Genomic DNA, 144,179 nt, shown 5'->3' with positions numbered 1-144,179 from the left:
ACTCCAGACAGGCAAGGAGTTGCATGCGGGCCTGGGTGCTGACTACAGAGCGGCCGACACATAAAGTGGATCCCTGGCTAAAGAGGACACAGAGCTGTCTAGAGATGCTTGGAGACTGGAGATGGAGGCATTGGGGAGAGAACTAAAGGGGGTAGCTAGGGGGGTCTAGGTGCTGACTCCTTCCTCATTCCACAGTCTCCATCTTGCTCAGGCAGATGACACTCCCGAGTGGTAGCAACCTGAAAGAACACAATAGTCCCTCCCTCAAGACACTACTTCACGTTGTGGAGCTTAAGCCTGATAGCTGAGGGCAGAGTGACCAGATTACTCATTGCAGGAGTCAGACACAGAGAGTCGATTCCTGGAAGTCTCAAACAGACTGCCAAAGGTCAAACAAGGTCAAGAACTGACACTATCACAGGCAGACCCAGAAATAAAAGAAAAAAAAATTTTTCAAAATACCTGTCTACTACCATAGAAGTTCAGACCACAAAGTCAAGAAGTCAAACAGGGACAGAAGATGGCGGAGGAGTGAATGGGAGTCACGCTGACCTCCTCCCAAAACCAAACTGGAATTGCAACTAAATAATGGAGTAATCACCTGGAAAACAGTGGACCGATAGTGGGACAGGAGCCTTGGTGCCACGAACAGTGGATTCTACTCTCACACATACCAACGGGTGAGAACTGCAGTGGAGGCTCGAGAGGGTGGGCTGGGTGTCCACGGGCACTGGCACCAGAGGGACATTGAAACGGCCAGTTAGCTTCCCCCGAGACAACGGGGTCTGAATCATAAACAGGGACCCCTAAACTACAGCAGCTAAAGCCAAGAAAATACAGACACAACGCAACCCCAAAAAGCTTAGGGGCACTCTCTGCCAGAGACAGGTGGCTGGGGATGCAAAGAGGACATTTAAAGGGCCAACGCATAAGTTGCAGTGGCAGCCACCCTCCTTGATCCCTGGGTAGAGGCGGCAGCAGGGCGGGCTGGTGCCTGGGAAAAGACGGGTGAGGAAACCTTTGTGAAGAGAACTGACACGGCGGCCGGTGGAGCCCGGGTGATGGCACGCCTCCCACTGCAGCTACCATCTCACTCAGGCATAAGGGAATCAATTAACCTGCCTTTTGTGCGCTCCGCACACAGCTTGTACGAGTGTGAGCTGCAGGGCTGAGTGCAGACTGGCTGGGAGAGCCTTGAGGAGAGACTGGAGACAGAGGCATTGGGGAAAGAACGGGAGGAGGAACCAGGGAGCCCCGACTCCCTCCCCTTTCCGTAGTCTCCATTGTGGGCTGGAAAGGCGTGCCCCCAAAGAGGCAGAAGAGGGGCGCACAGGAAACAAACTGCCTGCGATTGAAACGCGGGCCGCACAGGTGGTGGATCCTGGGCCGAAGGGGTCACAGAGCTGCCCAGAAACCCCTGAGGAGAGACTAGAAACAGAGGCGTTGGGGAAAAACGGGAGGAGGAACCAGGGAGTCCCGACTCCTTCTCCTTGCCCTAGTCTCCATTGCGCGGGAAGAGGCCACACCCCCAAAGAGCCAAAAGCCAAAAAGCACACAAAGGCACCCCCAAAACACCCAGTGCAGGCGCGCACACTTGCCCCGAGTGACCGGCGAGGTTTGGCGAGCGTGTGTGTGACCCGCGCGGGCTGTCGAACGCTTGCACCGGCTGGCAAGGCCTCCCACAGATTGGCACCGATAGGGCCTGCGAGGGAGTGCACAGAGCAGCAAGGGCAGGCGTAAAAACCCGATCACCCGATTGCAGAGCGGCCCACAAAATTAGTAGGGCTGCCCAGAGTCCCTGGAGGAGAGACGAGAGACAGGATTAACTGGAGAGTCCTGGAGCTGACTTCCTCCCATTTCCGTAGTCCGCATTTGGCGAGGGCAAGCAACGCACCCAAAGAGCCAAAAGCGGGGAAAATACACAACAGAAGACCCTAAGCTGACCAGTGCTGCAGAGCTCGCCGGCCAGGGGGCCAGATGAGTACGTGAGGTGCGAATAAGCCCCCTGGTCTGGGGCAAGCACATGCGAGCCCAGGCACGTGGGGGATCCTGCCGCGCTGGGAGCGCACTCAAGGAGCCCGAGTGAGAGTGCAGAGAGATCCCAAAAAATAGCCCATCCCTGACCGAAGGGGTCACAGAGCTGCTCCAAGCAGGAGTCAGACAAAAACAGTAGACTCCTGGAAGGCTCAAACAAACAACCCAAGGTCATATATGGTCAACAACTGACATCACCAGAGGCAGGCCCAGAAAGAAAAGGACAAAAATACTTAACAGACTCTCACAAAAATGGGAAGAAAAAGAAGTTCCCCCCCAAATGAGTGGAAAGGGGAACTCCCCACAGAGAGAGCTCAATGAAATAGAGGCAAGGGAACTATCAGATATGGAATTCAAAACAATGGTTCTACGGAAGCTCAATGAGCTCAGCCAGCTCAAAGAGAACTATGAGAAACTGCAGAGAAACTACCAGGATCTTACAGCAAACTATATCAGCCTGGAAAAGGACATAGAAACTATCAAGAAGACACAAGAGGATATGAAGAATACCATTTCTGAATTGAAGAACACAGTAGAAGGAATCCAAAGCAGGCTGGATGAAGCCGAGGATCGAATCAGTGAGATGGAGGATAAGGTAGAAAGAAGCTCCCAGAAAGAACAAGAAATGGAAAAACGACTCAGAAAGAATGAAGAGGCGTTTAGGGAAATGCAGGACAACCTGAAATGCAATAATATCTGTATAATAGGGATACCAGAAGGAGAAGAAGAGGAGCAAGGGAAGGAGAACCTCCTCAAAAAAGTAATGATGGAAAATTTCCCTAATTTGAGGAGAGAAAGGCTCTTATGGATCCAGGAGGCACAGAGGACCCCACTCAAGAGGGACTCAAGAAGGTCCACTCCAAGACACATCATCATTAAAATGGCAAAGGTCAAAGACAAAGAGAGAATCCTCAAGGCAGCAAGGGAGAAGGAGAAAGTCACATACAAGGGGGCCCCGATACGCCTAGGAGCTGACTTCTCAACAGAAACACTACAAGCCAGAAGGGAATGGCAACAAATATTCCAAGCCATGAAAGGCAAGGGCCTACAGCCAAGGCTGCTCTACCCAGCTAGGCTCTCCATTGAAATAGAAGGGGAAATATGGAGTTTCCCAGACAAGAGATGACTAAAAGAATACATCTCTACCAAACCAGCACTCCAAGATATGCTAAGGGGACTGGTTTAAGCAGATGAAGGAAAAGAATGAGACAGAGAGGAACACAGGTACAAAGAGAAAAGATGAGTAACTTTCTATCAGTAATATCTCTCAATGTGAATGGACTAAATGCCCCAATCAAAAGACACAGGGTAGCTGAATGGATAAGAAAACATGACCCACACATATGCTGCCTACAAGAGACCCACCTCAGAGCAAGAGACCTACACAGATTCAAAGTAAAGGGATGGAAAAAAGCATTCCATGCAAATGGGCAAGAGAAGAAGGCCGGGGTTGCCATACTTGTATCAGACAAAGTAGATTTCAAAACAAAGGCCATAAAGAGAGACCCAGAGGGGCACTTTATCATACTTAAAGGAAGAATCTATCAAGAAGACATCAACATTGTAAACTTATATGCTCCCAATATAGGAGCCCCCAAGTTTATAAGGAAATTGTTGGATGACTTCAAAAAAGATATAGACAGCAACACACTGATAGTAGGGGATTTCAACACCCCACTGTCAAAAATGGACAGATCTTCCAAATGAAACATTAATAAACATATCGTGGCGCTGAATGACACACTGAATCAAAGACACTTAACTGACATATATAGAACCTTACATCCCAAAGAAGAAAAATACACATTCTTTTCAAATGCTCATGGCAGTTTTTCAAAGATAGACCACATGATAGGACACAAAGCAAGCCTCAGCAAATTCAGGAAAATTGAAATAATACCAAACTTTTTCTCGGACCACAAGGCCTTGAAACTCGAAATCAACCTCAAAGGGAAACTTCAAAAACTTGCAACTCATGGAGACTGAACAGTACACTATTAAACAATGAATGGGTCAATAATGAGATAAGAGAAGAACTGAAAAAATTTCTGGAAACAAATGAAAATGAACAGACAACTCTCCCAAACCTATGGGACACAGCAAAGGCGGTCCTGAGAGGGAAGTTCATAGCAATACAGGCTTACCTAAAAAAGATAGAAACATTTCAAATAAAAGACCTAACACTACAACTTCAAGAACTGGAGAAACAACAACAAATAAATCCCAGAGCAAGTAGAAGGAAGGAAATAGTCAAGGTTAGAGCAGAACTGAATGACATAGAGACAAAAAGAACAATTCAGAGGGTCAACCAATCCAGAAGCTGGTTCCTTGAAAAGATAAATAAAATTGACAAGCCTTTAAGCAGACTCGTCAAGAAAAAAAGGGAGAGGACCCAATTTAATAAGATCAGAAATGAAAGAGGAGAAATAACAACTGATACCACAGAAATACAAATGATCATCAGAAACTATTATGAACAATTATATGCCAAGAAATTTGAAAATCTGGATGAAATGGACAAATTTTTAGAAAAGTATAATCTTCCAACACTGAAGGAGGAAGAAACACAAAGCTTGAACAGACCGATAACAGCTGGGGAAATTGAAGCAGTCATCAAGAAACTCCCGGCACACAAGCCCAGGGCCGGACGGTTTCCCAGGAGAATTTTACAAGACATTTAAGGAAGAGCTAACCCCTGTCCTTCTCAGACTATTCCAAAAATGCAAGAGGAGGGAAGACTCCCAGACTTTTTTATGAGGCCAGCCTCACCCTGATCCCAAAACCAGACAAAGACCCTACAAAGAAAGAAAACTACAGGCCAATTTCGCTGATGAACATAGATGCTAAAATCCTCAACAAAATATTGGCCAACCGCATCCAGCAATACATTAAAAAGATTATCCACCACGATCAAGTGGGATTCATCCCAGGCATGCAGGGATGGTTCAGTATACGCAAATCAGTAAACGTGATACATCACATAAATAAAAGAAAAAACAGAAACCACATGATCATCTCGATAGATGCAGATAAAGCATTTGATAGGGAAAGCACCCATTTATGATCAAAACACTCAGCAAAATGGGAACAAATGGGGCGTTCCTCAACGTAATAACGGCCATATATGAAAAACCTACAGCCAATATCATACTCAACGGGCAAAAACTGAAAGGTTTCCCACTAAGATCGGGAACACGACAAGGATGTCCACTCTCAACACTTCTTTTCAACATCGTACTGGAAGTCCTAGCCACAGGGGTCAGACAGGAGAAAGAGATAAAAGGCATCCACATAGGAAAGAGGAAGTAAAGCTATCATTGTTTGCAGATGACATGATAGTGTACATAGAGAACCCTGTAGACTCTACCAAAAAACTCCTCAACCTTATAAGTGAATTTGGCAAAACAGCAGGATACAAAGTCAACATTCAGAAATCAACGGCATTTTTGTACACCAGCAATGAAAGAGCAGAAACAGGAATCAGAAAAAAAATACTATTCGATATAGCAAGAAGAAAAATAAAGTACCTAGGCATAAATTTAACCAAAGACCTAAAGGACCTGTACGCAGAAAACTATACAACATTGAAAAAAGAAATTAAGGAAAATTAGACCATCAACACTGAAAGGAAAATAAATCAACAGAGACAAGAGGGAAGGAGGGAGAGGGGGCAGGGAAAAGGAAGTGAAGGGGAAAGTCAAGGAACATATAGCAAGGACTCATGGACAAAACCAAAGGGGAAGAGCTGAGGGAGGGAAGGAGGGAGGAGGCAAGGGAAAGTGGTGGGTGGTAGGCAGAAACAAATGTATTTGAAAAAATAAAATAAAATAAAATTTGAAAAGAAAAGCTCTTACACAGTTCAAGCAACTCATTAAGAATCAATAAAGCCAAAAATAAGTGTAAAAAAAAAAGATATAGTCGTTTGTAATGAATATAGGTATTCTTTTTTTTTCATCCCACAAGAAGCTGTAACTTTATTAATGATAGAAACAGTACAAATTTCAAACCAAGCTGCAGTAACTCTTTCAAAACACCAAAAAAAGAAAAAAGAGAGGGGACCCGGGGTCCTCCTTTCAGATGGTTACATCGTTAATTCCATAATAGCATTTACAATATCATTACTGTTGTTCTTCAGGGCTCAGACTGCCTTTGCTCTTGATACATTTGCTTGTGACATGACCAATTCTATGTCCTTAACTTCCACACCTGTTTCATCAACCTCCTCCTCTTCACTTTCCTCTTGTACAGTTGGAGTCTGTGTGTTTTCTTGAATGTTTGAGACAGCTTCACCTTGAACTTTCAATTTCTCAGCAGCTGCTAGTTGTGCCTGCCGAGATAAATCTTCCATCTTGGCTTCCCCAAAAACTATGTAGGTATCTGAAGCTGGGGTCTTGTAGACATCTGGTTTTGTGATGACAAAAAGGATATTCTTAGATTTCCGGATAGTGACCCTAGTCACTCCTGTAACCTGTCGAAGACCCAGCTTGGACATAGCCTTCCGTGCCTTCTTTTCACTCCGGCTCTGTTTTGCTTTACTGACTGGTTCTTCATCAATTTCAGCTGCCGCTGCCAGCTGAGCTTGTTGTGTGGTTGCCGGTGTGGAATCTTGTTCCTCGAGCTCTGGTACTGATTCATCACTGTCAAATTCTGTTCCAGACCCTGTCTCAGCCTGGGGCTGCGGCAACTCCTACTCTGTAGCAGGGACGGTTTCTGTGGCTTCACCGGGCATTTTGTGAAGGGAACATGGAACTGAATATAGGTATTCTTATCATCATTGTAGATTCTTGAGTAATGTGCTATGAGAGTATCCTGTGAACCAATGTAGATGGAGTTGTAAATTTTCCAAAAGACATCTCTGACCTTCCGGGCTGGGTGAAACAACCCCTGTAAACAATACTGCAACATTCTACACGGTCCAAGAGTGACGCTCAGGCCCTCCAGGGCTCCCATAACTGCCTGAATTACATGGGGTGATGTCTCAAACACATTGGGCCATACATAGTTCAACAAGTGATTCAGTGAATCTTCACAACCAAATCCATAAACCCCAAGTGACATGTGTTGTACAACTGCACTAGCTGTCTGTGTACACGATCCCTATTATTAAAGCATCCTCAGGTAATGGTGTTACAGCATAAATGTAGTTCTTCCCCATTTCACCAATATATTCAAACAAGAAGGAAAGTGATTTTAACACTCCATTTTGAACATTCAGTTCAGGAACTCTGTATTCATTCATTAGGGCAGGTAGTCCTGTGAAGCGTGGACATGTTTCAGCAACAGCTATTGCTACAGTGGTACAAACTGTTCTGCCTTTCCTGAACTTTGAGGTTGTTTAAAAGTGTAGCCAATATATCATGAGGGCCAATGGCCTTTGCAATATAACCAAATGTGTTGACTGTGGCTCTACGAATAGCTTTTCTGTGAGCTTTTAAGAGATCCAAAAGTTCAAGGCAAATCCTCATCCATTCCCTTGCTGACATATAATCACCTCCCCTGTCAGCAATACATCCAGTAAGATCAATACAATTCTCCTGTACTTTTTCATGACTGTTCTTTAGGATGAGAGTGAGTCTAGGCAGCAGATCTTTAATTGGTGAGGTCACCTTATGCATACCTATTACATTTACAATGGCCTTCAGTTCTCCAAGAATGCTGCCCAATACTTCAATGTACCCTTCACCCAAATACTCATACAAAACAACACTCAAGTGCCCCATCAACTTTTCCTCTTGACAAGTCTTCATGACAACAGCAATATGAGAGATCAAGTCAGCTGCCTGTTGCCTAACCTTTGCTGATTTGTTATTTAAATGCCACAAAACTGTACCAAAGATCTGAGGCAAGGTTTAACTCGTTTGCCAAGAGCATTGACCACTGTGCCAAACCTGTTCAACATTACTGAGTCCTGTGTAGTCTGTTCTTGGAAAGCATAAAGAATACCATCAATCAATTGTTCTTCAAGTTTATGATCAATATCTACTGCTCCCAAGTTGCCCATAATTTTCTCAATTGTTTCCATCACCATTTTTCTGTACTGTTCAGCTTCATCTTTCAGATCATCCACAATCCTGTATATAATCTCTGCTGCACCTACTTTGTTTGCCAACTCCACAGTAGTATCAAGTAATTGTCAGTAATTTCTTCTATCTGAAGCCATTCTGTGTTGCCAGGAGTGTTTAAGAAAAGGAGGAAGAATCTCTGTTTTCATGCTGTTTGTTTCTACACTGTCTGTTCCACAACAGTGCTTTACCACCTTCAGCACAATTTTCTTCATTTCTTCATCAGGAAATTGGAATTCTCTAATAAGGATTAACATCACTTCTCTAGTATAGTAGTTGGCATATTCTGCATCCCTGAAAGGAATAAGATACCCAATAGCCTTTAAAAAGACAGCCAGATCCTTTACTCTGTGTTGGCGGATACTCTTCCACAGAGGCTTTAACACAGAATCAAAATATTCAATGCCATAAAGAGTTGCTGCTTCAGCCAAGGCAGCAATGGCCAAAGCACTAATGGTCCAAACTTTCTGCTGCTCATCGACAAGACCGTATTCAATGATTTCAACTAAACTTCTCAGATATGGCAAGATGGCACAGCCCATAAGAATAGCTATCTGTTGTACAATCTTAATACCAGTGTGTCTGGCTTGCCAGGACTTCTTCCTTTTACAAACAGCTTTTAAGAAGGGCAATAATGAGGGGATTCCCAGGGCAGAAGCTACAACAGCAAAAGCTCTGGCTGTTGTATTACAAACATATTCATCCATGTTATCTATATCGGGTCTCATGGTAGAGATCATAGTAGCCAGACCAGCAGCCTTTGCCAAATTAGAAATAATCTCTCGGCCTTCCACTCTAGCATAGTAATCTTCTTCAGTCAACAATGGTTCAATCACCACAAGGATCTTGTGCACATATGGTCAGTCTAAGTCATCAAGTTTGTATAATATTCTATCAATAACTTTCACAAGTAAATGATGTTCTTGATCTTCAAGTATAGGAGACATCAGTAGAGGAATAATCTGATTAAACAAAGGACCAGCTCCAAATTCATGAACTTTATCAGTAATCTGATGCAACGCAGCCTTTCTCATTGGAGGTGTTCCACTCTTAATTTTTAAAAGCAACTTCATTATTTTTCTCTTTTTGCTCTTCTGGGCTAGGTGTTGATTCATCAACATCAACCAAGAGTTTATCAAAGTACTGACTATAATCAGGTTTTTAAAAGGGAAGATTTCCAGATGGTTGGTCATTAACACTTTCTATTGTTCTATCTTCAGTTTGCATGTGGAAACCATTCCTATCACCCAAAGGTGTTGGAGTTGCTGTCAGTTTTTGAGTTGGAATTCTATTAGGAACATAACCAGCTGGAGGAGGGAGTACCTTATATCCTTCTGGGAACATAACATCTAACTCTTCATCAGAAAGTGGGCGATTAATCTCATCAATTTCCCTCTCCCATTGCCAAGCCTGAAGCTGTCCAGAAGTCATACTCATTATGTGACCTAACATAGGGGTAGCCATGTTCATGACTGGTGTGCCAATTGGTGTTTTTCAAGGGGTCAGAACAGGAGTGCTTCCACCCATCTGACTAGCTGGTGTTTCATCCCAAAGTGACTTTCTTTTACTGGCTCCAGGAGTGGGTGTTTCACCAATTGAATCTCCACCTTGATCTGTTTGAGGCATCTCAGTGCATCCACTTCCATTCCCAGGAGTATCTCCTTCTGTTTTGGGGGTCTCATCCCATCTGTTTTTACAAGCACTGGAAGTTGCACCTCCATGACCTGGTGTCACATGACCTCGTATATCACCCTGTCCAAGAGTAGCAGCTCCCACTGGTGTGTGACTAGGTGTAGGATCCCATATTTTTGAGCCTGGTGTTTCTCCAGAAGTCTCACTTCTCTTTGAATGACCTGGTGCCTCATCCCATCTTAAATAAGGTGTATGTCCAGGAGTCTCTGCTTGATCCCAACTTGATAGCTTCTTGAGAGTGGCACCAGGAGTCTGATCAGCTGTTTGATCCCAGCGCTGTTTTCATTTTGAGGGAGGCTGGGATGCTGCTGCCCTATTGATGACTTTTAGTTCTCAAGCTTTATCTTTTTCTGCTAGTTGTTGCCTAATGTCTCTCTCTTCTTTAGTCAAATGCTGTTCTCACATTACATCCATGTAAGTCCTAGCATTCATTCTAGGATCAGGGGTTTTCCCTCCATCTGCAAAAGGATCAAGACACTCTGGGGAAATTATCATGGTCTGCCTGTGCTTTTTGCATTCATCTTCCTGGTCTGCAATCTTTGGAGGTTAGTGCTCAGCAAATGGATCATACTGTTCTGTTGACTGCGGTATAGCATTAAGCAATGCCAAAGGGGCATGATATCCTGGCTTCTTCTGACCGAGCAAACTTGTAGATGATGAGTAGTCATTATCATCATCTTCAAGTTCAGTTGCAGCAATTGATGTCACATACCCAGCAAATCTGCTGTCACTTCCACCATATATTTCCTGGTCACAATAACCTGTAGAATCAAGGCCCACTCCTTGGGCTTCATCAAGAGCTGCCTTCTTGCCTTGGATTTCTCAAATCTGTGCTTCAGTATCTTCATGAGTCTTGGCAATCTTCGCCATTTTGTCCACTCGAACACACAAACAGAACTGGCACTCCCAAGAACTTTCTTCTTTACGTATATTGAAGATCAAACCCTTGTTTGAAGTATCATTGGTAAATATGTGTTCCCATATGGTTGATTCCCTTTTCATTTTGCTGATGCTTTTTTTAGCCATGGAGCTTTTTAATTTAATGTAGTCTTATTGATAGCAGGATACAAAGTCAATATTCAGAAATTGAGGGCATTTTTGTACACCAACAATGAAATATCAGCAACAGAAACAAGAGAAAGAATCCCATTTACTCTAGAAACTAGAAAAATTAAGTACCTAGAAATAAATTTAACCAAGGTGGTAAAAGACCTGTACTCAGAAAACTACAGAACACTGAAGAAAGAAATTAAGGAAGACACAAATAGATAAGAGCATGTACCCTGTTCATGGACTGGAAGAATTAAATTCATTAAAATGTCCATACTACCCAAAGTAATCTATAGATTCAATGCAATCCCTATTAAAATATCAATGGAATATTTTGCTGATCTCTAGCAAATATTTCAAAAATTTATATGGAACCATAAACATCCCCAAATAACCACAGCAATTTTGAGAAAAAAGACAAAGTAGGAGGGATCACAATACCTGATATCAAATGATATTACAAGACCACTGTAATCAAAATGGTCATGTACTGGCACAAGAACAGACACATAGATTAATGGAACAGAATAGAGGGCCCAGAAATAACCCATGTCTCTGTGGTCAATTAATATTTGACAAAGGGGGCAGGAACATGAAATGGAATAAAAATAGCCTCTTCAACAAATGGTGCTGGGAGAGCTGGACAGCTACATGCAAAAAATTGAAATTCGACCACCAACTTACACCATACACAAAAATAAACTCAAGATGCATAACAGACTTAAATATAAGTCATGATATCATAAAAGTCCTAGCAGAAAACATAGGCAGTAAAATTTCAGATATCCCACGTGGCAATATTTTGCCACCAAATTGCCTGGGACAAGGGATATAAAGGAAAAAATAAACAAATGGGACTTCATCAAAATAAAAAGCTCCTACACAGCTAAAGAAAACATCAGCAAAATGCAAAGAGAACCAACCATATGGGAACATGTATTTGCCACTGGTACTTCAAACAAAGGTTCGATCTTCAAAATATGTAAAGAACTCATACAACTCCACTCCAGGAAGACAAATAATCCAATTAAAAAACGGGCAAAGGACCTGATCAGGCACTTCACCAAGGAGGATATACAGAGGGACCATAGACATATGAAAACATGCTCAATATCATTAGCCATCAGAGAGATGCAAATTAAAACCACAATAAGATACCACCTCACACCAGTCAGAATGGCAATTATTAACAAATCAACAAACAAGTACTGGCGAGAATGTGGAGAAAGGGGAACTCTGGTGCACTGTTGGTAGGAATGCTGACCGGTTCAGCCACTGTGGAAAACAGTATGGAATTTCCTTAAAAAAAAGCCAAAAATACAGTTGCCTTTTGATGTAGTGATTCCACTGCTGGTATTTTATCCCAAGAATCCTGAAATAGCAATTCAAAATAACCTATGCACCGCAATGTGTATAGGTGTGTTATTTACAATAGCCAAGAGCTGGAAACAGCTTAAGTGCACAGCAGTAAATGAGTAGATCTAAAAACTGTGGTACGTCCACACAAGGTAATACTATGCAGCAGAAAGAAAGAAGGAACTCCTACCCTTCACAGCAGGATGGATGTAACTTGAGAGCATAATGCTAAGGGAAATAAGCCAAATGGCAAAAGACAAATATCATATGATCTTACCTATAGGTGGAACCTAATGAAGAAAAGAAACAAATGAGCAAAAGAGAACCAGAGGCATAGAACCAAGGAGCAGACTGATAGTGATCAGTGGGGTTGGGGGAGGGAAATAACGGGAAAGAAGGGGAAGGGTCTAATCAAGGAACACCTTATAAAAGACTCATGGACATGGACAAGAGGGTGGAGATTGAATGTGAGAGTGGGGCAGGGGGTTGGTGGCATAGTGGAGAGCAACAAGGGAAAAATTGGGACAACTGTAATAGAACAATAAAAAAATTAAAAAGAAAGAAGCTCCTGAAAGAAACTGAGACTCTGCTGACAGATGACCAACCTCTGGTCATGCTGGCCCCCTTTGGATTAAACACCTCAGGCTAGTAGTACTGCTACCACATGTTCAAATCACATGGAAACCTAAAGACAGGGAGGGAACCAACAGATCAACTCTTGGTGTAAAAGCATAATGAAACTGATTTTTTTGTTTGTTTGTTTTTTAAGAAGTAATAAAAACAGTGAAGCTTTTGCACCAACTTATTGCCGTACTCTTTTGCACAGTGGAAGACAGGCTATGATATCGTGGATGTCTTATGGCATATGAATACGTATTATGGACTTGGAAATTTCTGGTGAAATCCAGGAGTCAAGGAACATTTCATGAGATTTTTAGTTTCTTCCCCTTGCTCATCTAGATATGCCCTCTAGTCATCATATTTAATTTGCTCAAGATGTATGGTTTACAGTTGAAAAGAGGCAAAGGAGAGAAAAGTGTTGATTTGCTTTCTTGCTGGGATATGCAGAACTTCAGCGATATTAAAACTGACTTGAAAATAATCTAATTTTCTTGACATATACAACCTGTTCCATAAATGTGTTTTCAGAGATCTTGTTTGCAGCCTCAAACGTTGTACTCTCACTCATGTGCAGGTGTACTTCATGGCAACACAGTCCACTCTCCTGTGATATGGAAGTATTACATCACACTGGTACAATAAGACTTTTTACTCTTTCCCATTACCTAAAATCCCACCATTTTATTCAATCTTTGCAATATTTTCTTTCAGTGGTTTTGTGTGTTCATTGGATTACAAACATTAAGAAACAAAACCCAAATGTAGTTTTGCTATGTGGGTTTTCTTATGAGTCCTCATCTTTTAAAAAATACATAATGAAATATATAGAATAAAATTATATGAGCTTGAGAATTACTTCAACAATCTAGTTGGGGAGTTGTAGGAATTGGAGAACTACATGTGAAATATGATTGGTCATGAGTTGGTAATTGTTGAAGTCAGGTTAGGAGTACACAAGGTTCATCATTTTATTCTCTTGAATTTTGCATATATTTTAAGTTTTTCATAATAAAAAGCTTGAAAGGACACAATTTTCATGATTTCATTACTTCAGTTAAAGTATATTCCTTACATTTTAATGAACACATTTTTGTGAGATGTCTCTTTGACTTTCACAGGCATTAAAAAATAATGTCTAAATTAACTAAACAACTGGGTGAAAGAGGTGAAGGGATTAAGAAGTATAAGTTGGCAATTACTAAGTAGTCATAGGGTAAAGTATAGCACAGGCAATATAATCAATAATATTGTATTAGATGTGTATGGTGCCAGGTGGGTATTGGAAATACCAGGTGAAACACTTTGTAAAATACATTATGGTTGACCAACCACTATGCTGCACACCTGAAACCATTACAAAATAATATTAAAAATAAATAGAGAAAGATGACAAAAATAAAAATTCAATAAGTACTCAAAAAATAAATACAAAGGGAACGCAAAAAAAAACAAACATGGAACTATCTTCTGAAGGGCAGGCCTCTTGTAATACAGCCTTCCCCCACTAGGTGAGCATTCTAGGAGCCCATCTATATCACTGTACCAGCTGGCATTATTGTGAGAGGCAGCATTTGGCTTCAGTGAATTTTTTTGAAGACTCTTTCACCCATTTGTCCATTTCATAATGGGCGATTTACGAGCACACCTGCCCACACTGCACTGAGTGTTCAGCAGTTTTTGACCAAAAATATCATGACTCCCATGCCCTACCCTCCCTATTCACCCAATCTCTCCCTGAGCAATCTTTTTTTTTTTTTGTCTGTTTCCCTAGATGAACAAAGTCCTCAAAGGCAAATACTTTGTTGCTGCAGAAGAGGTGAAACAAAAAAAAAAAACAGCAGAAGCACTAAAAGGCATCAAAATAGGCAAGTTCAAAAACTGTTTTGAGCAGTGGAAAGAAAGTCTCGATAAGAGTATTGCATCAAATGGAGAGTACTTTGAAGACGACTAAAGTTTAAACATGTAAGAATAAATACAAAATTTTTTATAAATAAGTTCTGGGTATTTTGGGGTCCCCCCATATAAATTAACTTAATAAATACCAGACCTGTGTATCTCTATCTCATACTCCTTAAACAAAGATTGTCCAAGTTAACAAAGTCAATTTAATACATTGATTTCACTAAAATATTAAAATTTTGAGAACAAAACATTCATTACACCTTTAAGAATAAAACTAAAATTTTATTTTATAAATACTATTTCATCTTTATCTCATTAAAGTTTTAATGTTTAGTTGTAAATATGTAGATTTAAGAACTAAATATACATAAATGGCGGCAACATGATTTAAAAGTTTTGAGTAGAGAGGCCACAGTCTAACGTGTGAGGACCCCAGCCCTGACAGGCACCACAAGAGGAAAAAGCTGTGTGTTGTATTTGCATTTCTAAGTTGGGCCACTATGTTTGGTATGTATTGCACACTCAATACAATATGCTGAATGAAAAAAAAAAGCCATTTTGGAGTGGCACAAAGTGAGAATTTTAGAAGTGAAAAAATAAGCTGAGACCAATCTGTTCATCTTCTGACAAGGAAACAGAAGCTTAGGAAGGTTAAATCACACAGCCAATGGAAATATGGTAAGAGAAATGTTTTAGGAAGACTGATCTGAAATAGGTCTATGGGATGCCTCAGAGGAGAAAAAGCTGAGAATCAACAGTCTGTGTCAAGAGTCGACTGTAGTCATCAAAGCCTACAGCAATGAGAGCATAGACTAGGGTAATGGAGAAGGAGTGAGAAGCAGAGGGTCTGAAAAACACTGACAATGCAACTCTTGGCACTGCTTTTTCAGCATTGTAAGATTTAATCTCAACTTATGTCTACGCATGCCAGTATCAAACGATACACAGATATTTTTACCCATGGCCCCAAGATGCGCGCGCGCGCACACACACACACACACACACACAAAGACATAATTAGCAATTCTTTTAACTCACCTAGGGCCTCTGATTCATAGCCCTACAGTGATTCATAGCCACCTGTACACAATTATCCGCCATAAATATAGCTTAACAGCTGTCTATTCGAAGCATTGGTCCTTTAATAATGTCCATTTATATGTCATTTACTTCATAAGTACAGGACTGAATCCAAACTCCTTAATTTATCTTTTGAGATTCTCCATATTTTTTCTCCTCCACCTAATATAACTAATCTTAACACATGTTCCATAATACAATAGTAAACAATCTCACAGTATCAGAATAGCAATTTTTGTTTATCTTCCACACACATGATAAAATGCATGAGTTAATAACCTTTTAAATTAAAATACAATAGAGTAATGTCTTCAATAAGAACAGCAAGTTGATCACTTTTGTTCAAGATTAGCAACCCAGAGAAAATCAAAGTTTTGGTTGTAGGTAGTAGAGATATAATTGAGAGAAGCACATGGGACAGTGGGCAAGAGAGGCCAAGACAGAATCTGAATAGTCAGAGACAATCAGTGGGTAAAGCATGTCTGAGACACAGAGATCAGGCACAAAGTGGGTAGAGATGGCAGAAAGAGGCATGAACACCCCAAACACAAAAGTGCAGTGGGTCAGGAGAGATTACAAGTATTCCATATACCTGTGGAAATTGTTGCATGACCCCCTTGTGATCTTCAAGCCACTCAAGACCGGCCCTAAAGCAGCCCTTCTGCTCCAAGCCATGTAAACACACACCATTTCTAGTTCCCTCCCACACTCTCAACTTTATTTTCTTCCAATCTTGAAGGACTCTACCTAGCCAAACTTTTGTCACTTTCCAAGTCCCATATCAAGTCTCCCCTCTTCCTTGGATGCCTTTCTGACTGCTCCAGCCCACCATATTCTTTCTCTTCAGTAAATTAAAATCATTATATGCAATCTTGCATCATTTTGAAATTCAGGCTTGGGCTCTTCAGTGAAAGTAAAGCCTCTGAGAACAGTTTTTTGCCATATAACTTTGTCCCTCCTACAGAAAAAGAGCACAAAGTAAATTAAGAATAACTTGAAACTATCTCCCTGGCCACTGTGGCTCAGTTGATTGAGCATCATCACATGGACTAGAAGGTAGCAGGTTCAATTCCTAGTCAGGGCACATGACTGGATTGTGGGTTCAGTGCCAGTCAGGGCACATCCAAAAGGCAACTGATCAATGTTTCTCTCTCACATCGGTGTGTCTCTCATTCCCTTTCTCCCTCTTTTCCCCTCTCTCTAAAATTTTAATAAGCATGTCCTAGAGTAAAGATTAAAAAAGAAAAAGATACCTGGAAACTATCAGTTTCTCTTCTGTTTTTTTAAATACATTTAAGAACAGGATAGATATTCTTCCAGCCAAGACAAAGGGATTAGAAAATATGACTTGCCTTCTCACACAACTACAGCAAAAATTACAACTAGACTACAGAACAAATGTCACCCAGAAATGTCAGGAAACCAAGCTATATGGAAGTCTGACAACCAAGAATTTAAAGAAGCCACATTCATCCAGACAGGCAGGCAGGGCAGAGACATGGAAACATAGAGAGAGGTGCAGAGATGTGGGGAAAGGTGCAGAGAGGTGGAGGGGCAAAGAGAGGCATGGAGACACAGACCAGGTGGTCCCACATCAACGTGTAGTGGATAAAAATCAGGACAGATAACTCAGGAGCAAGGGATCCCAGGCCCAGATCAGACTACCCAGGCAAGGGTTTCAACACCAGAAAGATAAGTCCCCATAACTTTTGGCTGCAAAAACCAGTGGGGGTTGAGGTCATGGAAGAAACTGCAGAGTCACAGGAGGCTCCTCTTAAAGGGCCTCCAACGGAATTAGGACTTACACAGACCCATTCCCTCTTGGATTCAGTACCAAGGCAACAGTGGGAAGGGCACTTGTGGCATACGTGGAGGAATTGAAGTGACTGGCAATAAGGTGAGAGTCAGGAGACAGCTTCCTCCCAGGCAAAACTCCAGAGGCCAGGCAGCGGCACTGTCTCTTCTCCAAGCCCTCCCCAACACAAAACCACAGAGCAGTGACATGGGTTGCCCTGTACTGGCAATTACCTAAGGCTCTGCCTCATACAACTTACGGGTGCACATAGCTACAACAGGCCATTTTATTAAGACAGAAAGTCAAAGCAGTTTTATCTAATACACAGAAAAAAACATATAGAGCGGCTAAAATGAGGAGACAAAGAAATATGGCCCAAATGAAAGAACGAAACAAAACTCCAGAAAAAGAACTAAACAAAATGGAGATAAGCAACCTTTCAGATGCAGAGTTCAGAACACTGGTTATCAGGATACTCAAGGAACTCATTGGGTACTTCAATGGGCAGAAATGAAGGTTACATTAAGTGAAATAAAGAAAAATCTACAGGGAGCCAACAGTGGAGGGGATGAAATCAAGAATCAAATCAGCAATTTGGAACATAAGGAAGACAAAAGCATTCAATCAGAGCAGCAAGAAGAAAAAAGAATTCAAAAAAATGAGAATACACTAAGGAGCCTCTGGGACATCTTCAAACCTACCAACATCTTCAAACCTACCCATAGGGGTGCCAGAAAGAGAAGAGGAAGAGCAAGAAATTGAAAAATTATTTGAAAAAATAATGAAAAAAAATTTCCTTAAATTTGTGAAGGAAATAGGCATACAAGTCCAGGAAGCACAGAGAGTCTCAAACAAGATGGACCCAAATAGGACCACACCAAGACATAGCATAATTAAAATGCCAACGGTTAAAGATAAACAGAAAATCTTAGAAACAGCAAGAGAAAAGCAGAGAGTTATTTACAAAGGAGTTCCCATAAGACTGTTAGCTGATTTCTCAAAAGAAACATTGCAGGCTAAAAGGGAAAGGCAACAAATATTCAAAGTGATAAAAAGCAAGGACCTACAAACTAGATTACTCTATCCAACAAAGTTATCATTTAGAATAGAAGGACAAGTAATGTGCTTCCCGGACAAAGTAAAACTAAAGGAGTTCTCATCACCAAGCTACTATTATATAAAATGTTAAAGGGAATTATTTTTTAAAAAAAGAAGAAAATCAAAACTATGAACATTAAAATGGCAATAAGTGCACAGCTATCATCAATTGAATCTAAAAATCAAAGTAAGCACACAAGCAGAACAGAAACACAGTCACAGAATATGGAGATCATTTGGAGAGTTATCAGTTGATAGTGGGGAGGGAGAGAGTAGGGGGAAAGGTACAGGGAAAAAGAAACATAAATTGGTAGGTACAAAACAGACAGGAGGATGTTAACAACAGTATAGGAAATGGAATAGCCAAAGAACTTATATGTATGATTCATGAACCGAGAGGGGAGGGGAGTAATGAAGGGAAGGAGGGTGCCAGGTGGAGGGTGGCAAAAGGGGAAAAAATTGGGACACCTGTAAAAGCATAATCAATAAAATATAGTTTTAAAATTTTAATTTTAATTTTTAAAAAAAGCAGCATAGATCTTATAGATTGAGAAGCAGTTCCTTACTTGGGGATTAGTTTTAACACTATATGGTTGAAGAGTCATCCCGGCCAGGGACTTTCTCTACAGCTGGTGATGAAGAAGTGAACTAAGCTGGAGACTAAAAAGACCAATACAGTCAATGTATTTAGACAAATGTCAGCAGCTGCCAGGGAAGAGTTCCTATTTAGAAAGGTTAGTGAACAGGAGATTGGCCCTATAATAATAATTTATTTACTTCACAAAAGAAAAGAATGAACACATTAAGTCTTAATGTGAGTTCAAAGGTCTGGGCACATAACCCTCAAAAAGTAATTACAAGTAGGTTTAACTTTTTCAAGAAAAGATAATAATTTGAATAGCGACAGCAATTTTGAGGAGAAAAACAAAATAGGAGGGATCACAATACCTGGTCTCAAACTATATTACAAGGCCACTGTAACCACAACAATCTGGTACTGGTATAAGAATAGATACATATACCAATGGAAGAGAACAGAGAGTGCAGAAATAAACGCGAATCTCTATGGTCAAAAATATTCAACAAAGGGAACAAAAGCTTAAAATGCAGTAAAAATAGCCTCTTCAGCAAATGGTATTGGGAGATCTGGACAGCTACATTCAAAAAAATGAAACTCGACCACCAACTTACACAAAAATAAACTCAAGATGGATAAAAGACTTAAATATAAGTCATGACACCATAAAAGCCCTGAGGAGAACATAGGCGGGAATATCTCAGACATTCCACACAGCAATATTTTCACCAATATGTCCCCTAGAGCAAGAGACATAAAGGAAAGAATAAACAAATGGGACTTCATCAAATGAAAAATCTTTACCTCTGCACAGGTAAAGAAAACATCAGGAAAATGTAAAGGGAACCAACCGTATGGGAAAATATAGTTGCCAACAATACCTTGGACAAAATATATAAAGAATTGACATGACTCCAATCCAGGAAGACAAACAAACCAATTAAAAAATGGGCAAAGGATCTGAACAGATACTTCTTCAAGGTTATATACAGAGGACCCAGAGAAATATGAAACCAGGCTCATCATAACTAGCCATCAGAGAAATGCAAATTAAAACCACAATGAGATACCACTTCACACCAGACAGAATGGCCATAAAAAACAAATGAACAAGTGATGGCAAGGTTGTGGAGAAAAGGGAACCCTAGTACACTGTTGGTGGGAGTACAGACTGGCACAGCCACTGTGGAAAACAGTTCGGAATTTCCTCAAAAAGCTAAAAATGGAATTGCCTTTTGACCCAGTGATTCCACTGCTGGGATTATACCCTAAGAATCCCAAAACACCAATTCAAAAGAACTTATGTACCCTAATGTTCATAGCAGCACAATTTACAATAGCCAAGTGCTGGAAGCAACGTAAGTGCCCATCAAAATCAGTGGATAAAAAACTATGGTACATTTACATAATGAAATACTATGCAACAGAAAGAAAAGAACTCCTGCCCTTTACGACAGCGTGGATGGAACTGGAGAGTATAATGCTAAGTGAAATACGCCTGGTGGTGAAAGACAAATAGCATATAGTCTCACCTGTAAGTGGAACCTAATCAACAAAACAAACAAGCAAGCAAAATACAACCAGACACTGAAATAAAGAACAAACTGACAGTAACCTGAGGGGAGGGAGGAGTAGAATAACAGGGGAAAGAAGAGGAATGGTCGTCAAAGAATATGCATAAAGAACCCATGGAAAAAGCTAAAGGGGGTTAGGTTTGAGGGTGGAAAGGAGAGGTGGGTTGGGTAGGGGAAAGTGGTGGGGAGAAAATATGGAGACAACTGTACTTGAACAATGATAAAAAAAATGAAAAGAATTTTTTAAATTAAATGACATAGAGACTTAAAAAAAGGAATTCAAAGGATCAATGAATTCAGGAGCTGATTCTTTCTAAAGATAATAAAATAGACAAACATTTTAATGAGACTCATCAAAAAAATAAACAAATAAATAGCCCAGGAATATGGCAGAGGAGTGAGTGGAAGTCACACTGACCTCCTCCTAGGACCAAACTGGAATTGCAACTCAATTGTGGAGAAATCACCTGAAAAACAATGGAATGATAGCAAGAGAGGAGCCTTGGAGCCTCAGACAGACAGTGGAATCGGCTTTCATACATCCCTATGGGTGAGAAGTGCAGTGGAGGCTCAAGAGGGTGGGCAGGCATGCTTGGGCACCAGCACCAGAAGAATATTAAAATGGCCAACTGGATCCCCCTAAGAAGAACAGGGTCTTCTTAGCAGGGCCCTCTAGACTACAATATCTGAACCCAAAAAAGCACACAAATGAAAAACAACTGCAAAAATCATAGTGGTGCTCTCTTCCAGAGACAGGCAGCTGGAGATGCAAAGAGATATATAAAGGGCCAATGCAAAAAGTTGCAGTGGCAGCCACCTTCCTTGATCTCTGGGCAGAGGCAGGAGGGGAGTGGGCTGGAGCCTGGGATAAGATTGGTGAGGAAAGCTTTGGAGAGAGAACTGAGACAGTGGTCAGTGGGGCCCAGGTGATGACTCACCTCCCACTTTACAGGTTCCATCTTGCTCAGGCATAAAGGAAACAATACCCCTGCTCTCAGGGCACTCTGCCCAGGATTTGCACACAGGCCTGGGTGCTGAGGGCAGAGTGGAGTGCAGAGATAGTATACCCCTGGCTAAAGGAGACACAGAGCTGCCTATAGATGCTTGAGGAGAGACTGGAGATGGAGGCATTGGGGAGAGAATTGAGGGAGTAGCTGGGAGGTTCCCGGTGCTGACTCCTTCCCCATTCTGTAGTCTCCAACTTGCTCAGGCAGACCACTTCCCTGAGTGGCAGCAGCCTGTAAGGACACAATAGCCCTGCCCTCAGGAGGGACTGCCCTGCCCTGTGATGCCTAAGCCTGACAGCTGAGGGCAGAGGGACTAGATTAGCATTGCAGGAGACAGACACAGACAGTAGATTCCTGGAAGTCTCAAACAGACTGCCAAGGTCAGACAGGATCAACAACTGACATCATCAGAGGCAGATCTAGAAAGAAAAGAAAGAAAAAACAAAATACCCACCTACTACCATAGAAGTTCAATCCACAAAGTCAGAAATCGAGACAGATCAATTTAGGAAGCAAAAGCAAAAAAAAAAAAAAAAAAAAAGGTGGAATAAAAGCTGGCACAAGGACACATAGACCAGTGGAACAGAATAGAAAGCCCAGAAATAAACCCATGTCTTTATGGTCAATTAATATTTGGCAAAGGGAACAGAAGCATACATTGGAGTAAAAATAGCCTCTTCAACAAATGGTGTTGGGAGAGCTGGATGGCTACATGCAAAAAATTGAAATTTGACCACCAACTGACACCTTACACAAAAATAAACTCAAGATGGATAAAAGACTTAAATATAAGTCACATCACCATAAAAGTCCTAAAGAACAATATAGGCAGGAAACTCTCAAATCTCCCATGCAACAATATTTTCGCTGATATGTCCCCTAAAGCAAGGTAGATAAAGGAAAGAATAAACAAGTGTGACCTCATGAAAATAAGAAGCTTCTGCATGGCTAAAGAAAACATCAGCAAAATGAAAAGGAGACCAACCGTATAGAAAAATATATTTACCAATGATACATAAGATAGGGTTTTGATCTCCAAAATATATAAAGAATTCACATGACTCCACTCCAAGAAGACAAATAATCCTATTTTTTAAAAAAAGGGCAAAGGACCTGGGTAGATGCTATTCCAAGAAAGAGATACAGAGGGCCCAGAGACATATGAAAGGATGCTCAGCATAACAAGCCATCAGTGAAATGCAAATTAAAACCACAATGAGATACCACTTCATACTGGTCAGAATGGCTATCATAAACAGATCAACAATCAACAGGTGCTGCTGAGGCTATGGAGAAAAGGAAACCCTAGGACACTGTTCGTGGGAATGCAGACTGGTGCAGCCACTGTGGAAAACAGTTTGTAATTTCCTCAAAAAGCTAGAAATTTAACTGCCTTTTGACCATGCGATTCCACTGTTGGGATTATACCCTAAGAAACAAAAAACACCAATTCAAAAAAAGACCTATGTACACCAGTGTTCATAGCAGCACAATTTACAATAGCCAAGTGTTGGAAGCAACCTAAATGCCCATCAGTAGATGACTGGTCAAAAAAACTACGGTACATATCCCAAGAAATTTGAAAGCCTCGATGAAATGGAAAAATTTCTAGAAAATTATAATCTTCCAACACTGAAGGAGGAAGAAACAGAAAGCTTGAACAGACCGATAACAGCTGGGGAAATGGAAGCAGTAATCAAGAAACTCCTGACACACAAAAGCCCTGGGACAGACGGTTTCCCAGGAGAATTTTACAAAACATTTGAGAAAGAGCTAACCCCTGTCCTTCTCAGACTCTTCCAAAAAATCCAAGAGGAGGGAAGACTCCCAGACTCTTTTTATGAAGCCAGCATCACCCTAATCCCAAAACCAGATAAAGATCCTACAAAGAAAGAAAACTACAGGCCAATTTCACTGATGAACATAGATGCTAAAATCCTTAACAAAATATTGGCAAACCGGATCCAGCAATAGACTCAAAACATTATTCACCACGATCAAATGGGATTCATCCCAGAGATGAAGAGATGAAGGGAAGAGATGAAGGGATGTATGCAAGTCAATAAACGTAATACATCACAAAAATAAAAGAAAAAATTTTGGAGAGAAGATGGCGGAGGAGTGAATGGGAGTCACGCTGACCACCCTCCCAAAACCAAACTGGAATTGCAACTAAATAATGGAGTAATCACCTGGAAAGCAGTAGAGCGATAGTGGGAGAGGAGCCTTGGTGCTGCGGACAGTGGATTCTACCCTCACACATCCCAACTGGTGAGAATTGCGGTGGAGGCTCAAGAGGGTGGGCTGGGTGCCCACGGGACTGGCACCAGAGGGACATTGAAATGGCCAGTTAGCTCCCCCTGAGAAGAACGGGGTCTGAATCATAAACAGGGACCCCTAAACTACAGCAGCTAAAGCCAAGAAAATACAGACAAAACGCAACCCCAAAAAGCTTAGGGGCGCTCTCTGCCAGAGACAGGTGGCTGAGGATGCAAAAAGACATTTAAAGGGCAAACGCAAAAGTTGCAGTGGCAGCCACCCTCCTTGATCGCTGGGTAGAGGCGGCAGCAAGGCGGGCTGATACCTGGGAAAAGACTGCTGAGGAAAACTTTGTGAAGAGAACTGACACGGAGGCCGGTGGAGCCCGGGTGATAACGCACCTCCCACTCTGCAGCTTCCATCTCGCTCAGGCATAAGGGAATCAATTAACCTGCCTTTTGTGTGCTCCGCAGACAGCTTGCACGCGTGTGAGCTGCAGGGCTGAGTGCAGACTGGCTGGGAGAGCCTTGAGGAGAGACTGGAGTCGGAGGCCTTGGGGAAAGAACGGGAGGAGGAACCGGGGAGTCCCAACTCCCTCCCCGTTCGGTAGTCTCCATTGTGGGCTGGAAAGGCGCGCCCCCAAAGAAGCAGAAGCGGGGCGCGCATGAACCAGACTGCCTGCGATTGAAACGCAGTCTGCACAGGGGGTGGATCCTTGGACGAAGGGGTCACAGAACTGCCCAGAGGCCCCTGAGGGGAGACTAGATATGGAGGCATTGGGGAAAGAACGGGAGGAGGAACCAGGGAGTCCCGACTCCTTCTCCTTGCCGTAGTCTCCATTGCGCAGGAAGAGGCCACACCCCCAAAGAGCCAAAAGCTGAAAAGCACACAGAGACACCCCCAAAACACCCAGAGCAGGCGCGCACACTTGCCCCGAGTGACCTGAGAGGGTTGGCGAGCGTGTGCGTGACCCACGTGGGCAGGCAAACTTTTGCATTGGCCAGTTAGGCCTCACACAAACTGGCACCCTTACGGCCTGCGAGGGAGTGCACAGAGCAGCAAGAGCAGGCGTAAATTGACGCGCCGGCCGGCATTGCGGAGTGGCCCACAAAATTAGTAGAGCTGCCCAGAGTCCCTGGAGGAGAGACCAGAAGCAGGATTAACCAGAGAGTCCTAGAGCTGATTTCCTCCCATTTCCGTAGTCCCCATTTGGCGAGGGCAAGCAACGCACCCAAAGAGCCAAAAGCGGGGAAAATACACAATAGAAGATCCTAAAATGACCAGTGCCGCGAAGCTCGTGTGCCAGGGGAACCAGATAAGTACGCAAGGTCGGGAATAAGCCCCCTGGTCTGGGGCCAGCACATGCGAGCCCAGGCACATGGGGGACCCTGCCGCGCTGGGAGCGTGCTCAAGTAGCCCGCGTAAGAGCACAGAGAGATCCCAAAAAATAGCCCATCCCTGACCGAAGGGGTCACAGAGCTGCTCCAAGCAGGAGTCAGACACAGGCAGTAGACTCCTGGAAGCCTCAAACAAACAACCCAAGGTCATATATGGTCAACAATTGACATCATCAGAGGCAAGCCCAGAAAGAAAAGGACAAAAATACTTAACAGACTCTCACAAAAATGGGAAGAAAAAGAAGTTCCCCCCAAATGAGTGGAAAGGGGAACTCCCCACAGAGAGAGCTAAATGAAATAGAGGCAAGAGAACTATCAGATATGGAATTCAAAACAATGGTTCTAAGGAAGGTCAATGAGCTCAGCCAGCTCAAAGATAACTATGAGAAACTGCAGAGAAACTCTCAGGATCTTACAGCAAACTGTATCAGCCTGGAAAAGGACATAGAAACTATCAAGAAGACACAAGAGGATATGAAGAATACCATTTCTGAATTGAAGAACACAGTAGAAGGAATCCAAGCAGGCTGGATGAAGCCGAGGATCGAATCAGTGAGATGGAGGACAAAGTAGAAAGAAACTCCCAGAAAGAACAAGAAATGGAAAAACGGCTCAAAGAGAATGAAGAAGCATTTAGATAAATGAAGGACAACCTGAAACTCAATAATATCCGTATAATAAGGATACCAGAAGGAGAAGAAGAGGAGCAAGGGAAGGAGAACCTCCTCAAAAAAGTAATGATGGAAAATTTCCCTAATTTGAGGAGAGAAAGGCTCTTATGGATCCAGGAGGCACAGGGGACCCCACTCAAGAGGGACTCAAGAAGGTCCACTCCAAGACACATCATCATTAAAATGGCAAAGGTCAAAGACAAAGAGAGAATCCTCAAGGCAGCAAGGGAGAAGGAGAAAGTAACATACAAGGGGGCCCCGATATGCCTAGGAGCTGACTTCTCAACAGAAACACTACAAGCCAGAAGGAAATGGCAACAAATATTCCAAGCCATGAAAGGCAAGGGCCTACAGCCAAGGCTGCTCTACCCAGCTAGGCTCTCCATTGAAATAGAAGGGGAAATATGGAGTTTCCCAGACAAGAGATGACTAAAAGAATACATCTCTACCAAACCAGCACTCCAAGATATGCTAAGGGGACTGGTTTAAGCAGATGAAGGAAAAGAATGAGACAGAGAGGAACACAGGTACAAAGAGAAAAGATGAGTAACTTTCTATCAGTAATATCTCTCAATGTGAATGGACTAAATGCCCCAATCAAAAGACACAGGGTAGCTGAATGGATAAGAAAACATGACCCACACATATGCTGCCTACAAGAGACCCACCTCAGAGCAAGAGACCTACACAGACTCAAAGTAAAGGGATGGAAAAAAGCATTCCATGCAAATGGGCAAGAGAAGAAGGCCGGGGTTGCCATACTTGTATCAGACAAAGTAGATTTCAAAACAAAGGCCATAAAGAGAGACCCAGAGGGGCACTTTATCATACTTAAAGGAAGAATCTATCAAGAAGACATCAACATTGTAAACTTATATGCTCCCAATATAGGAGCCCCCAAGTTTATAAGGAAATTGTTGGATGACTTCAAAAAAGATATAGACAGCAACACACTGATAGTAGGGGATTTCAACACCCCACTGTCAAAAATGGACAGATCTTCCAAATGAAACATTAATAAACATATCATGGCGCTGAATGACACACTGAATCAAAGACACTTAACTGACATATATAGAACCTTACATCCCAAAGAAGAAAAATACACATTCTTTTCAAATGCTCATGGCAGTTTTTCAAAGATAGACCACATGATAGGACACAAAGCAAGCCTCAGCAAATTCAAGAAAATTGAAATAATACCAAACTTTTTCTCGGACCACAAGGCCTTGAAACTTGAAATCAACCTCAAAGAGAAACTTCAAAACTTGCAAACTCATGGAGACTGAACAGTACACTATTAAACAATGAATGGGTCAATAATGAGATAAGAGAAGAACTGAAAAAATTTCTGGAAACAAATGAAAATGAACAGACAACTCTCCCAAACCTATGGGACACAGCAAAGGCAGTCCTGAGAGGGAAGTTCATAGCAATACAGGCTTACCTAAAAGGGATAGAAACATTTCAAATAAAAGACCTAACACTACAACTTCAAGAACTGGAGAAACAACAACAAATAAATCCCAGAGCAAGCAGAAGGAAGGAAATAGTCAAGATCAGAGAAGAACTGAATGACATAGAGACTAAAAGAACAATTCAGAGGATTGACCAATCCAGAAGCTGGTTCTTTGAAAAGATAAATAAAATTGACAAGCCTTTAAGCAGACTCGTAAAGAAAAAAAGGGAGAGGACCCAATTTAATAAGATCAGAAATGAAAGAGGAGAAATAACAACTGATACCACAGAAATACAAATGATCATCAGAAACTATTATGAACAATTATATGCCAAGAAATTTGAAAATCTGGATGAAATGGACAAATTTTTAGAAAAGTATAATCTTCCAACACTGAAGGAGGAAGAAACACAAAGCTTGAACAGACCGATAACAGCTGGGGAAATTGAAGCAGTCATCAAGAAACTCCCGGCACACAAGCCCAGGGCCGGACGGTTTCCCAGGAGAATTTTACAAGACATTTAAGGAAGAGCTAACCCCTGTCCTTCTCAGACTATTCCAAAAATGCAAGAGGAGGGAAGACTCCCAGACTTTTTTATGAGGCCAGCCTCACCCTGATCCCAAAACCAGACAAAGACCCTACAAAGAAAGAAAACTACAGGCCAATTTCGCTGATGAACATAGATGCTAAAATCCTCAACAAAATATTGGCCAACCGCATCCAGCAATACATTAAAAAGATTATCCACCACGATATAGTGGCATTCATCCCAGGGATGCAGGGATGGTTCAATATACGCAAATCAGTAAACGTGATACATCACATAAATAAAAGAAATGACAAAAGCCACATGATCATCTTGATAGATGCAGAAAAAGCATTCGATAAGGTACAGCACCCATTTATGATCAAAACACTCAGCAAAATGGGAACAAATGGGGCATTCCTGAACATAATAAAGGCCATATATGAAAAACCTACAGCTAATATTATACTCAACGGGCAAAAACTGAAAGCTTTCCCACTAAGATCGGGAACACGACAAGGATGTCTGGTCTCACCGCTTCTTTTCAACATCGTACTGGAAGTCCTAGCCACAGGGGTCAGAAAAGAGAAAGAGATAAAAGGCATCCACATAGGAAAGAGGAAGTAAAGCTATCATTGTTTGCAGAGGACATGATAGTGTACATTGAGAACCCTGTAGACTCTACCAAAAAACTCCTCAACATAATAAGTGAATTTGGCAAAACAGCAGGATACAAAGTCAACATTCAGAAATCAAAGGCGCTTTTGTACACCAGCAATGCAATAGAAGAAGAAGAAATCAGAAACAAAATACCATTCGATATAGCAAGAAAAAAAATAATGTATCTAGGCATAAATTTAACCAAAGACGTAAAAGACCTGTACACAGAAAACTATACAACATTGAAAAAAGAAATTAAGGAAGACACATAAATGGAAGCATATACCATGCTCATGGATTGGAAGAATTAATATCATCAATATGTCCATACTATCCAAAGCAATTTATAGATTCAACGCAATCTCTATTAAGATACCAATGACGTAATTCACAGAAGTAGAGCAGACATTTCAAAAATTTATATGGACCCATAAACAACACCGAATGGCCGCAGCAATTTTAAGAAAAAACACAAAGTAGGAAGGATCACAATACAGGAAATCAAACTCTACCACAAAGCCACTATACTCAAAACAATATGGTACTGGCACAAGAACAGACCCATAGACCAGTGGAACAGAATAGAAAGCCCAGAAATAAGACCAGGTCTATATCGGCAACTAATATTTGACAAAGGGGGCAGAAGCATAAAGTAGAGTAATAATAGCCTCTTCAACAAATGCTGTTGGGAGAGCTGGACAGCTACATGCAAAAAATTTAAATTGTATCAGCAGCTGACACCATACACAAAAATATACTTAAGATGGATAAAAGACTTAAATATAAGTCGCAACACCATCAAAGTCCTAGAGGAGAACATTGGCAGGAAACTCTCAGATATCCCACGCAGCGATTTTTTCACCAATATGTCTCCTAAGGCAAGGGACATAAAGGAAAGAATAAACAAGTGGGACCTCACCAAAATAAGAACCTTTGCCCGGCAAAAGAAAACATCAGCAAAATGAAAAGGGAGCCAACCCTATGGGAAAATATATTTGCTAATGATACATCAGATAAAGGTTTGATCTCCAAAATATATAAAGAACTCACTCGACTCCACTCCAAGAAGACAAATGATCCAATCAAAAAATGGATAAAGGACCCGGGCAGATGCTTTTCCAAGGAAGAGATATAGGTAGGCCATAGACATTTGAAAGGATGCTCGGCATCACTAGCCATCAGAGAAATGCAGATCAAAACCACAATGAAGTACCATCCTACACCGGTCAGAATGGCCATCATAAACAGATCAACAAACAACAGGTGCTGGTGAGGCTGTGGACAAAAGGGAACACTAGTACACTGTTGGTAGGAATGCAGACTGGTGCAGCCATTGTGGAAAGCAGTGTCGAATTTCCTCAAAAAGCTGAAAATGGAACTGCCTTTTGATCCAGTGATTCCCCTGCTGGGACTATACCCTAAGAATCCCAAAACGCCAATTCAAAAGAACCTATGCACCTCAATGTTCATAACAGCACAATTTACAATAGCAAAGTGTTGAAAGCAACCTAAATGCCCATCAATAGATGACTAGATCAAAAAACTATGGTACATTTATAGAATGGAATACTATGCAGCAGAAAGAAAAAAAGAACTACTAAACTTCACGACAGCATGGTTGGAACTAGAGAGCATTATGCTAAGTGAATTAAGCCAGGGGGCAAAAGACAAATACTATGTGATCTCACCTATAAGTGGAACTTAACCAACAATACAAAAATGCAAGGAAAATAAGACCAACAACACTGAAAGGAAAAGAAACCAACAGAGACAAGAAGTGAGGGGGGCAGGGAAAAAGGAAGGGAATGGGAGGGTCGGGGAACATGTAGCAAGGTCTCATGTACAAAACTAAAGGGAAAGGATTGAGGGAGGGAGGGGTGGAGGGGGCAGGGGAAGGTGGGGGGGGGGAAGGCAGAGACAAATGTATTTGAAAAAATAAAGAAAATAAATTTAAGAAATAAAGGACAAAACTGATGTTTTAAAAAAAAACCATGGTACATTTACGCAATGGAATACTATGCAGCAGAAAGAAAGAAAGAGTTACCACCCTTCTCGACAACAGGGATGGAACTAGAGAGCATTATTCTAAGTGAAATTATCCAGGGGGTGAAAGACAAATACCATATGATCTCACCTATAAAGTAGAACCTAACCAACAAATCAAACAAGCATGAAAAATATAGCCAGCAACATTGAAAGAAAAAAGAAACCAACAGGGAAGAGGGAAGAAGGGAGAGGGGGCAGGAAAAGGGAAGGGAAGTGTCAAGTCAAGGAACATGTGCAAAAAAACCCATGGACAAAGCCAAAGTGAGGAAGGATTGAGGGAGGGAGGCGGGGGATGGGGGCCAAGGAAAGTGGTGGCAAGAAGGTGGAGATAAATGTATTTGATCAAAAAATAAAAAATTTTAAAAATGAAATAAATAAATAAGAGGAGTACCCAAATAAATAAAATCAGGAACAAAACAGGAAAAGCTACCCAATGGCATCTATCACAGGAATAGAAAGACTGCAGGAAATTACTAAGAACTATATGCCAAGAAATTGGACAACCTGGGCAAATGGACAAATATCTAGAAATATACTTTTTCCAAGAGTGAATCAAGAAGAAGCAAGAAGCCTGAATAGACAATAACAGCTAGCAAAATTGAAGCAGTAATAAAAAAAAAAACCCTGCCAGTACCCAAAAGCCCTCAACTAGACAGCTTCACAGGCAAATTCTACCAAACATTTAGGGAACAGCTAACTCCTATCCTTCTCAAAATATTCCGATAAAATTAAGAAGAGGAAATATTCCCAAACTCTTTTTATGAGGCCAGTATTATCTTAATTCCAAAACTAGATAAAGACAAAACAAAGGGAAAAACCTACAAGCCAAAAAATCTCTGACCATAGACACTAAAATCCTCAACAAAATATTAGCAATCCAGATCCAGCAATACATCAAAAAGATCATACACCATGAACAAGTGGGATTCATCCCAGGGACGCAAGGATGTTACAATATTTGCAAATCAATAAACATAATAATGCCACATAAACAAAATGAAAGAACAAAAATCACATGGTCATATTAATAGATGCTGAAAAAGCATTTGATAAAATCCAGCACCCTTTTATGTTAAAAAACACTCAGCAAAGTGGGGCTAGAGGAAGCATATCTCTACTTAATAAAGGCCATATACAAGAAGCCTATAGTCAACATCATACTCAAAAAGCAAAATCTAAAAGCTTTTGCCTTAAGATCAGGAACAGGAAAAGGGTATCAACTAACACCACATTTGTACAACATAGTACTGGAAGTTCTGGCCACAGTGATCATACAAGGAATGAAGTAAAAGGCATCCAAATTGGAAAGGAAGAAGTAAAACTGTCATTTGCAAATGACATGATAATATCTGTAGAAACCCTCTAATTTCCACCAAAAAAAAAAAAACTACTCAACATAATTAGGGAATTTGGCAAAATAGCAGGATACGAAGTCAATATTGAGAAACCCAGGGCATTTTTGTTCACCAACAGTGAAATATAAGAGGGGGACACTAGGAAAAAAATCCCATTTACTACAGCAACAAGAAAAATAAAGTACCTAGGAATATACTTAACCGAAGAGTTAAAAGACTTGTACTCTGAAAACCATACAACACTGAAGAAAGATATTAAGGAAGATACAAATAAATGGAAACATATACTGTTTTCATGGGTTGGAAGAATTAGCATCATTAAAATGTCCATATTATTCAAAGTAATCTACAGATTTAATGAAATTCTTATTAAAATACCAATGGCATATTTCAACAACCTAAAACAAATATTTCAAATATTTATATGGAACCAAAAAGACCCTGAAGAGCCTCAGTAATTTTGAGAAAGAAGAACAAAAGCAGGAGGGATCACAATACCTGATATGAAACTGTATTACAAGGCCACTGTAAACAAAACAGTCTGGTACTGTCACAAGAACAGAATAGAGAGCCCAAAAATAAACCCAAGTCTCTATGTTCAATTTATATTTAACAAAGTAGGTGAGCATACATTAGAGTAAAAGAAGCCTCTTTAATACATGCTGTTAGGAGAACAGGACTGATGCATGCAAAAAAATGAAAATACACCACCAACTTATACCACACACAAGAATAAACTTAAAATAGAAAAAAAATACTTACATGTAAGTCATAAAAAATAAAAGTCCTTAAGGAAAACATAAGCAATAAAATTTCAGATATCCCATGTAGTAATATCTTTGCCAATATGTCTTCTAGGACAAGGGTAATAAAAGAAAAACAAATGAGACTACATCAAATTAAAAAGGTTCTGCACAGCTAAAGAAACAATCAAAATGAAATGGGAATTGATCCCATGGGAGAACATATTTGCCAATGACACATCGGACAAGGGTTTGATCTCCAAAATATATAAAGAACTCAAACAACTCAACACCAGGAAGAAAAATAATCCAATTAAGAAATGGACAAAGGACCTGAATTGATTGACACTTCTCCAAGGAGGACGTACAGATGGCACACAGACATATGAAAGGATGCTCAACATTACTAATCATCAGAGAGATGCAAATTAAAACCACAATGAGATATCACCTCACACCAGTAAGAATGGCCATCATAAGCAAATCAACAAACAAAAAGTGCTGGTGGGGTTGTGGCGAAAAAGGAACCCTAGTACACTATTGGTGGGAATGCAGACTGGTGCAGCCACTGTGGAAAACAGTATGGAATTTCCTCAAACAACCAAAAATGGAAGTGCCTTTTGACACAGAAATTCCACCACTCGGAATATACACAAAGAATCCTGAAACTCAATTAAAAAGAATTTATGCACTCACATGGTCTATTTACAATAGGGAAGATTTGCAAACAGCCTAAGTGCCCATCAGTAAGTTAGTAGATTAAAAAAACTGTGGTACATCTACACAAGGGAATACTATGCAGCAGAAAGAAAGGAGGAATTCCTACCTTTTGTGACAGCATGGACAGAACTGGAGAATATTATGCTAAGTTAAATAAGCCAGCAGTGGAAGACAAATACTATATGATCTCTTTTAAGAGGAACCTAATAAACAAAACAAACTAACAAGAAAAACAGAACCAGAGGCATGAAAACATGGAATAGACTGACAGTGACTAGGGGGGAGGTAGGAGGGGGATGATGGTGGAAAAAACAGGAAGGGATTAATCAAAGAACATGTATGAATGATCCATGAATATGGACAACAGTGTGAGGATTGACTAGGAGCAGAGGGGTGGGCTGGATGGAGGAGGACAAAAGGGGTAAAATGGTGAAATCTGTAGTAGAATAACAATAAAAAATTAGAATAAAATAGAATATGTCTTTCATATTGGAAAATAAATTATATGAAGGGAATAACATTTCTGCATGTGTGGTGCCCACAGAATGAAAATAGGCACACTCAAGTTTCATTTATGCAAACTATTTAGTCATTTACTTTTTTTAAGTATATTTTATTGATTACACTATTACAGATGTCCCAATTTTCTCTCCCTTTCATCCCCCTCCACCCTGCACCTCCACACCCTCCTGAATTCCCCACTCCTGCCTTCGTTCATGCCCATGGGTTGTACATACAAATTCTTTGGCTCCTCCACTTCCTATACTCTTCTTAACCTCTCCCTCTCTATTTTGTGCCTACCAATTCTTCTTATTCTCTGTACCTTTGTCCTCTATTCTCCCAACTCTCCCCACTGAAACTCTCCATGTGATCTCCATTTCTGTGATTCTGTTCCTATTCTAGTTGTTTGCTTAGTTGTTTTTGTCTGTTTTTTAGGTTCAGTTGTTGATAGTTTTAAGTTTGTTGTCATTTTACTGTTCATAGTTTTGACTTTCTTTTCTTAGATATGTCCCTTTAACATTTCATGTAATAAGGGGTTGGTGATGATTAACTCCTTTAACTTGACCTTATCTGGGAAGCCCTTTATCTGCCCTTCCATTCTAAATGATAGCTTTGCTGAATAGAGCAATCTTGGATGTAGGTCTTTGCCTTTCATCACTTTGAATACTTTTTGCCAGCCTCTTCTTGCCCGTTAGCTTTCTTTTGAGAAATCAGCTGATAGTCTTAGGGGAACTACTTTGTAGGTAACTTTCTCCTTTTCTCTTACTGCTTTTAAGATTCCCTACTTATCTTTAATCTTGGGTAATGTAATTATGATGTGCCTTGGTGTGTGCTTCCTTGGCTCCAGCTTCTTTGAGACTCTCTCAGCTTCCTGGGTCTCCTGGAAATATATTTCCTTTACCATATTGGGGAAGTTCTCCTTCATTATTTGTTCAAGTAAGTTTTCAATTTCTTGCTCTTCCTCTTCTCCTCTGGCACCCCTATAATTCAGATACTGGATCATTTCAAGTTGTTCCAGAGGTTCCTCAGCCTCTCCTCATGTTTTTGAATTCTTGTGTCTTCATTCTGTTCTGGTTGAATGTTTAGCTCTTCCTTCTGCTCCAAATCATTGATTTGAGTCCCAGTTTCCTTCCCTTCACTGTTGGTTCCCCATATATTTTTTATTTCGCTTTGCATAACCTTCACTTTTTCCTCCATTTTGTGACCATACTCAACCAATTCAGTGAGAACCCATATTACCAGTGTTTTGAACTGTGCCTCTGATAGGTTGGCTATCTACTCATCGTTTAGTTCTATTTTTGGAGATTTGATCTGTTTTTTCATTTTAGCCATATTTCTTTGTCTCAATGCACCTGTTACATTGGAAGGGACAGAGCCTTAGGTATTCACCAGGGCGGGGCAACCCAGGTCACTGCGTTGTGATGCTGTCATAAAGGAGAGGTCCAAGAGGGAACAATGTCACTTGCTCAGCTCTCAGCAGCTTTCAGTCACTTCCCCCACTACCCACAAGCAAATTGGGCCCTTCTGGTGCCTGTTCCCAGGTGTGTGAGTTTGCGTATGTTCTAGGACCCTGCAAGTCCCTCCAATGAACTCTCCCATGCGGTTGGGAGTTTCTCTGGCCACCACAACCCCCACAGATTTTTACAGCCAGAGGTTTTGAAGCTTTCTTTTCCTGCACTGGAACCCTGGATTGCATGGTCTGTCTTGCTCCCCAGCTGTTCCTCCAGTTTATCCACACACAAATGTAGGATAGCCAGTCTGCCAGCTGCCACCTCGCCCTCTAGTTCCTCCAGCCGCCACATCTTCTCCACCCCAGGTGTCCATCTCCACCCTTCCCACCAGTCTTGATGAATGTTTCTTCTTTTACTTCTTGGTGGTTGGACTTCCATACAGTTCAATTTTCTGGCAGTTCTGGTTAACTTTTGTTTTTAAATTTGTTGTTGTCCTTCTTTTGGTTGTGCAAGGAGGCAAAGTGTATCTACCTATGCCTCCATCTTGGCCAGAAGTTACATTTCCTGTTTTTAAATTGGTTGTTACCCTTATTTTGGTTGTACAAGAAGGAAAAGCATTTCTACCTAAGCCTCCATCTTGGTCAGAACATAAGTCAATAGTCATTCACTTACTTATTCATATATTCATTTCACTGAATATCTAGTATGTGCCAGGCACTAAGAAAACAGAAAAACAAGATGTCCTCATCCAAGAGGATGCCAAACTGTGGGAGAAATGCAATGTTTTTAAATATTCCAAAAGCTCTAATAGGAATATGCACCTATTTGAGGCTTGGAGCCATGACTAAGTAGCAGATACAGGGTTTCACCAACTGGCTATAGAAACTGTATGAATTAGGTAGCAGGTGTATAAATAACACATAATTTTAAGTGTGATCTATAGAAATCAAGAGTAAGCTACAAGGTAAGGCATCCAGGACATCAAAGATATCCTAGAAATCCTATAATCACCAGGACACAGAAACAAGCTAGATGTCAACAATCTAGGAAAGTAAGGAATAGGTCAAGAGGTACCCGAGTTAGCAAAGGTGAAAAATAGTCCAGAGGTGTACAAGGTCAAGCAAAAAATTCTCAGGTTAGGTGGGCTAGTGATCTGGAATTGACAACCATCAATCAAGCTCATTTTTGATCAGGAGGCAGGAGTAAGCCAGATCTCAAAGAGAGTAAAATGACATCTGTGGTGAGTCAACCATGTGCCAGGTCACTTCCAATAGAATTCTCATTTAATCCCCCAACCCCAAACCATAAGAGTTGTTCACAATGGAGAAAATTGAGACTCAGGAATTAAGTAATTTGCACCAAATTCCAGAGAGCCATATTCAAACCCTGTGGTCTGGATCACCTATCTGTGTACAGTGAATCTGAGGTACTTCCTCCTGGGAAGGCACTGCAAGTGGTTTCAGCAGCTGGGGCGAACATGAGAAAGCTCCAACTGCAGAATGGTTTAGTCAAACTGGCTAAGAAAAAGGGATCAAGAACTAAGGGTGGATTATGACAATGATCTGAGGAATCAAGCAGTCAAATCAAATTTAGTATGGCCCTTGTGTTTGGTTGCTTTTGCAAAACTTCAAGGTGGCAGTGATTGTAAGATCAAGACTGTTGGCACCTTTGACTGGCTCAGCTTCTGTGTGCCCTAATAAAGTTTCTAATGGACAGGGACACTTCAGAGGCTGAACAAAGTTTTTGAAGTAAATTGACACTGAAAAGTAAAGACCAAAGTCTGGAGAGTCAGAGGTGACAAAATAAAACCAAGTTATCTGCCTTGGTGAAATCATTTCCTATGACCAATGGAACAACTAGGACTGAGATAATGTTCCAACTCACACTGAGGAAAACATCTGAGTCCCTGATAACAGGGAAGTCGGGGAGGGGTGCTCCAGCGTCAACTTGGCCTCATATGATATAGTAGATACTGTCAAACACCTTATAAGAACAGAATTTAAATTCAACATTCAGTAAATAGTGGTTGCCTGAAATAAAGAGAGTGGCTTTGTCTGAGACTTTATAATAGACTTCATCTAAATGAGATGGCTGGGATAAGATGATTTAGCAAAAAAACAAAAGAACAATCAATATGAGGTTAGGTAGATACAGAGAACGAATTGATGGTCATCAGATGGGAAGGGTTTTGGGGAGTTAGATGAAAAAGTTGAAGGGATTAAGTACAAATTGGCAGTACAAAACAGGGGATAGGCAGTATAGTCAATAATATTCCAATAACCATGCATGGTGCTAGGTGGGTACCTGAAATATAGGGTGGACCACTTTGTAAAGTATACAATTGTCTATGTTGTACACCAGAAGCTAATGCAGTATAATAGTGAGTATAAACTATAATTGAAAAACAGTAGTATTTTTTTAAGAATGTAACCCTACACTAAATTTTTTTTACTTTGCTAGTTTTGCAACATGAAGAAAGTTCTGAATATGGATGGTGTGATGGCTGCACACCAGTGTGAATGTACTTAATACTCTTGAACCTTAGACATAACATTGGTTAAGATAAATTTTATGTTATGTATATTTTACCACAATTAAAAAATCGAATTTAAACAAGCTTACTTAGCTGTTTCAGTGAGCCCAGTAGGAACAATTCTTTATATCAAGGGTGCTTGCTAGAGGCCAGACGGCTTAATCCACAGTCTTTTTCTTTTTAATTTTATTTTTAAATCATGTTTATTCTATTACTCTTGTCTCAATATTTCCACCCTTGCCCTCCTCCACCCATCCCAACCTGCCTCCTTATCCCATAGTCAATTCCCATTCTGTTGTCCATGTCCATGGGTCATTCATACATGTTTTATGTCTAGTGCCTTTTCCTTCTTTCCACTATTTTCCTCGTTCCCCATCACTCTGTCACTTTCAGTGTGCTCCATGATTTCTTGTCTGTGGTTTATTTTGTTCATTAATTTTGTTAAACAGATTCCACCTACAGGTATTTGGTATGAGATCATAAGGTATTTGTCTTTCACCAACTGGCTTATTTCACATAGCATAATATTCTCCATTCCATCCATGATGTTGCAAAAGGTAGAAGTTCCTTCTTTCTGTTTTATGAAAATGCAGATTGATTTTATTTATTTATTTATTTATTTAAATGTCAAGATTCATTATAAAATATTTAAAAATTTAAATCCAGAAAAAATCAAGTTAGCAGAGGAGTGAGTGGAAGTCACACTGACCTCCTCCCACCACCAACCTGGAATTACAACTAAATTGTAGAGAAATCACCAGGAACAAACAACTGAACAACAGCAAGAGAGGAGCCTTGTAACCTCAGAGACAGAAGAATCAGCTTTAGCGCAATCTAACTGGTAAGGAGTGCCGATACAGACTCTAGAAGGTGGGCAGGGCACCCACAGGCGGCAGCACCAGAAGGATATTGAACCAGCCAGTTGGATCCTCCTGAGAAGAGCAGGGTCTAAACCAAAAGTAGGGATCTCTAGTCCACAGCTCCAGAGCCCAAAAAGCACACAGAAAACAGCCAGCTGCAAAAAGGGGCAGGATTGCTCTCTCCCAGAGGCAGGCAGCTGGAAACACAAAGAGCTATATAAAGGGCCAACTCATATGTTTTTATTTGCAACCATTTCCCCAGTCTCCGGCAAAGGCGGGGGCAGAGTGGGCTAGAGACGCCTGAAGAGAGACTGGGGAAGGAGGCTTTGGGGAGAAAACTGAAAGTAGCCAGCAGGATCTCGGTGCTGACTCATCCCCCATGCAGCAGCAGCAGCCATCTTGCTCAAGCAGAGACCACTCCCCCTGAGCAGCACCAGCATCAGAGGACCCAATAACCCCAACCCCAGGTGGGATTCCACCTGCCCTGTGCTCTCTAAGCCACCTGCTGAGTGCAGAGTAGCAGCCACAGACAGCAGATCCCTGGCTAAAGAGAGCACAGAGAGGTCTGGACACTTGAAGAGAGACTGGGGATGGAGGCTTTGGGGAGAGAACGGAGAGAGCAGCCAGCGGGATCCCAATGTGGACTCCTCCCTCATACAGCAGCAGCAAGAGAGTACCCGATTAGCCCATCCCCAGGAGACACTCCCCTGCCCTGAGCTGTCTAAGGCAGCCTGCAGAGCACAGAGTGACTAGATTAACTAGATTGACTGAAGGACGCAGCCACAAACAGTAGATTACTAGAAGTCTCGAACAGACTGCCTAAGGTCAGACAGGGACATCTGATATCATCAGAGGCGGATCCAGAAAGTAAAAACAGTGGTCTCCAACCATAGTTCACACCACAAACTCAGAAAATCAAGACAGGTCAACTTAAGAAACAGAAGCAAAAGAGAAGAGTCTCACAAATAATGGGAAGACAAAGAAATTCACCTCACTCAAAGGGAAAAGAAGAATCCCCACAAAGAGAAGTAAATTAAATAGAGGCAAGTGACCTATCAGATATTGAGTTCCAAATAATGGTTCTAAGGAAGTTCAATGAGCTCAGTGAGCTCAGAGAGAATTACAAAAAACTACAGGGAAACTATGAGGAACTTACTGCAAACTATATCAGCATGAAAAAGGACATAGAAAATATCAATGAGACAAGAGGAAATGAGGAATACAATTTCTGAATTGAAGAACACAGTAGAAGGAATCAAAAGCAGGCTACATGAAGCTGAGGACCAAATCAGTGAGCTGAAAGACAAGGTAGCAAAAAGCTCCCAGAAAGATCAAGAAAATGAAAAAAGACTCAAAAAGAATGAAGAGGCATTGAGGGAAATGCAGGACACCCTGAAACATGATAATATCCGTACAATAGGGATACCAGGAGAAGAGGATGAGGAGGGCATAGAGAACCTGTTTGAAAAAGTAATGATGGAAAACTTGCCTAATTTGAGAAGAGAAAAAGTCTTGCAAGTCCAGGAAGCACAGAGGGTCCCATTCAAGAGGAACCCAATGAGGCCCACTCCAAGACACATCATCATTAAAATGGCAAGTATCAAAGACAAACAGAGGATCCTAAAGCAAGCAAGGGAGAAAGAGGTAGTAACCTATAAGAGAGCCCCAGTGCAGCTAGCAGCTGACTTCTCAACAAAAACACTGCAAGCCAGAAGGGAATGGCAAGAAATAGTCCAAGCCATGAAAGCAAAGGCCTGCAACCAAGACTTGTTTACCCAGCAAGGCTCTCAATTAAAATGGAAGGTAAAATAAGGAGTTTCCCAGACAAAAGAAGGCTAAAACAATACACCTCCACCAAACCAGCACTGAAAAATATGCTAAAGATATTGCTTTAAGAAGATGAAGAAAAAGAGTCTATGAATACCTAATTCCTTTCACCAATATCAAGTCACCAATACTTGATATTACCAATATTTTTAATACTTATTAGTCTGATTGTGACAATGATGTTTTATTACTTTATTTGTTGAAACTGAACCTGTTTTTGTATATTTCTAGCCTGTTTCTATTATTTTTAAAAAGCTTTAAATGACTTTTTGGTATTCTTTTTCCATTTTTTGATTAAATGTTTGAAGAATTTCTTCCCTGAAAACAAAAACTATTAACCCTTGTTTAGATGTCTTGCAAATTCTTTCCTATTCTATTCTTTGTCCTTTAACTTTTTTATATGTATATTACTATATAATCTTAAATGTTTAATATAGTCATAGTGTCAGTATTTTACTTGATCCACTGTCTTTTAAATGGCATGTGCAAAAGCATCTACATACTTCTGAATAACAGGACAGCTTTAAGAAACCGTTAATACAGGTAGTCTTGAGGCATCAAGAACAAATTTAGCTCTTGGGAATTTGAAGAGAATTCGGTTCCCTGCCCCAAACCTTTCAGAAATGGGTCCACTGTTAGAATGCGCCCGTGGGAGGCAGCCCGTGGGAGGCAAACCGTACAGCTCATCACAATTACCATCAGATAACGGTGCCACTTCCGGTGCAGGACTGACCCCACCACCCCTACCGCTCAGTGATCAACAGGTGACACCTCCCTTACAGACAGGGGCACTTCCTCCACCACAGGGCTCTGTCTAGGCTTTGACTTGAGTCCTGTCCGGCTGTGCAAGGAGCTTCTCCAGTTCCGCCCAAGCAGGGCAGCGGAACACGGTCACCCCGATCCTGACCCCGACCCGGACGCGGACCCCGACGCCCCAAGTCGGCCGCAGTGCAGGCACAGCGCAGACCCTGGAGGCGGGGCGGAGGCCGCGGATCTCGCGAGGCCCAGGGATACGGGAGTTTCCGCCTGATCGGGTCGTGGGTGCTTCCGCAAAGATGGCGGCAGTGGTTACTGGGACCGGTCGGCTGGCGGCCTGGGTTAGTAGGCTATGGCGTGGAGTGGCTGCCGTCCGGTGGGCTGTGCGGGTGTCTGGCCCCGTGGTGGCGTCAACGGCCAGCGTGGCACTTGCAGGAGCGGGAATGGCGTGGTACCACGGCCACGTGAATGTGGCTACGCCGCAGGGCCTACTCACTGTCCTAGCGCAGGTAGGGAGGGACCCTTTCTACGTGCGCCTACGAACTCCTCAGACGCCGGGGCTGGGGACGTAGAGAAGTGGGGTAAGGTGCGGGTAGCTCGGGGAAGTGTCACGAGCGTGACAAATTCGGTGATGATGGCAGTGGGCGTGTCTTAGTGCAGCACTGAATTTGCTCCTTTCCTTGTGCGCGGTGCGCCGTCCTCTCTCCCTTCCTGGTCAACGAAGGGGTTCTCAGGTCTACAGGTCGTTGTGTCCAGTTGCCCCACTCGGACAAACCAAACGACGTACCAAGCTTGTACGACTACGCTGGGGAAGTTGCCCTAATAGATGACTATTATTTAATCGTAAAAATGTCAACCATAAAAATTAATCGGCTGATAATTTCCAGGTTTTTTGACCAACGGTAAAGAAATAATACACTATCGTCAACTTTAATGCTTCATTGGACTCTGAACACTAAGTAAAAGGTGTTTCTTCTAAAACGTCCCTGTGTTAGTGGTAAAGATTAACTTCCCTAGTTTAATATAAAATGGTTACATAAAACATTTGAAAAACTGCTTTTTAAATATTTTGTGGATATTTTAACAGGTTTTTGTGTGGACTTAAAAGTAGGATTCTTTTTTTTTGTTCGTTTGTTTGATTTACATTAGGCCTTTCTCATGAAAACTCCAGTAACAGACACAACAAAAGAGAGGAAAGCAGGCTTTGTGAGTTAAAATTGACAAATATATCTTTTATTTGTATTAAGATGCCGCATAGGTAAAACGTGCAATGACTCTTCTGCATCCTTACACCATTTCTGATCACAGGTGGCAGGATCTGTCCTCTAGTGTTTTATGGCATTTTTGTTAGTTAATCTATGTCAAGCAGTTTATTATTCACCATTGGTTTCTCCTGTATTCTCAACCCTTTTATTCAACCTGTTCAGGACGCTTAGGTTAATTGTCCCAAAGGAAACCATTAGTGCGTTGATCTGCCTAGAATTTTATCATTTGGAGCCCTCTGTGGTGACTCTCTGACCTGCCACTACTCAGACACACTTTACATTTCAGAATGGATTCACTCCTGTCTGGAGAACAAGAGTTCTTTTTTACACCCTCAACAATTTGTAGTGTGATTATGGTTCATCTGTCTCATTGCTTTTTTTCTGGCCCATTTCCAGCCTATTTATGTTTTAAATTCCTAACATGACAGTAAAAACTTTATATTGCTGTGGCAGTTTTAATTCTCCCCATCTCCTTCACCTTCTTCAGCCTAGCTGAAGGAATACAGAAAACATTTTATTATCAGATTGTTTGTTTCTTCACAAGATCTATTAACACAGTGTTGCCTGATTTGCTGTTGGACAAATTTAAAACAGTGGATCTCATTCTTTGACCACTACAATGAATTTGAAGATGACCACACATTCCTCTCAGCACAGTGGCGGAGTACAACAGGGACGGGGAGGCTTATAGTTTGAAAACTCTCCCTCTACCTCATCAATTCTGGTAACACTTTCTGAGGAAGGATCTTTAGTCCCTCCACCACTGCCACCACCAACACCACTCTGGAGTCATGTGCATAGTTGAGAATTACTATAGATGTGTACAATCTCTTGGTAAAATTTTATTTTATGTACTTAGTATTTACTTAATATTGCAAGGTAATAAGACCTTCTTCATATAGACTTATAATAATAGTGATAATGTTCTTCATTTTCAATCATTACCCTAAGTGATTTTTCCAGTAAAAGTAGTGATTTTATAATAATCAAATCCTACACTCTTCAGGTTCCCGTTGTGACCAACAGCTTACATTTAGAGGGTTAGTCAGGAATTAATGGTAGAATTCAAAGTCAAGAAACAGGAATTAGGAATTTTCCTTCTTTTTTGCCTTTCTTCTGCAATTACTGCAAGTACCTACTCTGTGTCACACAGAATGCAAATAGTGGGGATTTGAGAAACAGTTGAAGTCTTCCAGTTTCGTGGGGAGGACAGTTTCACACAGTATGCTTTGGTAAGGTGGTAAGTGTGGGTGCTACAGGAGCAGTGAAAGCGTGTCCAACACAGTCGTGGTTTCCTGAAGCACTGATTTGAACTTAAACCTGTCAGATGATTGGGAGTTTGCCACACACAAAAATATGAGAATGTTGGAAGCAATAGCATTGCAGAACTCTGAAGATAAGGGTTTACTCAGTCAAATGCAAGCTGCAAAACACGAAGTGCAAGATAGGGGTAAGGGGGGTGTGGTGGCAGGTAGACAGATCATGAAGTTCCACTTAAGCCATATGACAGAAATATTTATCTGATAACAGCAGAGAGCCATTTTAGGGGTACTTACCCCTCGTGTCCCAGAAGATCAAGGCATACAATTAAGGGGTCTGTGAACTTAGAAAAAGAGTACATTTTTGTTTTCATTGACTTATATTTAACATTTTCTTCAATTATGAATGTAGGCAACAAGCTACAATAGTATTAGCTAACCAACTCTGTCATCAATAGAAATCTCAAATTTTCTTATATTATAGCTGTTACAGGTATCTCAGTATCACTTCTTTGAAATTAGAGTACTTTTTACACCTGCCACCATATAGTTATCATGGTTATTTAATTCATAAAGAATTACATGTACTACTATATCATGAATGTAGATAGAGAGCCCAGCCAAAGCTGTGTTTAAAATGGCTAAAGTCAGCGCTGGCTGGTGTGGCTCAATGGATTGAGCTCTGGCCTGTGAGGTCCTGGTTCAGTTCCCCATCTGGGCACATGCTTGGGTTATGGGCTAGGTCCCTGGTTGGGGCCATGCAAGAGACAACCGATCAATGTTTCTCTCCATCTCTTTCTCTCTCCCTTCCCCTCTCATAAAAAAATTTGTAAAATCTTTTAAAAAAAAAAAAAGAAAGAAAACTTTTAAAATGGCTGAATTCCCTTTGTAATTAGTGTGCCTTTCCTCTAAGCTTCAATCCACCTATGTTCTTTCGCATGTGTGCAGTTCTAAAACATTTTCACCAGTGAGTAGTTGCTCGTAACTTTTCAGAACGTCTGTTAGTTTAATTTTGGCTGATGTTTCCTCATAATATAGGCATTTTTATTAGGAATAACACTGGAGCCATGCTGTGTTCTTTCCAATGCTTGATGGTAGCTGGCATATGATTTCTACTGATGTTAACTTTTATCATTTAATAAGATGGTATGTGCCAGGTCTCTCCACTGTAAATTTAATTAATGTGTGTATTTGATACTCATTAATTAGTAAGTATTTTGGAGGGCAGTATGTTAAGGCTTTGTGGGGCTCTCTCTTCTCCACTATTTTTTTATTCATTCACTTATATCTGCTTGGACTCATGGACTCCTGTTTTATTTTAAAAATTTCAATTCATGATCATCATGTTTATGTGGATGCTCAGTGTGCCTCTATGTAACCAGTGTCCCAAACGCTGTGCCTTGGACACAAATGCCCACTTCCCTCACCCCTGGCAGAGGGAGGAAGAAGAGAGGGGCTGCAGCCAACAATCGATCAGTTGATTGATCAATTAATCTAGGAGAAGAGTTTTCAGCATAAATAACACAAAATGACAGGTAACTTGCCTAGGATATGGTCAGTGGTAATCTCTGAAATGTTAAGACAAGTAAAGGGAGAGAAGAGGGTATTTGGAAAAGCAGCTTCTAGGGAGGAGACCAAAGTAGACATCCTCCCTCCCCCAGTGAACTTAATGGTGTCATTTTGCTTCTTAAACTGTATTTAAGAGTGTTTATTTATGCTGGCCTTGATACTGAAAGAACTTTTAAATGTCTTTAAAAAATGCTACTGCAGGCTTCTGGCCAAAATGGAGGCATAGCTAGATAAAATTTGCTTTCTCACACAACTAAAAGAAGGATAACAAACAATTTAAAAACAAAAACAACCAGAACTGCCAAAAAATCAAACTGTATGAAAGTCTGACAACCAAGGAGTTAAAGGAGAAGCATGCATCCAGACTGATAGGAAGGACAGAGACCAGCAGCCGGGGCAGAGAGGACGCATGGCAAGGTGGTAGCTGGCAGACCAGGCAGTCCCACATTCTCATGCGGATAAACCAGGAGGAACAACTGGGGAGCGAGACAGATTGTGCAACCCAGGGTCTCACAATCTCTGTAGAAACCTGTGGGGATTGTGGCAGCAGGAGAAACTTCCAGTCTCACAGTAGAGTCCATTGGAGGGGCCCATGGGGTCCTAGAACATACACAAGCCCACCCACCTGGGAATCGGCACCAGGGCAGCACCTGAAAGGGCATAGTTCACTTGTAAGTAGTGGGGGAAGTGACTGAAAGCGGGGCAAGAGCTGAGCAAGCAGCATTGTTCCTTCTCTAACCCCTCACCCACATACAGTACCACAACAAAGCAAAGTGGGTTGCCCCACCCTTGCGAATATTTAAGGCTCTGCCCCTTACAATGCAAACAGGTCCACCAAGACAAGGAAGTAGGGCCCAAATGAAAGAACAGATCAGAACTCCAGAAAAAGTACTAAGTGACGAGGGGATAGCGAGCCAATTAGATGCAGAGTTCAAAACACTGGCAGTCAGGATGCTCACAGAAATGATTGAGTATGGCCACAAAATGAAGGAAGAAGTAAAGGCTATACAAAGTGAAATAAAGAAAAATATACAGGGAACCAACAGTGAAGGGAAGGAAACTGGACTCAAATCAATGATTTGGAACAAAAGGAAGAAATAAACATTCTACCAGAACAGAATGAAGAAACAAGAATTCAAAAAAATTAAGAGAGGGTTAGGAACATCTGAGACAACTTTAAATGCTCCAAAATCCAAATCATAGGGGTGTCAGAATGATAAGAGGAAGAGCAAGAAATTAGAAATCCTTTTGAAAAAATAATAACAGAAAACTTCCCCAGTCTGTCAAATGAACTAGACAGGAAGTTGAAAGAGTCCCAAACAAGTTGGTCCCAAGGAGGAACATACCAACACCCATCATAATGAAATTATCCAAGATTAAAAATTAGGAGAGAATCTTAACAGCAGCAAGAGGAAAGAAGAGAGTTACCTACAAAGGCGTGCCCATAAGACTATCAACTGATTTCTCAAAAGAAACCTTACAGACAAAAAGGGGCTGGAAAGAAGTCATCAAAGTCATGAAAGGCAAGGACCTACATCCAAGATTACTCTGCCAGCAAAGCTATCATTTATAATGGGAAGGCAGATGAAGTGCTTCCCAGATAAGGTAAAGTTAAATAGTTCATCATCACCAAGCCCTTATTATATGAAATGTTAAAGGGAGTTACCTAAAAGAAGAAGATCAAAATTGTGAACAGGAAAATGACAACAAACTCACAACTATTAACAACCGAACCTATAAATAAATAAATAAATAAATAAATAAATAAATAAATAAAACTAAGCAAATAACTAGAACAGGAACGGAGTCACAGAAATGGAGATCACATGAAGGATTATCAGCAGGAAAGGGAAGAGGGGAGAATGGGGGGAAAGGTATAGGAAATAAGAGGCATTATTGGTAGGTACAAAATACACAGTATTTATTATACTATTTATTATAGTATAATAAATAGAGAAGCCAAAAAACTTGTAAACTTGTATGTACAACCCATGGACATGAACCAGAGTAGGGGAGTGGGAGGGTGGAATGTAGAAGGGTGTGGAGGTACAGGGCGGAGGAAGATAAAGGGGAGAAAAAAATTGGAACAATTGTAATAGCATAATCAATAAAATATACTTTAAAAATGCTACTGTAAATTATAGTTTTTTAATGGAGAGGAAAATAAGTACAAGATGAAGATTTTTAAGGGATTAAAATGTATGCTGTATTACACTTGAGGTAAGTCATGAATTTGATTTTGAACTTCAAGAGTTCTGAGAGGGGAGCAGGCCAATTATATGTTTCATAGTACAGTTGTGCCTTGTCATGACATTTCTGTCTACTACAGCCGCATATACTGTATACCATATGGCCAAAGTGTGTTATGGACTGTTTCATCTAGGTTTGTATAAGTGTCTCTGTGATGTTAGGACAACCACAAAAGCACATAACGACACATTTAGAATTTATCCCTGTCATTGAGGGACACATGCTTATAATCAGATGCTCAGAGACATAACTAATTCTGGGAATAAAACAATTTTTTTCTTTTTCATAAAGAGAATACTGTAGTACTATTATAGTAAGTATAGCAAGAAGTTTCATTTGGCAGTTTTTATAATCTCAGAGCTTATTTGCATAATCCAAAAAAGGATTAGGTAAGTGTGCTTACCATGACAGCATAATCATGAGAAAACCCTTTAAGACCCACTTAAGTCCATGGTTGAAAGTATGAAAACAGAAAATTGAGTTTGGTTTTGGCGATAGGGAAGTTGTTGGAGACCTTGGTAAGAGAAATTTCAATGAAATATTGGGGACAGAAATCTAATTGGGATGTGTCAAGAAGAGACTGAAGGAAGCAAAAAAAGTTCCTTTCTAGAAGTGTTACTGAAAAGGTTATTTAAAAAAAAAAAAAAAAAGGACACAGCAGGAGATCTGAGACCAAGGATAGTTTTTGTTTTAAGATGTGCAACAATAGAGGACATTTGAATGCTGATAGAATGATGTGATAAGGAGGCAAAATTTGTGAGATCTGAGGGGGTGGGTAATTCTTAGTTGTAGTCTTCATGAAGGGAAGTTATATGCAGTCAAGACCATGGTACAGAGGTTGAACTTTTATGGTAAGTTTTCTTCCTCCATTGTTACTGGAGTGAAAGCAGATGAGTGTGGTTAATCCTAAAAGCTGGCTATTGACCTAATTCCACACTTCCCTTTTGTCTTTTTTTTTTTTTTTTTTTTTTCTTTCAAAAAGGCCAAAAGAACTTGATGGCAGACTGCTCTGGAAAATCAGCAGGTGGAATCGGGACATGGGCTATGTCAGAGGGATGTGTAATGACACTGCTACTGGAGAGAAACATATAAGAGTAGAAAGAGAGAATGACTTAACATTAGTGAAGAATGAGAACTTAGAAATAATTATGATGAATATGGGACCAAGTGACAAAAACTTCTAATGGCTCTCTTTTGGTGGGTTTTTCCAATGTTGCTAAAAAGTATTATCTAACAAATTATTTTTAAGAAACCTTAATGTTACTAGTTTGGTTTTTCTTTTAATTAATTAATTTATTTATTTTTCCAAATACAATTGTCTCTGCCTTCCCACCACCACTTTCCCCTGCCCCCTCCTCCCTCTCCCTGCCTCAGTTCTTCCCCACTTTGGCTTTATCCATGAGTCCTTGCTATACGTCCCTTGACTTGCCCGTTCCCTGCCTTTCCCCCTGCCCACCCCTCTCTCCTTCCCTCTTGTCTCTGTTGATTTCTTTTTCCTTCAGTGTTGCTGGTCTTATTTTCCTTGCATCTTTGTTTTGTTGGTTAGGTTCCGCTTATAGGTGAGATCATACCGTATTTGTCCTTCGCCCCCTGCCTTATTTCGCTTAGCATAATGCTCTCTAGTTCCATCCATGCTGTCTCGAAGTGTAGTACTTTATTTCTTTCTGCTGCATAGTATTCCATTGTATAAATGTACCATAATTTTTCGATCCAATCATCTACCCTTCGGCATTTAGGCTGCTTCCAACACTTGGCTATTGTAAATTGCGCTGCTATGAACATTGGGGTGCAGAGGTACTTTTGAATTGGCGTCTTGGAATTTGTACGGTATAGTCCCAGCAGAGGAATCACTGGATAAAAAGGCAGTTCCATTTTCAGCTTTCTGAAGAAATTCTACACTGCTTTCCACAATGGCTGCACCAGTCTGCATTCCCACCAACAGTGTACTAGGGTTCCCTTTTCTCCACAACCTCGCCAGCACCTGTTGTTTGTTGAACTGTTTGTGATGGCCATTCAGACCGGTGTGAGGTAGTAGCTCATTGTGGTTTTGATCTGCATTTCGCTGATGACTAGTGATGCTGAGCATCCTTTCAAATGCCTCTGGGCCCTCTGTATCTCCTCCTTGGAAAAGCGTCTGCCCAGGTCCTTTGCCCATTTTTTGATTGGATCATTTGCCTTTTTGGAGTGGAGTCAAGTGAGTTCTTTATATATCTTGGAGATCAAACCTCTATCTGATGTATCATTAGCGAATATATTTTCCCATAGAACTGGCTCCCTTTTCATTTTGCTGATGTTTTCTTTAGCCATGCAGAAGCTTCTTATTTTGGTGAGGTCCCACTTGTTTATTCTTTCCTTTATGTCCCTTGCTTTAGGAGACATATCAGTGAAAAAATTGCTGCGTGGGATATCTGAGAGTTTCCTGCCAATGTTCTCTAGCACTTTTATGCTGTTACCACTTATGTTTAAGTCTTTTATCCATCTTGAGTTTATTTTTGTGTATGGTGTTAGCTAGTGATCAAATTTCAATTTTTTGCATGTAGCTGTCCATCTCTCCCAACAGCATTTGTTGAAGAGGCTATTATTACTCCACTTTATGCTTCTGCCCCCTTTGTCAAATATTAGTTGCCGATACAGACCTAGGCTTATTTCTGGGCTTTCTATTCTGTTCCACTGGTCTATGGGTCTGTTCTTGTGCCAGTACCAGATTGCTTTGAGTATAGTGGCATCAATCTGGATGCAGTTTGATGACTGGTATTGTGATCCCTCCTACTTTGTGTTTCTTTCTCAAAATTGCTGCGGCTATTCGGGGTTGTTTATGATTTCATATAAATTTTTGAAATGTCTGCTCTATTTTTGTGAAATACGTAATTGGTATCTTAATAGGGATTGTGTTGAATCTATAAATTGCTTTGGGTAGTTTGGAAATCTTGATATTAATTCTTCCAATCCATGAGCGCAGTATATGCTTCCATTTATTTGTGTCTTCCTTAATTTCTTTCTTCAATGTTGTATAGTTTTCTGCGTACAGGTCTTTTACCTCCTTGGTAAATTTATTCCTAGGTACTTTATTTTTCTTCTTGCTATATCGAATGGGATTTTTTTTTTCTGGTTTCTTCTTCTATTTCATTGCTGGTGTACAAAAATGCCTTTAATTTCTGAATATTGACTTTGTATCCTGCTGTTTTGCTAAATTCACTTACTAGGTTGAGGAGTTTTTTGGTGGAGTCTACAGGGTTTTCTATGTACACTAACATGTCATCTGCAAACAATGATAGTTTTACTTCCTTCTTTCCTATTTGGATGCCTTTTATTTCTTTTTCTTGTCTGACCTCTGTGGCTAGGACTTCCAGTACCATGTTGAAGAGAAGCGGTGAAAGTGGATATCCTTCTTGTGTTCCTGATCTTAGTGGGAAAACTTTTAGTTTTTGCCCACTGAGTATGATGTTGGCTGTAGGTTTTTCATATATGGCCTTAATAACGTTGAGGAATGCCCCATTTATTCCCATTTTGCTGAGTGTTTTGATCATAAATGGGTGCTGTACCTTATCGAATGCTTTTTAGGCATCTATCGAGATGATCATGTGGTTTTTGTCTTTCCTTTTATTTTTGTGATGTATTACGTTTATTGATTTGCGTATATTGAACCATCCCTGCATCCCTGGGATGAATACCACTTGATTATGGTTGATAATCTTTTTAATCTATTTCTGGATGCAGTTTCCCAATATTTTGTTCAGGATTTTAGCGTCTATGTTCATCAGCAAAATTGGCCTGTGATTTTCTTTCTTTTTAGGGTCTTTATCTGGTTTTGGGATTAGGGTGATGCTGGACTCATAAAAAGAGTCTGAGAGTCTTCCCTCCTCTTGGATTTTTTTGGAATAGTCTGAGAGAACAGAATTTAGCTCTTCCTTAAATATTTTGTAAAGTTCTCCTATGAAACCATCAGGTCCAGGGCTTTTACGTGCTGGAAGTTTCTTGATTACTGCTTCAATTTCCCTAGCTCTTATCGGTCTGTTCAGGCTTTCTGTTTCTTCCTCCTTAAGTGTTGGAATATTATATTTTTCTAGAAATTTGTCCATTTCTACAAGGTTTTCAAATTTCTTGGATATAAGTCTTCATAGTAGTTTCTTACAATCCTTTGTATTTCTGTATCAGTTGTTATTTCTCCTCTTTCATTTCTGATATTACTTATTTGGGTCCTCTCCCTTTTTATCATGATGAGTCTGCTTAAAGTCTTGTCAATTTTATTTATCTTTTCAAAGAACCACCTCCTGGATTGGTTGATCCTGAGAATTGTTCTTTTCATCTCTATGTCATTCAGTTCTGCTCTAATATGGCTATTTCCTTCCTTCTACTTGCTCTGGGATTTATTTGTTGTTGTTTCTCCAGTTCTTGAAGTTGTAGTGTTAGGTCTTTTATTATATATGTTTCTATCTTTTTTAGGTAAGCCTGTATTGCTATGAACTTCCCTCTCAGGACCGCCTTTGCTGTGTCCCATAGGTTTGGGAGAGTTGTCTGTTCATTTTCATTTGTTTCCAGGAATTTTTTGATTTCTTCTCTTATCTCATTATTGACTCATTCATTGTTTAATAGTCTACTGTTCAGTCTCCATGAGTTTGCAAGTTTTTGAAGTTTCTCTTTGAGGTTGACTTCCAGTTTCAAGCCCTTGTGGTCCGAGAAAAAGTTTGGTATTATTTCAATTTTCCTGAATTTGCTGAGGCTTGCTTTGTGTCCTATCATGTGGTCTATCTTTGAAAAACTTCCATGCGCATTTGAAAAGTATATGTGTTTTGCCTCTTTGGGATGTAAGGTTCTATATATGTCAGTTAAGTCCATTTCATTCACAGCATCATTCAGCTCCACAATATCCTTGTTGATGTTTTGTTTAGACGATCTGTCCATTTTTGACAATGAGGTGTTAAAATCCCCTACTACCATTGTGTTGCTGTCTATATCTGTTTCGAAGTCATCCAAGATTTTCCTTATATATTTGGGTGCTCCTATCTTGGTTGCATATAAATTTGCAATGTTTATATCTTCTTTAAAGATTCTTCCTTTGAGTATTTTAAAGTGTCCCTCTGGGTCTCTTTCTATGGCCTTTGTTTTGAAATCTATTTTGTCTGATATAAATATTGCTACCCCTGCTTTCTTTTCTTGCCCATTTGCCTGGAATATTTTTTTCCATCCCTTAACTTTCAATCTGTGTAGGTCCTTTGTTCTGAGGTAGGTCTCTTGTAGGCAGCATGTGTGTGAGTCATGTTTTCTTATCCATTCAGCTATCCTGTGTCTTTTGATTGGAGCATTTAGTCCATTTACATTGAGAGTTATTACTAATAGAAACCTATTCATTTTTCCTCTTTGTACCTGTGTTTTTCTTATTCTCATTCTTTTTCTTCATCTTAAACCAGTCCCTTTAGCATTTCTTGTAGTGCTGGTTTGTTGGATATGTATTTTTTTAGCCTTCCTTTGTCTGGGAAACTCCTTATTTCACCTTCTATTTTAATTGATAGCCTTGCTGTGTAGAGCAGCCTTTGTTGTAGGCCCTTGCTTTTCATTACTTGGAATAATTGTTGTCATTCCCTTCTTGCTTTTAGTATTTCTGTTGAGAAGTCAGTTCCTAGCCCTATGCGGGGGCGGGGTGGTCCTTGTGTATTACTCCCTGTTTCTCCCTTGCTGCTTTGAGGATTTTCTCTTTGTCTTTGATATTTGCCATTTTAATGATGATGTGTCTTGGAGTGGGCCTCCTTGGGTCCCTCTTGAGTGGGGCCCTCTGTGCTTCCTGGACCCATGAGACCTTTTCTCTCCTCAAACTTGGGAAATTTTCCACCATTACTTTTTAAAAGAGGTTCTCTATCCCTTGCTCCTCTTATTCTCCTGCTATCTCTATTGTGCAGATATTATTGCGTTTCAGGTTGTCCCGCCTTTCCCTAATGCCTCTTCATTCTTTTTGAGTCTTTTTTCCATTTCTTGTTCTTTCTGGGAGCATTTTTTACCTTATCCTCCATCTCGCTGCTTTGATCCTCGGCTTCATCCAGACTGCTTTTGATTCCTTCTGCTGTGTTCTTCAGTTCAGGAATGGTATTCGTATCCTCTTGTGTCTTTTTGATAGTTTCTATGGCCTTTTCCAAGTTGATTTAGTTTGCTGTTAGATCTTGATAGTTTCTCTGCAGTTTGTCATTGTTATCTTTGAGCTGGCTGAGCACATTGAGCTTCCTTAGAGCCATTGTTTTGAATTCAATATCTGATTGTTCCCTTGACTCTATTTCATTTAGGTCTCTCTGTGGAAATTCCTCCTTTTCCTTCATTTGGGGGTAACTTCTTTTTCTTCCCATTTTTTGTTTTTTGGGTTTTGGGGGCAGGGGTTGCTTCTACATCAATTGATTGGTAAGATTTCCTCACTTTGTGGATCAGACTTCTGTGATAGAGGTGGGTCTTTTTACTTATTTGTTTTTTCTTTACTTTTCTATCTGGGTCTGCCTCTGATGGTGTCAGTTGTTGACCCTGTCTGAACTCGGGCCATTTGTTTGAGCCTTCCAGGAATCTACTCTCTGTGTCCGTCTCCTGTGATTGTCAATTTGTTCACTCTGTCCTCATCTGTCAGACTTAGGCACCACAGGGCGGAGCAGTGCCTCCTGATGGTGGGGCTATCCTCCTATTATAAGCTGCTGTCACTCAGGATAGTAGGCCCCCTGAGCGAGATGGAGATCATGGACTAGGGAAGAGTTAGCACCGGGGCTCCCCAACGCCTCTGTCTCCAGTCTCTCCTCTGGGTCTCTGGGCGGCTCTGTGACCTCTTCCGCCCGAGATTCACTATTTCTGCAGACCGCTCTGCACTCGCGGGACCGCTTGGGTGCCGGTTTATGCCTGCCCTTGACGATCTGTGCATTCCCTGGCAGGCCCCATGGGTGCCAACCTGCCGGAGCCCTCCCCAGCCCGCGCATTCCTGGGTCCACACACGCCCTTGCCAATCCTTGCCGGCCGCTTGGGTGTGTCTGCACCTGCACTGAGTGGTTAGCTTTTCAGTGTTTTGCTCTTTGGGGGCATGGCCTGCCCACGCACAATGGCGACTACAGAAAGAAGAAGTTGGGACTCCCCGGTCCCTTTTCCCATTCTTTCCCCAACGCCTCTGTCTCCAGTCTCTCCTCAGGGGTCTCTGGGCAGTTCTGTGACCCCTTCAGCCAGGGATCCACTATTTCTGCAGACCGCGTTGTAATCGCGGGCTGTTTGGCTGGTGCGCACCGCGCTTCTGTCTGTTTGGGGGCGAGGCCTGCCTGCGCAAAATAGACACTACAGAATGGGGAGAGAGTCGGGACTCCCCGGTTCCTCCTCCCGTTCTTTCCCCAGCGCCTCTGTCTCCAGTCTCTCCTCAAGGCACTCTGTGCAGCTGTGTGTCCCCTTTGGCCAGGGATTCTCTATTTCTTCCAGCCAGTCTGCACTTAGCCACCCAGCTCACATGCACACAAGCTGTGTGCGGAGCGCACAAAAGGCAAGTTAATTGATCCCCTATGTCAGCAAGATGGTAGCTGCAGAGTGGGAGGTGAGTTATCACCCGGGCTCCACTGGCCATCGTCTCAGTTCTCTTCACAAAGTTTTCCTCACCAATCTTTCCTCAGGCACCAGCCTACTCTGCTGCTGCCTCTACCCAGAGATCAAGGAGGGTGGCTGCCACTGCAAATTTTTGCATTGGCCCTTTAAATGTCTCCTTGCATCTCCAGCTGCCTGTCTCTGGCAGAGAGCACCCCTAAGCTTTTCGGGGTTGTGTTTTTTCTGTGTGTTTTCCTGGTTTTGGCTGCTGTAGTCTAGGGGTCCCTATTTATGATTCAGACCCTGTTCTTCTCAGGGGGATCCAACTGGCCATTTCAATGTCCGTCTGGTGCTGGTTCCCGTAGGCGCCCAGCCCACCCTGTCGAGCCTCCACCCGCACTTCTCACCCATTCGGATGTGTGAAAGTTGATTCCACTGTCTGTCTGCAGCTCCAAGGCTCCTCTCCCTCTATGGTTCCAAAGTTTTCCATGTGATTTCTCCACTATTTAGTCACAATTCCACTTTGGTCTTGGGAGGGCATCCACGTGACTCCCATTCACTCCTCTGCCATCATTTTCCCCTTAATATTATTAGTTGAATGCAAGTAATATATTGTATCATGGCATTAAGTTTTTCAGAATTACTAAAATTCTAAGTAAGGAAACACCAAGAATGGTTTGCTTTTTTTGATATTTGAGTTCACATTTGAACTTATTTTGTGTGTGTTTTATCCTCACCCAAGGCCTTTTTTTTTTTTTTTTTTTTTTTTTTTTACTACTTTTAGAGAGAGGAGAAGGAAAAGAGAGAAACATCGACAGGTTGCCTCCCATACATGCCTGGACTGGGGATTGAACCTGCAGCCTTTTCATTACAGGATTATGCTCCAACCAACTGAGCCACACCAGCCAGGTTCATTTTATATTTTAGGAGTACAACCTGACTAAAACAAATGATCACAAATTTTAAATAATTAAAAGAATGTGGATCATGTTTAAACAGTCAAACAAATATATTAATTTGGAAAGTGATTACAGCTTTCATTCAGTGTAGGACTTTCTTTTTCCTTTTTTTTTTTTTTAGTTTATTTTTTTATTTATACATCATGTTTATTCTATTACAGTTGTCTCAATTTTTACCACCCTCCACCCATCCCACCCCCACTCCCTGCTCCCACAGTCAATTCCCACTCTTTTGTCCATGTCCATGGGTCATTCATACATGTTCTTTGTCTAGTCCCTTCCCCTTCTTTCCATGATTATCCCTCTTCCTCCTCCCCTCTTGTCACTGTCAGTCTGTTGCATATTTCCATGCCTGTGGTTCTATTTTGTTTGTTAGTTTATTTTGTTCATTGGATTCCTCTTACAGGTGAGATCATATGGTATTTGTCTTTCATGAACTGGCTTATTTCACTTAGTTCAGTATCCTCCAGTTCTATCCATGTTGTTGCAAAAGGCAAGAGTTCCATATCTCTCTTTCTTTCTTTCTTAAATGCAGATTGATTTTATTTTTTAAATGTCAAAGTTAATTTATAATAGTTTTAATATTTAAAAAATTTAAAACTATTATAAAGTCTCCGCAATTAAACCAGCATGACACCAGCACAGAAATAATCTAGTGTATCAATGAAATATAATGCGCATTCTATAGACAAACATACATCTGTATGTATGTACATACATACAATATAATATGATTATATAATTATATAATATGATAATATAATGATTAAGTTGATATTTCAAATCAATGGGTAAAATAAGGCTTATTCAACAAATAAAGTGCATGGACCACTATTACTTGAAATAAAACAAATATAGAGCCCTGTTTCACACATTATACAAGAAATATTCCGGTGAGTTAAAAATCAATATGTAGAATCTAAGGAGTTTTAGAAGAAAATAGAACTAGTATTTTTCATGACTTGAAGTAAAATATTCAAACCCGGAAGTTATAAATATTGACAATATGACTCTATTAAATATTTAACTATATAGTAATACACATATTAAAAAGTTAAAGGATAAGGAATAGAATAGGAAAGTATTTGCAACACATCTAGAACATGGTTAATAGATTTTTTGTGGGGGGTTTTTTCGGAAAAAAGGGCTTCTATTGCATATCATTGAAGAGTCTAAAAACTCAAATAATGTAATAAGATGGAGCTATTTGAATTTGCTATAAGAGCTCTAGACAGTTCATACAGTAAAATCGACATTGCTTTTATTTCCCGTTGTCTATGGTTTACTAATTACTTTTGTGAAAAGGGTGGAAAAGGACACTTAAGACATTAGCAGAGGGTAAAACTAGAGTGTGTTTGTGTCTGCTTGGATCAGAGTGTATTTATCTGCACTGCATTTCGTTTCATTACAGTACATTTAAAACTGGTATGCCCAGGTCAGTAAACTTTAGAACAATCCAAGTTTAATAAGCAGGAAACAGTGTACACCTAATGAAGACTAAAGCTTTCTTGCATCAGTAAAGCAAGAATGTAAAGACGTTTTTACATGTTATTGCCTCAGGTAAAAATGCCTTTGGAAACAGATAAGTTATAACAAAGCTTTGATGTTAATAAACCTAAGTGGAAGTCAAAAATCAAAGTGTGTAAATGGCTAGATTATGAAAAGAAAGATGACAAAGTTGTACCCTGTAATTAGATGTAATTTGTGCTTTTGGCATAGCTATTTGTCCTGCATGAATGAGAGGTTGTCTTTCCTTCCTTGATAATAGAAGGATAGTACATATATATCCTTCGGGGGGGGGGGGCGGAGGGTGGAGGCAAGAAAGAAAGAAAAACAAATTGTAATATAAAAGCAGAAGCATAATTTAGTCTTTCCTTTTGCAATTATGTTTGTTTAGCTGAAATCCAGTAAAATACTATTTGCTCTTATATAAAGCATATGTTTTAGTAGAAAATGTATACAAATAATGTTTTTGTTCCTGTAAACTTTGGAGTTTTATGAATATAACATTGCATAAATATATCCTAAATCACCAATAATAGCAATATATGAACTTAAAAGTTATAATTTAAAAACTGATAAATATTTGGTAAACAAACAGCAAATATAGTCTCTTAACCTATTCCCCATGAATAAGATTGTTAAATGTTTCAGATAGTAAATAATTTCAATACAGAAATAATACTTAATGAATCCTGTATTTAAATACAGCATGGTCTATGCAGAAAATTTTCATTGACCTCTATGAAAGTCCCATGAATGAGAGGTATGTGGAATAAAATTTGTGATTACTATTAATTAACAAATATGACCCTCATCACTTAGCTAGTATGTGCCTTGGAAATGCATACCATATTTTAAATTAGGAAAAATGAACTTTAAGAAAGCACAGTCTTTTTCCTCAAATTGTTGTAGATACTCAGTATACCTCATATGTGCTGCTGAAGTGAGCACTGTTCTGGATATGCAAAGCAAAATATGGTTGACTTAGTATATCTGCTGTTTGAGACTATGATGTCATTTTTCTCATTTGCTGATATGTTCAATTAGAAGATTTTACTGATAAGAAATTACAAATGGGTTGATTTCTGTGTTTTGTGTGTGTGCAGTGTCAATGCCACGAGATTAAAGTGCACTATTAAGATTTTTTTTTAATTTATTGACTTTTATTTTTAGAGAGAGAATGGGGAAGAGAGACAAAGAGACATCAATTTGTTAAGAGAGAGAGTCAGAGATATGGATTTGTTGTTCCACTTGGTCATGTATTCATTAATTGTTTCTTGTACATGCCCTGACTAGAGATCGAACCTGAAACCTTGACTTGTCGGGACAGCACTTTAACCAACTGAGCTAGTTGGCCAGGGCCCACGCTAAAGTGTTTAAAGACAAAATCTTTCTCAGTTTAATTTGGTCATAATTGCCCAAGTTAAACCGAGAAATATATTAAACTAAGAAGTATATTAATCACCAATTAAGAGCTCCTGTATTCTTGCTCTGCAAGTTCTTCTCTTTAGTTGTTTCTCCATTAAAAGCTGTACGAGCACTTACTATGCTTACTGTGGTGATTGCTTCCTAACATAGAGGAGGGCCTAGTGTGGGAAAGGCAGCCTGCCTACAGTGGCTTTAGGGCCACATCAGTGAAAAGACACAGTGATAGAAAAGTCAGAACTGTGCAGTTAGACATACAGGATTTTATTGAGACCAAGCTTTTATTTGGAATTTTTATATAGCAAAGATGTCCTATAGCACTTTGCTTTATTCTGGCAAGACAACAGTTGTATATTCTTTATTTTAATTAACCTGCTTTAGTTGGTAGAAAATATAAGACATTTTTTAAGAACCTGAAATTATAAAGTTTCTTATTTTATACTCTGTCCTGTTGGAGAAGCTGTTTTTTCCCTTTTAAATTTTAAGAGACTTCTATGACCATATGTTGAAAATGGATTGAATCTGATGTTCACCTCAGTTATTCAAAGTTAACTATATACACTAATATGGGTAGTACTCAAAATAGGAGCAATTTATTTTATGAATCATTTTATCATGCTATTGCTTAGGTTTGCTGATTCATCTTTGTCACTTAATCTTTGAATAGATTGCAAATCTGTTTGAGAATGTGATAAAAATTACCTACTCTCTCCCAACAAGTATATACACACGTTTTCTTTTCATGCAATTTGAGGGAGTTACAAACACCAAGAAGCACAACCATGTAGTGTTGCTTCTGCTGTAAATTCTTGGAGGGGACAAAAACCCTTGTCCCCTCTAGGTTCTTAATATTTGTCCTTCACATTATGAAATGTTCAGTGTTACATCTAAAAATCACTGCTTAGATCACATCATTATCCTCACATCAGATAATGTACGATACTCACTTCTGTTCTGACTCTGCAGCCTTTCCTAGCCCAGTATATGCGCTCTTAGCTCTGTGGTACTAGATCATCCTAGTTAAACCTTTATAAATGCCTTTGTCTATTTCCACATCCCTCTCCTTATAACTATAAAGACCCGTGTTATTAATAGTGGTAATACATATTACATACATGAAGTTTTTTTATTATAAGTTAAAAAAGTAAACAGTAGCCATAAATAGGAACTAAAGAGACCAAGTCCATCAAAGTCTTTAAATATTCAGAGTTACTCTTTGGGACTTAACTGGCAATTCGTATTTAGAGATTTGAGTTGCCTGATTTGTTTCAGAATGTCTGTCTCTGTCTATTCTAGCCTGTGAATATCTGTTCCTTCTTTTCCCCAACATTTTCCCAGGATTTGACTAGGATTATTCTCTCGAATAAACTTTTACATAAAGAGTTCATGAATATATTAATCACCAAATAAATTTTAAAAGACAAAGAGTACCCAAGTGGCTAGCTCTGTCTGTGCCTGTCCTTAAAGTAAGCATGTAACAACTCATCATAAGCTACGTTTTCACTGGTTTTGTTTCTCATATAAGATCCTAAAATTCTCAGGGGTCAAGATAAAAATTTTTCTTCAACATGCACCCTCCCCCCCCACCGCCAAGAATTTCATATTTGGTACAGATCCCACTGATACCTGCGTACATGCTAATAATATGCTAACTTGGTATCAGATTCATTGGCAATTTTATATTGCTGATTTCTTGTACTGGAAGATTAAGATGTAGGAAGTTGTTCCTTGTTTGACACCAATTGTTGTAAAATACAGAAGGGTGATGGGATGAAGGAGAAAACTGGCCATTAGTTCTAGTAGTGGTGGCAATTGAAATAGTAAAGTAGAAATTCCTTTTCAGTTATTAGCAGTTCCTTCGGTCATGTTTGGTGCTGCCTTAAGGCAAAAAAGGAAAAAAAAACACATTTAGCTTTTCAGTCTTTATACAGCAAAGCCTTTGATGGGATCTTTTTTTAAAGCGTTATAATATGTTCAGAAATTGCTAAATGAAAGCATTAACATTTTATCATGAAATAATATCCATAGGAAAGGTAAACACAGAAAGGGAGATTTTGGCAAATCCATGCCAGTCTGATATGATTTGAGTTCGTACCTTACAAGTACAAAGCAGAGCTTTGCTTGAACAGTGAATTAATTTGCCAAAATATGTAATACATATCTGTATATTACTTTGCTATTGTGTAACCTATATATTACTTCCTTTACTGGTGATACGATTAATAAACATCAACAGAAATTACATGTATCTTAGTACCTTTGCTAGGAAACTACCCATTTTGTCAGTACTAGTGAACTCTCTGGCTCATTTGCTGATTTCCTACAAATATATTTTAATAGCAAAATTTTTTCTTAGATGTACCATATTAAGATATGTCAGTGAACTCCAAGCTAAAGCCAAAAAAAATCCATTAAAACTTAAACCAAACATGGTACGAGGCCTGAAATTCATTAGATCATTCAGATTTACAGAAAGAGATTATGAAGCAGGTGTGTAATCCAGTTTCTGAGATTCTGTGATATCCACAATTGGTGAAAAGTAAGCCAGTATCCTTTGAAACAGTTAATACTGCCACCACCTGTCAATGGCTTTACCTCTTTCCTCTTGTTACGAAGGTATTTATTCATCTAAAGTAATTAACTGTGCAGTAATTTGTGGTTATAATAAAAGGAATATAATAAAAGGGCCATTATTTCTATTTGTGCATACTCCTTTTGTGTAGATGAACATAGTAGAATATACCTACCTTTCTAAAAATATTTTAATAAATTAACATGGTTTAAAATATATAATCACAAAAACCAATAATTTGCATATTCGTTCACTGACTGAAACTGTTTTTAAATTGTTTTTTAAATATCACACTGAATTTAGGATTCCCATTCATGAAGAGTCCTTCATTCCTGCACAGTTTGTTGGGTTGTGTTTTTTTTTAACCACTTAGCAATATTAACCATGTAGTAAGCACTAGGGAGACAGAGAAAAACCATCCTTTTCTGTTCTTGAGGGAATCACAGTCATTATGGCTTTGATAAGTTCAGCCAGGGTTCTGTGTGCTCGCACCAAGAGGACACCAAAACCAAAATGGGTGCTTTGGAAGAACTAAGGGAAGTAATTACTAGAATTCTTAACAAATAAGTTGGCCTAACAGAAAGAGAGACGAGAACCAACAAAGTGAATGACATGATTTGTGACGTGTTTTAATTACCATCAGAAGCAATAAATAGCTATTTATTCTTTTGTTTTATTTTTTAATTTTTTTTTTTATTGTTCAACTACAGTTGTCTCCATTTTCCCATCACCACATCCCCCTGCCCCACCTACACTCACCTCCCACCCTCATTCCTTCCCCACTTTGGCTTGGTCCATGTGTGCTTTACACATGTTCCTTGACTTGGCCCCTTCCACTTCGTCTCCCCATTTCCTCACTAATCCTCCCCTCCGATAACTATTGGTTTGTTCTTTTTCTTTTTTACAATATTGCAGGTTATATTTTTCTTGTTTGTTGATTAGGTTCCATGTACAGATGAAATCATATTGTATTTGTCGCCCCCTGACTCATGTAGCTTAGCAAAATGCCCTCCAGTTCCATCCATGCTGTCATGAAGTGTAGTAGTAACAGCTCTTTCTTTCTTTCTGCTGTGCAGTATTTCATTGCGTAAATGTACCATAGTTTTTTGATCCATTCATTTATTGATGTCACTTAGGTTGCTTCCAGCACTTGGCTATTGTAAATTGTGCTGCTATGAACGTTGGGGTGCATAGGTTCTTTCGAATTGGTGTTCTGGGATTCTTAGGGTATAATCCCAGCAGTGGAATTGCTTGGTCAAAGGCAGTTCCATTTTTAGCTTTTTGAGGAAATTCCAAACTGTTTCCCACAGTGGCTGCACCAGTCTACCTTCCCACCAACAGTGTACTAGGGTTCCCTTTTCTCCACAGCTTCTCTAGCACCCATTGTTTGTTGATCTGTTTATGATAGCCATTCTGACCAGTGTGAAGTGGTATCTCATTGTGGTTTTAATTTGCATTTCTCTGATGGCTAGTGATGCTGAGCATCCTTTCATATGTCTCTAGGCCCTGTGTATGTCCTCCTTGGAGAAGTGTCTGTTCAGGTTCTTTGCCCATTTTTTAATTGGATTGTCTCTCTTCCTGGATTGGAGTCATGTGAGTTCTTTATATATTTTGGAGCTAGAATCCTTGTCCAAGGTATCAATCTGTTTTCCCACACTGTTGGTTCCCTTTTCACTTTGCTGATGTTTTCTTTAGCCCTGCAGAAGCTTCTTATTTTGAAGAACATGACACCAGCAGAGAAATAATCGAGTAGATCAATGAAATAAAACGAGCACTCTAGAAACAAACTTATATATCTGTCTAACAATGTAATATATGATTAAATTGATATTTCAAATCAATGAGGAAAGTAAGGCTTACTCAACCCATAAAGCACATGGACCACTGTTACTTGAAATAAAACATATATGGAGCCCTATTTCACTCATTATATAAAAATATATTCAGGTGAGTTAAAAATCAGTATGTAAAATCTAAGGAGTTTTCAGAGAAAATAAAAAATATTTTTCTTACCCTGAAGTAAAATATTCAAACTCAAGTTATGAAGTAAAATATTGACAGTATGACTATATTAAACATTTAAGACTATACATTAATATACATATAAAAAAGGTAAATGACAAGTTATATAATAGAAAAGTATTTGCAACACAACTAAAAAAGGATTAGTAGTTTCTTTAGGGAAAAAAATTCTACAAACATTTAATCAAAAAATGAATAAAGAACACAAAGTCATTTAAACGTTTTTAAAAATAATAGAAATTGGCAAGAAATATACAAAAATAGGTTTAGTTTCAACAAATAAAGTAACTAAAATAATAATAACAATTATTAATACTTATTAATAAGTATTAAAAATATTGGTAATATCAAGTATTGGTGACTGCAGAAGGAACTGGGTATTCATAGATTCGTTTTCTTCATCTTCTTAAAGCAGTCCCGTTAGCATATCTTGCAATGCTGGTTTGGTGGGGGTGTATTCTTTTAGCCTTCTTTTGTCTGGGAAACTCCTTATTTCACCATCCATTTTAATTGAGAGCCTTGCTGGATAGAGTAGCCTTGGTTGCAGGGCTTTGATTTTCATTACTTGGAACATTTCTTGGTATTCCCTTCTGGCTTGTAGTGTTTCTGTTTGAAAAGTCAGCTGCTAACCTTATCAGTGCTGTCTTGTATGCTACTACCTGTTTCTCTCTTGCTGCCTTCAGGATTCTCTGTCTCTGATATTTGCCATTTTAATTATGATGTGTCTTGGAGTGGGCCTCATTAGGTTCCTCTTAAAAGGGACACTCTGTGTTTCCTGGACTTGTGTAACTTTTTCTCTCCTCAAATAGGGAAGTTTTTCATCGTTACTTTTTCACACAGGTTCTCTGTCTCTTGCTCCTCTTCTCCCTCTGGGTTCCTGTTATATGGATATTATTATGTCTCAGGTTGTCCTGCATTTCCCTAAATGCCTCTTCATTCATTTTGAGTCTTTTTTAATTTTCTTGCTTTTTCTGGGAGCTTTTTTCTACCTTGTCATCCAGCTTACTGATTCAGTCCTCTGCTTCCTAGCCTGCTTTTCATTCCTTCTTCTGTGTTCTTAAGTTCAGAAATTGTGTTCTTCATTTCCTCTTGCTTGTTGTTGATAGTTTCTGTGGCCTTTTTCATGCTGATATAATTTGCTGTAAGTTCCTCATAGTTTCCATGTAGTTTTTTTGTCATTCTCTCTGAGCTCATTGAGCTTCCTTAAGACCACTGTTTTGAACTCAGTATCTGATAGTTTACTTCCTCTATTTCATTTATTTCTCTTTCTGGGGATTCCTCCTTTTCCTTCTATTGGGGGGTGTTTCTTTGTCTTCTCATTAATGTGAGACTCTTTTTTTTTCTTTTTTTTCTTTTTTCTTTTTTTGCTTCTGCTTCTTAAACTGATCGGTTTTAACTTCCTGGCTTTGTGGTGTGAACTTTTATGGTAGGTGATCTCTGAGATACAGTGGTGCAGTTACCTTGATATCCTGCACTTGCTGCTCTTTGCATGCCTTTCATGCCGTTTTCTGTTGGCTCTCTGGAAGTATTGGGTTTTGATTGTTGTTTGGTCATTAAGCACCTCAGAAGGCTAAATCAACGTGTCAGACAGGCTACGTTTCTCCTGGAGAGTCGAGGGAAGATTTCTGGTCTTTATAGGTGTCTAGCAGCTGCCCGAGTTCATGATGCCTCTTCACTCGAGCCTCCTGCCGAATGGTCAGACTTCCTACCCCTGTAAGTGACTATTTAATCTGTCTTCTAGGAAGTGGAGTGGAGGTTTATTGAAGCTCATCAAGGATAGCCAGGTAACTACTGAAGCTATGAACACACAAGCAAGACATCATGTTCACAATGTACAAAACTGAGACTGACATTTAAATCAATATTTGTTTTGTACAAAGACCAATTCATAAAAATAATAGTATCAATAGAATTTTTAAATAGAAATGTAATTTTTCTTTTTAATAAGAAATTGCAAATCTGCTTCTCTATTCAGGCTTTTATTATCTTTACATTTACCTGAAGGTTTTTTAAATATTTTTTTCCATTTTGCCTTGGCCAGGTTGCTTAGTAGGTTGGAGCATCATCCCATGCACCAAAAGGTTACAGGTTTGATTCCCAGTCAGGGCACATACCTAGGTTATGGGTTCAGTCCCTGGTCAGGCCATGGACTGAAGGCAACTAGTCAATGTTTCTCTCTCACATTGATGATTCTGTCTCTCTCACTTCTTCTCTTTTTAAGATCAATAAAACAAATCCTCAGGTGAGGATTTTAAAAAATATTTGTTTTATTTTTGTCTTGGATAAAATGTCTATTTGTATGCAGGCAACATACTGCCTTTTAAAAAATACAGTCCTGGAGGTGGGGGGGGGGGGCAGGTAGTAAAGGATAAAGGGGGTCAAAAATATGGTGACGATTTGACTTTGGGTGGTAAGCACAATACAATATACAGATAATGTATTGTAGAATTGTACACTTGAATCCTATATAATTTTATTAACCAATATCATTCTAATAAATTTAATAAAATAAGATTTTAAAAATAATTCTAATATGTGACCACGTTTTGTGTAGAGTTAGGGCGTAGGGCCTAAGGGGCGTGTGCTAGAGAGGCAGACTGCCTTCAGTATTCAGCCACAAGCTTTGGAAATCCATCCTTTCCACAAGTGGCTTGTAAACTGAGGAGGGGACAGTCTTTTGCTAAGGGTTGGGGATACAGAAGTCCAAGTAGACCACAGAATGTGGGAGCATGCGGGGGAAGGTGAGCGGGGGGATGTGCAAAATACTGTGTGGATGAATCACTTTCCTTTTGCAATCCCAACTATAAAATGCAGCTATAGACAGCAGCTGTTCCCCAGGAAGGGGGTGGGAGGAAGGAAAGAGATGTCCTTTAATCCATCCCATCTTTGTGTCATACTGTCATACATTATTAGATATAATATCCTTAGTGTTAACCCTCTCAGTGGCCTCTGACAGCAGCACTTTCTGTCACAAAAGGTTCCTTGTTACTGCTCAGCTGCACTTCTCTTACTGTTACTGCCAGAAGAAGAGACCACAATCTAGACAAATTTGTGCCAGACCTGTTACTAGTGTTCTAGTTAAGTTTGATTATATAAACTTGAAAAATATAATCATTTTGAAAAATAAGTCAATGTCACAGCTCATAAATAATATTTAAAAATAATCAGAGTTTGAAATTTACCATAGTGGGACACACATTTGCTGAATATTGGATGCTCCTTTCATGATTCTGTCTAGCACTGATCACCTTCTGTTGTGTTTCCCCCACTAGAAAAGAAAGCATCTAACCATTTGTCATTTTATCTCTATCCAGTGTTTGGTCATAGTAGACATGTAATATTTACTTGATAAGCTGATGTTGAATAGCTGTAAGGAGGAGTGCATATAGTATTTACCTTCTCCCATGTAGAAAAATAAGTTAAAGTAACTCAGTCGTTTCTTCAGAAGGACATGATTTAGTTATGTTTGCAACAAGTGATTTTGATCAAACTTTAGAAGAGTATTGAGATTTTAAGTTAAAGCTCTAGTCTCTTTTTAGTCACTTGAAACTTAATTTAAACTGTCTATTTATAGCATAAACAAAAAGTTATGTAGTTATGCTATCCCCTCTGAAAGGTAATTTTGGAAGGGTCAGTGAGTGTTCTGCTCAGTGGCCTCAGCAGGAAAGAGAAAGCAGTTACTAGAAGAGAAGATGTTATAGCTTTACTCATCAGCATCTCATGACAGCGGCCACCCTTCCTCAGACAGAATACTAGAGTATTTTTTAAGAATTAATATATATAAGCATATACCATTTCATTCTGCCCATGTAAGGGGAGCCACACCACCTTCAAAAGCAGTCCAGATGGTGCTATCACTAGATTAATCCATCTTCAGAAGCTGGAGAACATATCCCAGGGCTCTCCAGATCCTCAGAAATTACGCGTGTCCTTGGCTAATATGCTATCTTTTTTGTAGAATTTATCATGAACATAGCTTATGCAGTAAATATTTCTAACTTGGTCTGGCAGTATGTTTTTTTTTCATGTACAGTAGTATCTCCATGATCCAGGAGAAAATGGAAAATTCTATGTAATGACTCAGAATTTTCAGTTGTAAAGTTTTCTTCAAGAATAAAAGATACTCTTTCAGTTATACCACAGAAAGTTCAAAGAGAGCAAAGCAATTACATTTTATCCAGATTATTACAAATTCCAAAATAAAGACCCCAAATGAATAAGGTTTTACACGTTTTGTCTAATGCAGTATATAGGACATATTGAAAGAATTGTAAGAAAAGCCCTGTCTTTTACCACTTTCTTCTTCCTGAGAATTGTATAGAGACCAAAGAATGTTCAACAAAGAACAGTGAACTAACTTTTTCCAATTTATCACTTCGTGAATAAAAAGCAGAGGCAGAATGGTGACACACCTGTTGCTTTAATGGCAATAAACTAGTGAAATGTTTTAACAGAAATCATCAGCTTTCAAAGATCTCTTTCATCCAGTTCACATCACTCATTGCTCTTAATTCCTTTGTCACAAATTTCACTGCATTACAAGTAATCCTGGAATTCCACAGAGTATTTTACATATAAGCACAACCATGTGAATGGTTGTCACATGCTCAGTAGAGCACTGTCCCAGCAGTTGTGCCACTCCTTTCCCATGTATTTAGCTGTAGGTGCAGGTTTGAGAGGCACATAGTTGTAGTACTAGGAATTTGTGCACTCCCATCACTTCCTTCCCATTCAGTGTGTCAGGTTGTTCAGGATAACAGCTACCAGCAGGCTCCAAGCAGGCCTTTGATCTCCACCACCAAATTCCCACCCTTCATCCCTAGGAGCTGGGTTCGTAGGCAGCTGTTCCCTCCTGCCAGTCCAACTATTATTTATATATGACAGTACACATGGTCCACAGAGTAGCTTTGTGGAATCTCATTATTCAGGTAAAGGTGGACTATTGTTTAGTCCACTTCCACATGAGTTGTTCTCTTAAACTGCAGGGAGCAAGTTGGGGTAAGGAGGGACAAAAAAAAATCCTCTTAAGCTTTTCCTGCTGAATAGCTCAGATGTGCAGTCCCCTATGCTGCTTTCATCTCCACATACTGCAGAAGGGTGGTGCATGTCTTAAGAATAATCTTATGAATCAGTCATATTTCATCCTTTTCTGTGTCATTTTTTGCATTAACTCCTTAGAGAACAGCTTCTAGATTGAATCCAGCAATAAGGTCATCATAATTCTAACCTTATTTAGTTTTTCTGAAAGGCTAAAATTAATGTCTTTCCTAAGGTCTTCTAGAATTAATCAAACCTAGAGTATACACACAGGGCAGTGGCAGAGTAGCAAACACAAATCTTTGTGCATTTCAGTAAAGGTTTTTCCTGCTATATTTTTGAAATAGATGTTGATTGGCTCTTTTCCTGAGGCACAGCAGTTATTCCTACGTTGACTCTTTGGTGTCTGCCATATGCATGGACATTCTTTTTCCTGATTGCTTTTTCTGGTGCTTTCCTTATGCCTTCCCTGTGTTTTTTCCCTGTCACATCATCCCCTTCATTTACTTAGTTCAGCCAGCTCTCTTGTCAGATATTTCTGTCTTCTTGCACCTTATCTTTGCTGTCTAATAGTATAATTACTATTGTCCTAATAGATGACTATTATAAACACCATCGCCTCTTTATTTTTTTTCTCTTTTCTTTCAGAATGTGATTTTTATTTTTACTTGTTTCCTATTGCTCCTGCATTCATTATTCCCACAGAATTTGCATAGGCTCAGCATTAGTTTTTAAACAGACGTTCTAGCCAAATGTGTTAGTTACCAAGAATAGTGTGAATATATATCCTTATCTCCTTTCCATCTTGATCTAACCACTCTTTATTATATTAGTTTTTATCAACTGTTTAATCACTCCACTACCTGAGGGACTGGAGAAAGAGCTGGACCAAGGTCTTCTGCATTTGGGAACATGTCCCTGTCCCACTTCTACTCCAGAAGATCTGCCTGTTCTGTGAAGTCAGATTTATCCTATCCCACAGGATGACCTTTGGGTTTCACTTTCCCCCCACATTTTGGGGCACTTGCCTCTTTGGGGAAATGCCCTCATACGTAGTTCAAAGGTTTTAGGTTAATGTGATCATGAATACGCATATTTCTCTGCCCAACTAAGCTGTAACTTGCCTATGCTGATACCACCTCCCTCTGAGAGGACACAGGTGGGAAAAACGGCAGGTGTTGGGCCTATAATGAATACACCACGTGATGAGAGCTTCCAGTGCACATCCTGTACTTTTCTTTCCTTGCACTATCCCTACATTTTGAGAGAGACTAATGACAGCATTACCAAGCACATATGGGACCTTTGTGGAAATTAGGGGAAGGTACCCCTTCCTCAGTGCACTGGACTGCCATTTGCTAGACAGTTGTGTGGTGACCACATCATGAAAGATGCTCCTTAGAGTTCTGATCAACGAGGTGGTTCAGAATTTCATCCTCTCATTCCAGTATACAGCAGAATAAACTGGTTTTCAATCCTAGTATTGTCTTAGTTTTATCCAACTTATCAGTATGTAGAAGGTCCTTCTAGAAGAACAAGTTCAGAGTGGGAGGTTAGGAGCCAGCATCAGAATGGATGTGTGTGCTTCTATTTGTTTTTGTGTTTTATCAGGTGGTAAGAAGGTTTGAAGAACTTTTCCCTCCTACTTTCTCATCAGTTGAGGGGTTTTTTTATGACCCTATGATTTTACTAAGAGTTAACTCTTTCAGGAAGTTACATTTATACCTTTGGAGGCAGAGGAATTAGCATAGAAAAAAGAACTTCCCAGATTTTATTTTAAAGTGGATTATTATATAGATTGGGACTAAAAACCAAAAATCCAAAGGGAAAAAAAGAAAACTTGGTTTATGCCACAGATCCTATAATACCTGGAGATTCCAACTTTTTCCAGTGCTGTTCTTTTTTCCATAGCCTTGAAACAGCCCTTTATACCTACAAAGGTTTTACACATTAATACTACATTTATAATGAAAGTTATGCCCTTAATAAATGGCTCAACATTTTGGTTTGCCTTATGATATTTTTTATTTTTGAAGGGAACTGATTTAGCCCTAGGAGATAATAGTCATGTTTCTCCTTACATCCTGAATCCTCCAACCTATGTGGCAGCATTCTGAATTATTATTTGTATAGATGTTTTCCCTATAATTGATATATCATTATGACTAAGAGTACACTAGAGGTGAATTCTTTTAAGACTGTATGTTAACAGATTCCAAAATAGCTGCAGACTAGGTAGAGGCTGCATCCACTCACACCTACCCCCAAACTTGATTTGCAGCTAAATTGCAGAGCAATTAACCTGAAAAATCAGTGGAAGGCTAGCTTTAGAGAAGAAGCCACATAGAGACTGGTAAGAATGGCAGAGAGACAGAAAGGGATAGCCCATGCATACAGGAGCCATGGCAGTTGAGAGGCAAGACAAATATCGTGGCTGTAGAACTCCCTCACCCTAGAAGTGGGGGGTCTCAATACCAAGCAGGGATTCCCTAACCCGGAGCAACAGAGATGAAAAGTAAAGCCCTATGGTATCTGGCAGTGAAAATCAGTAAGGATTCAGTCCACCTGAGAGACTCAGACCAAACTCTCCCAGGAATGAGCACTCTTCATTGTTAAACACCAGCCTGGGGAGTTCAGGGTCCAGACTCCCGACTTCTGGCGAGGTCATGCTGCTGTACTCGGGTCCTGTGGAAGGATCTGCTGGTTGCACCCTGCAAGAACTTTAAAAGGCCCTCTCATTACCTGGGGAGACTTTGGGTGCAGACCCTGAGAGAGACTAAACTATGTAGTTTGGGAAGGAGGACCAGTCTCCCCCACCTAAAGTGCACAGCATCACCCCTCCCTCCACCTGTTGAGCCACTCAGTCCTGTTTTGCTGAGTTCTTCCCCACAGGAGAACTACACAGGGCTGGAACTTTTGACCCCGACCTGCTGAGAACTTCACCTCAGTGGGCAGCTCCTGCACAGTGTCTCATACATGGTGATCAAGGTTTACCCTTAAAGTCACCCACCTTGAAGGGTTAACTCCACCCATTAAAGGGCCAAAGGCATTCAAACCTCAACTGAAACAGGACATTCACGTAACCCACAAGAAACATTCCTGGAGCACGAAGCTCAAGTGATCTGGAAGGTTGTACAGCTGTCCCAACAAGATACCTACATCATAAAACCATCATAACAACCTTGGGAATCAGGGCGGATCTACCTAATTAATACACAAATGGGGACAAAATGGGGAGACAAAGAAAAATGGCACCATCAAAATAGAATTAAGTAAAGTGGATGAAATGGAAGCAACCAAACTAACAGATGCAGCGTTTAAAATAATGCTTATAAGGATTCTCCAGAACCTTAAAGATGGATGATCTCAGTGAGAATTTAAAGAGATAGTAAACATTAAAAAGGATATAGAAACCATAAAAAAGAACCAGTCAGAAATGAAGAATACAATATCTGAAATGAAAAATACACTAGAAGGTATCAGCAACAGATTAGATGAAGAAGAGGATCAAATTAGCAATTTGAGGACAAGATAACAAAAAACATCCAAGCAGAGCAATCAAAAGAAAAAAGAATTTTAAAAAATAAAAACAGTCTGAGGTGCCTCTAGGATGACATTAAGCATAACAACATCCACATCGCAGGGGTATCAGAAGAAAAAGAGAGTGAACAATGGCTAGAGAACCTGTTTGAAGAAATAATGACCAAAAATTTCCCTAATTAGGTGAAGGAAAAAGTCACCCAAGTTCACGAAACACAGAGTTCGAATCAAGATGAACCCAGAAACCCACACTAAGACACATCATAATTAAAATGGCAAAGGTTAAAGACAAAGAGACAATCTTAGAGGCAGCAAGAGAGAGAGTTAATTACCTGCAAGGAAACTCTCATAAGGCTGCCAGGTGATTTCTCAGTAGAAAACACCTCACCAGAAGGGATTGGCATGAAGTATTCAAAGTGATGAAAAACAAGGACTTGTAACCAACACTATCTGCCCAGCAAGGCTATCATTTAAAATTGAAGGTCAAATAAAGAGCTTCCCATACAAAAGCTAAAGAGTTCATTACCACCAAACCAATACTGCAAGAAATGTTAAAGGGATTGCTTTAAGAAAAAGGAGAGAGAGAGAGAAACATAGGTATAAAGAAAAAACTGGCAATAAATAAGTACCAATCAATAAACCTTCAGTGTAAATGGATTAAATGCTGCAATCAAAAGACAGAATAGCTGAATGGATAAGAAAACATGACCAGCACATGAGATGCCTACAAGAGACTTGCCTCAGAACAAAAGACCTACACAGACTGAAAGTAAAGGAATGGAAAAAAAATGTTCCAAGCAAATGGACAGGAAAAAAAAGCTGGGATAGCAATTTATATCAGACAAAATAGATTTCAAAAAAAAGTCCATAGAAAGAGACACAGAAGGACATTTCATAATATTCAAGGGAAGAATCCAGCAAGAAGACATAAACATTATAAACCTATATGCAGCCAGCATCGGAGCACCCAAATATATAAGGAAAATCTTGGAGGACTTCAAGAAAGATATAGACAGCAACACACTGATAGTAGGGGATTTTAACACCCCACTGTCAAAAATGGATAGATCTTCCAAACAAAACATCAACAAGAATATTGTGGAACTGAATGATGCGTTAGATCAAATGGACTTAACTGGTACATATAGAAACTTTCATCCCGAAGAAGCAAAATACACACTCTTTTCAAATGCACATGGAACATTTTCAAAGATAGACCACAAGATAGGACACAAAACAGCCTCAACAAATCCAAGAAAATTGAAATCATATCAAGCCTTTTTTCAGATCACGAGGCCCTGAACTAGAAACCAACCTCAAGGGAAAAACAAAAACGTTCAAAATCATGGAGATTGAATAGCATGCTATTAAACAATCAATGGGTTAGTAATGAGGTCAAGGAAGGAATCAAAAAGCTTCTGAAAACAAATGAAAATGAACACACAACAGTTTAAAACCTATGGGACACAGTGAAGGCAGTCCTGAGAGGGAAGTTCATAGCAACCTAAAAAAGATAGAAACATTTCAAATAAACGGCCTAATGCTAGCTACATCTACAAGAACTAGAGGAACAACAACAAAGCCCAGAGCAAGTTAGAAGGAAGGAAAGATCAGAGAAGAATTAAATGACATAGAGACTAAAATAACAATTCAAAGGATCAATAAATCCAGGAACTGGTTCTTTGAAGAGATAAAAAAGAAAAATCAACAAGCCTTTAACCAGACTTGTCGAAAAAAAAAAAGAGGATTCAAATAAAATCAGAAATGAAAGAGGAGAGATTACAGCTGATACCACAGAAATACAAAGGATTGTAGAAGTTACTATGAACAACTATATGCCAAGAATTCTGAAATCCTGGGTGAAATGGACAAATTTTTAGAAAAATGTAATCTCCCAAAACTGAATCAAGAAAAAGGAAAAAGCCTGAACAGACCAATAACAGCTGGTGAAATTGAAGCAATCATTAAAAAAAAACACCCCGTGCACAAAAGACCTGGACCAGATGCTTTCAAAGGCAAATTTTACAAAACATTTAAGGGAGAGCCAACCCCTGTGCTTCTCAGACTACTCCAAAAAATCCAAAAAGAGGGAATACTCCCAAATTCTTTCTATGAGGCCAGCATCATCCTAATTCCAAAACCAGATAAGGACACAACAAAGAAAGAAAACTACAGGCCAGTATTGCTGATGAACACAGATGCTGAAATCCTCAACAAATTATTGGCAAATTGCATCCAGCAATACATTAAAAAGATCATACACTGTGATCAAGTATGATTCATCCCAGGGATGCAAGGATGTTACAGTATACACAAATCAATAAATGTAATACATTAAAAAAAGGAAACACAAAAATCACATGATCGTCTCAATAGATGCTGAAAAAGCATTTGATAAGGTACAGCCCCCATTTATGATAGGAACACTCTGTGTAAAGTGGGAGTAGAAGGAGCATACCTCAACAAAGTAAAGACCACACACAAGAAAACTACAGTAAACATACTCAGTGGGCAAAAACTAAAAGCTTTCCCACTAAGATCAGGAAGAAGTCAAGGATGTCTGCTTTCACCACTTCTATTCAACACAGTATTGGAAATCCTAGCCACAGCGATCAGACAAGAAAAAGAAATAAAAGGCATCCAAATTGGAAAGGAGGAAGTAAAACTGTCATTGTCTGTAGATGACATGATAGTGAACATAGTAAACCCTATAGACTCCACCAAAAAAACTTCTTGACGTAATGAATGAATTTGGCAAAAAAGTGGAATACAAAGTCTATATTCAGAAATCGAAGGCATTTTTGTACAAGGAAATATCAGAATCAGAAAGTAGGAAAATAAATCCCATTTATGTTAAGCTTGAACATTCCTCCATGGAAGTTATTCAGATGATTAGCTTCCGAAGGCTGCAGCTATGGGCACCTGGTGATTGGCAACTTCATCATAACAATGCTCCCACTTCTGCATAGCATCTCTTGCAGATTTTTTTGGCAAAACATCAAATCACCAGGTGACTCAACACCCCCTACAGCCCATATTTGGCACCCTGTGCCTTAAAGACTTTTCCCAAAACTAAAATCACCTTTGAAAAGAAAGAGGTTTCAGATTGTCGATGAGATTAAGGAAAATACAACAGGGCAACTGATGGTGATTGGGAGAACTGTATTAGGTCCCAGGGGACTTAGGCATCATTGTCCTATTTACAATGTTTCTTGTTTCTTGTACCTTCAATAAATGTCTCTAATTTTCATATTACATGACTGGATACCTTCTGGACAGACCTCGTATCTAAGGTGAAGTGTGCTCTTGGATTTCACAGCTGACATGTTCTGTGTTAAGGTTATTACACTGACCTTGGTATCTGTGTTAACTAGTGTGTCATCTTCATCCATTCTGCCTGGGACACAATGCCCAGCCATTAATAGGAGGATAATATGCTAGTTGAGAGATTTATCCTGACTGTGCCATTTAGTTTTAGCTTTCATATCTAATGTAGTATCTATTGTTCAGTTACTGTGAGGATTAACTAAATAATTCATGTAAAATTATTAATACAATGCTTGGCATATACTAAGTGCTCGATGAAAGGTTAGCAATAAGTATTTCAACATTGTCTCTATCAGCATTTGGGTCAAGATCTAGATCCTGTTGCCTGGGCTGCAGACTCCTACACTAGCAATATTTTACGCATTTTTGTATTTTCATACTTCTCATCCATAACATAAATATATCTTTCAAAGAAGAGCTGTTTACCAAATATGCTATATTTTTATGAAATATATTTTTATATCTTTATGAAAGTACAGCCTTACATGATCTTTGCCCACCAGTCTCTAATCTTCTGCCATACTGTTCCTTGAACACATAAAGCTTATTCCCATCTTTACCTCTTGCTTGGCATGCTTTTCTTTTTGAGAGCCCCACAGCTCAGTAGCTGCACCTCATTTAGTCTCCATAATGTCACCTCTTTAAAAAGGCCTTTCCTGAGGAAGCTAAGCTATCATTGTTTGCAGATGACATGATAGTAGTGTACATAGAGAACCCTGTAGACTCTACCAAAAAACTCCTCAACCTAATAAGTAAATTTGGCAAAACAGCAGGATACAAAGTCAACATTCAGAAATCAAAGGCATTTTTGTACACCATCAATGCGATAGAAGAAGAAGAAATCAGAGAAAAAATACCATTTGATATAGCAAGAAGAAAAATAAAGTACCTAGGAATAAATTTAACCAAAGACGTAAAAGACCTGTATGCAGAAAACTATACAACATTGAAGAAAGAAATTAAGGAAAACACAAATAAATGGAAGCATATACTGCGCTCATGGATTGGAAGAATTAATATCAAGATTTCCATACTACCCAAAGCAATTTATAGATTCAACACAATCCCTATTAAGATACCAATTACGTATTTCACAGAAATAGAACAGACATTTCAAAAATTTATATGGAACCATAAACGACCCCGAATAGCCACGGCAATTTTGAGAAAGAAACACAAAGTAGGAGGGATCACAATACCGGACATCAAACTCTACTACAAAGCCATTCTACTCAAAACAATTTGGTACTGGCACAAGAACAGACCCATAGACCAGTGGAACAGAATAGAAAGCCCAGAAATAAGCCTAGGTCTCTATGGACATCTAATATTTGACAAAGGGGGCAGAAGCATAAAATGGAGCAATAATAGCCTCTTCAACAAAAGATGTTGGGAGAGCTGGATGGCTACATGCAAAAAATTGAAATTGGATCAGCAGCTGATACCATACACAAAAATAAACTCAAGATGGATAAAAGACTTAAATATAAGTCGCAACACCATCAAAGTCTTAGAGGAGAACATTGGCAGGAAACTCTCAGATATGCCATGCAGCAATTTTTTCACTGATATATCTCCTAAAGCAAGGGACATAAAAGAAAGAATAAACAAGTGGGACCTCATCAAAATAAGAAGCTTCTGCACGGCAAAAGAAAACATCAGCAAAATGAAAAGGGAGCCAACCATATGGGAAAATATATTCGCTAATGATATATCAGATAGAGGTTTGATCTCCAAGATATATAAAGAACTCACTCAACTCCACTCCAAGAAGACAAACGATCCAATCAAAAAATGGGCAAAGGACCTGGACAGACACTTTTCCAAGGAGGAGATACAGAGGTCCCAGAGGCATTTGAAAGGATGCTCAGCATCACTAGCCATCAGAGAAATGCAGATCAAAACCACAATGAGGTACCATCTCACACCAGTCAGAATGGCCATCATAAACAGATCAACAAACAACAGGTGCTGGCGAGGCCGTGGAGAAAAGGGAACCCTAGTACACTGTTGGTGAGAATGCAGACTGGTGCAGCCACTATGGAAAGCAGTGTGGAATTTCCTTGAAAAGCTGAAAATGGAACTGCCTTTTGATCCAGTGATTCCCCTGCTGGGACTATACCCTAAGAACACCAAAATGCCAATACAAAAGAACCTATGCACCCCAATGTTCATAGCAGCACAATTTACAATAGACAAGACAAGTGTTGGAAGCAACCTAAATGCCCATCAGTAGATGATTGGATCAAAAAATTGTGGTACATATACACAATGGAATACTACGCAGCAGAAAGAAAAAAAGAACTACTAATCTTCGCGACAGCATGGATGGAACTGGAGAGCATTATGCTAAGCGCAATAAGCCACGGGGTGAAAGACAAATACCATATGATCTCACCTATAAGCGGAACCTAACCAACAATACAAAGATGCAAGGAAAATATGACCAGCAACACTGAAAGGAAAAGAAATCAACAGAGACAAGAGGGAAGGTGGGGGCAGGGAAAGGGAAGGGAAAGGGAAAGTCAAGGAACATATAGCAAGGACTCATGGACAAAACCAAAGGGGAAGAGCTGAGGGAGGGAAAGAGGGAGAGGGCAAGGGAAAGTGGGGGGGGGGGGGGGAGAAAAATAAATAAACAAACAAACAAAATGAGGCAAAACTACATAAATTGTTGAGCAGTGGTTATCAGAATAGGAATATGCATTAAACAGAGAGATTTCTGGACCCCCACCTCCAGAGATTCTGACTCAGTAAGTCTGGGGTGGAGTCCCAAAATCTGCATGTTCAACAAATGTCCCATGCAGTTCTGATAATCATGGTTTACAGATCACACTAAAAAACACTGACCTAAAAGCAAGCTTAGTGCATCATTAAAATTTGTTCATCTGTAAAAAAAAAAAAAAAAAAAAGCCTTTCCTAACTCTCCAGTATAAAACATTTCTTAGCAGTTTCTTATCCTACTTTGTATTTCTTCTTGGCACTTCTCACTCTCTTACATTATTGCACATTTATTCATTAATTATAAAATTATTCTAGAATGATCTGAGTTGGGAAATAATGCTGAAAGAAATTTTACATTGCTATTTTGTTTTTCTGTTAGGAAAATGCTGACTGTGGAAAGATGATGGAGAAGTCTCCTCGTAAACAGCGCTTCATGCAGTTTTCTTCACTGGAACATGAAGGAGAATATTACATGACACCACGAGACTTTCTCTTTTCAGTAATGTTTGAACATGTGGAACGTGAGTTTTTTCTTTATAACTTAAAAAAAAACAAATATTGGAGCTGAAAAACCTCTGTTTTTCAGAATTTGTACACAGGTTTTCTTCATTTTAATTATCATCATTCTTCATGCCATGCATTTACTTATTGTTTAAATGTTTCAATCAAAGTACAGTTAAACTTTTATACTTATGTATTTATCAAAGAAATAGTTGTTTTGTATGTGAATTTTTCTAAAGAGAAAGAGGAAAAATAGTTAAGTTTTTAATGTCACCAGATGAATTGTTAATAGAATGATTATTTTATCCAGCATATTAACCACCAGTGTTTGGTGGTACTAAAGTTTTAAATTGGGCAAAAAAAAAAAATGAAACTAGAGCAATTAGGAGGGTCACATAATAGAGTCATGATGCCATCCGTTAAAAGAAAATGACCTGAAAAAAATAGAACAAGAAGGAAAAATCCAAAAGCTATAATAACATAAACTTCCAACTCTTCATTATTTCAAATGATATCAGAAATTCTTCATTTTATTATCTAAACTAGTCACTTTTACTTGGCAGAGAGTCATTAAAACCCCATGCTCTGGGTCTCATACTGCAGGAGTGTTCTATAAAAATTTCATGGCTTCCTGACACTGCTTGAAGTGTGATGGAAGTAGTGCCCTCTGAATAGCTATAATATGGAACAGGGAAAATGGTCTAAGACAAGGTGCTTGGACTCCAAATTTGATTATATTATAATCTAGAGCAATTTATGTCCCAGAGCATTCTTGAAAACAACAAGCAGTCAACTGGCAGTTAGTGGAGCTTAACACCTTGATGTGGTCAAGGGAAGAGGCCAAGAGAGCACTAAACTAATATCAGCCCCATGACTGGGCATTCCCAAAGCTGTGCTTCCCTGAGAAATAACATCACAGGAACCAACTAAAACAACCCAGCCAATCACTAAACAAGTAAACAAGCAAATAGCAAGCCCTATGGTGAGGGGGAGGCTAGTTCCCAAGATGGCTACCATACATTATGTCAAATGTCCAGTTTAAAAAAAAAAGAAAAGTGAGACATGCAGAAACAGGAAACTATTGCTCCACTAGACCAAACAGTCAACAGAAACTGCTTGTGAGTACATCCAGACCTCAGACTGAGCAGAAAAAAAATTAAAAATACTCATTATGAATATCCTCAGAGAAGAAAATCATTATTAATGAAGTAAAAGAAATTATAATGATAATGTCACATCAAATAAAGAATATCAAATAAATGATAGAAATTATTTAGAAAGAACCAAATAGAAATTCTGGAAAAACTGAAATGAAAATTTCACTAAAGTAGCTCAATTGTAGATTAGAAATGTCAGAAAAGAGTACCAGTGAATGTAAAGACATATTGATAAAGATTATGCAATCTAAAGAAATGAGAAGAAAGAGAATGAAGAAAAATGAAGTCTCAGAAAAATGCAGAACACCATTAAGTATACACCAACATATGCCTAATGGGAGTGCCAGGTGGAGAGGAGAAAGAAGCAGAAAAAAAATATTTGAAGAAATAGCAGCTGAAAAATTCTAAAATTTATTGACTAACACTGATTTATATATATCCAGCAAGGTCAACAACTCCGAGCAGGATAAACATAAAGAGATCCACCAACAGACACATCCTAGTAAAAATATTGAAATCAAAGACAAGGAGAAATGTTGAAAACAGCCAAAAAAAAAATTACTTACTTCTTACTAGGGACCCACTTAAGATAATGGCTGACTCAGTAGAAATAATAGAGGACAGAAGGCAGTGGAATAGCATATTTAAATTGCTCAAAGAAAAAGACTGTCAGCCAAGATCCTATTTTCAACAAAGCTATCTTTCAAAATTCAAGGTGAAATAAGAGACTTTCCCACATGACAGATAAGAGAATTTGTTGCTAATAGACTTGCCTTACAAGAAATATGAAAGGAAGCTTTTCAGAGAAAGCAAATGATTCCAGACAATAATTTGAATCCACACAAAGAATACCAGTAAAGGTAATTATGTAACTTTAAAAAAGATTATATAAATGTTTATATTTTCTCCTTTTAACTGAAAGAACCTATGCACCCCAGTGTTCATACCAGCACAGTTTACAATGGCCAAGTGCTGGAAGCAACCTAACCTAAATGAGTGAATCAAAAAACTATGGTACATTTACACAACAGAATATTACGCAGCAGAAAGAAAGAAAGAGTTACTACCCTTTGCTACAGCATGGAAGGAACTGGAGAGCATTATGCTAAGTGAAATAAGCCAGGGGGTGAAAGACAAATACCATATGATCTCACCTATAAGCGGAACCTAACCAACAATACAGAGATGCAAGGAAAATAAGACCAGCAACACTGAAAGGAAAAGAAATCAACAGAGACAAGAGGGAAGGAGGGAGGGAGGGAGGGCAGGGAAAAGGAAGGGAAGGGGAAAGTCAAGGAACATAAAGCAAGGACTCATGGACAAAACCAAAGGGGAAGAGCTGAGGGAGGGAAGGAGAGAGGGGGCAAGGGAAAGTGGTGGGGGGTAGGCAGAGACAAATGTATTTGAAAAAATAAATTAAAATATAATTTAAAAAATAAACAAGAAAAAAATCCAATTTATATACTATTAAGAGGAGATACTGTTCAGATACAAGGATACAAATAGAAAATAAAAAGATAGTAAAAGATACATTGTACAAACAAAAACCACAAGAAAACTGAAGTAGCTATATTAATATCAAATAAAATACACTTTAAAACAAAAAAATTTACTAGAGATAAGTAGAGACATTTTGTCATGAGAAAAAGATCAGTCCATCAGCAAGATATAAATTTATGCACCTAATAACAGAGCTCCAAAATACATGAAGCAAAAACTGATAGAAAAGAAGGGGAAAATGAGTAAATTAATAATAATATTGGGAAACTTCAGTACCACTTTTATTAGATAAAAAAGTAAGCAGAAGACTGAAAATGAAACAGAAGACTAAAGCAACACTGTAAATGAACTAGACCTAACAGGCAGCTTTAGAACACTTCACACATTGCTGGTGCATAGAAATACAACTCATTTTTGTGTGTCAATTTTATATACTGTAACTTTAATATATTAACTGTAATGGATTTTTGTGAATTTCTTAAGATTTTCTGCATATAAAATCATGTCTCCTATGAACATAAATAATTTTACTTTTATACCCTGGCTGGGTGACTCAGTTAGTTGGAGAGTTAACCAGTATTCCAAAAAAGGTTGTGGGTTCAATCTCAGTTCGGGGCACATAAGGTGGCAACTGACTTAGTTTTCTCTCACATCAATTTCTCTCTCTCTCTCTCTCTCTCTCTCTCTCTCTCTCTCTCTTTCTCTCTCTCATCAATAAACATGTCCTCAGATGAAGATTTTTCAAAAAGAAATAATTGTATTTTCTATGTGGGTGCCTTTTAGATCTTTTTTTATCTTTCATATCTTTGGTGTGCTGATTTTGTATCCTGTAACCTTGAATAATTTTTTAGCTCTAACAATTTTTTTGCAATTCTCCTTTTCCAATTCTTTGTTCTTTCTTTTTTTAATTTTATTTTTAAATCATATTTATTCTATTACAGCTGTCTCAGTTTTTCTCCATTTGCACTCCTCTACCCATCCCACCCCACCCCTCTCTCCCACAGTGAGTGGCCATTCTTTTGTCTATGTCCATGGATCATGCATTCATGTTCTTTGTTTATTCCCTTCTCCTCCTTTCCACCATTGTCCTCCTTCCCCATCCCTTCTGGTCACTTTCAGTCAGCTCCATGTTTCCTTGCCTGTGGTTTATTTTGTTTGTTAGTTTATTTTGTTGTATTGATTCCTCTTGTAGGTGAGATCATATGGTATTTGTCTTTCACCGACTGGCTGATTTCACTTAGCATAATATTCTCCACTTCCATCCATGTCGTTGCAAAAAGTAGGAGTTCCTTCTTTCTTTTGTTCTTAATGCAGATTGAATTTATTTATTTTTTTAAATGTCAAGATCCATTAGAAAATATTTAAAAATGTAAACCCATTATAAAATCTCAGCAATCATGACACCTGCACAGAAATAATCAACTAGATCAGTGAAATACAATGAGCATTCTAGAAACATATGTATATATCTTTCTAACAATGTAATAATATGATTAAATTGATATATCAAATCAATGGGGAAAGTAAGGCTTATTCAACATATAAGGTGCATGGATCACTGTTACTTGAAATAAATGTAGAGCCCTATTTCACACATTATACAAGAAATATTCAGGTGAGTTAAAATCAATATGTAGGATCTAAGGAGTTTTAGGGGAAAATACAAAATAATATGTTATACTCAGAAGTAACATATTCAAACCCAGAAGCCATAAAGTAAAATCTTGACAATAGGACTATATTAAACATTTAAGACTATACAGTAATATTCATGTAAAAAAATTTAAAGGACAAGCAACAGAATAGGAAAATATTTGCAACACATCTATAAAAGGGTTAATAGTTTTCTTGTTGTTGTTCTTTTGGCTTTTTTTTTTTTTTTTTTTTTTAGGGGAAAAATTCTGCAAACATTTAATCAAAAAATGGATAAAGAATACCAAAAAGTCATTTAAAGCTTTTCTAAAAAATAATAGAAATAGACAAAAAGTATACAAAAACAGGTTTAATTTCAACAAATAATAAAGCAACAGAATAACACGCCATTATCACAATCAGATTAATAAGTATTAAAAATATTGGTAATATCAAGTATTGGTGACTGTGGAAGGAACTGGGTATTCACAGACTCTTCATCTTCTTAAAGCAGTCCCTTTAGCATATTTTGCAGTGCTGGTTTGGTGGAGGTGTATTCTTTTAGCCTTTTGTCTGGGAAACTCCTTATTTCACCATCCATTTTAATTGAGAGCCTTGTTAGGTAGAGAAGTCTTGGTTGCATGCCTTTGCTTTTCGTTTCTTGGACTATTTCTTGGCATTCCCTTCTGGCTTGTAGTGTTTCTGTTGAGAAGTGAGCTGCTAGCCGTATTGGGGCTCCCTTATATGTTACTATCTCTTTCTCCCTTGCTTCCTTTAGGATTCTCTGTCTTTGATACTTGCCATTTTAATGATGATGTGTCTTGGAGCAGGCCTCATTGAGTTCCTCTTGAATGGGACACTGTGCTTCCTGGACTTGTGTCACTTTTTCTCTCCTTAAATAGGGAAGTTTTCCATCATTACTTTTCCAAAGAGTTCTCTATCTCTTCTTCCTCCTTTTTCCCTTCTGGTATCCCTATTATACAGATATTGTTACATTTCAGGGTGTCCTGCATTTCCCTAAACACCTCTTCATTCCTTTGGAGTGTTTTTTTCATTTTCTTGCTCTTTCTGGGAGCTTTTTTCTACCTAGTCCTCTAGCTTGCTGATTCATTCCTCTGCTTCATCTATCATGCTTTTGATTCCTTCTAGTGTGTTCTTCAATTCAGAAATTGTATTCTTCATTTCCTCTTGTCTTTTATTGATAGTTACTATGTCCTTGTTCATGCTGATATAGTTTGCTGTAAGTTCCCCGTTTCCCTGTAGTTTTTTGTAATTCTCTCTGAGCTCACCGAGCTCATTGAGCTTCCTTAGAACCATTATTTTGAACTCAGTATCTTACAGCTGACTTGCCTCTATTTCATTTAGTTCTCTTTGTGGAGATTCCTCCTTTCCCTTCAACTGGGGGGTGTTTCTTTGTCTTCCCATTATTTGTAGACCTTTTTTTTTTTCTTCTTCTTCTGCTCCTTACATTGATCTGCCTTGATTTCTTGACGTTGTGATGTGAACTTCTATGGTAGGAGACCGCTGTTTTTTCTTTCTGGATCTGCCTCTGATGATGTCAGATGTTGTCCCTGTCTGACCTTAGGCAGCCTGTTCGAGACTTCTAGGAATCTACTATCTGTGGCTCTCTCCTTCAGCTGTTAATCTAGTCACTCTGCACTCAGCAGGTCAGCTTAGAGACACCACAAGGCATAGGCAGAACCTTTTTTGGGGGTGGAGCTATTGGGTCCTCTCACACTGTTGCTGCTCATGGGAATGGTCTGCCTGAGCTATATGGCTGCTGCTTTATTGGGAATGAGTCAGCACTGGAATCCCACCAGCTACTCTCTCAGTTCTCTCCCTAAAGGCTCCTTCCTCAGTCTGTCTTTGGGCATCTCCAGCCCAGTTTGCCTTTGCCAGAACCCAGGGTAAGTGGCTGCAAACAAATAAAGAACCAATATTTATGCATTGGTTCTTTAAACAGCTCTTTGGATCTCCAGCTGCCTGTCTCTGTCAGAGAGCAACCATGCCATTTTTGGCAGCTGGCTGTTATCTGTGTACTTTTTCCACTCTGGTGCTTAGGCTGGAGATCCCCTCTTATGACTTAGACCCCGCTCTTCTCAGTGAGATCCAACTGGCCATTTCAATATCCTTCTGGTGCTGCCGCCAATGGAAACCCGCCCACCTTCTCGAGTCTCTACCGCAGTCCTTACAAGTATGGTTGTGTTAAAGCTGATTCTTTTGTCTGTCCAAGGTTAAAAGGCTCCTCTCTCGCTCTTGTTCAGTTGTTTGTTCCAAGTGATTTCTCCACAATTTAGTTGTAATTCCAGATTGGTCAAGGGAGGAGGTCAGTGTGACTTCCACTCACTCCTCCACCATCTTGATTCTAGTTTTTTTTTAATTTCTTAAGATTTTCTACATATAAGGTCATGTCTTCTACAAACAGAAATAATTGTTCCTTATTTACATGGATGCCTTTTAGATCTTTTTCTCGCCTAATTGCTTTAGCTAGAACTTCTAGTCACCTGTTGAATAGAAGCAGCACATGCAGGCACCGCTTTCTTGTTCATCAATCACAGCAGAAGCTTTTAGTCTTCAGCATTGAGCATGATGTTTGGCTCTTCTTTTACATACATACCCTTAATAATGGTAAGGAAAGTCTCTTCTGTTATGGGTTAGTTTTTATCATAAAAGGGTATTGGATTTTGTCACATACTTCTGCCACCATTGAGATGATCCTGTGGGTCTTTCCTTCATTCTATTAATGTGGTGTATTGCATTGATTGAGTTTCACATCTTAGCCACCATTGCATCCTAGGGATGAATCCCATCTGGTCATGGTATGTATTCCTTTTATTGTGCACTTCCGTATGCTGGAATTTTGTTGAGAATTTTTACACCAATATTGGTAGGGAATATTGGCCTGTGGTTGTCTTCTCCTATAATGTCTGTCTAGTTTTGGTGTCAGGGTAACTAGACACCATAACTAGGACCATATGCTTAGGATGAGTTCAGACATGTTCCCTCCTCTTTGGATGAGTTCAGACATGTTCCCTCCTCTTTGGTTTTTGGAAGAGTTTGATGAGTTCAGACATGTTCCCTCCTCTTTGGTTTTTGGAAGAGTTTGAGGAGGATGGGTAGAATTCACTAGTAAGTCCATCTGGTCCTGGGCTTTTCCTTGTTGGAAAGTTTTTGATTTACATATTCATTTTCCATATTTGGGTCTATTCACATTTTCTACTTCTTACAGAATTTGTTTTCCTAATGTGTTTGTTTCTACTTATTTGTTCATTTCCAATGTTAGCCAATTTGTTGGCATATAGTTGTACATAGTATTCTTGTGTAATCTCTTTGATTTCTATAAAATCTGTACTAATGTCTCCATTTTCATTTCTTATTTTAGTAATTTAAGGCTTCTCTTTTTTTTATAATCAAACTAGCTAAAGGTTATCAACTTTCTGGATCTTTTCAAAGAACCATATTTTAGTTTCATTAATTTTCTATACTGTTATTCTGTTCTCTGGATTGTTTATCGTCACTATCTTTGATATTTCCCCCTTTGTGCTAGCTTTCAGTTTAGTTTGCCTTTTTTATTTTCCTGGCTCATTAATGTATGTTATTAAGCTATTGGTTCGAGATCTTTCTTAATGTACACATTTACAGCAATAAATTTCCCATTTAGCAGTGCTTTTTACTATGTTCCAGAAGTTTAGTACGTTGTGTTTTCATTTTCATTCTTCTCAAGGTATTTTCTAATTTCCCTTGAGATTTCTTCTTTGATCCATTGATTATTTAAGTGTGTGTTATATTAATTTCTACATATTGATGAATTTTCCAGTGTTCCCTGTTCTTCATTTCTAGTTTTATTCCACTGTTATCAGAAAAAAAAATACTTTGTATGAGTTCAGTGTTTAAATTTATTAAAATTTGTTTTTTAAGCCAGCATATGGTCCAGGAATGTGTCAGGTGCCCTTTAGAAGAATGTATGTATATCCTGATACTCTCAGGTGACAAGTTCCATGTGTGTTAGACCTAATTGTTTTACAGTGTTGTTCTAATTCTCTAGTTCCTTATTGATCTTCGTGGTTCTGTTCATTGTTCAAAGTGGAGTATTAAGGTCCCCATTATTGCAGAACTTTTTTTCGTTCAATTTTGTGAGTTAGGCAGGGTTTTTAAAAATACTTAGAGTGCCCTGGCTAGTGGGGCACAGTGGATTGAGTACTGGCCTGTGGAGCAAGGGATCACTAGTTTGACTACCAGTCAGGGCACTTGCCTGGGTTGAAGGCCAGGTCCGCAGTAGGAGGGCACATGAGAGGCAACCACACATTGATGTTCTCTCTCTCTCTTTCTCCCTCCCCCTCCATAGATAAACAAACAGTAAAAAGCTGGTTTTTATTATTTATATACATGCATATATAAAATGCAGTCTGCTGGGATATCGGCTAAATCAGTAATAATTCACTTTTGCTTTTGGAATTCTCAGTTTTTGTATTTTCTTTTTGTCTTTATAATTTCTCTCATTCAGTTGCAACAAATATTATTTGTATGAAAAAGTTTAAAACATTTAAAAATTTTTTTATTTTTTATTATTGTTCAGTTACAGTTGTCCCCATTTTCTCCCCCACCTTGCTCTCCCCTGCCCTGTCCATCCCCCACTCCCAAAGACAGTTCCCTCCCTATTGTCCTTGTCCATGTGTCCTTTATACATGTACCCCTTCTTACCCTGTTATCCCCCTCTCCCCACCCCTCCAGTCCCCATCAGTTTGTTCTTTATTTCCATGTCTCTGGTTCTTCTTTTCTCGTTCATTTGTTTTCTTCATTAGGTTCCACTTATAGTGAGATCATATGGTATTTGTGTTTCCCGGGTGGTGTAGACCAAGGTCAGCCCCTAACTGTGTACTGCCTGGGGCTACCTCACATGGGCTATAAAGTAATCTGAGATGGCTGCTACTTGTGCAGGACTTGGAGATTCACAGGCAAACCCAAGTTATGAATCTGAGCTGTCTTCTGCTAGTGCAGAGCCTGGGGCCACTTAGTTGTTTGTTTGATAGATTTAGAAAGTTGTTAAGCATGAGCCAAGAACATCCATTCATATGGAAAAGTCATGGTTAATAACTTGGGTGGACTCATAAGTTGGGTAGGACAGAGTCTCAGGAATTTCCAAACAGTGTTAGCCAGGTTGACGGAGGCTCAGATATGGCACCCGCCTGCCAACTCATGTGGGGGATGGCTCAGAAAAGGGACAGTGGCCTCTGCCCAACTTTCTATCTGGGAGATATCAGTAACCCCTGTGCCGAAACTCAGAGGGAGTACATCTGAGTAAGTCTTTGTGTAGGTTCTTTAAGGGGAACTGCTTGGAACTGTAGCTTTCTTCTACTAACTGAATACCCACTGTTTTTGCAGCCAGCAGTTATGGGAACTTAATCTTCCTGGCACTGGAATCCTGGGCTTGGGGTCCTGGTGTGGAGCTGGAACTCTTCATGCTTGACATTTCCCTCCCAAATTTTTATCCACCACACATGGATGTGGGACCAGCACATTGTGCATCTCCACCCCTTTTACCAGACTGAAAGGACATGGTTTCTTTAATTCCATAGACTTCCATTCAACTCGATTTCTGACATTTCTGAGTGATGGTTGTTCTATATTTTATTTGTAATTTTGATGTGGTTTTGTGAGGAGGCAAGCCATGTTTACCTATGCTGCCATCTTGACCGGGAGCATAAAATACAAATTTTTTAAGACTTTTGAAGTATATTGCCAAATTGCCTGCTAGGATGTCTGGTTTCTACTTTTTCCTTAATTGGAAAATTTATCAGTGATTTTTTTAATAATAAATATTTTATAACATTTAAGGAGAAATCTTTTTCTTCAGTTTTTATCTTACTACCACCAAATTAATTAAAAGAATATGTGCTTTCGTGGGCCTTTCTAGAACAAGAGAAGGCCAAGCAATATTCAGTTTCTTTTTTTTAACTATTATGTTATCTTTTTATTTTCCAAATACATTTGTTTCCACCATCCTGCCACCACCATCCCCTGCCCCCTCCTCCACCTCACTCCCTCAGTCCTTTCCCACTTTGGCTTTCTCCATGGGTCGTTTATCCATGTTCTTTGACATGACCTTTCCCTTCCCGCCCCTCCCCCGCCTGCCCTCTGGATTCTGTTGGTTTCTTTTTTCTTTTACTGTTGCTGGTTATATTTTCCTTGATTATTGGTGAGATCATATGGTATTTGTCTTTCACCCCGTGGCTTATTTCACTTAGCATAATGCTCTCCAGTTCCATCCATGCCATCGTGAAGGGTACTAGCTCTTTCTTTCTGCTGCGTAGTATTCCATTGTGTAAATGTACCATAGTTTTTTGACCACTCATCTACTGATTGGCATTTAGGTTGCTTCCAGCACTTGGCTATTGTAAATTGTACTGCTATAAACATTGGAGTGCATAGGTTCTTTTGAACTGGTGTTTTGGGATTCTTAGGGTATAATCCAAGCAGTGGAATAGCCAGGTCAAAAGGCAGTTCCATTTTCAGCTTTTTGAGGAAATTCCACACTGTTTTCCACAGTGGCTGCACCAGTCTGCATTCCCGCCAACAGTGTACTAGGATTCCCTTTGCTCCACAGCCTCTCCAGCACCTGTTGTTTGTTGATCTGTTTATGACCAGTGTGAAGTGGTATCTCATTGTGGTTTTAATTTGCATTTCTCTGATGGCTAGTGATGCTGAGCATCCTCTGAAATGTCTCTGGGCCCTCTGTATCTCTTCCTTGGAGAAGTGTCTGCCCAGGTCCATTGCCCATTTTTTAATTGGATTGTTTGTCTTCCTGTAGTGGAGACATGTGAGTTCTTTATATATTTTGGATATCAAACCCCCTATCTGATGTATCATTGGTAAATATATTTTTCTATACGGTTGGTCTCCTTTTCATTTTGCTGATGTTTTCTTTAGCCATGCAGAATCTTCTTATTTTGATGAGATCCCACTTGTTTATTCATTCCTTTATATCCAAAGCTTTAGGGGACATATCAGTGAAAATATTGCTGCATGGGATATCTGAGAGTTTCATGCCTATGTTCTTCTCTAGGACTTTTATGGTCTTGTAACTTATATTTAAGCCTTTTATCCATCTTGAGTTTATTTTTGTGTCAGTTGGTGATCGAATTTCAGTTTTTTGCAAGTCCAGCTCTCCCAACATCATTTGTTGAAGAGGCTATTTTTACTCCAATGTATGCTTCTGCCCCCTTTGTCAAATATCAATTGACTATAGAGACATGAGTTTATTTCTGGGCTTTCTATTCTGTCCCACCAATTTATCTGTATGTTCTTATGCCAGTACCAGACTGTTTTGATTATAGTGGCCTTGTATTATAGTTTCATGTCTGGTATTGTGATCCCTCCTGCTTTATGTTTCTTTCTCAAAATTGCTTTGGATATTCAGGGTCATTTATGGTTCCATATAAATCTTTGAAATGTCTCTTCTATGTCTGTGAAATACATCCTTGGTATTTTATTAGGGATTTCTTTGAATCTATAAATTGCTTTGGGTAGTATGGATACATTCTGATAATGTTAATTCTTCCAGTCCATGAACACGGTATATGCTTCCATTTATTTTTATCTTCCTTAATTTCTTTCTTCAGTGTTTCATAGTTTTCTGCGTACAGGTCTTTTATCTCCTTATTTAAATTTATTCCTAGGTACTTTATTTTCCTTGTTGCTATAGCAAATGGTTTTTTGTTGTTGTTGTTTTTTTTTTTTTTGATTCTTGCTTCTGCTATTTCATTGTTGGTGTACACAAATGCCTTCGATTTCTGAATATTGACTTTGTATCCTGCTGTTTTGTCAAATTCACTTATTAGATCGGGTTGTTTTTTTGGTGGAGTCTACACGGTTTTCTATGTACATTATCATGTCATCTACAAACAATGAGAGTTTTACCTCCTCCTTTCCAGTTTGGATGCCCCTATTTCTTTTTCTTATATGACTGCTGTGGCTAGGAATTCAAATACTATTTTGAATAGAAGTGGTGAAAGCGGACATTCGTCTCTTGTTCCCAATCTTAGTGTGAGCTTTTAGTTTTTTCCCGTTGAGTATGATGTTAGCTGTAGGTTTTTCATATATGGTCTTTATTATGTTGAAGTATGTCCTCTTTATTTCCATGTTGCTGAGTATTTTCATCATAAATGGGGGCTGTACCTTATCAAATGCTTTTTCCACATAGATTGAGATGATCATGTGGTTTTTGTCTTTCCTTCGGTTTATATGATGTTTTACATTTATTGATTTGTGTATATTGAACCATCCTTGCATCCTGGGGATGAATCCCACTTGATCATAGTGGATGATTCTTTCTAATATATTGCTGGATGAAGTTTGCCAATATTTTGTTGAGGATTTTAGCATCTGTGTTCATCAGCAATATTGGCCTGTAGTTTTCTTTCTTTGTTGTGTCTTTATCTGGTTTTGGATTAGGATGATGCTGGCCTCATAAAAAGAGTGGGAGTATTCCCTCTTCTTGGGTTTTTTGGAATAATCTGAGAAGGACGGAGTTAGCTCTTCCTTAAATGTTTTGTACAATTCTCCTGTGAAACCATCTGGTCCAGGGCTTTTCTGTGCCAGGAGTTTTTTGATTACTGATTCAATTTCCCCAGCTGTTATCGGTCTGTTGATGCTTTTTGCTTCTTCATTCAGTGTTGGAAGACTATACTTTTATAGAAATTTGTCCATTTCATCTAGGATTTCAAATTCCTTGGCATATAGCTGTTCATAGTAATTTCTTACCATCCTTTGTATTTCTGTGGTATCAGTTGTTATTTCTCCTCTTGCATTTGTAATATTATTTATTTGGGCCCTTTTCCTTTTTTTCTTGATGAGTCTGCTTAAAGGCTTGTCAATTTAGCTTATCTTTTCAAAGAATCAGCTCCTGGATTGGTTGATCCTTTGAATTGTTACTCTGCTGTGATCTTGATTGTTTCCTTCCTTCTACTTGCTCCGGGATTTGTTTACTGTTGTTTCTCCAGTTCTTGCAGTTGTAGGGTTAGGTCATTTATTTGAAATATTTCTATCTTTTTGAGGTAGAAGTGTTTTGCTATGAACTTCCCTCTCAGGACTGCCTTTGCTATGTCCCATAGATTTTGGACTGTTGTCTGTTCATTTTCATTTGTTTCCAGAAACTTTCTGATTTCTTCTCTTATCTCATTATTGACCCATTCATTGTTTAATAGTGAGCTATTCAGTCTCCAGGAGGTTGAATGTTTTTTGAGTTTTTTCCTTGAAGTTGCTTTCCAGTTTCAAACCCTTGTGGTCCGAGAAAATGCTTGTTATTTCAATTTTCCTGAATTTGTTGAGGCTTCTTCTCTGTCCTATCATGTGGTCTACTTTGAAAATGTTCCTTGTGCATTTGAAAAGACTGTGCATTTTGCAAGACTGTGCATTTTGCTTCTTTGGGATTAAATGTTCTATATGTGTCAGTTAACTCCATTTGATCTAATGGATCATTCAGTTCCACAATATTCTTGTTGATGTTTTGTTCTGAAGATTTATCCGTTTTTGACAGTGGGGTATTAAAATCCCCTACTATCAGTGTGGGGCTGTATATCTTTCTTGAAGTCCTCCAAGATTTTCCTTATGTATTTCGGTGCTCCTGTGTTGGGTGAATATATGTTTACAATGTTTATGTCTTCTTGATGGATTCTTTCTTTGAGCATTATACAGTGTCCTTGTGAGTATCTTTCCATGGTCTTTGTTTTGAAATCTGTTTTGTGCATTATAAAGTGTCCTGCTGGGTCTCTTTTTATGTCCTTGTCTTGAAATTTATTTTGCCTGATACAAGTATTGCTACCCATGCTTTCTTTTCCTGTCCATTTGCTTGGAATATTTTTTGCCATCCCTTTACTTTCAGACTGTGTAGGTCCTTTGTTCTGAGGTGCATGTCTTGTAGGCAGCATATGTTCGGGTTATGTTTTCTTATCCATTCAGCTATCCTGTGCCTTTTGATTGAGGTATTTCGTCCATTTACATTTAAGGTTATTATTGATAGGTACTTACTCATTTTTTCCCTTTGTACCTGTGTTCCTCTCTTTCTCACTCTTTTTCTTCATCATCTTAAACCAGTCCCTTTAGCATATCTTGTAGTGCTGGTTTGCTGGAGGTGTATACTTTTAGCCTTTGTTTGTCTGGGAAAGTCCTTATTTGACTTTCTGACTTCATTGAAAGCCTTGCTGAGTAGAGTAGTCTTAACTGCAGGCTCTTGCTTTTCATGACTTGGAATATTTCTTGCCATTCCCTTCTGGCTTGTAGTGTTTCTGTTGAGAAGTCAGCTGCTAGCCATATCAGGGCTCCCGGGATGTTACTACCTGTTTCTCCCTTGCGGCCTTTAGGATTCTCTGTCTTTTATATTTGCCATTTTAATGATGATGTGTCTTGGAGTGGGCCTTATTGGGTTCCTCCTGAATGGGGAACTCTGTGCTTCCTGGACTTGTGTGATTTTTCTTTTTCTCTCCTTCAATTAGGGAAGTTTTCCATCATTACTTTTTCCAACAGGTTTTCTATTTCTTGCTCCTCCTCTTCTCCTTCTGGTATCCCTATTATACAGATATGTTTCAGATTATCCTGCATTTCCCTGAACACCTCTTCATTCTTTTTTTGTCTTTTTTCAATTTCTTGTTCTTTCTGGGAGCTTTCCTCTCCCTTTTCCTCCAGCTTGCTGATTCAATCTTCTGCTTCTAGGCTGCTTTTGATTCCTTCTACTGTGGTCTTCAATTCAGAATTGTATCCTTCATTTCCTCTTGTCTCTTATTGATAGTTTCTATGTCCTTTTTCATGCTGATATAGTTTGCAGTAAGTTCTTCATAGCTTCCCAGTAGTTTTTCATAATTTTCTTTGAGCTCACTGAGCTCATTGAGCTTCCTTAAAATCCTTGTTTTAAACTCAATATCTCATAATTTACTTTCCTCCATTTAGTTCTCTCTGTGGGGATTTCTCCATTCCCCTCGTTTGGGTGGTTTTTCTTTTCCTTCCCATTATTTGTGAGACTGTTCTTTTTTACTTCTCCTTAAATTGACCTGTCTCGATTTCCTGACTTTGTGGATTGTACTTCTATGGTAGTAGACAGGTTGTTTTTTGTTTGTTTGTTTTTTTCATTTCTTTTTGGGTCTTCTGATGATGATGTCAGAGGTTGACCCTGTCTGACTTTACGCAGTCTATTCAAGACTTCCAGGAATCTACTGTCTGTTTCTGTCTCCCACAATTGTTAATCTAGTCACTCTACCTTCAGCCGTCAGGCTTAGGCACCACAGGGCGGGGCATTGCCTCCTGAGGGCGGTGGTATTTTTTCTTTTCAAACCACTGCCACTCTGGGGCGTGGCCTGCCTGTCATGATGGAGACTGCAGAATTGGGGAGGAGTCAGCATTGGGGCCCCCCCAGCCCCCGGGCTACTCCCTCAGTTCTCTCCCCAGTGCCTCCGTCTCCAGTCTCTTCTCAAGCGTCTGTAGACAGCTCTTTGTCCCCATTAGCTGAGGATCCACTCTCTGTGCCAGCCAATCTGTACTCAACACCCAGGACTGCATGCAACTCCTGGCTGGGGCAGAGTGTCCTCAGGGTAGGTCTTTTGTTTCCTTTCCCACTGCTGCCTCTCTGGGGCGTGGCCTGCCTGAGCAAGATGGAGACTGGAATGGGGAAGGAGTCAGCAGTGGGATCCCCCTGGCTATGCCCTCAGTTCTCTCCCAAACGATTCCTTCTCCAATCTCTCCTCAAGCATCTCTAGACAGCTCTGTGTCCCCTTTAGCCAGGGATGCACTTTCTGTGGCAGCCACTCTGCACTCAGCAGCAATGCCTACATGCAACTTTTGGCCGGGGCAGAGCCTCCTGGAGGTGAGGCTATTGTGTCCTTTATGCCTGAGCTCGATGGAAGCTATGGAGTGAGAGGTGAGTCATTAAAGTGGCCCTGCTGGCCACTGTCTCAGTTCTCTCCCCAAAGCTTTCTCAGTCATCTCTCCTCAGATGGCTCCAGCCCACTCTGTCCCCACCTCTGCCCAGAGACCAAGGTAAGTGGCTGCCACTGCAAATTTTTGCTTTGGCCTTTTAAACATCTCTTTGTGTAACCAACCACCTGTCTCTGGCAGAGAGCACCACTATGCTTTTCTCGGTTGTCTTTTGTCTGTGTTCTTTTTGGGCTCTGGTGCTGTAGGCTGGAGATCTTCGCTTATGATTCAGACCCTGCTCTTCTTAGGGGGATCCAACTGGCCGTTTCAATACCCCTCTGTCACTGCCCTCTGTGGGTAGCCCACCCTCTCGAGCCTACACTGCACTTCTCACCCATTAGGTTGTGCGAAAGCCGATTCCACTGTCTCTGATTTTCCAAGGCTCCTCTCTTGCTATCATTCCATTGTTTTTCTGGTGATTTCGCCACAGTTTAGTTGCAATTCCAGTTTGGTCCTGGGAGGAGGTCAATGTGACTTACACTTACTCCTCTGTCATATTGTCTGTTCTTCCAGAGGTATATTGTTTTAGCTTTCTTTTGTCTGGGAAACTCCTTACTTCCCCTTCCAATTTAATGTGTGAGCCTTGCTGGGTAGAGCAGTGTTGGCTGCAGGCTCTTGCTTTTCATTACTTGGAATATTTCTTGCCATTCCCTTCTGGCTTGTAGTGTTTCTATTGAGAAGTCAGCTGCTAGCCATATCAGGGCTCCCTGTATGGTACTACCTGTTTCTCCCTTGCTGCCTTTAGGATTCTCTGTTCCTCTTTCATATTTGCCATTTTAATGATGATGTGTCTTAGAGTGGGCCTCATTGGGTTCCTCTTGAATGGGATCATCTGTGCTTCCTGGACTTGTGTGGCTTTTTCTCTCCTCCAATTAGGGAAGTATTCCATCATTACTTTTTTCAGCAGGTTCTGTATCCCTGCTCCTCTTCTTCTCCTCCTGGTATCCCTATTATACCGATATTTTTACGTTTCAGGGTGTCCTGCACTTCCCTGAACACCTCTTCATTCTTTTTTAGTCTTTTTTTAATTTCTTGCTCTTTAGGGAGCTTTTTTTCTATCTTGTCCTCTAACTCACTGATTTGATCCACTGCTTCATCAGGCCTGCTTTTGATTCCTTCTACTGTGTTCTTCAATTCAGAAATTGTATTCTTCATTTCTTGCCTGTTATTGATAGTTTCCATGTCTTTTTTCATGCTGGTATAGGTTACAGTAAGTTCCTCATAGTTTCCCTGTATTTTTGTAATTCTCTTTGAGCTCACTGAGCTTCCTTAGAACCATTGTTTTGAACTCAGTATCTGACACTTTATTTGCCTCTCTTTCATTTAGTTCTCTTTGTGGGGATTCCTCCTTTCCCTTAGAGTGGGGGTGTTTCTTTTTCTTCCCATTATTTGTGAGACTCTTCTTTTTTGCTTCTGCTTCTTAAATGGATATTCCTTGACCTCCTGACTTTATAGTGTGAACTTCTATGGTAGGAGAGCATTTTTTTTCCCTTTCTTTCTGTATCTGCCTCTGATGATGTCAACTGTTGACCCCATCTTACCTTAGGTAGTCTTTAAGAGACTTTCAGGAATCTACTGTCTCTGTCTCTTCCTCCAGTTGTTAATCTAGTCAGTGTCCCTCAGCAGTCATGGCAGGGCATGGTCCCTCCTGTGGATGGGGCTATCATGTCCTTTCACACTGCTGCTGTTTGGGGGAGTTGTGTGCCTGAGCAAGATGGCAGCTGTGGAATGGGGGGTGAGTCAGCACCAGGACCCTGCTGGCCACTGTCTGTTTTCAGGAGTTTTTTCCAAATCCTCCCTCTCTAGTCTCTCCTCAGGAAGCTTCACCTTACTCTGCCCCTACCTCCACAAGAGCCCAGGGTAAGTGGCTGCCACTACAAATGTTTGCATTGTCCCTTTAAATGGCTTTTTGCAGTTCCAGCCACCTGTCTCTGCCAGAGAGCACCCCGCCACATTTCACAGCTCCCTGCTATCTTTTGGAGTTCTGGTGCTCTAAGCTGGAGATCCCTGCTTATGGTTTAGAGCCTGCTCTTCTCAGGTGGATCCAACTGGTCTTTTTAGTATCCCTGTGGCACTACTGCCCACAGGTGCCTATTCCACCTTCTTGAGCCTCTACTGCATTCCTTACCAGTTAGGTCATGCCAAAGCTAGTTCCTCTGTCTGTGCGAAATTTTAAGGCTCCTCTCTCACTATTGTTCAGTTGTTTTCCAGGTGATTTCTGCACAATTTAGTTGTAATTCCAGATTGTTCCTGGGAGGAGGTCAGTGTGACTTCCACTCACTCCTCTGCCATCTTGAAGTCTCCCATGCTTTTCATTCTTAAAGACAGATTGCTCCTCCTTGGCAGATGGGGGTGGTGTTCAAAAGGACGATTTCTCTCTCTCCTTATTTTCTTTATACTGTGCTTATAATCAACTTGCTTACTGTTGCTCTCTGAGTGATATAAAAAGGAATCATTAAAAAGAAGGGATGAGTTACACATAAAGCATAAAGAACATTTAAAAATACCATTCTATAAATATATCATTCTTTTCACAATCCAAGCACAAAACATACTATTACACTTATAATAGCTTCTGTAAAATAATTCTAAACTCAAGGTTCTTTGGAATTTCATCAGTCTAATCCTCTTTTGTGGAATTTCTGTGCAACAAATAACAAAACACAGTTAAAAGCATGAAATTCTGAAATGACTCAATTTGTCAGTTGACTTGGATTCTTTTTTCTGACATTCATATACATATGATTTCTGGTGTGTTGTTGTGATTGTTGTAATAAGAAACTAGAAAAACTGTACATTTTTATAAGGTCCTTTGTCACCAGTTTCAACAGTTTTAGAATGTGGCATCAACAAGCTGTTGACTGTAAAAAGTCAACTGGGTACTCTACCATCTAAAAGGATTTATTTGGGGAAAAAAAGGAAGGATTGCAGTGTGGTACACATGAAGAACTGAAACTGACGTGGATGGAGGAAAGTACTTTACACTGGAAAAAAGGCAGTTAGGGGTGGCGTGGTTACAACCACAGAGATCTGTTGTAACCCTCATCATTCCTATAGGAATGTTGCCAAGACATTGCATGAGAGAGCTTCTCTCACAGCCCCTCCTGATTAAGTCCAGGGTTAACTCTCTTATCATAATTATTTTTAAAGAAAGCTTTTAAAAAAAATTGATTCATTTTAGAGAGGGGAAGAAAGAGAAAGAATGAAACATCAGTTTGTTGTTTCACTAATTTATGCACTCATTGGTTGATTCTTTTATGTGCCCTAACCAGAGATTGAACCCACAACCTTGGCATGTAGGGATGATGCTCTGACCAACTGAGCTGTCATAAATTTCAACAAAATATTAGCCTAAAAGATTTGTTCAGTTCAAGAATTCTCTCCCAAGATTCATTACATAACTTGTTTATAAAGCAAAGGCTTCTGCAAGAGTGACAAGCTCTAATTCCTGGTTATAAGACCTAGTTTTAATGGCGATTTGTGGATACATGTAACCCTGGATACATAAAGCAACTCAGATAAGTCTGATATTTGATGCTAATTAAGTGTTTCATGCTATAATAAAGACCCTGGAGGATATAGGCAATTAGTAAGATATGGGCCTTCCAAAAGCCTTCAATCTCCTGGCAGGAACCTACTTAAGGCCTACCTTAGAAATTATTTTGTAAGATTCTATCTTCAAACCGTCTTCTCTCCTCCTTTTTACCTTCTTACTTAATGATCTTATTCAGTTAGTGATTTAGCTGTTTCCTATACACTAATTTCTGTGTTTCTGCAGACTAGACCTCTCACCCGAACACCAGGCCCATGAATCTGCCTGTCTTTGGACATCTCCTCTAAGAAGGGGGGAGGGGAGGGGAAAGAAAGAGACCTACAGATTTAAAAGCATCTGTCATCTGTCCTTGTTCAGAGACATGATTATCTACGTAGAAAACCCCAAAGCATCTACAAATAATAAAACTACTAAAACTAGTACGTTATCAGGGTTACATAAGACACATCATTTCTATGTACAAATAGGTTGTATTTCTTTTTACTAGCAACTTCCAATGCAGCATACTAAGTGTCTACAAACCCCAGCTTTCCACTTTGTCCTACACACTCTAGCAAATTACCTGATTACCAGCTCAGAAAATATAAGTCCTTAGATAGTAATTACTTCAGCTTCCTGCCACCAGAACTTGCACACTCAGCCTCTCCTTCTATCTCACCCCAAGAGAAGAGAGAGGCTGACAGGGCCTCCTTTCTTCCCATCTCGGAATTGATGTATACACTCTTCCCAGTATGCCATTAACCCCACTTCTCTGAGCTCATTCATGCTAGAGTCTTTCCACTTATCCACAGGGTGATGCATTCCAATATCCCCAGTGGATACCTGAAACTGGGTAGAGCACCAAATGCTATACATACGGTTTTTTCCTATACATGCATACCCGTGATGAAGTTTAAACTGCTCCTGTGCTTTGGGGCACTTGTTAAGTAAAATAAAAGTGACTTGAACACAGCCCTGTGATCCTGTGACAGTTGGTATGATAACAGAGATGGCTGCTATGTGACTTACAGGCTGGTAGTGTCTACAGCATGGAGACACTGGATAAAAGAATGTTTCATGTCCCCAGAAGGACAGACTGGGACAGCGTTAGATTTTATCACACTGCTCTGAACAATGCACAATGTGAAATTTAAGAATTGTTTACCTGTGAAATTTTCCACTTAATATGAGACCATGATGGAGGCAGATAACAAACTGCAGAAAGAGAAACTGCAGGGGATGGGGAGGGATACTGTAATTCTCCAGGTCTTAACTAAGCATCTCTTATTTGGAGAAGTTTTTCCTTATTTTGTCCTCTCCCCATTATTTAGTTTCTTAGCTGCTGTATTTACCCCTTTATATCAGTTTTCAAACTAATTAATTTGTTGTGTATGATGTTCATATTATTTCACAGTGCTTGATGTTGCAAAAAGAAAAAAAAATTGGAGGGGCACATTTCTTTTTTTGTTTTCAAAAACAATTTAAATGTATCTCAAGCAAAGTTGACAAGAAGGCCAGTTTTAGTTATTTCAGGGGATCACCATTTGTCTTCCTCTACAACAAGTACCAACCAGATGGTATTTCTTAGTATTTAAATATTCCAGCACAAGTAAACAAGCCAAGCCATATGCTTTGTTGAAGGAAAATACCACCACTGAACTAGTACTTTTTTCCCCTCTGGTTATTACTTTTATTAATAATACTAGTTCAGTTGTTTTGCTAATCCACGTTTTCTACTTTGGTTTCTGTAGTAATTGTGATTGAATTCAACCAAGTATTGGAGTAATCACCTCTCTCTTACACTAATCCTAATATTGAGGCCAAGTTGTTTTATATTTTTATTTCAAAAGATATGAAATGGAAGTGTTGCTGTTGTCTAATTTTTTTATGTCATAAGTCCACTTATCTCCAGTAAAATTAAATAGAATTAGATGTCATTAGTAATGTCTTTATAGTTAGGATTATCAAATAATTTGACTGGCTAAAGGAAAGATTTATTTGACCCATACAACTTACTATGTATTAATTCAGTTTTGCTTATTTTAAGTATTAAAATAGCTGTTTGCCTATAACAAAATGTGCTTGTTCCTGGTTTTACTTAAGAATTCTCTGTCAATAGTAAAAAAAAAAAAGAAGAAGAAAAAGAAAAACACACAATGGAATCTTTAGAATAGGTGGAGACCTTTAAAATCTTTCTACTCCCTCGGCGAAAATTCCATCCTAGTACTGGAAGATCTGTACCTCCCCTGCCAAGAAAAGCCTCAGTGTGTGAAATCCATGCTTTCATATTGTACAGTGGAACCTTATAGCCTCAACTGTAGATCTACTTTTTTTGCTAAGTTTTCCCCCTTTCTGTTATTTCCATATATTGGAGTGTGTAAAATATGAAATACATATGGAATAGCTATGAAAATAGTAAGACTGAATTTTCTTACACATATGTAAGTAGAAATAGCCAAAAAAAAAAAAAAGAGAGAGAGCAGGAGTCTTCTCCCCCCAACCAAAAAAAAAAAAAAACAACCTGAAGGTAAAACCAGATTACTTACAGATGGGTTTTATCCCTAAATAGAAAAATATGAATAAAAATAGTCAGGTCTGTTTACTATGTCCTGTATGTCCTGTGTTGTTACTGCTACTCATGTAGCAGATCTGACCATGGGCCTCTGAGTTGGTACTTTGGTCTGTCTACTGGCTCAGCCCAAGAACAAGTGGTATAAGACTGAGCACACCTGGGTGAGATGACCACCTGCTGAAAAAATCTTACTAATCCCTCTCTTACTCAGGGTAAAGTTCATTAACTTAGGAGGGGGGGAAGTACAAGAGAATAGGGGTTCACCCCTGGTAGCTCTGCATTATCTTTTTTAATCTAAAAACGAATTTTGTGTAAGAAAATGCCCCCAAATTTTTATCAGCAAATTTCTTTATCCATTTTTCAAGCATTGATTTCATTTTGAAAATGTATTTTTACAAGAGAAGCTTATTAAGTACATAGTTTCTCCATTTTGATAATCAAATATACATAGAAGTACCAAGTTATAATCAAAAGGGAAAAAAAAAACTTCCCCTATGATCATACATGCTTAACTGTCAGTTCTGTAAAGCTTTCTGAAGTGTTGAAACTAGTCCACAGGTTCCCATTTTAATGGAACTCAAGATGCCCAACACCTGTTTTTGAAAAGTCTGTATGACAAAAGAAACCCTGCAGTGCCCATACCATGACCTAATTCCCCTACCTTTCGCTGGGCTCTGTTTTATTTGTAAAATGGGGATAATAATTTATTAACCATGTAAAGGCAGGGATCTCACTAAGAAGACATTCTGAAATCTTTTTAAATTTTCATTCAATTACTCGTTCAACAAATATTTAAATGCTAAGCCCTGAGCTACATACAAGTAAGACAGATATGGACTGTCTACCTTAGTAGGGTATTACAAATTAGCTCTTAGCTGTGATTCTGGTGTTATGTTATTTGATTAGCTCATACCTTTATGTTGTATTTCACTCACATAGTATTGAGTTGTGTTGGCTCAGCTGTTTGGCATCAAGACTACCAATTGCAGGGAGTCAAATGCTACCATCCTTCCTCACTTTCAAGTAGAAAGATATTTTTAAGCCCAAAGATTCCTAGAAGGCCAGAAAGGAATCTAGCTGTGAAGCAGATAAAAGATCCCTTAGAAATTATATGATCTCACCTGTAAGTGGAACTTAACCAACAAAACAAACAAGCAAGGAAAATATAACCAGCAACATTGAAAGAAAAAAGAAACCAACAGAATCAATAGGGAATGGGGGCGCAGGGCCAGGGAAAGGGAAGGGAAGGGTCGTCAAGGAACATGTATAAAGGACCCATGGACAAAGCCAAAGTGGGAAAGGATTGAGGGAGTGAGGTGGGGGAGGAGGGTAAGGGATAATGGTGGCAGGAAGGTGGAGACAAATGTATTTGAACAGTAAAAAAATATATTTAAAAAAAGAAATTATTTCTCAGAAAGCATTGATATTGTCATCTCAAGATGTCACCTTCTAGATGTCAGTTTTACTTTCTAGAATACTTCTTCCATTAGGATCAAGGATCAGTCCTTCTTTAAAAAACTGATAAGGCTAACCTTAAATGTCTAAAAATGAAACTGCATATGATAATTAATAGTTACATAAATTTAAGAAAAGCAGTATAAGGTATGTGAATCATGGTCAGTTTCTTTTTTAACTTAATAGAATATGCAAAGATAGAAAAACACATGTACTCACAACTTTCTGGGGTTATCAACATCATATAACTATGTATTCTACATACACATTCACATGGACACTTAGATTTGTAAAATAAATGGTAAGGTTTATCTATGGATGATCTCATGGAGTAGTACTTAACATTAGAGTCTAGAGTCCTTTGTCATTTGGTGAGATGTAGTAATGTATCAGGGAATAAAAATTAGCCCAAACTGGAATACCTAAGCTTATAAACATGGTCATAGATGTTTCTAAAAATTATCATATTCACAATTAATGTTTTGATTAATGAAAAATAATATCTTGACAGTTTATTAACTTCAAATAATAGAATTTATCCCCACAAGGTTTATGATCCTAATTAAGCATACAAACTACAGAAAAGGCACATGTGAAAGTATTCATTTTTATTTTTTAACTTGTCACCTGAATTTTCAGTGTACCAAAGGAACCTCACAGATGTTTTGAGAGCAATTGGAAGTTTGTGATGCACATGGCTTATGTAAGAAACAAAACAAGACCTTCTCTAGCTTTGTTCTAGCTGTGTAAAATGGCTGAGGCTACAAGAATAAATTCCAACAAAAGAAACAATGTGATAGCTTTAGAATTACAGCAGGCAAGAGGAAAGTGATATAAACAGTAGAGAAAATGGCTGAAATCTGAAAGAATTTAAATCTCTGTTATCCAATAGAAAATTATTAAAAGTGACATCACTTTAGAATGGACAGTCATGTTGGCTACCCTTTAAAATTTGACTACAGAGCTATAAGCTTAAGAGGACTTTTTAGGGTTCAAAAAGATAGCTCCCTAAAACATTGAAGCTGTATATTTTTAATAAGTAAAGCAAAAGGACGGATTTTAATAATTATGTACACAGAATCATGTTTTGCAAGAATTTATGATGCAAGCAATTAAGATAAATCAAAGATATTTACAAGATTTCATATGTCTGTAGATGAACCTGAAAGATACTATGTTAAGTGAAATAAGTAAGACAAAGACAAGTGTATGATTTAAGTTATATGTGGAATCTAAAAAAACAAAACAAAAGAGAAACAAATTCATAGATACAGGCAACAAACTGGTGGTTTCCAGAGAGGGAGGGGTTGAGGGAGAATGAAGGGGATTAAGAAATAAAAGGTATGTAAAATACAGCATTAGGAATGTGGTCAATAATATTATAAAACTTTGTATGGTGACAGATGGTAACTAGACTTATTGTGGTGATCACTTTGTAATGCATATAAATGTCAAATCACTATGATGCACAACTGAAATTAATAGGATATTGTATGCCAATTACACTTCATTTGTCTGAGATGGGGGTGAGTGAAATAGAAAACAGGTCTTATGAAGAACCTGCAGTGTCTTTGTGTTCAGATAGAATTCTTTGGCTTGTCACTTTAATTTAAAAATTTTAGCTACAATTGCCGAACTTTTATTTTTTAATAAATATTTCATTGTTTGTTTTTGTCTTATAAGTGACTTCTTTCTTAATGGAAGTCAAGTTCACCAAGGAATATAGTTACTAAGTCATGTTTTTCTTTGCTGTAGGTAAAACTTCCGTCAAGAAGCTGACAGAAAAGGTAAGCAATGAGTGTAGGGAGTGGTTCTTATTTTTAACTTAAATTTATGTTAGAAAATTAACTTTTATAAGTTAAGTTAAATGATTTTAATATGTATGTATTTGAAGGATATCCAGGATGTACTAGCAGCAATCCAAAGAACTCGTTGTGGATCAACCTTTTTTAGAGACCTTGGTGATAAAGGTAATTATAATTTATTAAGTTTCTTCTTATGTACTTTAATTAACCAAAGTATTATTAACAAATTATGGTATGAGGTTTGTAGCTGTGTGTTAGAGAATATACAGTAGAGAATCTACATAGAGAATGTTGTAACACCATGTTATTTAATAAATGTTTTCAAGTCATAATAAAATACTCATTAAGTAAGAAGTAACTTTGTCAAACTCTTAGAAATTACAGGTAAATTATTCAAGCATCAGTTTTCATTAAGGCCTGGATAGAGGAGTAAGGCAGACTATCTACAGTAACAAGAGAAGGTCTCAGAGAATCCACATAAAAGCATTATCAAAGCTTCCACAATCTTATAACTAGCTAATGGTAGTATGGTCTTTATATTCTTGAAATAAAAACATTTTACCCACCATGCATTATAAAAAAGGAAATTGTAAGTCATAGGTATGTATTTAAATCCAAGCAGAATTCTCAATGTAATACCATCCTCGAAAATGTGCTACATATAGCCCTAACTGGTGTGGCTCAGTTGGTTGAGCAGTGTCTCACAAAGCAAGAGGTCATAGGTTCAGTTCTTGGTCAGTGCACATGCCTAGCTTGTGGGTTCAGTCCCTGGTGGGGGTGTGTGTGAGAGGCAGTCAATCGATGTTTCTCTTTCACATCGATGTTTCTCTCCCTCTCTTTCTTCCCCCTCCCCCCATAAATAAATAAATAAATGAATGAATTTTTGTTTTAGATGTACTGAATATAAATTATGAGACATGTTTTAAGATATAAATATATTTTTATGACAGATGTGGTAATTTCTCTTCGGGGAACAGGCTTCTCAAAATTGCATTCAGTGGCAAGTCACATATTATAATGACTCTAGTTTTTAAATATTTCCAGAGAAGCACAGTAACAGAATTTAATCGTCTCTTCAGGTGGCCCCTAAGGATTTTTTAACAAATTTTTAAATACAAATTATTTGAAATACTTCTCTACTTGACATACAGTTTTGAAACATTGTCAGTTAACAGCATTTGTTTTACAATTAGATGTGACAAGTATGTCTTAAATTATTTCTTCTCTAAATATTCTGAAGTGTCAGTTTTTTTTAAAAAGCATATTCATAGGTCAGATGCCTAGAATGCTGATGTACAAAGATCTTGTCTATAATCTGTCTTGAAAGTGTAGGATTCTATTTTCACACTGTCTCAACTGTGTTTATTCAAGCTTTTTATTTACATCAGTATTTCAAAGAAAGACTGGAATTTTCTTTCTCAAACAGCTACCCTTGTAAAAAACATGGAGTTATGTCTAGAGAAAAGAAACATGAGGTCTTTTTTTGGCACCAAGCCCAGGTCAGTCTAGCACTTTGGCCATTTCTTCACATTGCCATATTCCTTTGAACACTAGGAGAAAAACTATTGACTTTTTTGTGATACTGCCAATGGGCGAAATACTTTGTTCCTTTGACTAATAATATTAGAGTACCTTCATATGAACACTAAGTGTTTTAAAGAAAAAAATATCTGACAACTTACTATAGGCTTTTTTATTAAAGAGAAGTATTCCTGCCCCACAATTAAAAAACAACAACAGAAAGTTGGTGATGCAAAAAAAAGTAAGTCATTAAAACCATTTAAAATATACCTGAAGTTAGTTTCAGCTAAAACACAGAAATGTCTGGATATAAAATCCTTACCTGCCTTTCTCTGAATGGCTGTGGCCCCACATCTCTGCTTTACATGATTGGGAGCCATTAGGGTGTGGTCTTCTTCCTCTGCCATTACTTTTTCAAGCCTGTATTCCTCCTTTCTGCATTACCATGTTAGCTTTACTTCCCATTGTTCTTCCAGCAATCTTTTTTTAATTTTTAATTTTTTTTTAAATTCTCACCCAAGGACACTTTTTTCCTTGCTTTTGGAGAGAGAGTGAGTTTCAAAAAAACATCGACGTGAGAGAGAAATACTGATTGGCCACCTCCTGTATGTGCCCAACCGGAGGCCAAACCTACCACACAGCCATGTGCCCTGACCAGAATCGAACCTGTGACACTTTGGTCCATGGGACACTGCAACTGAGCCACACAGGCCAGGGTTCTCTTTTTAATTTATATTAATCTTTATCTTATATGGCTTTCCCACTTACACATGCTTAATATACCTACTTCTGATCATCCAAACTTGGGAAATAATTTCACATTTTACTGAAGTCTTATAACTCTTACTATCAGTATCTTTCAGTGATATTTAGCATTTTCTATAAACATTTGCATTTCAGCCTCCTGGTATACACAGCACCATCTATTAAGATAGCCCTGCCCTTGCCATAGCCTTTGCTGGGTGGTTTAGTTGGTTAGAGCCTTGTTACAGACACCAAAAGTTTACGGGTTCAATCCCTGCATCTTGGTAGAAAATTTAGTAGATAGAGGAACATGGAATGATAAGAAAATATAGTCATCAAAATTTTCTAAGTTACAATAAACCTTACAGGAAAAATGACCAGGTTTCTTCAACAAATTAATTGAAAGAGAAGGGGAAAAAAGAGAAGGGGGAATCTATATATTAAAAGAGATTTAAAAGGTAAGTAACAAAAGAAAAATTAAAAACTTGTGTATCAAGAAAACTATCAAAAGAGTGAAAAGGCAACCTACTAGATGGGAGAAAATATTTGCAGATTATATATAGGGGGCTAATATTAAGGATAGGGAAAGGACTCCTACAACTCAACAATAAAAAACCAATTTAGAAGTGGGCAAGGTGGAATAGATATTTCTCCAAAGAAAGTGACAACATCTGTGAACCAAGCACAGTGCAAGAACCCTCTTTAAATTCTAATTTGAACACACTTAAAGTTTTTCAGGGCTTCCAATCAAGGTGGCAATGTAGGCAGACATGGCTTGCCTCTTCACCTATCACATCAAAATTACAGCTAAAATATAGAACAATCATCACTCAAGAACATCAGAAATTGAGTTGAATGGAAGTCAAAATAAAGTTGAGTGGAAGTCTGACAACTATGGAATTGAAGAAATCACATCCATTCAGACAGGTGGGAGGGGTGTGGACTCTGAACCAACTGGCCCCACACCCACATAATAAAAATTTGAGAGGGATATCTAAGGAGCAAGGAATTCCAGACCCGCACCAGGCCCCCCAGCCCAGGATTCCGGTGCCAGGAAGATAAGTCCCCACAACTTCTGACAGTGGGGATTGAATGGGTGGAAGAGGCTGCTGGATCTCAAAGGAGTTCCTCTTAAAATACCCACACACAGGCTCACCTACTTAGACTTGCTCCCTCTTAGCTCCAGCACCGGGGTGGCAGCTTGAAAGGTACCAGTGGTATACAGGGGGAGACTGAAGTGTCCTGCTCAAGGCACGCAGAGGCCATTGTCCCTCTGCTGAGTGCACCCCCGGCCCCAACAGAGCCAGTAGGCTGGTGCTATATCTGAGACTCCATCAACCTGGCTAACACTCTGTGATCCACCTTAGAGATCCAGAGAGGCTCTAAACCCACCCAATTTATGGGCCTGCCCAAGCTGCTTTTCCCTAAGAATGGCTGATCTTGACTCCCAAATCCTATCAGACAAGCAACAGCTGGCTTCAGTGAGCCCTTGGCAGCAGCCAGATTAGAGTCACAGCTTGGCTTCACCTGGGAACCTTCAAGCCCAGCACAAATAGCAGCCGTCTCAGATTGCTTTACAGCTCAGGCAGGGTGCCCCAGGCAAAATGCAGATGGGGGCTGACCTTGGCTTGCACCACCCAGGAAACCCCAGGGCCAGTGCACCCAGAGGAGAGACCACTTGGGAGCACCGCCACCCTGCCCTGCACAGCTGATCCTCCATGGAGGGCAAAGGTTAATGGTCATTGGTCACAGCCAGTCCTAGTAGCTCCTGGGTAAATCCCTCCCATTGACCTGCCAACATAAATCAAAGCTCCACTACAAGAGGAGGGTATACTCACCCCACACAAAGGGTGCGCCTCAATTATCCAGCTTGGGTGATAAGGGAGGCTGTTGTCACTGGACCCTACAGGACGCCTACTACATTAGGCCACACTACTAAGATACAGAGTCAAAGCAGATCTGCCTAATACATAGAAACAAATAGGAAGGCTGCCAAAATGAGGAGACCAGAAACATGGCCCAAATGAAAGAATAGATCAAAACTCCAGAAAAAAGAACTAAACAAAATGGAGATAAGCAATCTGTCAGATGCAGAGCTCAAAATGCTGGTTGTAAGGATGCTCAGGGAACTTAGTGAGAACCACAGCAGCATAAAAAGACCCAGTCAGAAATGAAGGATACACTAATTGAAATAAAGGACAATTTACAGGGAAACAACAGTAGAATGGATGAAGCCGAGAACCAAATCAATGATTTGGAACATAAGCAAAAAATAACAAAGCAGAACAAGAAGAAAAAATCTAAAGAAGAATCTAAAAAAATGAGGATAGTATTAACAGTCTCTGGGACAACTTTAAGAGGTCCACCATTCGCCTCATAGGGGTACCAGGAGAAGAGAAAGCAAGAAATTGGAAATCAATCTGAAAAAAAAATAGTAAAACAAAGCTTCCCTAATTCGGTAAAGGAAATAGACATGCCAGTCCAGGAAACGCAAAGTCCCAATTATGATGGATGCAGACAGGTCCACTGGAAGATACATCATTATTAGAAGGCCAAAGGTTAAAGATAAAGAGAGACTGACAAGCAGGAGCAAAGAAGTTAGTTTCCGGAAGGTTGCCAGATGAGAGGTGGGAGGGGGAGAATGAGTGAAGAGGTGAGGGGATTAAGTACAAATAGATAGTTACAGAATAGCCACGTGGATAGAAACTACAGTATAGGAAATAGAGTAGCCAAAGTACTTATATGAATGACCCGGGACATGTACGATGGTGGGTGGATTGCCTGAGGGAGTGGGGAGTGCTCGATAGAGCGTGGCAAAGGGAGAAAAATCAGGACAACTGTAATAGCATAGTAAAATATAATTTAAAACTTTTTTCTCTGAAACAGGGATGTTTGTAACACTGATTTTAATTTGATGATATTAAGGAATTATTGTTAATGTTTTAGGCATGGTAGATATATTTATGAGATGGGGTAGCCTTTTTAAAGATAAAGCCTGAATTTTCTACTATGAAATAATACAGTCTGTGGGCTTTGTTTCAAATTCATCCAGTAGGAGGTGAGGGAAGGTGGGTGAGAGGTATAGGTAAAACAAGGTCTGCCATTAATTGATAATTGAAATAATTAGATAATTGAATCTGATATATAATTATTCATCTTATTCTCTACTTTTGTATATAACTGAAGTTTTCCATGATAAAGTGTTTTAATTGTATAGCTTGCTGTTATACCAAGCTTATGAACCAGAGGGGAATTCTTTTTAGCTTATCAAGAAGCTATGATTTATAAGATATTTTTTCTGTATTTATAGTAATTCTTTTCATGGCAAGCACATAAAACGTGACACCATTTACTTGAGCAGGAAGGGAAGCTGGTTTTGTGGCCAAACAGCTAGCTTCAGTGATGTGCAGCTTAATCCAGGGCTCAGGCATCACCAGTGTCCGTCTTTCAGTTCTGCCAATTATAGACTGTCTCCATTCTCAGGCTCTAAACACTGATCTCTGGCAGTTCTCAGATTCTTTTCATGATCTCACATCATAAGTGAAACATTCTCCCATCATCAAAGCCCAGGGGAAAGATGAAATGAATGACCCAGTCTTTGTAGAAATCCCACTCTGCTTGACCTAGACCAGGTCACAGCTCATCCCTGAAATAAGCCCCTGCAGCCAGACAAACACAGCCTGCTCGTGAGCTTGGGTCATCCCTGTGCCATCCTAGCACCAGTTCTGTGGAGCCCTGTGGCTACCTACACCAGTAGGCCTCTGCCTCCAAAGGGGGACATCCCACCTGAACTGCATGTTGGAGAGTGGGGAAGAGGTGGTTGCCCAGAGAAAAATCTGTATGCCACAAGGATTTGTTTTACTTCAAATAATACAGTTTGACCCTTGTACATCCAAATCTCTGTTATTCTACTGAATTTATAATTCTGTTTTACTTGAGGTGTTATGAATAGTAAAATTTAAGCAGAAATTACAGATGCCATGCAAATAAAACATCTAGTGGATACCAGCATCCATTCACCTCCTTTTACTAGTAATAATCTGATAAAACCTAGTATCTTTTTTTAAGTAATAGTACTGTACTTAACTCTATTATAAAAGTTTTCTATAGTACCAAAGAGAGGTAACTTAAAGTGAAAATGTCTTTTTAATTAATTTTCCATATATTGTGGTACATGTATGAGTGCTCATGAAACACCTCAGCCTTACTGTCCAATGTTTTTATTTTGTCTCTTCCAGGATTAATTTCATATACTGAGTATCTCTTCTTGCTTACAATCCTCACTAGTAAGTATCCCACATTTTTTCTCAACTATCATGTGGTATTCTCTATTCTTAAATGATGTATTGGAAATTTAGTATTTATGTCTTTATCATTAAAAATATTATTGGTACCTTAGTTTGTATATTTAAAAACCTCTCATGGACATACCACAAGTCTTCACACTGTCAAGGTCATAAATATCATGGAGAGAGACAGAAACTTCCACAGCTTGGAAGAGTCTAGGAGACAACTAAATACAACATGGTGTTTGTATTTCATCCTAGAATAGGAAAAACAGCATTAGTAGAAAAACTTGAAACCAAAACAAAGTCTGTAGTTACATTAAAAATGGCATACCAGTATTAATTTCTTTGTTTTGATAAAGGTACTGTGGTTATTAAGATGTTGTCATTAGAGAAAGTTGGGTGAAGAGTATATGGGAACCCACCATACTATCTTTACAATATTTCTGTAAGTCTAAAATTATTTCAAAATAAGTTTTTTAAAAACTCTGCTCTGAGAAAGGGAAATAAAGAGAAAGGGAAATGAATATGAAAATAGCCATGGTCTTACAAGACTATAAGAAAGCTAAAAAAATTAACTTCTCAAATTACAGTTTCTTTGAAGGGCAGCACACTTCATAGCAGAACAGCACATCCATGGAAATATATCAGCCTTTGAAAGTCATTAACATAAGGAGAGATCACTTTTTTCTCTATTCAGGCACTTAGTCATGTAGCTTCTAGTGGCTGGTTTCAAATTCAAAAATCTATTAAGTCTATATGCAATTTGCATTTCACCAGCGTTTAAATACTCATTTTTCTCTCTACTGCAGAACCCCATACTGGGTTTCATGTTGCTTTTAAAATGCTAGATGCAGATGGTGATGAGATGGTTGAGAAAAAAGAATTTTTTAAGGTAGGTAGATTCTAGTTATTTTTGGTTTATCAGCACCTAGATATTTGTGTGATAATTTTATATTTTCATAGAATTCAAAATTATAGCCACTGTTTATAAATCAAATGTCAAGTCATTTATACATTAAAAATATTAAACGTTTTATGTTACAACCTTGAGGAAACAGTTAAGAAACAGAGCATAAGACTCCAAACAGAAATTAGCTGAAGCATCTACATTTTCTAGGATTTTGTTTTTAGGATTTCAGCAAATGATAATACAGTAGAAAGGGCCTCATAAGTCTGTTAAAAATTATTCTTAGACCCCCTTCCAAAGAAAGGGATAAAGAAAAACAAAAACTTAGATCTTCATAAAAAATAGGAGAAAATAGAAAAGCTACAGTAGGTATAAATTTGGCACGTATTTTCCAGGAATTTGCTAAGGCTGATATTTGAGAAGCTGAAAATATATTTAAATGAAATCTCCCAAGACATAACTCCAAGACACCCAACTAGTAAATTTCACTTCATTTCAGGAAAGTTGATGGTGATATTAAAAATACCTCTGCATATAAACTGTTGGTTATTTGCCAGTTAGAGGTTAGTTCTTTAATCTTCTAGAGCACTTCATGGAAAAAAGTATGTCAGTTCTAGTCACCGGTTTTTTTCTTCCAATCTCCAATGTACTGGGAAAGCAGGTGACAAATCTTGTTAAAATTATATATAAGATATAGAGTCTGTCCTTTACTGTTCAGTGAAGTGGCCAACAGCCATGTGTGGCTCTAGAGCCCTTGAAATACAGCTATGCCTGAGAAACTTGAATTTTATTTTAATGAATTTAAATTTAGAAACTGACATTGACTTTAGGTATTGGAAAATTTTTTAAATCTTTTATTTTTCAATTACAGTTAACAAACAATATTGTATTAGTTTCAGGTGTAAAACATAGTGATTACACATTTTTGTAACTTATGAAGTGATAACCTCAATAAATCTAGTACCCATTCAACAATATACTTAGTTATTACAATATTATTGACTATATTCCCTATGCTGTACTTTACATCCCCATGACTTTCTGTAACTACCAATTTCTACTTCTTAATCCCTCCACCTTTTTAACCCAACGCCCCTCCCATCCAGCAACCTTCAAAGTGTTCTGTCCTACTTGTTCATTTATTTTGTTTTTTAGATTACACATGTAAGTGAAATAACACTTGTCTTGCAAAGAAAGCATTTGTCTTTCTTTGACTTATTTCACCCAGCATAATACTCTCAAGGTTCATCCATTGTTGCTGCAGATGGCAAGATTTCATGTTTTTTATACCTGAGTCATATTTTATTGTGTATACACACCACTTCTTTTTATTCATCCATTTATGGGCACTTAGGTGCATCCATAACTTGTGTATTGTAAAAAATGCAGTGAACATATGGATATATATGTCTTTTTGATTCAGTGTTTTGGGTTTCTTCAGATAAATACCCAGAAGTGGAATTACTGGGTCCTTCTTTGTCTCTCGTTATATCCTTTATTTTAAAATCTATTAAAATCTATTTTGTCTGGTGTAAGTATTGCAACCCCACATTTCTTTTTTGTTTCCATCTTCACAAAATATTTTTTCCCATCCCCTTACTTTCAGTCTGTGTGTGTCTTTCAGTCTGAAGAGAGTCTCTTGTAAGGGTCTTGTTTTGTTATCCATTCATCCACCATATGTCTTTTGATAGGAGCATTTAATCTATTTGCAATTGAAGTAATTATTGATAGGTATGTATTGCTATTTTATTATTAATATTTTTATCTTTTTTTTCCTTCTTCTTAAAGAAGACCCTTTCACATTTTTTGTAACACTGGTTTGTTGGTGATGAACTCCAGTAGCTTCTTGTCTAGGAAACTTCTCTGTCCTTCAGTTCTAAATGATAGCTTTGCTGAGTCAGGGTAATCTTGGTTGTTGGTCCTTGCATTTCACCACTTTGAATATTTCATGCCAGTCACTTCTGGCCTACAAAGTTTCTGTTGAGAAATGAGCTTATAGTCTTATGGGAGCTGCCTTGCAGGTAACTAACTGCTTTTTTTTCTTGCTGCTCTTTAACCTTTGGCATTTTAATTATGATATGTCTTGGTGCTGGCTTCTTTGGGTTTACTTTGTTTGGGACACTTTGTGCTTCCTGGACTTGAATGCCTATTTTCTTCACCAGGTTAGGGAAGTAGTCCATCATTATTTTTCAGATACGTTTTCAATTCTTTGCTCTTTGCTTCCTGCACCCCTAAAATGTGAATGTTGGTATGTTTGAAATTGGACCAGAGGGTCCTTATATTAGACTCATTTTTTTAATTCTTTTTTCTTTTTGCTGTTCTGATTAGGTGCTTTCTGCTTCCTTATCTTCCAAATCTATGACTTAATCCTCTGCTTTATCCCCTCCACTGTTGATTCCCTGTAATGTATTCTTTATTTTAGTTATTCTTCATTTCTGACTAGTTCTTTTTTATATTTTCTATCTTCATTTTTGTGTTTTCTATTTCTCTGTTGAAGTTCTAAGTTCCTCTACTCTTCCTCTTAAGTTCATTGAATATCCTTATAAACCGTGTTTTGAAGTCTACATCTGGTAGATTGCTTTTCTCCATTTTGTTCTTTTTCTGGGGTTTTCTTCTGTTTCCATTTGGGGCATTTTTTTTTTTTTTTTTTTTTTTTTTTGGTCTCATCATTTTGGCTGTCTCCTTGTGTTTGTTTCTACACATTGGGTAGAGCTGCTATGTCTCTTGGTCTTGTAGGGTGGCCTTATACAGTCAGTGTTGCGTAGGGCCCAGTGGTACAGGCTTCTGAGTCACCAGAGCTGGGCTCACCTTCCTGTTGTAGTTGAGCCTTGTTTGCCACATTAGTAGGAGGGATTTACCCCTTAGCCCATCCTCTACAAAGACTGGCTACAACCGTTATGGAGGACCTGCTGTGCAGGGGCCTGGCCACACAGAGCAGATCTCACTTCAGCAAGGCTCTGGTGCCCACTGAGTCCTCCTTTAAATATGTAGTTCTTGAAAGTGGTGGGACTGGTGTTCCTGGTTGGTCCAAATCTGTCCACCTGGTGCACTAGTGCACTAGCTCTGGGGCTTTCCAAGAAGTGCAGGCCAAGGCTACCCACTACCTGTACCCTGCCCAGGGCCTCCCAGCATGAGCTACAGAGCATTCTGTAGATGGCTGCTACTTGTGCTGGGCTTGGAAGTGCCTGGGAAACGCCAAGCTGTGAACCATTGTTGGCTGCCACTAGTGCCAGGCCAGGGGCCACTTAGTAAGAGGTACAGGACATGCTGAGATCAGATGCGGCTTGTTTGAGAGATTTTAGGGAAGTCTTCAGCATGAGCCAGGATAAGCTGTTTGTATGGAAAAGCCATAGGAAATGGTTTGAGCCCACAATTTTGGTGGTACACTGTCTCAGGAAATTACCAGGGCAGTGGACAATGTTAGCAGGTTGATGGAGACACAAATATGGTGCCTGCTTGCTGGCTTTGTAGCAGAGGAGGGCTCAGAAAAGGACCAACAGTCTCTGCCAGAACTTTTGTCAGGGAGAAAGCTGTCCTTCCAGTCCTTACCCTGATGCCAGACACTTCAGTTCCTCCCTATATGTCCCAGGTTCTTTTCAAACTGCTGCCCCAGCATTGGAGCTCAGAGAGAATGAGTCCACACAAGTCCATTGGGCCCTTTTAGTGGACTACCTGGGACTCCAGAAGCCCTCCATCTAACTCAGCCATAATTTCTGCTAGTTTTCACAGCCAGAAGTTATGGGGACTTCCCAGCACTGGAACCCTGGGGTAGGCGCTAAGTGGGGAGCTGGGACACCTCACTCCTCAGGGGTACCTTCACAGCTGAGAGACCCTTCCCAATTTTTAACTGCCACACATGAGTTTGAGACCAGACCCTTCTGCTTTTCCACAGATCCTACCAGTCCCAAAGTTGTTTCTGTGTATCCTTTGTTATAGGACTTCTGTGCAGTTTAGATTCAGGCTGTTCTCAATGATAGTTCTATAATTTAGCTGTAATTTTGATGTGGTTATGGGAGTATGTGAATACTGTGTTTACCTACTCCACCATCTTGACTGGAAACCTAGGTATCAGGAAACTAAGTATGTTTGAAACAACTTGGGTATGTGAATTTACTTTTTCAATTGTAAATTTTATGAAATCTAAATACAGATCAAGTATTTACAATGAAATCTGAGTTGAGATGTCCTATAAGTGTAAAATACACACTGGATTTTGAAGAAAAAAGAAAAGAATGTGAAATACCTCAATTTTTACATGGAATACATGATGAAGTAATAATTTGGGGAGATGAATTAATTTCAGCTTTTTTGTACATTTTTGCTGCACTTTAAAAAAAATGAAACTAGAAACTACAAATGATGAATTATATCGGCAAGGACAGTAACAAGTTTTTTCAGTCTAGTGGGCAGTTGTTATGGAAATAATTGCACTTCACTGTTCCAGAAATTCATCCCCGGCCACAATATGATAGGTGAATCAAACAGGGGAGGCTGGAGGAAAGGAGGCTCCTTAGGCAACACCTGGGACCTGGCTTACAAGGAATTAAAGAAGTGAGGGAGAGAGGAAGTCAGCCTGACTAGGAATGTTGACAGTACTAAGAGACTAGTTCCTACTGAGGACATTGGTACGTCCAACTTATGTTACATTATTGAATCTTTACAGCAACCTACAGAATAAGTAGTGATGTCCCCAGTTTAATGATGATGCTGTGATTTGGTTCCAAATCCACCCATTTCTGGTGCCTGCTCTTGCCTTGATATCAGCCTACCCATTTGAAGGAGAATTCAAAGGAATGAGCTGAAAAAGATCTTAACTCTAAGCTTCAAAACATTGACTTGATAAACTGGTAGGACCTCCCTGTTGAGATGACAAGTTTATCAAGAAGCTGTCTAGAAAACAATAATGTGGCCAGGATCAGGAAGTATTCTGATCATTAAAGTGATTTAAGCCATGACGTTATGTGACCTCACAGGGAATAATGTCAGGGGAAGAGGGATAAGATCAGATGCTTGAAACAGTTTCATTTAAAAGGCCAGTCTGAGGCTGAGAGGCCCAAGGATGAAGTTGGGGAAAAGAAAGTAGAGGACAGCCCAGAGGATATGCATAATGGAATCTTGGGAAAAGAGAACAATGAGATGGTTTCATATTACCCTCTTAAAGAACAGTCATAGGATAGGGGCTGAGTAGAGGACCCCTTTAGCTTTGTAGATCATTGGGAGCCATTACAGAAGCTATTTTAAAGGAGTGGTAGAGATCAAGCCAAAAAGGCTAACAAGAAAGAAGCAGGAAGTGCAAAATTGATGGCAGTGGATAAGAATTATTCTTCTGAGATGTTTGGTAATTAAGGAAGGAAATTAATTATATTAGTTTCAGGAAGAAAACATGACTGCACAAGTAGGACCTGAGATTCCAGTGTCCTAAATTTCAAGGTACCAGTACATTCCACCTCAGTCCACCTCAGCTGCAAGAACAGGAGATATTTAAAATTGTTATTATTGCCCATGTAGAGGTTAATTATGAAAAGGCTGTGAAATTCTTTTTTGTTTAATTAGCTGCTAGAGTTTGTTCATTCCCTTAGACCTTCATAAATGCCTTGCTTTTATTCCTGGGTATCCCAAGGCATCAGCCTGCTATTCACACATCCCTGGAATGGGAAAGTTGGAGGTCATGTCATGAAGCAGACACAAGTAACATCCCTGGTAACAACACAGGGGGTGTACTCTCAAGACCAGAGTTGTGATTCGCTGTTGTAATATATGATGATAGCCAAGGGCCAAGAGACAGCCTGCAAAGAAAGGTCACACCAAATGTGAAACTGAAAAAGACAAGAGGTCTCCTGTCACCATGGACACAGACCTTCCTCCTTCCTTCCACAGCCTCTGCTCCTGAAACTGTCAGGTATACCTACTTTAAAAGTTTCTCAGATACTGTTTTTTAGCAGAATAGTTTAAAATGCTGTATTTATGGAATACATTCTGAAATCTACATTTTTTTCCTTAAATGTCTGGAAAATTCTTATCAGGAAAACAAGAAAAAGAATATGTTAGGATACATCAGTGATTTTTTTTTTTTAAGTTTAAGGTTCTAAAGGTCAGCCATCAAAAGATTCTCTGTGCTGCCCTTACCTGTGTGGCTCAGTTGGTTCAGTATCATCCTGCAAAACGAAAGGTCACCAGTTTTATTCCCAATCAGGGCACATGCCTAGTTTGCAAGTTCAGTCCCCCATCAGGGCACATATGAGAGGCAACTGATGGATGTGTCTCTCACATCAATGTTTCTCTCCCTCTCTTTCTCCCTCCCTTCCCCTCTCTCTAAAAATAAATAAATAAAATCTTTTTTAAAATCAAAGGTTCTCTGTGGTGATCTTATAAACAACACTAAAAGTGATACTCCATGGACCATGTCAATTTAAAATAACAGTATAGAGGAGAAAAAACTACATTTACATTAGTTATTTAAATAATTATTTCACATCCTTGGTCTTATATTAGGAAACCTGAGTATGTAGCATCTTGAATTTGAAATTTTATTGGAAGAACCGAACAGTTCTTTTCAGATCAGAAAAGCTTTTTTAAAGAGCAGGGAGAGGGGCAGGGCCTTATCTGATCGTTTCCCCAGTAAATTTTATTCATTGCTCTTCCTACCATAAGTGGTAGAAAAGTAATAAGAATTACTTTAATACTGAAAACGTAGATACAACAAAGTGATTTGAACAGCAAACACAGAAGTAATGATAAAATATATTAAAACACAGTCTTACAAAACTGTCCTAAAATCTAAATTGCTTCAGTTTGTTACTTTGGTCTTTTGTGGTACATTTGGGTTTTATTCATATCCAGATCTAGAAACTGTGTTGGTAAGTGTATTGCTTATTTCTTTACCCCAAGAATAGGTGAATTAGCAACTATCTATATATGCTGTTCCTTGTTAGATAATAATAAACAACACCAGCAGTGATCAGAACCTGTAATAGTTAATTGATTTAATATTTACCTCTATATGTGGCACACTTGCTTCTTTGGCATAAGTGCCAGGGTTTTAGTATAATTTCTTTAAACAATAGACTGATGGCAGGTCTGTCAAATTTCTCCTTGGTCTTTTGTTTCACATTGTTCCATCCTGGTGGGAAGGACTGTGCTCTTCATACAGCAGTGTTAAATTCTGCCATGCGGAATATACCTCCTGGAGCTATTATTAAATAAATACAAAAGCCTTCAGTAGAATTTTTTCTTTTTGATTTTGGAATACTGTTTTTGTGTCAGAATTGAAACTTCATCATCTGCAAACAAAAATAAGTTAAATCAACCCTACATACTTTTCTCCATTTTCAGCCTGAAATCGAAAATATGGATCAATGTAAACTTAGGCACTACCTCTTTAAACATTCAGAATTTGTATTTGATGAATGTGTCCTCCTCCTTCTTTTACCACTTGTCTCTAACCAGTGTACCTTCTTGCTCTTTGTCTAATAGAGCACCCCTGCTTCTACCAGAAACTTAGCTTTCCTCTCTACCTAAAATATCCTTTCCCCATGCCTTTAGTAGCTTTCAGTCATTCAGACCTCAGCCCAAATGTCATGTCTGCAAAGAGAACTATCCAGGATAAGCCTATCTTTTTTTTTTTTTTTAACATTTGTTTTTAGAGAGAGGGAAAGGGAGTGAGAAAGGGAGAGAAACATCAATGTGCAAGAAGAACATTGATCGGTTGCTTCTCTCATGCCTCCAACTGGGTACCTGGCCCACGACCCAGGCATGTGCCTTGACCAGGAATCAGACCAGTGACCTTCCTATTTGTGGGACTGTTCTTAACCCACTAAGCTACACTAGCCAGGGCCAGAATAAATCTACCTTAACAGCAACCTCTCCCCTGAATCCTGTTACACTTGCTTTTATTTTATTGTAATCATAGTGTTACGGAAAGCCAGACTCAAGACACGATTCAGGGAACGGAGTAAGCCTTTATTCACACGCGCGGGCTCAGAGGAGGCAGTCTCCAAATTCTGAGCCCCGAATCGGGGTTAGATAGGGGTTTATAAGCCCTAGCATTCCGGCGGGAAACGGATGGGCTTCCCAGGTGGGGGAAGGGATTAGCATTCAGGTGGGAGATTGATGAGATTGATGTGCTACCCAGGCAGGGGAAGGGATGTGAAAACGGGCTACAGGAACAGATAAGCAATGATTAACAGTTAACCTGGGAGGGGTCTCTGGCTAGGCTGCTCCTCCCAAGTCATCTTGCCCTTATCAATAGCACTCAACACTATCTAAAACTTCTTATTTGTTCATTTGTTTGTTCTGTAGCCCATTAGAATATATAAATCTAGTGAGAGCAAGGGCATGATCTGTCCTTGACCACTATATTCCCAACATTTAAAACAGAACTTTGGTCACATAATGGGTACCTAGTGCATTGCTGTCATGAATCCATGTTATCTACAGCTATTTTAGAAAGTGTCTTAGTAGATCAGAGAGACCTTCTGGCATAATGCATACCTGGGTACAAAGTATTTATGATCTTTCAGATGGATCTGTTACTGCAGAACTAACTATACAGTATTGTAATCTTCATAATATACTAGAACCTGCTATAACCATCTCCCTGAGTCCAAACAGAAATGTTTTAGGGAAGACTCTGACATGACAAGCTTAATCTGGCACTAAACCCATTGGATAGACTTCAGGACAGGCCCTTATTCTCTAAATTCCACACCGTGTTAGAATAAGCCAGTATTATAATAAGCCTCCTGAAAAATTCTTATTTCAGTGAACTAATCCTATTTGCTATCTTTGTTTTGTTTGTTTGTAACTATTTGACAATGACTATGTAAAGATTATAACAACTATATTGTGGCAGGGGAGCACCGTGCGGGGCTGGTCATGGATCTGAGGGTTACTGTCCAGAGCCAGCTGAGGAGGGAGTGGGGCTCTGAATCCCACAGAGCCCATCCTGGGGTTGTCACAGATGGGGGAATAAACACGAGTTGTCACAAACAGTTCTCTGTTTGCCAGGAGAAGGGACATGGCTCTTCCCTCTAGTGGGGAAGGCCCCAGGCCCCCCTGTCCAAAGGCTTTTATTGAGAACCATGTGCACAGGGGTATGGATGCAAAGCTCATCAATCAATGTCAAAGGCTATGTTTACAGAAAACAAATAGATATCATAGATAACAATTGAAGGAACCCAAGAGATCTGCCTCATGTCAGGGTCTATGAATAATGTAAATCTCCTTCCCAGTATGAGCTGATTATCAAAGCTTTTGAGGAGAGAAAAAAGCATGCTTAGAGGAACTTACTTCTAGGCCTGATTGTCCCCTGGAACCACCCGATCCAGTTTAGGGCTATACCTGCCATTAGTGTTGTTTTAAGCCTGAGCCAGGTGGGTGGGGCAGATCCACCAAGAGACAAGGAGATCTTTCAGGCAGAATGAGGGCTCCGGTCATGTCCAAGCTGAGCCAAGAGGTGCAGGCCATTTTGCCCTTTCTCTGTGTCCCCCAAGTCCTTGTCTGCTGCCCATATCAGCCATGTCTGGCTTAGGTTGTCCCTCCTCTTGAGGAATCTTACCCGTCTTTGACTAACCGACCATCACAGGGCCAAGCAGGGTGATGTGAGGGAGGGGAGACAGGTTTCATCTCCTTAGTGGCCTGTTTTCCCAAGGCCTCCTTAATTATTTCCAGGCTTGGTGCCCTCTCACCTGTTGGCAAGGCTACAGTCCCTGAAACCAGGCAGGATGGTTCCCAACCCTATATTAAATAAGTCTTAAAATAAAAAAAAAATAAGTTTTGAATATTCTATAAAAATTTAGAATCATTTTATGAATAACATCTATTTTATTTTTTTAATTGTTCTATACATGATTGAACCTTTGTGAATTGTTGGTGGGATTGTAAATTGGTGCAGCTATTTTGGAAAACTTCCAGGTATGTAGGTACTTCCAAAAATTAAAAATACAACCATCAAACGATCCAACAATTTTTGTGTATTTATCTAAAGAAATCCAAAACTCTAATTTAAAAAGACATATGCATCATCCCTATGTTCGCTGCAACATTATTTACAATAGCCAAGATATAGAAACAACCTAAGTGTCCATTAATAGACAATTGTTTAAAAAAGATATCGGCCCTAGCTCAGTGGGTGAGCACCATCCCAGAACCTGAAAGGTTGCTGGTTCGATTCCTAGTCAGGGCATATGCCTGAGTTACAGGCCAGGTCCCTGATTTGGAGCGTATGAGAGGCAACCCAGTCAATTGTTTCTCACATGTCAATGTTTCTCTCCCTCTCTTTCTCCCTCCCTTTGCCTCTCTCTAAATATTAATTAATTAAATGATTTTTTTTAAAGGTATGGTACATGTATATACAGTGGCTTATTTAAAAATATTCAGCCATAAAAAAGAATGAAACTTTGCTATTTGGAACAACATGGATGGACCTGAAGGTTATTATGCTAAATGAAATAAGTCTGACAGATAAAGATAAATACCATGTGATTTCACTTAAAAGTAGAATCTAAAACATAAAACAAATGACCAAACAAAGCAGAGCCAACTCATCGATATGGAGAACAAACTGGTGGTTGTCAGAAGGATGGGAGTGGGGAGATGGGCAAAATATATAAAGGGAATTAAGGAATACAAAATTCCTGTTACAAAATAAGTAAATTATGAGGAAGTAAGAACAGCATAGAGAATGTAGTCAGTAATGCTGTAATAACTTTCTATGGTGACAGAAGGTAACTAGACTTATCATGGCGATCACTTTGTAATGTGTATATACTGAGTCACAGTGTCAATATACCTGAAACTAATACATACAATACTGTAAGTCAATTATACTTTAGTTTTTTTTTAAAGTATCCATATTACCAATATAAGAAATGAAAAGGAGATAGCACCATTAGGGAGAAATGTTTGATATTGAACTTGACATTATACTATTTGTCAACTCAAAAAAATAAAGGATAAAACAAATATAAAGATTTTCAACTTTCTTCCCTTAAGAAGGTGTATATTGAAGAGTTTGAGGAATTCAGAGAAATAAACACTTACCTAAAATAAACACAGCAGAAGAAGTTAAACTTGAGGCAATTATTTTGGAATTTAGCTGCAGCAATTTTTTTTCACTTTTTTAAAATCATCTTTATTCTATTACAGTTGTCTCAGTTTTTCCCCCTTTGTCCCCCTCCACCCATCCCACCCCGCCCCCTGTTCCCACAGTCAGTTCCCACTCAGTTGTTCATGTCTTTGGGTCATTAGTACATGTTCTTTGTTTAGTTCCTTCTCCTTCTTTCCACCATTTTTCTCCTTCCTCATCCCCTCTGGTCACTTTCAGTCTGCTCGATATGTCCATGCCTGTGGTTTATTTTGCTCGCTACTCTATTTTGTTGAACAGATTCCACTTCTAGGTGAGATGATACAGTATTTGTCTTTCACGGACTGGCTTATTTCACTTAGAATAATATTCTCCAGTTCCATCCATGATGTTGCAAAAGATAGATGTTCCTTCTTTGTTTTTTTTTAAATGCAGATTGATTTTATTTATTTATTTTTTTAAATGTCAAAATTTAAATAAAAATTAAATGTCAAAATGTCAAAATCCATTAGAAAATATTAAAAAATTTAAATCCATTATAAAGTCTCAGCAGTTAAATAATCAAGTATAGAAATAATCAAGTACATCAATGAAATAAAATGAGCATTCTAGAAAAAAATATATATCTGTCTAACATTGTAATGTATGATTAAATTGATGTTTCAAATCAGTGGGGAAAATGTGGCTTATTCCACAAATAAGGTGCGTGGACCACTATACTTGAAATAAAACAAATATAGAGAGCCCTATTTCACACATTATACAAAATATATTCAACTGACTTAAAAATCAGTGTGTAAAATCTAAGGAGTTTTAGGAGAAAATGCAAAATAATATTTTCCTTACCCTGAAGCAACATATTCAAACCCAGAAGCTATAAAGTAAGATATTGGCAATATGACCATATTAAACATTTAAGACTATATAGTAATATACATATAAAAAAAGTTAAAGGACATGTAATAAAATAGGAAAGTATTTACAACACATGTAAAAAAGGGTTAATAGTTTTTGGGGGGGGTTAGGGGGGAAAATCTACAAATATTTAATCAAAAAATGGATAAAGTATATGAAAAAGTCATTTAAAGCTTTTTAAAAATAATAGAAATTGGCAAGAAATATACAAAAACAGGTTTAGTTTCAACAAATAATAAAGTAAAATAACATATCATTGTCACAGACTAATAAGTATTAAACATACTGGTAATATCAAATATTGGTGATTCTGAAAGGAACTAAGTATTCATAGACTCTTTCTTCATCTTCTTAAAGCAGCACCTTTAGCATATTTTGCAGTGCTGGTTTGGTGGAGGTGTATTCTTTTAGCCTTCTCTTGTCTGGGAAACTCTATTTCGCCTACTGTTTTAATTGAGAGCCTTGCTGGATAGAGCAGTCTTGTTGCAGGCCTTTGCCATTCCCTTCTAGCTTGCAGTGTTTCTGTGGAGAAGTCAGGGGATAATGCATCTGCGCTACCTTGTATGTTACTACCTCTTTCTCCCTTTCTTGCTTTAGGATTCTCTGTTTGTCTTTGATATTTGCCATTTTAATGATGATGTGTCTTGGAGCGGGCCTCATTGGGTTCCTCTTCAATGGGGCCCTCTGTGCTTCCTGGACTTGTGTCACTTTTTCTCTCCTCAGACAGGGAAGTTTCCATCATTACTTTTTCAAACAGGTTCTCTATCCCTTCCTCTTCTCCTTCTGGTATCCCTATTATATGGATAGTATTACATTTCAGGTTATCCTGCATTTCCCTGAACACCTCATCATTCTTTTTTAGTCTTTTTTTTTTTCAATTTCTCGCTCTTTCTGGGAGCTTTTTCGTACCTTGTCCTCCAGCTCACTGATTCGAACCTCAGCTTCATCTAGCCTGCTTTTGATTCCTTCCACTGCATTCTTCAAGTCAGAAATTATATTCTTCATTTCCTCTTGTCTCTTACTGATGGTTTTTATGTCCTTTTCCATGCTGATATAGTTTGCAGTAAGTTCCTCGTAGTTTTCCTGTAGTTTTTGGTAATTCTCTGAGCTCACTGAGCTCATTGAGCTTCCTTATAACCATTGTTTTTAACTCAATATCTGTTAGTTTACTTGCCTTTATTTCATTTAGTTCTCTTTATGGGGATTCCTCCTTTTTCTTCAGCTGAGGGGTGTTTCTTTGTCTTTCCACTTTTTGTGAGGCTTTCCTTTTTTGCTTCTGCTTCTTAAATTGATCTGTCTTGATTTCCTGCTTAGTGGTGTGAACTTCTGTGGTAGGAGACTGCTGTTTTTTCTTTCTGGGTCTGCCTCTAATATCAGCCATTCACCCTGTCTGACCTTAGGCAGCCTCTTCGAGACTTCCAGGAATCTACTGTCTATGACTGTCTCCTTCAGTTGTTAATCTAGTCACTCTGCACTCCACAGGCCAGTTTAGACACCACAGGGCGCGAGTAGAGTGCCCCCCAGGGGCGGGGTTATTGCATCCTCTCACGCTGCTGCTCAGGGGCATGGTCTCCCTGAGCCAGATGGCTGCTGCCTTATGGGGGACAAGTCAGCATCAGGATCCCACCAGCTACTCTCTCCATTCTCTCCCCAAAGCCTCCTTCCCCTGTCTCTCCTCCAACATCTCTAGCCCACTCTGCCCCCGCCTTTGCCGAAGTAAGTGGATACAAATTAAAATTTATGTGTTGGCCCTATAAACGGCTCTGCATCTCCAGCCTCCTGCGTCTGGCAGAGAGCAACCCTGCCACTTTTGGCAGCTGGCTGTTATCTGTGTACTTTTTGGGCTCTGGTGCTGTAGGCTGGAGATCGCTGCTTATGGTTTAGACTCCACTGTTCTCAGGGGATCCAGCTGGCCATTTCAGTATCCCACTGGTGCTGCTGGTGCTGCTGCCCATGCATGACCAGCCCATCTTCTTGAGTCTCTACCGCACTGGTTGTGCCAAAACTGATTTTTCTGCCTGTCCGAGGTTATAAGGCTCCTCTCTCGCTATTGTTCAGTTGTTTTTTCCAGGTGATTTCTCCACAATTAGTTGTAATTCCAGGTTTGGTCCTGGGAGGAGGTAAGTGTGACATCCACTCACTCCTCCGCCATTTTGATTCTTTTTCTTTTTTTAAAGATTTTATTTATATTTAGAGAGCAGAAGAGAGGGAAAGAAACATCAATGTGTGGTTGCATCTGACAACACCCCCTTCTGGGGACCTGGCCTGCAACCCAGGCATGTGCCCTACACTGAGAATCGAACCAGCAACCCTTTGGTTCGCAGGCTGGTGCTCAGTCCACTGAGCTGCACCAGCCAGGGCAGCTGCAATTTTTAAACTGTTAACAAGGAAATAGCGCAGAAAAAAATGTGTGAAGGTTTATTTCCTAATTGATTAAAATTTATAGCTTGAGATTTTTGTCTACATTTAATTTTTTAAAAACTTATTTAAATTTGCTTTCCACCTGAGGATTGGTACAAATGACTCCAAAAGGTTGGTTTTTTTTAATGTACTCAGTCTCAGTGTCCTATTACCAATTTATAATTGGTAGAAATATAGGTCTTTAAATTATTTTAATGCTTTATGAATGCATAAAGGGAAAAGGAACATTTATATGATATAAGTAGATTTTTAATAGTTATTAACTTGAAAATGTAACCATAAATTCTCAGTGATACAGAAAATTATGAATAAAATTTCTCTTGAAGAATGAAAGTAATCATGAAGTTTCTATAGAATGATGCCTTTAGAATATGTATACACTGAGGTGGGCAAAAGTGGGTTTACAGTTGTGAGTATGCAAAACACAGTTTATTCTTGTATTATTATTTATTAATTATTGTATTATTTATCTGTATTACAACTGTAAGCCTGCTTTTGCTCTGTATTACGTAAGCTGGCTTTCTTTATGAGAAAGAAATGATCTACATTGTAATAATAACAATGTTAATACTTACATATCTATTTCTCCTCTGATTCTTACATGATCTGCGGAAAACATAACATTAAGAGTTATAGTATAAGAATTTCAGTTAATATTTTTAAAATATCTAGTATATATTTTATAACAAAAACATAGCATTTTTTTTAGGTTGTTTTGAAAAATCCACTTGACATACATCTAAATCATGTTTGCCATCTTTTAGCTGCAGAAAATCATAAGTAAACAGGATGACTTGAAGACAGTAACTAATGAAACAGAATGCCAGGTATGTGCAGACAAAGTAAACATTTCCAAACAGATACTATATTAGCTTCTCTATTGTGTTTGTTCAAATAAATATTCCCAAATACTTGCAGAAATTATGAGTACCTTATTTTTTCTGAATATTTTAAGTAAATGCATTCCATTTGCATGGTGTAGACTTCAAAATGTTAACAAGAGTATGTATATAGGGTAGAATTTTCCTCCCAGTTAGCACTTCTCCACGAGCAATGTGTGCTTGTCAGCTTCCTGTGTGTAATCTCCCAGAGCTATTCTATGCATAGATGAATATATATAAAAATAACTAAATATATCTATATTTTTTGCCATTTTTATACAAGCAGTAGCATACATACTATATACATTGTTCCACACTCTCCTGTTTTTCCTTAATATATCTGAATATCTTATTCTTTTTTTAATGACTCCATACTATTTTGTTGTATGGATGTAGCAATTTATGTAACCATTCCCCTTTTGAAAGATGTTTAAATATATCCAGTGTTTGATATTACAAATAATGCAACAGTTAATAATTATGTGATTATATCATTTTATATATATATATGAATATATCTGAGGGGTAACATCTCAGAAATTCAATTGCTGGACCAAAGGTATGAACATTTCTAAAAATTTGTTTACTGCTCAAGTCCACCTTATGTATTTTGAGTACTGTAGCCCTCCTTTTTTTCTCCTACTTAAGTAAGCAAAGGTGATTATAGAATATTGTTATGCAAAGTAGCAGAGGGACAGAATGGCTGCCTCTTTTCCACCTTTGTTGTTGTTACTAGAGTCTTTTGTGGTATTGTCCTGGGAGTTCAGGCTACAGGGTCTATTTTAGTTCTTGGTTATAAATACTTGAAATTACTGTAACATTTTTTATAGGAGCCAAAAGTGAAAGAACCTGAAATTAACACAACCCTTCAGATATGTTTCTTTGGAAAAAGAGGAGAAAGAAAACTTCATTATAGAGAATTTCGAAGGTAATTGCAAATATTTATGTTCACATAGGGATATTTTACAGGTAAGAACTGAAGAAAATCTGAGTTTGGTTGCCCCTTAAACAATGCAAGTTTGAACTGCATGGACTCACATTGTTCAAGGGTCAACTGTACCTTTTTTTCAGTCTTTAAAAAATTTACATGGTGACACTTGTCCTGTCCTGCCTAGTTTACAGAATTGAGTAAATATAAACTATAAAACTATAAATTCTAATAGTCAACTTTATAATAATCTAATAACAGAAAAGAGACAATCTCTAATTCATGCAAATGTTTTCCTTTGTAATCTTCTATTTTTTTCCCCTTTCATTCACATTACTATTCTTTCCTCCACACAAAAAATCTGAGGTGGACTTGGGCTCAGCTATTCAAATTCTAGAGGTTATTGACTGTCCTTCTGGTGGAAGAAGTAGCCCATTTAAGTTTAGGGGAGGGTAGAACAAGACAGTCACACTGGGCACCTTCCTTCCTTGGCCCTTAGACTCACTGCTGCAAACATTTTCAAGCTCTCGCTCTAGGCCAGACCTGGCTTGGTGGAGGCTACAGAGAATACAGATGACTGACATGGGTCCTGGAAGTCTTCAGTATCAACTGTATTGCTGGGCACAAGGGCACAGCCTGCCCATGTCAGCCCCTGGGCTCCTTCTTTCTACCCATGGTGAGGTAGAAGGCCCACTCACCTCTGCTACATTCCAGACCAGAATTGGACTTGATTGGGTTTCCAGCTCCAGGAATGTAATTACCTGTAGCTAGCTGGTCCACCCATAAGCAGGGGCTTGGGAGTTCAGCCCAGCACACAGCCATGCTTCCCAGCTTGCTGACCTAGTATCAAGGCTTGACAGGGGTTGCAGGCAGGAAGATGCTGACCTGTTCACCCTGCCATCCCATTCCACCCCCTAGCCAGTGAACCTTCACACTTGTCCTGTCACTAGACCCAAAAGCCTCGGTTGCCACCCCATCCCCAGCATCAGATTGGCTAAGACAGGGTCCAGATCCTGGTGCCCCTACTTTGTCTCTGACCTAAGACAGGGTACTTAACCTTTTAGGGGCTCAGTTTTTTCATATGTAATATGGGTGTATCATCCTAATAGTTTAATAACAATGTGTCCAAGGACAGTGCTGGCTTGTATAAATAAACCCTCACTCCTGGAGATTCCAGGCCACTAAAGTCTACAGCCTAAGCAAAAAAAAGGAGCCCAGTTCACTGATCCTATGATACCAGCTCCACCAATTGTTAATGCAAGTTTTTATTTTACTGTACATATAATTGAAGCTGTTAAAATTTGTACATTTACTTTTTTTTTTTTTTTCAAGAAAAATATGAGGTGGGCCTGAGAGTTGGATAAGACAGTGTATGTGAAACACACAGGACAGAACATGTGGTCAGCACTCAGAATGCATGCTCATCTCATGTCAATTCAGTGACTTTCAGAGGCCTCTCACAGCTTCTTGCCCAGCAGGCAGATGCTTCCTGAGGGCTCCTTTCGCTTTGCATTTCCTCATCTGTTTCTCTCGGGTAGCTTCTTCAGCTTGGAGTGTCCACAGTCTCTTTCCCAAAGAAAACAAATCAAAACTAAAACACAGGTATAACTTTCTCAGAGTCTTTTACCCCAGCGATTGACTACTTAAAGGTTCAGAGAGATGGGTTTTGTTTGTTTGTTTGTTTGTTTGTTTTAAGTCAGAACAGAGAATTGGACATAACTTTTATTTTTTTTTATCACCAGGCCAATTTTTTAAAATTTTGTTAACCAATTTTTAACTTAAAAATTTGGTAGTTTTTCACAGTCATTCAAGACAAAATATTGAGGCCCTGGCCAGTTATCTCAGTTGGTTAGAGCATCATTCCAATCCACCAAGGTTGTGAGTTCAATCCCTGGTTAAGAATCAACGAATAACATGAATGGGTGTAACAACATATCAGTATTTCTCTTCCTTCCTCTCTAAAATCAATAAAATATTAAAAAAAGCTATTGAGAATGTACATGAATTTTATGCAGGCTTCCTAGTCTTTATAAAGCCTTCTGGAAATAATGCCAGTAATGTGATTAAACTTGTCAAAAAATCCAAAGTTACAGAGCAATAATAATATACAAAGCAAAAAGATACTGATGTCAAGTTTAACAAACAGTATTCCAGATATCTTTGTTCACAGAAAAGAATGTAGAAATTTCTTGGGCAAAACATTTCTTAGTAAATGTAGACTTTTTGCTTAGGGAAAAAAAACAATTACTTTAAAAGTCTGGTCCTTATCAGGTGGCTTGGGTGACTGGAATAAATCGTCCCGTACACTAAAAGGTCGTGAGTTTGATCCCCAGTCAGGGCTCAGCCAATCGACATTTTTCTCACACATTGATGTCTCTCTCTCTCTTGCCCCCCCCTCCCCCACTCTCTGCCCCCCTCCCCCGCCCCCCATCTTTCCCCTTCCTCTCTGGGATCCATAAACATCACATGAGGATTTAAAAAAAGTTTTTTTAAGTCTGTTTTGCACTCCAATAAAACAATAATTTTGTTTAAATCTCCAAGTCAAATTTTACTTTACAAAATTTTGATGATTTTATCTAATCTTTGGCCCTTGCAGAAATTACCCCCCATCATAAGACATGAGAAGAAACACTATCTCACCATCTACTTTTCCACCCTAAATTTTGATTTAGACTGACTGATAATAGATAGAATATCTAGTACTAAATGGGTTTATTCTGTGTTGGTAATACACAATGAATTTAATCTAAGAAAAAAATTCTCGGAAATATTTTGTCTGCCGTTATTCTTCAGAATAGTTTAATTGATGTAATGATAGGCTGTTGCTCTCTACAGGTAGTTAATTTTCTCAGTTTTCCAGTTAGGAAAAGAATTCATATTTGCAAAATTGGTAAGAATTAGCAACCCAGTGTTGTCTGAATTCATTGATTACTTAATAGATAAAATAATATATATTACAAGAAAAAACATGGCAATGGAGGAATTAGGAAGAAAAGAGAGTAGAAAGCTAAACAGGCAAAATTGTGAAGGTTTTTTAATCCATGGCAAAAACAGCAGGGAACTACAAGAGAGGAAGGTGATGTCAGATCGAGTAGATAGCTGAGGAAATCAAAGGAAAACAAGGAGGTCAGTTAGCAGCTGCCTGGCTGATAGAGAAGTGGTGGTGATTAGACTGAGGTGGTAGGAGTGGGAATAGGGAGGAGTGGAAGAGTCTGAGGGGTTATTTCAGGGAAGGAGTTAATAGTACCTGGAGATGGGAGAGGACGAGTAAGGTAGAAGTCAAGTATTTCTGGTTTCTGAATGGAACCAGTAAATAATGGGATGATGCCTGTCCACTGAGCTGGAGAACACAAGTAAGAATCAGTTGAGCAAAGAATATGAGTGTAGCTCAGACCTTGTCAGTGGGAGTAGACACCAGATTGCAGGGGGGTAAGGAGAGAAATAAATAGTAACTATTCCAAGAAGGTTGACTACAAAAAAAGAAGAGAAAGCAGGCACTAACAGAAGGGAAAGTATATGAAAGTTTTTCCCACATGTTAGATGATGATGTAAAGAGGAAACAATACAGGAATGAATTGGAATGACCAGAATAAGTTGCCTGCAGAAGAGGAAACACAGGAGTAGAGGTAAAATTCAGATGACAGGTAGATAAGTTAGCCATCCCCTTTTCTGAGTGCTGTTACATTTCTGTAGTGATAGTAAGAAAATGAGAGAACTCCCTAAATAATGATTTCTAACTTCTCTAGGAAGTTGGGGCAGGGTCATTTACTGAAAACAAACAAAGCCAATGGGTATAGATTTGTAGAGGGTGTGGAGGGCTTGAAATAGCCACTGTGTAAACTGAAAAAGAGCTTTCCATGCTGGCAGAGGCTGTTGGAAGGGTTGAGGGCCCAATAAAGGTGTAGACAGTGAGTTTATGTTGGTACCACTATGTGCAGCTATGGTTTGGCTTTCTTTAAGCTGCACTTGAAGAAGGTTGTCAAAGCCCAAGGGGCTATGAACTTCCCTCTCAGGACTGCTTTCACTATGTCCCATACAAGGAACTCTTACTTTTTGCATACACATGGATGGACCTGAAGACTATTATGCTAAATAAAACAAGCCAATCAGAGAAAGAGAAATACCATACTATCTCACTTGTATGTGGAATGTAATGAACAAAATAAACTAACAAGCAAAGTAGAAACAGAGACATGGTACATGGAACAGACTGGCAGCTGTCAAAGGAGAGGGTGAAGATGGAGACTGGTTAAAAGAAGAAAAGGGATTAGCCAAAGAACATATATGCATGACCCGTGGACATGGACATCCAGCAGTGTGGGGACTGCCTGAGGGAGTAAGGAGCTAAGTGGAGGGGGGTAAAGGGGACAAAATTGGGGCAATTGTCATAACATAAACAATAAAATATAATTTGAATTTTATTAGACTTGGGTCTAAATTCTGATTCCATCTACATGACCTTGAAAATAGTATCTAAGCCACTCAAGTCAAGTATCCTATTATTATGACACTAGTATACTATTTATAGTATATGACTGTGAAAATTACCATTTACTTTTTTTTATTTTTTTTTAAGCCCAAGGAGCAAGACAGCAGCAGAAGCAATGAAAAACTGAGTCTGGGCTTGAGTAGGATGAAAAGGGAAAGATGATTGCAAACATGCTCAGGGCCATCCCAAGCTACTGTCTATCAAGTACTTACTTACCATATGCCTGGAATGTGTTTTAAGTGTTTTTACATGTATTGTTTACCTATCCTGAAAACTTGGGACAGGTAGTCTTCCCTTTGATGACTGGGATCTGATTAAAGAACTTGGTCCAGGGTCATAGACCTCAGAAACTGAAGAGGAGATATTTAGACCCAGGTTTGTTTTAAAAGGTGCAAGAGGTCACAAAATTTCTAAAAGAGTTAGTCCCACAGGTCTCTGGTCAGTGGGTAGGTGCACCAGAGTTACAGGCACATTAAGTAGATACTAGCACATGTCAAGAGAAACTTAGCAGTTAATGAGGGAGCATGTGGATAAATTTGTGGTTTGATTTGTTTTTAGTGTTGTTTTTTGTTGTTTTTACTTTTACAACTAGTTGCGGGATTTTCCAACAGGAATACCACTTAGCCATTTAAATAAAAACTGAAATATAATTTAAGTTCTGTCTCCTGGAATTTTGTTGTTTGTTTATTGTTGTTATGACATCAACAAATAATTTAAATGTGAAAATTCAGTTCTTTATCAGCACATGTATTATTCAGAGATATTCAGTCTACTCAGGCAGCTGTCGATGACGTCTGTCCCTCTGTAACAGTGCTTCTGTTTTGTTATGTTTTTCCTGATTCTTTTTCCCTCTTCTCTCCTACTTTATTTGGGGACTTTTCTTCTTCTGCATTTCTTTTCAGTCTTTAAAACTGGTGATGGTTAGCCTTAGAAATAGTGACCAGAAGTAATCCCTGAGATTATTTCTGGTGTGGTACATCTGACCTCATTTTTTATTTCAATAAATTTTTAAAGCTGAAAATAATTCTATGACTTAAGATATATTAGGGAAGTAGTTACAAAGGAAAGAAAATGGTCTCAAGTTTTGATACCCATGTACTTTTTAGGACTGGGATTTTTATAACTTCTGAAATACCCCTTATTAGTAGAGGGTGTTCTAAATTCACAAAGAGTTTTCATAAATACCAAGGTAGTGTGCTAGTAAGTATGTCTTATGCTCAGCTCTTAGGAAGAACCACCTAGACTTGGGAGAACACTTAAGATTTATGGTGTGAATGAATACTCCAGCAAGCTGATCTCAAGCTGTCCGACATGAAGCAGAGGTGGATGACACCTGGAAAGTCCGTGCTCACAGCTGCTGTGGGCCAGCTCCAGTACACAGGGCCTAAACACCCAGCCAAGGAGAAGCTTCCAGTTAGTCCACTAATTTATAAACTATTTAAATGTGTTCAGAGTGCATCTGGTGGCCTTATGTATTGTAAATTCTTCAACACATATTCAATATCATATTCCAAATTTTCATGGCCTAACAAGATATATAATTTTAGACTTAGAAAGATTATTATCATATAACATACTTATGTTCTTCAAAAGTAGTATAATTAGTTAAAATGAAAGTAGCTTAAACCAGATAATATACAGTTTATCAGCAGTTAAGTTTATATTTCAGCCTCAGATAGAGCCTAAAGAAAAAGGGAAGGAACCAGTTACTCATGTTCTTACACTATATTTTCCACTTCCCTAATTCACTGTACACTTATTTGCAAGTAAAGCATTTTTATAACAATCCTAATGAGAAAAAATTGAATGTCATCACGGTACACAGTACAACAAAGGATGAAGCATATCAGTAGATTTTGTTCAGTCCAAATTTGAAATGCTTCAAGTTTTACATAAAATTCTGCTTTGACTCCAGAAGACACATAGCATTGATAAATATGTGTATTGAATACGTTCAGACTCTCACCTACCACAGAAGTCTAAAATCAAACTCCCTTCATGCTTCTAAGGTGTGGGGGAGAAGTGGCAGCTCTCCTCCCACTGAACTAGACTGGACCTCTTTTCACCCCATGTATATTCCCACTAAATTGTGACATGACAGAGTACAGATCATTGAACATGTGGAAATGTGAGTAAGGAATCTGCAGCATGTTAAAGTTCATGGAGGTAATCATGCTTTTCACATGATTTACATTATAAGTAAATCAGGTGCAGCATTTCTGGGTTCTTGTTCAAAGGTATTTTTTTTAACCTGATAGTCTTTCAACTTCTACATGTCTCAAGAAGCTGTTAATGACAGTTTTATCCAAGTACCATGTGTTGGTTTGGTTTTTTTTTTGTTTTTTGTTTATTGTTGACACTGTTACAGATGTCCCCATTTCCCCCCCCTCTGCCTGCCTCCACCCACCCCTTTCCCAACTTCCCTCGGACCATCACCACACAGTTGTGTGTGTTGATGGGTTATGCATATATGTTCTTCAACTAATCCCTCTACCTTTTATCCAGTCTCCCCGCCCCCTCTCTTCTGAGAGCTATCAGTCTGTTCCATGTGTCCATGCAATGAATGTACAAAAAAGCTGTGGTACATTTACAAAATGGAACACTATGTAGATGTAAAAAGGAAAGAAAGTTTACCTTTTGTGACAACATGAATGGACCTGGAGATTTTATGCTAAATGAGATAAGTCAGAGAGACATATATCATATGATCCCACTTATATGTGGGATCAAAATAAACTGACAAAACAGAATCAGAGGCATGGACTGTTTGTTTTTATTTGAAAAAAAAAAACAGACTATTGAGTCACATAGACATATGTTATTGTCCAAAAGATTATAAATACTTTCTGGTAAATCTAAGCTTTTGATGCAAAGCCATTAATTTACATTGATCAAATTTGGTCAATCCCAACTTAAGTTTATCTGATTAATTGATAACTGTTCTATATTAGAAAATACTGTTTTCCATACATTTTAATTTTCTATGGCTGTATCAAAGCAATACCTCTTTACTAATTTTTTAAGTCGAAGTTTGTCAGAATGTACATTGTCAAGTGGAGTTTGCACAAACTGCGTATAGGGAGTCAGATTAAAGCACCCAGCTGCTGGACCCTCCAGTTTCCACAGTCCTTTTGGATCACAGGCTGGCACCAAATCCACTGAGCCATACCAGCCAGGGCTTGGTTCCCACAGTCCTTGCCATGGCACTTATGCTTTGTGTAGCTCACGGAAGTGCTTGCACAGCCCCATTGATGATGTGACTTTTGAAAGCCACTGGCCACTTTTGTCAGCTCTATACTTTAACATTTAGGTTTATGGAGAATCTACAGACGGAGGTCCAAGAAATGGAGTTCCTTCAATTCTCTAAAGGTTTGACTTTCATGAGAAAAGAAGACTTTGCGGAGTGGCTCCTTTTCTTCACTAACACTGAAAATAAAGACATTTATTGGAAAAATGTGAGAGAGAAGTTGTCAGCAGGAGAGGTTGGTATGGCTCTTTGTTATGCTTGTGATGAACATGAGCTAATACATGAGATACATTTATATAATTAAGTAAAGTGACTTCCAAACTAACCAAGGCTGAGCTGCTCTCTATTGTTTAAGTATAAAATCAAGTATAAAAATAAGTACAAAAAGTGCAAGTTCTGTACCTGGTATTTTCTTATTAAACTGTCGACTAAGAATATGTATAACAGCTGTGAGTTTGGCATTTGCAGTAAAGTCAAGATAAAGACAGGAATATCCACTGTCACTGCCATCACTTTTTTGTTCAGGAAATCTTAGCCAGTGCAAATTAACAAGATTAAGAAGTATAAAAATGTGAAAGGAGGTGAAAGTTGTCTTTGTTTGCATATGAGGTGATTATGCAAACAAAGAGAACCCAAGAAAATCAAATGGAAAAAAAATTAGCAACAATAAACATAAATAAAATGCCTGTTACAGTGCTAATACTATATCAGAAGTAGCTGTCCTGTGTAAAAATTCCAGGTGAGAAAATGTAGTACCATATGTGTGTGTTTATGTATATGAAATAATGAATGCCAAACAATTAATGTACAATGGTGAGATTTCAAGGGGTTTTTACTTTATGTATTGTTTTTACTATATTATTCTTAAAAAATTTTTTTAAATGGGCATGCATTCATGTAATTTTAAAGATTTTTTTATAGTGAGGAAAAAGATAATGTAATGAAGATCGCATTTATAATTGCAGTAGAAATATTTGGAACTATGTGGAAACAAACTTTAAAGTTTTGATGGATATGAAATAAAACTTATCTAATTATAGAGATACTCTGTGATTGAATAGAAAGTCATAGCATTGTAAATACAGTTCTCCTTTAAATTAGTCTGTAAGAGGGATGGCCATACCAATCAGAACAGCCTGTTTGCTGCAGTTACACACTAGCACTGAAATCGCTGTGGCTCACACATGGAAGGCTTTTTTCTTGACCATTCCACATCTCCATCATGGTGCGTGGGAGACCACCCATGTGATGCTCGGAGACCTGGACTTTTTCAGGTGGTGGAGCTCTGCCATCTTGGAGCTCCACCATCTGAAAAAAACACCATTCTCAGAGGCTGATGTAGAAGAAGAAAGGAGTGAGTCATGTTCATGAAGTTTATATGGAAACAAATTCTGAGGGGGCAGGGAAATAGGATTTTCCTCAGTTTTGCTGTCAACCTATAAATGCTCTAAAAAAATGGTCTTTAAAAAAAAATGCCAGGGTATTAAAATGTATCATCAAACATAGGTGACTAAAACAGTTCAATTAATTTGACAAGACATATCAGTTGACAAGAATGTAAAATCCAGAGATAGGGCCAAATACACATGCAGATTTAGTATTTGTAAACTAATATTACAAATTAATTGGGTAAAGAAGTATTAAATGGCATTAGGACAATTCACTGGCCATCTGAGAAAATGAAGGTTAAGTCTCTATCTCACTCATTACTTGAAAATAAATTCCAGATGGATCAAAGAATTAAATGTTAAAGAGAAAGGAAACTGAGTAAGAATAGAAGGAAACTTGGAAACAGAGTGGGGTATACCTGTCTTTCTAAGCAAACCCAAAAGCTTTAAAAGAATTTTATGAAATTACTACCTAAAAGTTAAAAATCTGTTGACTCCCCTCATTCCCCCAAAAATTATAATCAAAGTCCAAATTAAAAATTAACAAAATGGGGGGAAATACTGGGATCCCATGTAATAGACCAATGTCTCAAATTTATAAAGGGATCTTTAAAAACCAAGAACTATGACAGGTCTGACATTTTACCTTATTAAATATATAATGCCATAGTAAATGGCACAACAGGAATTTCAACATAGGTCCATGTAACTCCAAAACCCAGTGGTATCTCCACTGATAAAACTAAGAAAAGCTAGGAGGTAGGCCACTTAACAAGATGTATTAGTATCTTCAAGCTGCCATTAATACCACACACTCGGTGGCTTAAACCACAAACTAATTTTCCCAGTTTTGGAGCCTGGAAGTCCAAGATCAGGGTGCTGGCAAGGTTGGTGTCTGGTGAGGCCTCTCCTCCCCACACACAGAATGAGAGCACCCTGATGTCTCTTTATCAGGACAGCAGGCCTATCAGGACAGCAGGCCCCACTCTTATGACCTCCCATCTCGAAATAAGTCACATTGGGGGTTATCCAACACAAGAATATTGAAGAGGCAGAATCAGTCCATTACACAGGACCACTCTTAAGTCTTGCAGTGCACAATTTCATTCACATATTATGCAGTCTGTAGTGAAACCCAATGCCCTGCCATTAATCTCTTGGGATTCATCCTAATCACTAAAATCTATAATTTTGTTATTCTGCATCTTAAGCTTTTTAATAGACTTGCTTGGAAAGGTAGAAATTCATAAGATTTATGATAGAAAAGAGAACTCACACTTATTTCATAAGATTATTTAATGTAACTACAAAATTGTAATAATTCCCTTTTGTTTCATTAGAGTATTAGTCTGGATGAATTCAAGTCATTTTGTCATTTTACAACCCACTTGGAAGACTTTGCAATTGCCATGCAGATGTTTAATTTAGCTCATCGCCCTATCAGACTAGGTAAGTTCTATGAACCATTTAATTTTTATTATCTCGTACACTAGATGATGCCAACCAAGGTGCCAGTTATCAGTAAAAGCAATGGGCTGGCCTTTTACTAAATTCATTGATGTTGTTCTAGATTTATAGCACAACACTTATATTTCACAATTACTCTGTTCGCTTTTACTTTCTTTTCTCTGAGAGAGAGAAGGAAATGTTTAAATACTAGTGTTTGAAACGTTGGTTAAATTAAAACAGCCACTTGCAGTTACCATATTTTGTCATGTGTGATGCATACTTTTTGCCCAAATTTTTGAGGGAAAAATAAAGATTCGGATTGTACATGGGTATAGTAAGCCTGTGTATAATGCGTACAAAAACGTGGGTGCGCATTACACATGGAAGTGCATTGTGCACAGCAAAATACAGTACTTCCATGGCACATGCAGCCAAATTTACATATAAATACATTTTTAATACTTTTTTTTTGTTTTAGTTCCCATATAGTTAATAGATATATTTTTAGTTCTCAAATTATGAAAAATTAGATTGTTTACTTGGATTGTTTCACATGATGGATGAGTTGTTTTATGTTTTCTTTTTTAGCAGAATTTAAGAGAGCTGTGAAAGTAGCTACAGGACAGGAGCTCTCAAACAATATTTTGGACACTGTCTTCAAGATCTTTGATTTGGATGGTGATGAATGTCTTAGTCATGGAGAGTTCCTTGGGGTGTTAAAAAACAGGATGCACCGAGGTTTATGGGTAACAGATTTTGAGTTTTTAAATAACATGTTTACATGTAATTAAATGGTGTTAAACCTAGAATTTGAGGAAATGTGTCTTCTTAAGTGGAGTTTTCATCATCTGTAAAGAGATATCTCCTATAGATGTGATACAGCATTTTTCTTAGCCTTTTTTTAAAATCTGAATCTAATCAGAAACCATTATTCAGATATCATAGCCTAGAATTTACTCTGGGCTTTACAGTTAGAGACGCCTAGGTTTGTTTGTTTGTTTTTTTAAGATTTTATTTATTTGTAGAGGAAGGAGAAGGGAGGGAGAAAGAGGGAGAGAAAAATCGATGTGAGAAACATCGATGCTTGTTTCTCGTACATGCCTCAACTGGAGATGGAACCAGTGACTTTTTGCTTTGCAGGACATCACCCAAACAAGCCACACCAGTCAGGGCAAACACATCTAGTTTCAGATCCCAGCTCTATCACCCATTAACTACCAAATCTTATAAAACCACTTAATTTTTCTGAGTCTCAGTTTCTTATCTGTGCAATGAGGAAACTAATAGGATCTACCAGAAAGAATTATTATGAGAATTAAGTGTAAAATACTTAGTATAGTGGCTGAGACACTTGCAGTTGATGTTAGCCATTATCATTATTCACTCAAATTCACATATTGGCCAGTAACAGGAACAGATCAAACCCAAAATTTAATTTAGGTGAGAATCTGCTAGAAGCTCTCTCAGCAAGGCCGTGTGCAGGTTGGAAACCCAGGTCCAGAAAGGACCATATAGTAAGTAGGCAGTTAGGCCAGAAGAGAGGATGATACGAGAGAGAAAATATGGTGGCTTTACAAAAACAAATCTATTTACAACTTAAAAAAGCACATTCATGTTCTGCCATGTCATGTTTGTCATGAACAAACATGATTTCCAGTAGCAAACATGTCTTAACAAATTTTGTAGTCATCCAACACCTCATAAGTTAATAATAATATTCCTGGAAGTTACACCAACCTTTTCAAGTTAACAATTTAATATGCCCAGGAGCCTCTACTATTTCTCAGAAAGTATTAAAGAGCTGAGTTCTAAATCAGCAATAGGAAAAGGACATATACACAATCTGAAATAGACTCTGCTTCAGTGTGGTAGGTTTCCAGCAGTGCTATGCCCCTGTGCTCACCAGAGTGCAAGTGTTGTCCAACTTCCACTTTCTTATTTATTTGAGAGAGATAATAACCACACAGTACTTTTAACTCAGCACTTAAATGAATTATATTCTTAAGGCTTCTCATCAAATGTATTGTGACCTTTAGTTTCTTTTTAATTTTAACGAAGGTTAAATCAAACTTTTAGGTTTATTTTTATTCCACATAGCTAAATAAAGTACATCAGGAAAGGGGAAATATTATAAAAGGAAAAATTATTAAATAATTATATTTTAATACCAATATGTAAAAGAAGATCAACCAAAGTCTTCATTTTCTTATGAGGGAGGAATCTCGTATCACATATGGTTGTCTACATTCCTTGGTTACCCTTTGGATATTCTTACATCACATTCATTTTATCTTTTACCCTTATTGTACAGTTCTGTTGCAGTCACCTTTTACAACATAATCTACCTCAAATATGTTTTGGAGGGGTGTAGGAAATAATAAAAGTGCCCACATGAAATCATGTTTAATCTTACAGAGAATAGCCCCTTATTTTTATTTTTGGTTAACAGGTACCACAACAACTAAGTGTTCAAGAATACTGGAAATGTGTGAAAAAAGAAAGCATCAAAGGAGTAAAAGAAGTCTGGAAACAAGCTGGAAAAGGTCTTTTTTAGGAAAAGATCATGTGGGAATTTTGCTCCAGAACCAGATGTTTATCTTCTTAAGTCTTCATTGATTTCCTTTGTAATACAAAGACACCTTGTATTTGCTTTCTGATTCAATAATTTCTTAACAAGATTTTATTAACAAACTTAGTAAAAAGAAAGTATACTTTTATGAAAACAGACACTGGATTCTGTGAGAGGGCCTAGGAATGAAGTAATGCTTTGTACTGATACAATGGAAAACCTAGTTATTCACTAATTTCTTAGACACAATAGCACAATATGCTCTCAGAAGGATCAACAAGAACTTAACAGGAACAAGTAACTGATACAGAAACTTAGAGAAACAAGTATTGATATCACTTTTATAAGCCCTGATGTCCCTAGAAGAGCAGATTAAGTTAACATTTAAGGTTTTCTCATGTATATTTTATCTCACATAAATTTCTTGTACATTTTATTTCAGTGAGCTATATATGAGTTGTCTTTAAAATAACATGTAAATTTCAACATTGGACCTAGAAACAGAATAAATTATTTATAAAGATACAAAAATTACTGAGGTGTGTTTTATTTACATGTGTTTGAAAACCACATTGTTTTTATTTTTTTAATATTAATTTTAATATGACCCCCCCAAAAGTCTCATAATATGCTGAGGCCTAGAATACAATGGTTTTATATATATGAGGTCTGTCTGGAAAAAGTCCAGCCATTGTTAATATAAGGAGAGCAGTCTGAGTGACAGCAATGTGACCTGGCAACCAAGGAGAGTAGACTGGAATGCATGAGTACGCAATGATGACTTTACTGTATTAGTCAGTGTACACCGTAGACACCATTGAATAAGCCTGTGTACTATGGGGCCATCGCATTCAAAATGACTGAGCGTCTAGAGCAATGAATCTGCATCAAATTTTGCATTAAGCTTGAATATTCCTCTGCAGAAACTATTCAGATGATTCAGAAGGCTTTGGGAGATGATGTAATGAGTGCAGCACAAATAAAACTGTGACACAAATGCTTCAAAGATGGTTGAGAATCTCTTTAAAGTGATCTATATTCTAGAAGGCCTGAACCAAGCAGAACACCTGAGAATGCTGAATGTGTATGGGTTGCAATCAACAAAGACCAGTGACTGACAGTGTGAAAACTAGAAGCTGATCTGGGGATTCCAAAATCTACTCTCTGGAATTTTGACACGGGATTTTGGCATGAAACATGTCATGGCAAAATTCATTCCGCAGCTTCTGCTACCAGAGCAGAAAGAACATAGCACGGCAGTTGGGGAAACTATGTGAGGTTCCAAGATGACTATTTTGAAGGGAACTGAAGCATCATTATCTTATGTACAAGGTGAAAACCACATTGTTTTTAAATGTAAATACTCTCATCCCTTGCCAGCCTCATCAGTTTATGTTAAAAATTGTTGTAATTGGGAGAATCTTGGTCACAAGATCAGGATCTCTTGAGATTTATTGGGTTGTAGATAAATGTTTAAAATGGCACTAAATATAAAATGACATTGAGGAGCAAGCTTCTCAAATAAGTATAGCAAATACTGAAAACATGTTTGACTTCCTGAATAAATGGCTGATTTCAAGACTAGGGCAGGGAAAGCACAAGAGGAGCCTGGGGCACCTTATGCTTAGAAGTAAGGAAGTGGTCAAGAAATAATGGGGGACATGTCAAAGAACAAGGACCAACCTGGAGGGGCAGCCCCTGGCCAAATCTGGTACATTTTGAGCATCAAAGTCATTAACGTCATTAATGAATTATAAACTATTGGATAAAATAAGAAATATGATCTTACACTGAAATTTTATTGATTAATGGGGCAAGGGAAACCTCTCCTTTATGATTGTTAAAGGGAAAGGCCTTGAAATATTTTTAATCTGCTTAATTGGGAGACTTGTATTTTAATGTTTGAGATTGACAAGTGGTAAGAACTGTTCATTAATAGGTGAATGGAAAAGCAAAATGTATATATATGATAGAATTATTATTCATCAATAAAAAGAAATGAAGTTCTGACATAGGCTACAACATGAATAAACTTAAAAACATTAAGTAAAATAATCCAGACACTAAAGGACTAATGTATAAATCATTTGTGTAAGTGCCTAGAATAGGCAACTTTATAGAGGCAGAAAATGGACTCAGTGTTACCAGGGGTCAGGGAGAGGAAGAATGTGGAGTTACTGCTTAATTGTTTCAGAATTTTGGTTTGGGATGAAAAACTTTGGAAATAATGTGATGATTTTGCAACAATGTGGGTATAATTAGTACCACTGAATTGTACATTTTAAAATGGTTTAAATGGCAAATTTGTGTGTGTATATATACATACGTGTGCATACACAATTTTTATGTAATACAATGTATATATACATATATATGTATATACACACAATTTTTGTACCCTTGGGTGAACTATACAATACGTGAAATACATCTTAATAAAGCTATTTTTGAAAAGTGTGTTTAATATAGGTGAGGTTAACCAGTGGGTGATAGGTTAAGAAAAAAGTATTTAGAAATGTCAAAAGCCAACCAAGTGAGATTCAATATTCTCCCCTCCACCTACACCATTTTTTAAAGAAATATTTTGTACTGCCCTTTTTACTCTTGAAATGAAATTCATAGTTTTAAACACATTTTTAAAAAT

The 144,179-nt window shown here is 38.8% G+C and overlaps 1 protein-coding gene and 2 pseudogenes across 3 annotated transcripts; 1 reads left to right on the top strand and 2 right to left on the bottom strand.

Annotated features, from left to right (window-relative positions):
- Positions 1 to 6,098: 6,098 nt before the first annotated feature.
- On the bottom strand, positions 6,099 to 6,763 carry LOC129082278 (nascent polypeptide-associated complex subunit alpha-like; annotated as a pseudogene).
- A 3,383-nt stretch (positions 6,764 to 10,146) lies between these two features.
- LOC129082279 (splicing factor 3B subunit 1-like) lies at positions 10,147 to 10,658 on the bottom strand (annotated as a pseudogene).
- Positions 10,659 to 41,891: 31,233 nt separating this feature from the next.
- On the top strand, positions 41,892 to 142,066 carry MICU2 (mitochondrial calcium uptake 2). 3 transcript variants are annotated; one of them, XM_054587990.1, is made up of 12 exons: positions 41,892 to 42,122; positions 78,969 to 79,110; positions 104,655 to 104,686; positions 104,794 to 104,869; positions 111,208 to 111,255; positions 112,068 to 112,150; positions 127,349 to 127,411; positions 128,296 to 128,393; positions 136,193 to 136,364; positions 138,858 to 138,966; positions 139,558 to 139,712; positions 141,416 to 142,066. In XM_054587990.1, exons 1-12 carry the CDS (start codon positions 41,913 to 41,915, stop codon positions 141,518 to 141,520), a joined length of 1,293 nt encoding a protein of 430 aa, XP_054443965.1. In that variant the 5' UTR covers positions 41,892 to 41,912; the 3' UTR covers positions 141,521 to 142,066. The 3 variants fall into 3 exon arrangements, with proteins under 3 accessions (XP_054443965.1, XP_054443964.1, XP_054443966.1); XM_054587989.1 differs by having other exon boundaries at positions 139,555 to 139,712; XM_054587991.1 differs by having other exon boundaries at positions 41,903 to 41,954; positions 139,555 to 139,712.
- Positions 142,067 to 144,179: the final 2,113 nt, after the last annotated feature.

Source organism: Pteronotus mesoamericanus, unplaced genomic scaffold, assembly GCF_021234165.1.
Source record: "Pteronotus mesoamericanus isolate MK-2021 breed Mesoamerican mustached bat unplaced genomic scaffold, CSHL_Meso_final scaffold_125, whole genome shotgun sequence".
Taxonomy (NCBI): Eukaryota; Metazoa; Chordata; class Mammalia; order Chiroptera; family Mormoopidae; genus Pteronotus; species Pteronotus mesoamericanus.
Note: the sequence above shows the minus strand (reverse complement) of the source record. Positions and strands in the feature narration are given on the sequence as shown.

Bases quoted from the DNA above. Each gene is read 5' to 3' on its own strand.
- MICU2 (XM_054587989.1), top strand. From the start codon at position 41,913: ATGGCGGCAGTGGTTACTGGGACCGGTCGGCTGGCGGCCTGGGTTAGT. The intron at 111,256-112,067 runs GTAAGTATCCCA...TCTCTACTGCAG, and splicing joins CTTGCTTACAATCCTCACTA to AACCCCATACTGGGTTTCAT. The intron at 127,412-128,295 runs GTATGTGCAGAC...CATTTTTTATAG, and splicing joins CTAATGAAACAGAATGCCAG to GAGCCAAAAGTGAAAGAACC.